Genomic DNA, 107,555 nt, shown 5'->3' with positions numbered 1-107,555 from the left:
CAAGGTCTATTTAATTATTTTTGGCTTTATATGTATATTCATTTTGTGCTATCTGTAATAAGTATGTTTTTTATGCTCTCCTAGATTTTAGAGAGTAGGTATGAAGAAATCTTTTGTAATAACTGCCCAAAATTTTAATCAAAATGCTTAAAAACATTAATTATTACAGTGCTGACATCAGTAAAGTTTACAGCACTAATTTAAATCTCATCAAACTCTCGCATTGGGCGGTGCGGAGGGAACGGAGTGTTTTACCTACCAATACTGTAAAAATGCCCATTTTAATAGCTTCTATAAATAATAAATTACCTTGCGATAAAATAAACTCTACTCTACATGCCAATTTCTTTGATAAATTTGTTTACACAATATACTTAATATTACCATAATTGGTAATTTTATAATTATTGTAGTTTACGAGCATTTATATAAAATACTTTTATGACACTTTTAACGTACATTGTTGTTATGGTTATTTAATTCAAAATTTATTAATATTAGAAAATAAAAGGAGGGTAAAAATACAAAGATTTTCATACAAAAATGGACGCAGGTTGAATCGGGGGGTGTTACAGAGTAAATGATTAAATATTAATTCAAATATGCTAATATAATGGAATTTGTTTGGACTATAGTGTGAAAGCACTCATTGTTTCCCATATAAAAATATTTTTAACAGACTGAGATCAGACCGAGAATGAACTGTGACCGGCACTAGGTATAGCATAAAGTCTCCCTTAAAGAGCCCCTAAAACTAAGCTAATGGCTACGCTCATCAAAATATTTTATACAAACTAACTTGTTAGTACATGGCAAGAGACAGCGTCGAGCAACAGGGGTGGATGTACGAAAAACAACAAGATTATTAAATTAATATACCTATCTATGTAGATAAAAATAGCAAATAGGTCACCTAGGCCACATGCCGCATCTAGTCACAAGTCGACAGCATGATTAATGTTTTTTATATTTATTAATAAAGTAAAACAACCGTGAAAACAACAAAAGTTCGATGCTCTAATGAAGGTGAAAGAAAATGTGTCAGAAGTCTCAGAATAATATATAATATTGTTGTAATTCATTTGTTTACTTTGGTTTGTTTTTGCTATTGTATACTAGATTTTTAGTAAATGTAGGTATCTAATAGGTACCTAATCTGTATATTTTTTTAATTGTTGTTTTTTTATCTTCAAAGATCCTTCAATATTAGATGGCCGGTGTGGCTACCCCGCTAGTTTATTCGGATGCCTCGACAGCCTTAACCCAATAGAGACCCTTTACTTTTTAACCGACTTCTGTAAGAAAAGGAGGTTATCAATTCGACTGTATTTTTTTTTTTTTATTTTTTTTTTTTATGTTTGTTACCTCATAACTTTTAACTGGGTGAACCGATTATGATAATTTTTTTTTATTTGAAAGGTATAGCTTCCCGAATGGTCCCATTTTTTTTTGGTCCATGTCTGACAATGGTATCCATGAGAAAATCACATAAGTCTTAAATTTGCATTAGGCATGTGCGCGACTAATAGCCGAATAAACTCAATGTCGCGCCAACCGATTTTGATGATTCTTTTTTTATTTGAAAGGATATACATCAAGGATAATTTGGTGAAAGTTTGGTTAGGTTTCGATTATGGAATCCGGAGAAAATTGAGAAAGTTTGTTTTTTTTTTGGTAAAAAATTGATTATACTGTAATAGTTACAAACAAAAACTTTTTAAATTGATGTCAGAAGTAAGATTCCTGATGGTTGCATTTCTTTTCAACCAACCTCAAAAAAGAGGACGTTCTCATTTTCAACCAACTTCAAAGAAGGGAGATTCTTAATTCGCCCGAATACTTTTTACGTATGTTCTTGTTAATATACGAAAATGTAACTTTGCACAAAAATAATACCTAATTAAATGAAGTTTTACATAGGACAATCACAATCACTCGTTGAGAACCACTACCACCACCATCACCACTCATTTAAGAAGCTTCATTTTAAGATCTACCCATCACTTAAAATCATAAAATAAATTAATTTTTAACAAAAAGAAAAACCGACTTCTAACAACGAACTAAAAAGTGAAAAATAATTTTACAAAGATTTTATAATTTTGAAGTCGGTGTCAAACTACTGCTACGACAACCTTACTATAATATCTAATTGCTAAGCCTGTTTGTTTTACTTGGCACCGACTTCAAAATTATAAAATCTTTGTAAAATTATTTTTCACTTTTTGGTTCGTTGTTAGAAGTCGGTTTTTCTTTTTGTTAAAAATTATACTTAATATTTTAAATTATTTTAAGTCAAAGTAAAATATTGCTGAAGACAATATAGCTACAAAATAAATGTTTACTTTAATTGGCTGACATTTAAACTTTCAATGTATGAATATGTTATTATTGTGAAGTACAAGCGGGCGAAGCCGCTAGCCGATCCCTAGGAAGTAATATACATAGAATATAAATTGTATTTATCCAAATAAAAGTCAAATCAATATCTTATAAATTTATAAAAGTAAAGTCAATTGGTCAATTAAAATAAGAAAATAAAAAAAAATGATAGAAAATTGTAAAAATCAAATCACTTACTCTACACGTGACAGTTTGTCAGGCCAACCGTATTGTAATATGACTTATAAAACACAGCTCTTGCATTCCTTATTTTTCGTGAACAACATTAATTAATTATTGAAATTATTGCATCATATTACGACAACAATATGTTGATAAAGGAGGCTGTAGACCGAACGGCACTCATCTTTAGTGATGTCATTTAGACACGATATAATATGAACCCTTTTTAATTTAAAAATAGCAGCCAGTTGTGCACAGGCGTGCGACTATAAAGGCAACAGGTCGTGGGTTCAATTCCCACTCGAGGAAATTAAATATTTAATATTTTTATTTTCTTGCTCTGGTAACGAGGCAAAGTGCAGCGTTGGGTTGCGCTACTCAACACGCAATGCTTTTAGAACTGAGTGGAAAAGTTGCACGCTTGTGAAACGACTGGCTTCAAAATATACTTATATCATTTTTGCAAAGAAATTATGAAATAAATATTATTTCATATAATTTCTATATACAAAATATAATACAATGGCAAAATTAGATAAAATATCGTCGATTTTCCTTAGAGAATATAGTAGCTATATACTTAGGTATATGACAACATTCTTCTCTACAAAATCAATGTGAACATCATATCCCTACTACATCGTCGACATTTGAACCCACTATCACTGCCTAGTAGGCGGCGTCTATTTAATCACATAAATTGAATTTTAATTGTTGTAAATTAAATAGAATTGCCAATAAAAATAGATAATTACAGTTTGGTATTATATATCTATCTAACATATGTAAGTTGAAGAAATTGAAGAATCTGTCTGTGATTCTAGAATAGCCGTATTTTTGCTAAGTAGGCATATTATTTGCTAAAGATTATGTCTCTCTTTATGTTTGTTCAGGCTAATCTCCGGAACTGTTGTAGTTATAGATATGGGATAGCGCTGAACGATAGATCCCCTCGTTTGTGAAGCAACATATTAGCTTCTTTTTAACCTGAAATATCTTCGAAATCTTGATTTACGCAGAAAATACCTTCTTTGTCGTGCGCGCTTACCCAACGGCTGCCTAGATAGATATGAAAGAACTTAACATCAAAATAATAATCAATATTTCTTAATAAAATATTTCGTATAGTTAAGCGGGCAAAGTCTCGCGTGGCTTCTTGTTTATTATTAAATATATGAAACAAATCTTGATAACGCAATTATTTTTTACAATTTATGTATAATTTATGATAAAGTCACACGAGTCGACCCCTCATGCCTTGAACGCGATGATTGATTTTTGAATAATAATATAGCAATAATACGGAAATAACATATTAAATTTTTCCACGTGGTTTTCTTCAGTTTTTTGGTGCTTATTTTTTTGAATGGAGTATAATGGTTAATATAGTGATTAAAAGTAGTTTTCTTACAAATGTTACATATTTAAATGGAATATATTTATATTTTTTAGAATTTTATTTAAATTTGAACACGTTTTGGCCAAATTAACATATTTCAGTTCAGTTCTTCATTTATGGCGTTCCGAGTGTGCCAGTTGAGCATCAAGTAGTTAGATCTAAGCCCATTCTATATAATTTATAGCGGGCTCAAAGCGGGCATCTTAAGTAGTCCCGCATGAAACGGTAGGCAGATGGAGCCTAGTGATAATACACTCCGCCCCTCACATTAAGCCGAATTCTAGAGGCATTACGGATTGAGTGGCTGAACTCAACGCCGCTGTTTGCCTCGACACCAGAGCAAAGACATGAAAATATTAAATATTTCATTACCTCAAGTGGGTATCGAATTTACAACCTCGTTTACAACAAACACGGTAATGTAAAATAATAAAAGCATATTTCTAAGGCCTTGAAAGCTCGCGATATAAATTAAATAGAAACAGTAAGTGTATTCGTTCGTTATTCTGATGTAATCCTGCACAGCCGTTTCATATTCGTTGCGTCTTATCTTGGTTGTAAGTTACATATGACCAAAATATGTGTGATAGAAGAAATAATAAGTTTTCGTCATATAGAAGCATAGATTTAGGAGAACCTGTACCTATAGAAAGAGACATTAAACGGTAAGACTGTAAAAAAATAGCGTTCGTAGATTTAAAGTAAGCACTTTAAAACAAATCTCATAGGAAAATCGAGTTGACTAATCACAGTCATCAGTTTTTGCCGGACATACCTATATGTAAATCTGGTGCACGCGGTGTTGAGTTACGTCCGTTGAGATTAGATCCCTCTGTCTATCATTTTGTATGTGAAAAAGGGGGAAGCTGCTTTTATTTATAATAATTGTAGTTTTCCATTACTTCCCACAGTTTTATTAGAACAAGAATATCTGTCAATTCTCGAAAAGAATTAAATTACACAGAATCTCTAAATAGTACACTCAATATAATAAAAAATCTAAGTAGATACGAATCTGACGCGCCCACGTAGGGTTCCGTACATTTCAGGATTGCAGGTCGACAGTAAGTAGGTACAACTTATAAAAGTTAACACACTGAAGCTTGCGGACGTATGCACTCATTTTGACGTATTCACTCCAAAGTTGGTTCGGATACTTATATCCCAACATTAGGTGTCCTTTGCCTACACTTGTAAAGCTGTCTTTTTTAACTTGACTATTTCCATATCCTTTGAGAAGTCATTCTTATTTCCTTACCTGTTTCAAATAATATGCGAAGCGACAATATGAGTAATACAAAATGACTATGAAAGCAAACAAATAGGTATTATAGATAGTTCACTAGCGGAGTGTTGATCCCAGATGTAATAATTATCGGTAAAAGTATGCGCTTATCATCAGTTCAACGAACCAGCGAATTTCTTAAGACATATAGAAAGAAGATACCAGTAGTGGCGCAGTGGCACAAGCGTGTGTAAGACTTAAAAAAAGATTGTGGGTTCGATTCACACTCGATGAAATGAAATATTTAACATTTTCCTTTCTTCGCTCTGGTATCGAGGCAAAGTGTGGCGACGAATTCCGCCACTAATAAATTTAGAATTCGACGGAAAGTTCGCTATAAATACAGAAGTAGCTAATAAGAAAGGTTGTTTTACACCCTTTCCTACATAGGGTTGCAGGAAAGGGCGTGAAACAGCTTTTTAAGTACCTTGAATATAATTTTAAGACAATTCAAATATAAAAAGCTTGAAAAAATACCTGAAACGGCCATGCGGCGGCTTTAATTATTTATTTTTATTTTCTATACATATAATAATATTTTATAGAATGTTTTTTTTAAGTTAAGTTCCCTTTTTATTTATAAAATGGATCAAGGTCAGGGATATATTCACAGAACAATTCACCCAGACCTCCGATATTAATATATATGTACGGGTATGTAGACATTTACGTATGTATGTAGTTAATAGAAGCCGGCCAAGTGCGAGTCGGATTCGCGTATGAAGGGTTCTGCCGTAGCAACGTGACGTAAGATTTTACTAGCAAAGCTTTCGTACAAAAATCTCTACAAATTGTTAGTAAAAGTTGCGAAAAACTGCCATCGTGGCGCAGTAGCAAAGCTTTTCACAGTAAACGTGACGGTTATTGATTCGATCCCGTTAAGAATCGGTAATTAATTATATATTTTCATTTACTCAATCTGGCAATGTCTCATAAAAATCTCGGAACCGTGCAAACGTAACTGTAGAAGGCTGCGCAGATTTCATTTTAGGCTTATTTTTACTTTTGATTATTTTCTTAACGAGTGCACAATGCGTAAAAATTCCGAAAACCTAATTTCAGAGCGGCCACGACTTGTTGACCGTACTATACCTCATCCTTTTATTGACTATCTATTACATGTAAAAAATATATAAAGGTCACACAAATGCTGTCGACCTCGATGATTCAATACAACAATCAATTAAGAATTTAATTATTTTTGGACAATTCTTGCAATCGAAGGTATGTTATCAGAGCACGTGGTTATCTTTATTATGAGAAGAGAACATTTACACAGAATTGCGTCATTGCGAAAATTTTTGGACTGTTCCAACGTAGCGAAATTTCTAAATCGTCTTAAGTATTGGCGGAAAATAGAGCGGTTAATAAAACTAGGTACATCAAAAGTTAAGAAATAAAAACTAAAAGATGCTTAACAAACTGCTTGTCAAACTGTATGTACAATGTACTTATATGTACAATTTTTGCGGTATCCACACTAGGTCAGCCGAGCTGCTTCGCCCGCTTGAACTTTATTTATTAAATATATTTATAAAATTATTTTCAATTTGGGGGGTGATTTTTTAAAAACCGTGAAACACGTGTGTAATTAAATATTTTTCAAGTCTGAATTTCAAATATTATAAAAATCGGTGCTGATTTAAAAAGAAATCCATACAAACTTTCAAGCCCTATTTCATTCTTTTAAGATAAAATTTTTTCAAAACCCCTTCTTAGTATGTAGATGACATTACCAAAATTAACATCTGTCCAAATTCCACGTTTCTATCATCAGCGGTTACGGCCGTGCGTGCGTCTTACCTCAGTCAGTGAGAAGTAAAAGGAAGAAAAATAATAAAAAAGGAAGAATGATCTAAAAGGAATTAAAGAAAAAAGATAAGAACCAGGATTTATCTACCTAATAAATGAATATAAAAACCGGATGAATATGAAATCTACCTAATAAATAAGCTTTTTATTTAATGGTAGTAAAATTGAGTATAATTTTGAAAAGAGATTTATTTAAAAATAATATTTTTTATATATTTTTAATCGAAATCCTTGATTGAGAGCTGAAGCTGAGAACTGCCTCAAGAAACTTAAGAGTTTATCTATTGTATTTTGACAAGCTTCAGTTAACATTTAGTGTTTATGTTATTTCAATAAAAAAGTTATAGATATCAATTTCAATTAATTTCTTCAAAAAAAAAGTATTAATAAAACCAATCAAAACATTCAAAAGAAAAAAAAAGCTAATTAAATCAACATTAAACAATTACTAAGCTCCCTTATCACACGTTATCAGTAACCCTAGCTTATCAGCACGGAACACCCCTCTTTATAATAGCGTGTAGCACGATGAGCCGGCGCAGTCGTACACCGACCGTTGATACGCATGTGTCTCGATCTTTTATACTATTTCAATTTATTAAGACGAAGGAATTTACCTATAGCAAGATGAATTGTGTGTTAGTTCGTGTGGTTGTTCTAGTCATTATATATATATCTAGTTTAGGGGAGCGGGCTTGTGCTATATGTGCAAATTCGGAACTTAGTGTAGACGTGCTTACTGAAGCTAGGATTGAGTTTGTTAAACAGCAAATTTTGAAGAAACTAAGGCTGAATAAGAAACCGGATGTGGCAGTGCCAGTCAATAGCCTGCCGATGCCAGTCGCCCAAGGAGTCACTTACGATCAGGCAACTGATAAACCACCAGAGTTCGATGATTATTACGGAAGGACTGAACAGAAGATTATATTTCCAGTGGAAGGTAATATTATATATATGTTTTTTATTGATTATTAGGGAGCTGCGCCTTGTTCGATAACCAAATTATACAAAATCTCTACATAAATTGTAGCTTATGGCTTACTCTAATGTATATACTATATACAAAGTTTCATCTAGATCTGTTCAGTAGTTTTGGCATAAAAATAGAACAAACATCCATCTTCATAAACTTTCACATTTATAATAGGATAATTAGGATAGCCATAAATTCAGGTCATAATGAGGATGAACCTGCAATATTTTTCAGTACTATACGAGTGCAACGAAAGAGGGCACAAGGTCTAATATTTGAAACTTTTATTACTAATTTCAATATGTGAACTTAATTGCATTTTCTGCTTAAAACAGTAATTATGATAGATATACTATAATTAATTTAATTGGTTATTGTTTCATACGTCGTTTATATGGCTTGTACTATTAAACAGATAAGGTTACTAAGACATATTATATATACATATATATTTAAAGTTTTATAGTAATAAATAAGTATCGTCGGAAACTTAAGTAATCTTTTACATTTCAATATAATATTAAATAAAACGTTTAAATGATACGTTCAAACGTATCCACCATAAAAGCCAGTCGTGGCGCAGGTTCACAAGTGCCTGTAAACGCACCAGCTTCTGCGGTGCGGTATATACAGTGCGAAGCGGTATATACAGTATAATTTAGTACATCACGTTAAATTTATAATAACCTAAAACGGGGAAAACCGTTAAATAAAAGATAAAGCTCGATAAAGCTTCTCCTAATAAACTTGGAGGTTCTTAAATCAAAATATCAAAAAGATTTTTAGTACAATTATTAAATAGAATATATACATAAATGTTATAGTATTATTTTATTATAGAATATTTTCGTCTATATTGAATGCAATATACCTAACCTATTTACCTAATTTACTTTGAACTTCACACTCACGCGACAACCTGTCTATAGTAAAACTGCATCGCAGTCATTTCAAATATTATGCTTGTTTTAATATATATATGGACTTTGGAACTGATGTAAATAATACTATTGCATAATATATGTAATTAATATTGAAGGTTCTTTCATTTTCAATAACATTTTTTACCGATTTTGGACTTTGATTTTAAAACACTTTAAATAATGAAAACTAAATCGAAATTATGAAATGTGAAATCATGGAATACAGTGTAAAGCTTAAAAGACATAATATTTTAGAAAAAATAATACAAATATCTCTTTAAATATTTTAACAAATATCTTAAAGATGGTAATTAAAACTAACTAAAGTAACTAAAACTTCGACAAACAACGAAAACAGAGAGAAATTACTAAGCACTGCATTAAGAATTGTTTTCTGGAATCTACGTTCCATCTTTAAGATCTAAAGACGTTAAGAGATTTTCCCACAAGTACTAAATAAATTCAATTAACAATTTATAAATATAAGATAAAATTTAACCGTTAATTTAAAAATATATTGAGTGATAATTTAAGAAACTAGTGTTCGTATACGCGAGCGCGTGCCACTGCATGCCGGCTAGCTTATGCAATATTTAAGTTATTTGTATCAACCGATTTTATTTAACTTTCTTGTTTACGGATTGTAAATGAAATATTTTATTTAATATTTTCATATCCACGCTGTGGAATAAGTCTCGGCGTAGAGTTCCGCCAATCAATATACAACGTCTCGAAAATTAGGCAGTGCGTAGGGAACGGAATTCCTTAACTCTAGGTGCCCTCTGCCTACCCTATCCTGAAGGTACAAAAAAAAGAAAAAATACTGATATTATCGCTCAACATAATTTTTTAAGTTGTACAAATTGGCATTTATTGGTTACATTTCTAAATCTAAGTTGTTCAATTTAGTTTTTTTTATACTCTTTCTTTATCTTCATATTCGGTGTTTTTACAAAATCTCCTAATTTTAATTTAAATAGCAAAAAAACCAATGATTCGTTATTATTATGCTTAGATATAAACATTTTAACCATACATTTCGTTTCTCTTTTATTCTATTCTATTATTTTATTTTATTCGATTCAAGTTATTTTTGGGGCATATGAGATACTATTATATGGGTATTGGGTATCGCGTCGACCTCTTTCATTAATAAATAATTAGTGGGGTCGATCTCTATCTTCAGTCTCGCAGCATACGCTCGCGTGATAAGCCCAATTGTTAATATTTCACAGATATGACACTGTCACCTTTATTTTGGTAATTATTATGACTTCAATTAAGTTTCTTTAGTATGTTAAGATTAGTTCAAGTAAATCCTCTTTAGAACAACGTGTTCCCTCTGATAGAATAACGAAACAAGATAATTAAAAGCTCATTATGTACTTACAATATAAACTTAAATATTACATTAAGGAGACAAGTTAAATATTTATATTTAAAATAATTTTACTTTTTCAAACTGATTATGAAATTACTTGGTTTATATTAAAGCACGAGGTCTCTATATAATCAAAAGTGAAGAACGAAGAGATGTCACCATTTTGTCATTTCTCTTCTTTCTTTCTCTCTTTCGTCTCTTCATTTCTTTAAAAAGCAAATATTCGTAAGAAACAAATCACAACACTTAACTGTCCGATAAGACAGCTAAAATACTATTCAGGTTCAATAGGGCAGTATATTTTTTAATTACGACTGCGGCGTGCCCCATATTGATAACCATGGAGCCGTTCCCAAAATAACCGCTTCGAATCCTGGTTCATAGTGTTAATTGCTGCTATAATGTTGCCCAACGGAATGATAGATCTATACATATAAAAGTAACTGATCTCCGTCTGTACATGGAGAATACGTAAAAAAAATTATTGCCTATTAGGTGTTTATGAAAGTAATAGAATCCAAACGCTAGCCTCACATACGGCTGAACCAATTTAAATAGTTTTAGATAAGTTTCCTTTAACATTTATTTTAGTGCTTCTTATATTTTAACTAATTCATAAACAACAAAGTTATATGAAGAAGTCGCGGGCCCAGCTAGTATATAATAATAGTTTAGCTTCGTTTGTATGTCACAGTACAAAGTCCAAGTAGAAAGTATTAGGGATAAGTTATTTTTCATTTATTTATAAAGTATAGGGTGACTTGGAATGGGGTCGGGTACCTACCTATAACTAGAACATAATAGTGTTTTGCTCACTTATATAGGTAATCTTCCCTAACGTTCTTCTGCAATATAACGTATATTATATTTGTGTGGAAATACATTATACTGATTATATTACAAGAATCATTTTTAAAATAATCGAGATTAGTAGAATAATGTCGATTTTGACTAAATAAAGTGAAAGAGAGAAAGAATCTCTAGTCGTTACGTTTAAGGCTTTATGGGACTTTAAATTGACATTTCACGGGATCCCTACTTAGAAGCCTACACTTGGTTGTAATTTCATCGAATTTATCTTCTTTACTTATTAAGTTGACATGCTTATCAAATCTTGGACTTCGTGGATCGTCAGTATTTCTTTTTCTTATTTTAATATTCGCAAAATAATATTATTTTGTGAACGACAACAGAAATATGGTAAAATTAAAATTTGATTCAATCGTCGTCCACCACTAGCATTCCTGGGTTATCATTATTTCAAGTTGTTTATACTTTATGCTATTGAATGTTATTTTTTTCTCTCGTTCATTCGTTCATTTACCTCAGTTGTGTGTTTTTAATAAATATTATTTAGGAATTCCCTGTTGCATTCGTATCGTATCCTGTTCATTTATTTTTTTTTTCAATTGCTTCTGATTTACATTTTAAAAAGTAATTATAAAAAAAATCTAAGGGGAAATCCCGATTGTTAATGTATATGTGTGCAACTGAATAACACACCTTTGGGTTCTTAAGTTAAGTTCTGAGCGAATTTTCAATCACTTCTGTATTTATCCTTCTACTCTATTTCTGTTTATCTTATAAATACCTATAGTTTTTTTTACCTTAGTTAAAAATAACAGATAACAGATAGAGTAAAAGATTCAAATTTTTAATAAAAATCATATCTGTCTTTTAACGGAATAATTATATTATATTTTTTACAAATATATTTTTCACATTTTATAACAACAGCACCTCTCGCTCTGACACCAGCCCCAGGGTTGGTTTCCGCCACTCAACTCGCAATGCCTAGAAAAATTCGGCTGAAAGTGGGAAGCGGAATGTCTTAACATTAGGATCCCTCTGCGTAGCCTGCTGTATGCGGAATATGGAGCTGATAAAAGAGCATAAAACATCTTAATTACATTAAAATACTTCTTTTAAAAGGACTCAAGAACAACCAACGTAAGCGCACTCTTATCACAAGTAGCTTAGTTCGTTTGACTGAGTGGAGATTTAATTTAACCTGCCGTTATCACGCCGTAGCCGCGTGCTCGCTGATACGCAAACTACATATAAACATTTACAAATAATATGTATTTTTTAACGCGCGAAATATGTAAATAAGGAAGCTATGTTTATAAATAAGTGTGTAATATTTATTTAACATCTAGCACGATGGTTCTGAGTTCAAATATACGCGGGGACCGTTTTTTTCCGTTTGCTTAGGATTTTAGCAGGGTTGGGTTCCAAAACATATTTCAATTAAATATAGTTTAATTCCTTTGGAGTTCTTTAGGAACTTATATATAGATATTCTTTAGGAACTTATATATAGATATGTTTTTTTTAGGTAGGGGGAGCCTGGGAACTTAGTGGTAATACACTCTGTTCTCATTAAGACACTTCCGGAGGCATTGCATGTTGACTGGCGGAACTCTACGCCGTGCTTTTCCTCATTGCCGGAGCAAGAAAATGAAAATATTAAATATTTCATTTCTTTGAATAGTAATCGAACCCACAACCTATCGCGTTTACACGCTTGTGCCTCCGCGCCACGATTGGTCCCAATACTAATTTACTTAATATACGTATTCGAAAACAGTTCTCTCGGAGATAAACTTTATTTACATCTGTGGAATATGGGTATTTATTTATCTCGTAGTGGCCTCAGAGGTCATTCCTTGTTCCAGTTGTCAAGAGGTCAAATTAGTGAAATAGTTAATTAACGCGCGCCTCGGGGCTATTGTATCGTAAAATTAATAATACTTTATACTTTTAATGGATTGGCAAAGAAAAAGAGCATTTAGCTTTTTCATTTGTTAGCTTAGGCTGTGTATGTGATATTTCAAATTGACTTCATAAACTCCAAATTAGCTAATTGAGACTAAACTCAAAAGAATTATATATAGATAAATATGGTTGTAATATAATTAAATTAAATAATGTATTTTGCTTGTTCCAGGTGAATGTCTGACGTCCGGACGGTATCCTTTCACGTGTCTACAGTTTGAGTTGCCCCCTGACGTGCAGCCTGAGGAGGTCACGGTGGTGGAACTGTGGTTTTATAAGGTGCGTTTAATTTAATATAAAAGAAAAGAATAAAATAAAAGAATTTCTGAATATTCCTTTGAGTTTCTTACAAAAGAAAAAAATAATTTAGAGTTTCTAAAAAAATGTGTTGTCATAAAACACCCATACTAAACCAGACTTGTTTTATAACTGATAAATAATTAATCAATAGCATCATTTTTACAAATATGAAGTGCTTGAATTGCTTCTTTCATATACAATTCAATTCCCACTACCAATTTCTAACAAATCACTTGTTTTTCCACAGGAAAGCGATCCTCTCGACGAATACAATCAAACTTTCGTAATCTCTGAAGCAGCACACTGGGACAGCCAGCAACAGTTCAAGAAGACCAAGCCTATAGCAATCAAGGAGACTGACGTGGGTGAGGGCTGGGTCCGGGTCGAGCTCGCGTGGGCGGTCCGAGTGTGGTTGGAAGGCAGGGAGAAGCTGCATACTTTACACGTGGCTTGTAGGACTTGCCAGGTACGACAATATACATTGAAGTTGACATATAACTATGTATTATTAGAAGCCAGTGAATGGCGTAGAGGCACAACTGTGCGACTGTAAGCACAATAAGTTTTAGGTTCGATTCTCACTTGAGGGAATGAAATATTTTCATAACCCAGCTCTGTTACCTTTTATTATCAGACTTTTATTATTATATAAATAAAATATTTTTTTCCGCTACATTATTAAAACCTATATATTTTTTTAACCAAATATTTAGATATTTTATCAATTAACTGATAAAACAAACAATTTACTCATTTTTCGCAGATAAAGATGTTTTATATTTATGAATTATCACCAAACTGACATAATTTTTATTTCCTTGTAAGATATAAGAGAATCGCAAATAAAAACAAAGTACTCAATGAACGCACTTTTCTTACTGTATTGTTAAATAGAATATGTAATGAGCAAAAAATAAATACCACTCTCCTTTCTTGTCTAATTCGAGACATTAAGCAGTTGGCGGAGCTTAACGCTGCTCTTAATCCTAACTATATAACAAAATTACAAGATATTTTAATATGCACTATATGACGATACACGCACCTTTTTTTAAATATTAGCAATATAAACACAATTTTTTTATATCAACAGCTACGCCGATCACCTCTATCATTCCACGAGAAACACCGACCGTTCCTAGTAGTTTATACCAAGTATGCTGGTAAACGACGTCGCGGTAGGACCCTGGAATGTGGAGCCACCACCAGTGAATGCTGTAGGGAACCCCTATACGTGAGCTTCAAGGAACTTGGCTGGGACGATTGGATTATACGACCAGATGGTTATCATGCGTATTTCTGTAAAGGCACCTGTGCTCCCATCTCTGCTGTAACGCAGGCTGATAGTCACTATTTTAATATTATAAAGGTGAGTGTTCACTTTTTTTTATAAGTATCTATCTATATCTTGTTTATTTTTTTTTAATGGCATTTTCTTTCGTACACTTTTTATTAAGATGTAATAGAAAAATGTAGTAATTAACTGTCACAATACAAGAATGTAGTCAAATAACACATTAGTAGGATGTCTTAATTAATAATTACAACAAACAATCGACGAAACAGATGAAGATAAAACAAATTTACGTAAATATTTTTTATTTTCTTAAAATAACGTTAATAATGCTTCTGAATACGAGTTCTAGATACTAACTTATTTTGTAAATTGTTCTAGAAATACTTCTACTCGGTTTCAAATGAAATGAAGGCTGAGTTCAAGCCATGCTGTGCTCCGACCACGTTTAGTTCCTTACAACTATTATATATGGACTCTAATAACAGCGTCACGCAGAAGACTTTACCCAATATGGTGGTGGAATCATGTGGATGTATGTAGCCTTGAATCTCTTAGTTCTATTTATAGCTTAAATGCCTATTATTTTATATTTGTTTAAATAATGTCTGAATATAAGAATTAGATGGAATTGCTGCTGGCTCAATTCTCAATCCTCAATCTTCAAGGGATCTTTTTGAGTTGCACACAATGTTTCTTAATAGATCAAAAGTAGAAAGCATTGATTTATTACTTAAGTGTAAATTAATTTTTACTACTCATTAAGATAAGAAGAGATAAACATTTTAATAAAATGAAAGTCACTTTTTAGAACACCTAGCAATTTAAAAAATCTAAATATTATTTGAATGTCATATCAATCGCTTAATATAAGTAAATCAGTTTCACGCTGTATCCCGCACACAGCAGGGTAGGCAGAGTGTTAAGAAACTCTTAAGAAATCATAATATTATTTTAAAACTTAGAACTGTCATTTTATATATTTTATAAAAAAATGTGAATATGACAAAATACACAACATAAATAATGCTGGAATGTGGAAAAATAGGATTTTTTATAAATAAATATTAATGTATTTTACATACTAATTTAATTATATTTAACTAATACCTAATTGTTATAACTCTATTTCCGTCTTTTTAAATATTTATGAACTTTAAAATCTTCACATTCCACTGTTATTTCTTCTTCACAGCTTCTTATACAGATAATAAATGTCTTTGTAATATTATATTATGTTTTGAATTCTGGGTGATATAATTCTACTTATAAATTAAAATTATGTGATATAACATATTATAATTTTCTAAATTAATTTATAATTTAAGCTTGTTGTGATCTATTTATAAGATATATCAAACTATGCATTTATTTAAATTTTATTTTAAGTGATCATTGAAATAATTACTTACCTAAATAGTGTCCTACAGAGTATAGATCTTCATTAAAATCTAAGATAAAAATTCAGTTTTCATTCATAAAATTAGTTTTTAATATTATTTATTTTTAGCTAATATAAAATAAATATTTGATGAATGATATAAATATAAAATAATTGTTAGTTGAATTTGCGTAGAGTTTAATTTTTTTAACCAAAAACTTAAAGAAATACGCCAGATCAATTTAATTATATAGGATAATATAATACATTTTGGTATACATTCACAAAGAAGAACGTCTTGTTGATTTAAAAACTGACCTGTTATTGCGAAATATATATATTTTTCATTATGTTAATTTTACATGATTTGCACTTTCTCCCATACAAACATTGTTTTTTTTTATTTAACATATACATTCTTGTATTTAACGACTTAGGTATGTTTAAATAAGACGCATGTTATGTACAAAAGATACGCATATCTGTGCTATAAATCATACGTAAAATAAACGAACTTAAAATGATAAGTAAGTTTCTCAGTCAATGGATATGAGAGGACTTTGGTCCAAGTTAATTTATCATGTTAATGTATCGAAGTAATATAATATATACGCATAATTAAATATAAAATGGACAACAAAACAAAAGCCGCTCATTTAAATATATAATATTGGTAAATAACACTTTATGAGAGCTTTAGAAAGCATACATAATACAATAGGGTTAGTTAAGAGTTAGGTACTCTAACATAAATTATTTTTTATCATTAGGTAAAGAAATATTTTCATGTCATTCTTCTTTAAAATGTGTACCGAAATATTTAAGTATGATAAATTATCACATAATTGTTAGTGATGTTATTAAATTTACGATTATTTAAGTGACGTTAGATAATGTAACCCAGAATACCTCGCTTGTATATATAAATCGTCATTTAATCTTAATGTTTCTTAATTGTTAGAATTATAAAGATGTTAAAACTTTCAGGCGTTAGTTTAAATAGCTAAGTATATGTTATTAGAATAATATTAATTTGTATTATTCAAACCATTGTGATTCTCAAAAAAAATCTCTGTAAAAGCCGTTTTTTCTGACAACTAGTAACTTTTTTTGTAAGTTATAAGTAAGTAACTTTAATTTTATGTTATATGAAACTGCTTGAGTTTAAAAAAAAATATTTTCTTTTTTTAAATAGTTCAACAGAAAAATCACATGTCAAATATATTTTTGCTCTGTATTTAATTATTTTGATGTTTTGATTTGAAGATGTTTTTTTAACTTCACTGAGTATTTTTTAAATTTCCTTTGAACTAAGGTAACTGTTTGCGTGAATATTATCTGTACTTAATGTAATAATTCCACTCGCACTTCAGTGCCTAAGTATTATAGATTTATAATATGTTAAATAAAATTTCAATAAAAATATTTAAGTAAATGTAAGCTTTTTATTTTATTACTATCCTTTTTATATAACCATTCATAGATTCCACTATTTATTTTTGTAACGATTACAATTTTATAAAATTTTGAAATTGAAATTTGTTTTGTTCATAATATGACTAAATTAATAACTTGCTTATTTAAATAAAACTATTATAATATATTCTTTATTTTTACTTTCATCCATCGGACTTTAAATTTGCTTTATATTACTAAAACACGTTTTAATTAATATTAACATAAAATGAAACAAGAAAGTAAGTTATAAAAACCCCGTTTATTCTAGCATCACTGTCGAAACACTACAAATATATACACTATACACATATTCACACAAATAAATATAATAATAATGAAATAGTATAAAAGTTAATAAAAAAAAATCAACAGCCATCTTTGATAATCTCACATAATACAAGACACTTCCGTTTCTTTTACACCAAAAATAAAAAAAAACACTAACAATTATTATTACATTTTAATTTTCTTAGTTAATAAGAAAAAATATAAGGATAATATTAATTAATTTATAAATGAACAAAATGTGTACCTTTTTCGGTTTTATTATTTTTTTAAAGAAAACTAAACAATTATGCAAATTCTAATTTTACACACAAATGTATTAAAAATAGCCCATTAATATTTTAATGACGTAAACGTCAAATATATTTATTTGTTAAAATCACCTTTTTATAATTACAAATAAAACTGATTCATATATAGTTTTTATGAACAAGTTTTATTTTAATATTAAATACAGTTTATTTACACATAGATGACGACTTTCATATGATAGACAAATCATTATGATCATAATCATCATCATTATAATCATAAATTATTACGAATGATGATTATATACAGTACAGTCAAAATTTCATTCATAAAAAAACCTTCTAATGAGTTTTTAAACTAACAAAAACTATTATCAATTTTCAAAAACAAAGTAAAAATTTTACGCAATTATTTAAACTAAAAATACTCTAAGAGGAACGTAGTAAAATTTAAACGTCTTTTAGTATATCGACTCGTAATAAAAACGTATACTTCAATACATAAAGTAATTGGCTTGAGTTTGGAAATTGATGAAAAACATTACACTGTTAATTTATTTATAGTTTTTTTCAGCCTGCATAGTAGTAGCCTAGTGTTTAGACACATTGTTTTACAATTCACTGCTTAATTTATAAAATATTGTAAGCAGAGTGGCGGAAGTCAACGCCGCGACTAATGTAGCGTGACATGAATAATTCATAATAGTTCATATCCCCAATGGGGACTAAACGCATGACTTACGGCTGCAATGGATAACACAATATAATAATACTCCTTAAAAACGCTCTGATTTGAAGTTATCATTATTGCTACATTTATTATTATTGCTATCATCATTTTTATATCATTTTAATGATTCCTTATAATTACTTTTGGATCGGATCATTATTAATTTCACTAGTATTTTTTACGTTTGTCTTAATATAAAACAAACTAGTCTAGAACCCAATATTAAAAATACTAAAGTATTTTTATATATATTTATTTAATTTCTTAATAAAAAATATGCAAACTATAATAGTTTCATTTATTGAAATTAACTTTATTTCTCGTTCCATTTCCATTCCATTTCATTCCATTTCCATTATCATAAGCTTTTTATTTAATCGTTTTATTTTTAACCTAGATATTTATTATTTTCCAATCTAAAACCTAGTAATTTATTTCAAAGTTAGAATTTAGTAAAAACAGTTTAACACAATATCTTTAATCCATTTTTTTACATTTTAAAGATTATTTTTTCCATGTGTGATTAACAATTTATAATAGTAAAGAATTACTAAGATCAAATTATGTAGCAATACTTAAAAGAAATATAAATAAAAAACATTTAATGATACTTACTGTAACATTGTATTAATATTTATATTTATTTATATTAATCAAGTAAAATTTTTGATGTGACAACGTTTTATAAACGTTTTAGAATACGATAGAGAGGCTAAATGGATTTAAACGTCCTATCCTTAATAAACTAACACAGATATGACAATTTTAAATGTCACACATGTATAAGAATTGTAAATAAATTGCTAATAGCACATTGTTACTAGCTATTAATCTGTATAATTTAAGTATAATTATCGTCCGTTAACCGAGTTTATAGACAACGAGTAATTTTTTTTGTGTAAATTATGTTGAGGATTTTTTTTTATTATGACAAAAATACATGTCTAATTAAAAAAACTATTATTTAAAATGCGTGATTAAATGAAATTATTTTTATGATGGTCCCAATCATTATAATCATTTTTAGAAGAATTGGTGATAAAAATCTAACTAACTAAAACTATTATAATTAAGTCCGGGTGTCATTTTTATACGAAACAGATAGTATTTCATCACTATCATCAGTTTCATATTTTTTCAATGAAATCATTAACGATGTAACCGCCATTTAATGTAATATGTGCATTTACAATTAAATACAAGTCAATATCACAAATGTCGCAAAATCATCACGAAACCCATCACATCATTATATTTTAATGTCCTGCTACTAAATAGTCATTACCATTACAGAAATTCCCAACACATACTAATGATGCTATCACGTCCATGGTTGGTACTTTATCACTATCATGGTTTGGCGCGACGATCACTCGATGGTCGGTTCTTTGTCACTATCTTGGCTTGGCGTGTTAGTGTCTGTAATGCGTGGTACAGTGGGTGTGATGGCTGGAGCGTCCTTCTCTAAGGTTCTAAACGACCAACCTCCGGCGCCATCGAATTCTAATACATGTGTGTGGTATTTCCTGAAAGTCGATAAAAAAAGTTATATTAATAAATTAAACTTATTTTTTGAGGCCGTCGTGGCGCCGCGATACAACGTCTGAGTGACTGTAAACGGGACGGTTCTGTGTTCGATTCGGGGAAATGACTTTAAATAATGTTTTCATTTCTCCAATAACCTTGTTATTGAAGCAGCGTTGAATTCCACCACTCGGGAATTCCGAAATGGAAACGGAGTGTCTTAACATTAGGTACATTCTGGCTATTCTGCTGTGAAAAATACTTTTATTATACTTTTGTATAATTTGACATACACTATGCTATGTTTTACGCTGTATTTTATTTTATATACGTAGTCAAACATGTTTTATATTTATAAATTAATTTAAAGTAGACTTTACTGCACATATGGAAGTTAAAATATACCGAATTTTGTACTACTTGGTTCATACAACGGTCGCGTTTACAGTAAAAATACACAATATGTTGAATAAGAATATCTGATAATGGTCATTATAATGAACTTACCAAACACTCGGTCGATGCGTGATGGAGAGTAGAGTGATTCCTTCCCTTATAGCTTCTTCGTACATTACTACTTCAGTTTCCATCGACACTGCGCTCGTGCACTCATCGAGGAGGGCGTATACTGGTCTGTAAATTATTGTATTTTTATGTATTTAGTAAAACAATATAAAACGTAATTGCTTAAATTACTAATTATATTTGATTCACTTGTTATGTCGTTTATAAGAACTCACCTGTGGTAGAACATCCTGGCACAGGCGAGGCGCTGCTTCTCCCCGCCGGAGAGCGTGGCGCGCCAGTCGCGCACGGCGCGCAGTCCGCCGTGGCGGGCCGCGCACGCGTCCAGGCGCACCACGCGCAGCACGTGCGCCGCGCGCGCTTCCGCCGCACTCCGCTCTGCGCCGCTCGCCCGCGCCGGATACATCACCTGGTCTAGCAGCGAACCCTCCGACATGTACGGCCTGAACACAAGGCATAATTAGTGATATTAGTGACTGACATTTATAGACGTCGTAAAGCTGTAATAGTATGTACCTTGGGCATGATGTATTAAATATATATATATATATATATATATTCATGTCAATTTATACATGTAAATAACATATTTATGAATATTATTATTGTATTAGGCTTTTATAAAGTTAAGTAATCAATGTTGTCGGACAAACAGAATATTATAAAATACAAATTGTGAAGCAACTGTACTCTCGAGCTCATCACACGCGTAACTAACCTCTGCGGTATGTAGAACATGACGGGGCGCGCGACGCAGTGCGGCGGCGCGCCCGCCTCGCCCGCACAGTGAGCGCACTCGCACGGCTTGGGGATGCAGAGCTCGCCACCGAACACCGGCCACAGACCCGATATTATGCGGAATAGACTGGAAATAAACACTACTTATTATTTATAGTTTTACGCTGGATGCAACGCTCACATATTAGGACCAAATACTTGTTATTTTCATATTAGTTAATTACAATTAATAATAATTTCTCCTTTTTTAACATCAAAAACAACTAGCACACTTGGAGCTCAAAAAGAAAAAGGGATAAAAAAGAATATCATCATATTGCGTAATATAGCGCTGCTGGACAAATGAATTATCTAAGACAAAGAAAAACTTCTCAAGTCGAATCACTAGTTACTAAAATTAGTGCGTTCAACTAAGCAAACACTACTACAAACTAAAATATAAATATAAATGCCACACTAACCTACTCTTCCCACAGCCATTAGGCCCCACAATCAACAAATGAGTCCCAGGCTTGAGCTCCAGACTAACGCCGGTGGCGACCACGTCGCACGCCGGCGTCACTATCGGCACGTTGCGGAGACTTATGGAGAGATCCGTTGTGTATGAGATTTTACCTGGAATATATTATTAGTTTGTTAAAACGACTAGATCTTTTTATGAATATTTTTCACATTACGTAGTAAGAGGATCGAGCAAGATATAATGATGCATATGATCACAGATCTATAAATTATATCACATATTTAAACATAAGATCATACATCAACATATGTGATCAAAGATACACACATGAAATCACAGATCCACACATAATATCACACGGCAACCCATGAGATATGAGATGACAGATGCAGATACAAATCCACTATAAAAGTTAAAAAATAAAACACAAAAAAACAGAATTTGAATCCACTCACCCTGAGGTACGGGCTGTCGATCTCTAAACGTGACTTGGAAACCAGTAGACATGGGAGCCGCGTGGACAGCGCGGACACAGCGACCGCGCGCCACCTCACCAAACACCACCAGCATGTCTGAAACGCGTGTGGCGTAACCGGCTAGGGTTACCACTTCCTGAGGGTAGGAGGTTCAACGTCAATAATGAAAGTTGAAAAGAGACCGTAGTGCCACAATGGCACAAGCGTGTGAATGTAAACGCGACCGTTGTAGGCTCAGTTTTCACTTGGAGGAATGAATGAATTATTAAATATTTTCATTTTAGCGAGGTTTCGCCATTCAACACGCAATGCCTTCAGAATTCTCGTCTTCAGAACGTCTTAACACTAGGCTCTCTCTGCCTACACTGTTACACGCAGGATATAGTAAATTGAAGAAAATAAATGTATTTTACCTTATAACTAGACATGAGCCTCTCTATAGCATCTGCGGCGGAGTTGAGCAAGTTTCTTGAAGTCGTCATGTATTCTGTTCTCTCACTTATACCCTGTCCTATAGAACCTGTAAAAATTCATTTTTTATATAAAAATGTATAAACAACAACAACAACAATATATTTCAAAAAATGACACCATCACTCACCATCAACCCTGCTCGCAGTGAGTATGGGCAACGCCAGCATCACCATGCCGGTGCCGGACCACACGTACTTCATGCAGAACTGCTCCAGCATCACGTACCAGAGCTTCTTGTTGAACACTGACGTCATTTGTGTTACCAGCTGTTTGTAGGCGGACTGGAGTTGGCCTAGCTCCACCTGGGAAGGAAAAAAATGTTTTAAGATAGTCTGGTTAGAGTAGTATCGGTCTGTCTTCTATACAGTATTTATTTCTAGATCAATTTTTTTAATCTTTTTTGCGATGAATCTGAATTACCTTTTTACCTTTTTTTACTATGAATCTGGATTTGGAGGCGCTTTGCCTCATTACAAGAGTAACGAAATGTAAATAATAAATATTTCATTCCCCCAAGTGGGAATCGAACCCACAACCGTTGCGTCTACCATTACAAGCTGGAGCCCCTGCGCCAGAACATTCTTAACTTATTCCAATAAAATAAACAAAGTAACAATTTAAATTAAACTTCCAATAAAAACTAAATTATCCAAAAATAAACTTCAAAATATTACTTACGTTATGTCCACCATAGAAGGCTACTTCCTCCGCATGGGCAATAAGTCTAGAATGCACATGTCTGAGATTCGCCTTCATTTTAGCCTCCTCTCCCGCTAAAGCACCGAACCTTGGACTAAGCAGTCTTAATAACTGTCCGGTTAAGCATATAACTACTGTGGCCATGCCTGGACCTGAAAAAATTATCAAAATTTTGTTAACATATCATCTTAGTAAAGATATTTAAGATTTAAGATATAAAGATATATTAGTTCTAAATGCGTTCCCAATCTTACTTTTTTTTACATATATAAAAAGAATTAGCCAAACATATTTCAAAAATTTCTTATACTTAAAATAATATAGTCAAAAGTCGAAGTTGCGATTTTCCATTTCTTTTCAAAAATGTTAAATTATTTTGACCTCAAAAATTTTACAAATTTTATCAGTCACTAATTTTCATTGCCTTACCGAGGAATATATTTCCCTTCATCTTGCTGGAGTAGCTGGCCAGCGTTAGGACGATGAGGAGCAGGTCGAAGCAGGGCTTCGTTAGCGAACTGTATAGATGCGCCACCGACTGGGTGAATGTTGACACGTCTTCTGTTAATCTGTGGATGGAATATTGGTTAAACAGTTTGTTTTTACTTGAGGTCGATGGATAAACTTAGTTACTTATCAAGTTTATAAGGTTTCTATCAAAATTGGAATATAATAATATTACGTGAATAACAAATACAATTATATACCACGTCTAACCAATATTATTTATCATACATTATTAGGTACTAATGATATTCACAAAGATTTTAACAGATTTTCCATATCTTCTTTAAAAATTCAAAACATATTTAAGTCTTTCATACATAGTATACATATAAGATAACAATCTGAGCAACTCACCTATGATCAGCATTTTCAATCCTCGCATCAAGATTGGCCACACGGTAGTAGGTTTGATTCTTGAAATACAAATTGTAGGCATGGTTAACTAGCCTTGTTCTGAACGCCAAGGCTAGTTTGCTCTCTAGATATCGTATCATTGAGTTAATGAAGGTCGCTGGTATGGCGATACCGAACCACTGCATTAGAAGAGCTGCGAATGCTCGAAGATCCTTCTGTACTATATGTTTTACTGAAAGAAATAACAAAGTTTTTTAAATATTTACTAAGCTGTTATAAATAAGCTATTATAATAATTATATGTCTAAGTTTCGGTCGTTACTAGCTAATATGATCATAAACGTATTATTACATAAACAATTTAGTTGACAAAAAAACATCAAATTAAACTTAAATTAGGCTCCAAAATTTAGTCGTAATTTATTACGATCCACTTATTTCTTATTTAAATAGAAATGGCCTGCAATGTGTCGGTGCCGTCGGGTTTCCAAAAATGTATAAAACTAATATGAGCGATTAATTTAAATTTAAAAATTACCTATAGATCCTTCCAATGAAGCAACATATATAGAGAGGAAGGTCCTAGAAAAGAGGCACAGGGTGTGGGCAGCTAGCAACGCCACTTCGTGACTCCTGAATCCTGGCACCATGATCTTGGCAAGACTGATCAGTTGACGCAGGAACTCCAGGTTTAGGCCTGGCACGTGTTCCTCCACTGATTGTGTTTCGTCTGCATCTTCCTGTAATGGACAGTAAATAATTTTAAAATTTATATAATTTATCGTATTCATCATTCTTTCTATATAAAAAATATCATCGCAACGCAGTTGAAGGTTGAGACTAGTCTAAAACTCAGCTGTTCCCTCCATAAACGTACAGTTCGCAAGGCGGAAGCTGGGCTTTCTTTCCGACCAACGTTATATTTTAATTTAAATAAATAGTGCAAGCAACGGCAAAAAAACAGTATAATCTGTTAATAAAATATTCTAATAATATATTTATTCAAGAATCTGACTTTTAAGCATTATTTAAAACCCACTTCCCAATGAATAACAGGACAACAAAAATAAATCCGTACCTAGAAGTAACAAATATATGATATAACTTACAATATTCTGTTTATTATCTGTATCCGCATCGCCCCTGCAGAGTGCGCACTGCTCCGCCCCGCACCGCCCTCCGCAGGTTTGCGCTTGACCGTTGTCCACTGGCTGCAGCTGACCATTTTTTGCTATCTGAAATGAGTTAAAAATAATTTTAAAGTTTAATGTAAAAACTCGTAAGCAGAAAAAATAAAGGTACGTGGGACATGAGTAGTTACAAATGAGAATTATAAACCTTATAATATAATTATAATGTTTATGTATTTTTAGGTGTTCAGTTTTAAAGTAGACGATCTACATACAACATTTTTATTTCACGTATATATATATAATGTAGAGATGAATAATATAAAAAAAATATTATTTGTAGCAAAATGTAAACAAACACCAAATATTTAAAAAGCCAAAACAACGGGAAATACATAAACAAGTAGGTAATTGTTTTAAAAATGGCTCAATAAAAAGGAAAACACCTAAAATACCGAGAAAATCCTTGACTAATTGAGAGTTGACATCGTAAATGTAAAAAACAATTCGTTTGTAAATTAAATAAGTTTTTATATTGTGAATATAAAAAAATGTAGATATTATATACATTTCATTTGGTAAAAGCACTAGTAGCAGATACAATATCTACTTCCCCTTACAAGGGAAATTATATGCAAATAATACATTCCCTCTAGCGGGAATCGAGCTCACAATCATCGTGTTTAATGTAATTTTTTTATCCGCATTACGTTACGGGTCAGTCAGTCATTGTTTTTTTGCAATAATATTATGTATGTAAATTATAATTTTGTATGTATGTACGAGTATTATGTTCTTTTTTGTTTGCGGAGATTACGTTAAAGCTTTGTAATGTTTTTTTTATATTTTTACATGATTTTAGTAACGAAGTAATATAAGTATGAGCATTTATTTATTTAAAACAGCTTCACGCTTTTCCTCACGTGCTCGTGCAGCCTTCTGGTATAAATTATTTTTTAATAAAAAACATACCTACTTCAAACAATAAAACAAAAAATATAAAATAAATTTACTTAACATAAAGCAACAGTACCTACTTTGATTTTGTTAAACAAAAATATTAAAGAAAGATTTTATAATTTTGAAGTTGGTTTCAAGCTAACGCTACAATAACCTTACTACAATATCTAATTACTAAACCTGTTTATTTTACTTGACAATCAGCTGTTTACTACAAATAGGAGATTCTTAATATATAAATTATAATACAAAATCCTTTGGTTTTCATTTAGTGTCATAGGAAAGCACAGGTAACGTAGTTATAGGACACACCGGCTTCCCACACCTTCCGCTCAATTTTGAAAAAAGTGCATGTGGAGGGGCGGAACTTAATGCTATGCTGCTTTACTTTGTTTATAAGAGCGGGGATATAAAAGTAATGAAAACATAATCATTCCACTGACTGAGGTACGAACCTACAATCATCGCCAGCCAGTCTCTTTTCTACTATACCACATCGGCTCCAAGACCACTCCAGTCAAAATAGAGTCAGACACAAATGATAGGCTAAAATTTGTATAGAAAAAGAATGTAGAGACCGAAGAAATTTTTTTCTACATTAATTGTCTCTCTTCTCTAGATACCAAATATATACAAGAAAACAAACAGACAAACAAACAATTTCATTTGAGACTCGTTTAGTCGGTAAATTAGGACATTGATTACATGCATATGTATGTATGTATACAGAAATATGTAATAAGCCCTTCTCAAGGTTGTACGCTAACCTTCTGACATTTTTACCGAGACCTCCATAATATAACCTTAATTATTGTAAGCATAAGAATGAAACAAATGATTTAGGCTGTCGTAGCGCAGCGGTACAACCTCTGAGAATAATAGTTCGATTTCCACTCTGGAGTTAAATTTTTTTCATTTGCTTCATGTCAGACATTTCTCTAATATAAAACTTTGACGTTATATAATGTGTGTAGGCATCAATTTTAAAATGAAAAAAATATTAAGAATAAATATAAAAAATCAAATAAAAAATTTATTATTACTGCATGTGCATTACACCAAACTGTCACTGATTGAGTTACATATTATACGAAGGTCCTTGCTTCAATTTCCGTACGTTCCGTATGCTTTTGCGGAAACTGCATAACACACATTTTTCAAGAATTAAACAGAAAAAATAAAGTTGCGAATAAATAATATTAAAATTATTATAAAACTAGTAATTCCATAGTGAAACGTGTAGATTACGTGCTCAGATTAAGTACAACTTATAACAAACTGTCCAATTTCGGCATTTATCCATATCTAAAAAAACTGTAAAACCGACTGGTAGTGGGTTCGATCCCCACTCGAAGAGATGAAATATTTATTTAAATTTGTATTTCCATCTTCGCTCTGGTATCGACCAAACCGCGGCGTGTGAAAGTAAAAAATACCTACATTTGGCTATTATTTTAACTATTTTTAGTCAAAGTTGTCTTTACTTTAAATATACCTACAAAAGATCCGCAACGAGGTTAATCTCGTGCACAATTATGGTTGCGCAATGCGAAACCAGTTGCCTGTCGTGCTTCTTTTTGTGAATGTTACATAAATACTATTAAATGAATAATAATTTAGTTGACACAATTATAAATAATATCAAGTAAATTATAGGGCATGCCTACTGAGATAAATAAAAATATGTACGTATAGACACCGTGGCTGTCGTCGCGAAGCGGCAAAACATCTATCTGATTGTAAATCCGATAGGTGTGAGTTCGATTTCCACTACCTAGAATCAATTGCCCTTAAAATTGTATGGGAGAATAAACTATTTAATGATAAGATGACCTTGTACCATACCTACTTGTAGTTTAATTATTAAACATCGTATGTTATCATCATTAAGTGAAGTATGTCCCCAGGTTCCCTTTGCCTACCATACTATGTAGGGGATACAGCGTGAACATAAAAAACACATAAATATATTTAATAAAAGTTAGGTCTCGTGACAGCAACGAATGACAAGTTTAGGGAATATCATTGACCGGTTAGGAATTAAAAACAAAACAAATTACATCTTGCACTTTAAAGCACTTTTTGCGTTATCAGAATCCTGACGCATATATAATTAATGTTAAAAAATACATAATTTTAATTCTAAATATAGCCATGATGACCTTCAGAGAGCTTATAGTGTTGGCCGACGTCTACATGTGTGTAAACTTATAGATTTCGTTTCGATTTCTTCTTAACAGAAGTTCGTTTCTGCTTGCATCTAAGTTCTTGATGTTTTTTAAAACATTGTGGCTTTTTTGCAAATAAAAACAATTAAAAAAATATCTGCTAATTTTCGTAGCAACTAATTTTTAAAGCAAATAAAAAGTGCTAAAAGCCCTCTTTTTATTGTTTTTCATATGTTGGACAACAACCTGCTAAGTTCACTGACATGACGTTGACATGTGAAGAGGTAAAAAATCCTTATAAAAATAAGGATTTTTCCATGTATAAACATGTACGTATTCTATAATTGTGTTTAGTTATTGTTTTTGACATTGGCAAAATGAATTGTGCTCAACTGGCACCCTCATAACGCCATAAATCAAGAAATCAATCAATCAAAAATTCTGTACAAAAAATTATCATTTGAACACCGCGTTAACAACCTTAATAAGACTGTTCGAAACTTTGAAGCATTGGTTATTCCTTTGTAAATGAACAAACAAAATTATTGCCTTGCGGTTACCTACTGCTAAAGAAAGCTCGTAAACTTGACTCACAGACGGAACTACGCAGCGCACAAAGATTTATGTTGGCGTGTAGGGCCTAGCAGAATGCAGGGGATCACTCAGAGAGGATTTCTCGAAATCCTTATGGGTACGGGATAAAATCCGGAAGTTTGTAGTTCACGCAAACTAAGTGGGATTGGGGGGGGTGTTGTACAATAAATAATTAGTAAAATTAAACGTATAGCTTTGTTGTAAAAAAAATAGATCTTATATAATATTACATATTATATGTACTTATGTCCCATGAATTTCAACATACATGACAAAACACAGAGGCGCCATCATTAACATTGTGATATAATTTGCAATATTTCATAACGGCGCGTAACCTTTGCAATAATACACAACTTATATTTGACCGACTTATGAGACAAGTGAATTGCCTAATGTATTAAATAATAAGTATAAGTGTGGCATAATGAATTTTTAAAATTACCCATGAAAACATTCAATAATATTATGTATTATTTATTTATATTATGCACTGGTTCTCCTTCTTCTTCCTGGCATCAATCCCGGCTATTGCCAGGGTCTGCCTTCCTACTCAACCTACTCCACTTTGCACGGTCTTATGTACTGGTTATAGTTTTATAATTAGAAAAAAAGCTTACCTTATAATTATTATTATTATTATGACAAGGCGGGCTCTGTTTCTTCTCTCTGGTGCCGTACACGGCGCAGGCAGCCAGAGCGACACCCACGCCAACCCCAACTGCTATCGTCGGTTGTACTTTGAACGCATGTTCCTTTATCTTCGTCAATATCGCAGGCATTTTGACACAATTTTTTATACACTTTACTTAAAATTATCCAAAATAATGTTTATCACTTTTGTTCACTTATGTTTATTTTATATTTAAAGAGACCGTAATTCATTTAGTTTTTCGATTATAAAATGAAAACTAGACGGCACATTTGACTCTTTTATTTTTAAGTTGTAGTTGACTGACTGTGTTTTATGTCCTCCATTTTTCTGTAAAAAAAAAGAAAAATACATGAAAACAAGAAAAATAATATTAATTTGCCTAATATAATATATAGCAAATAAACAAATAATAAATAAATTGTTAAATGAAGGCAACTAAATATACATAGGTACTATTATATAGATATGACCGTGATGTCAAAATAAAACTCATACAGATAAAACAACAATTAATTACAAACGTCGTGAAAATCATCATAATGCAATAAAAAATAAACATAAAGTATGAAACAAAATAAAAATACTGCATAAAAAATTAAAATAAAATATTATATATAAGGATATAATAAACAAGACTATAAAAATGTGATAAATTTACTTTTGGAGTTTTGCAAAGGAATGCGAAAAGCTTCACATATACCGGTATATCACCTGGTTTCGTTTTATCATTGACTCCTGGGACACCCTGTATATATAGTAGGCTGTACAGAGAAAACCTAGTCTTAAAATATTCTGTTTCCCACTTACCACCCTCATAAGTGATAATATTTATAATATATTTTGATGTATATATATAGCTCTGATGTCGAAGCAAAGCGAAGCGTTGAGTTCCGCCACATGCCTACAGAGTTCTACTTAAAATAGGGAACGGAGTGTTTTAACTCTAGGTTGCCTCAGTGTGAAGCTAAAAAATATACAAGATTTTTAAGACATATATGGCGGTGGGGCACAAGCGTGTGATAGTAAACGCGATGTGGGGTATTATAGATAGATGATATAAAAATGCGGTGTTATTTCAAGGACTAGGTCACTAGAATATACATGTGAGTTAGCTAATCTGTAAAAAAGAAAATCTGAAAGTGTTTTCAGGTCAAGAAAAATTACAAAAGAAATTTAATTCTACCAATGGTAATAATATACTCGCTGTAGTCACTCATTTTCTACCATTTATATAATAAATAAAAAATCTGTACAATAACTACAATCGAGGTTTATTTTAAAACGCTTTCTGATTTGTTTCAAATGTAACTAACAGTGCCGTTTTTGTATATGTAGACGCAAATATGTAGAGCGCAGTGGAAAAGTAATAAGTATTTATATATTACACCCAATTGTATATGACTCTCAGGGCTCCAAATATAGTAAGGTAAATATGGATAATATCTGTAATCTATTCTAGACTTAATTATTAATAACACTATATATACATTAAAGTAATTACAGCGATAATAACAAAAAACTGTTGCAGAAACATAAAAAAATGTTACTAAATTAAAAAAAAAACATATATAAATAATAAATTTATTCTTGATGATTTTATTAAAATAAAAAGGTAAAGTCAAGGACTATTTGTATACAAACAGTAAAATCTTATAAATTATATAGAAAAAATAAACATAAATCAGTCACGATCTCGTACATGAGGAATCTCCGCTACTTTGATTATTACATTAGTCATTAATAAATTAATATATTCATAAATATAAATAAATTATTCATAAATTTAAATTATATTTTAATAGTAGGTATGTCGATGTTTTTGTAGATTCTTGTAGGTATTCGATTAAAGTTAAGAGTGATTTATTTTTCAGGTTCGCCCTGTATCCCTTTAGCTGGATAGACTGGCATCCAATGTTAAAATTTCCTCTAATGTGAGGAGTGATTTTGTGTTTTTTTGAAGTAGGGAACGGAGTAAGACAACACTATAAGACTCCATCAAATAAAAACATATACCTACACGTGAAAAATATATACTACACTAAACTAACTTTAATGATTTTTCCAATCTGTGCAAAAAGCACGAACTAAAAAAATTATAAATATTTTATTAAAGTCTTAGTAAGGTGTCCTATCACTCCATAATTGTGTGTTCAAACCAGCATAATTAAAAAAAATGGCAAAATGAATTTAAACTCATATGATATTCCATTTACACAATAATAATATTTGGTAATATTTTTAACATTACTCATGCATGTGTATGAACTCTGAACAGCAGTTTACTTTGTGAGTCACTTTATGGACAGGATGATTAAGTGTCGTCACTTTTATCTCATTGTGTAGATAATGGAGATTGATAAATAAATATGTGTATAATAATAATATTTTAGAACTGATATTGTAAAGCTATTGTACTCGTATAGCAATAGGAATGTGTTCAGTTCCGCTGACAAAATTAAGAACACGTTCCTTCTTTTTAACCTACAAAATATCTAGATCTTACAGTTTTTTTTAGCTTAACGCTATACCCCGCACTTAGGAGGGTAGTTAGAGGAACATGGGAAGCTAGTGTTAAGACACTCCGTTCCGTTAAGGTATTTTCGTTCCATACTTCCCGCTGAATTCTGGAGGCATTGCGTGTTGAGTGGCGAATTTCAATACCGCGTTTTGTCTTGTAACCAAAGCGAAAAAATTAAAGAATTAAATATTTAATTCCCCCGAGTGGGAATCGAACTCACAACTCTTTATATAGGAATACTCTATATACCCTTGAATTATTAACTTAGGTCATTTTATAATGACTAGTTCATTCATTTTACCAAATAATATAGTTTTCACTCAATCAAAAGGAAATAATCAAGTGTTGACAGCTCCCATCGGTAACATAAAAACGATTATTTGATGGTATACTTCTTCAATCAATAGACTATTCAATTATAAAGCATTTTTTCAATTTCGACTAGCTGTTTGTAAAAACTTAATACGTTAAGTATTTGCGCAAATGATTATTTATATTCATACATATCTTAGATCTAGAGTATCCGTTTAGTAGTTTAAGAGTTTAAGAGTTTCTTTAGAAAATGTTTAAATATCACACACAATTGGCCACAAGGTCACCTTTAGAAGGCATTGGTGATTCTCGATCGATTGCAATACACCAGTCTTGCATGTTAATTTTAACGGAACCATTATCTAATTTATAGTGGATTAACAACTTATCAATATTCAGATATAACTCATTGAAACGTGCACTGTATAATACATTTTAAAGCTTAAATAAATCTATAAATGAATAGATAAATAAAATATTAATTTTCATATGTATAGATAATCATATAATAAAGAATATTTTACTTATTACTTCATGAAATTATGCTTTCAAGATGGGCGGAAAGATGATAAAGCAATCATGGAGTGATCATCATAACCTTTAATGATAATTCTCCGCCGAAAAAGTATGTCATTCATGCGATAACTATTTACGTACAGGTTTATTATATTTGGAAATTAATATACTTCCCAGCTTATGCTGGACTAATAGGTTGATTTTTAGCATTTTTTAACCCCCATGATATGTGACGAGGTATAAGGCTTCCTCGATAAATAAGGTATTCAATACAAAACATTTTTTTTTCACTACGAACCAGTCAAACAAATTCATCAGTTATAAAAAAGAGAAGACAAAAAAAATATACTCTGATACATATAATTATCATAATTGCAACACTTAACTTTTCACAATTTATTTAAATTTTCAACTGAGCCGTATGAACATAAGAATAATTGTTATAAATAATAATAAATTACAATAATTACAAAATAATTTCTTATGAATCACTTTAACCTTTTTGAACTCCACATCAACTTCATACTAAAAGCGGAAAAACTAACTTCTCAAGTACTTACTTAGGACCAGTTTTTATTAGTATTAAGAACTGAATCATAGCGTATATGGTTACAGTGAATATACATTATATATTTAAGCTTCACACTTCTGCCACATGTATGTAGGCAGAACGAAACCTAGTGTCAACGCTTTCCGCCTAATTTTCTAGCAATGATTGTTAAATAGCGGAACTTAACGCCGTGCTTGTTAGAAGACCGAGCTGAAATGAAATACCAAACAATTCATTCTCTCGAGTGGAATGAAATCTACCACAGTCGTGATTACAGTGATGCTGCGCAGCTATGCCACGGCCTACAAAATTGTTTGCTATTCAAATATTATTTTTTGAATATTTCTAATATTTCTATTTTCTAACATCAGGGCAATATAAACCTTTTCGAAATATATTTATCACAGATACGTTTATAATATATTTTATATTAAACAGAAATAATAACCATCGAGATTATAATAATAAACGTTTAGATAATTATCTTATAAAACAAGTATTACTCAACATCCTAGAAGAAATCCTGAATCAGAATACAATAAGCCAATTATATAAATGAAAAAAAATGTCACAATATACATATGCGTATAAGTACCTAGTGTTGTAAAAAATTGTCCATAAAATAATAGAAATCTCTATATAAATGATGGTTGTTTGCATATTTTATCTAGGATTTGCGTGTATATGAAGCTAATTAGTGATAGTAGAGTCGTCGCACGCAACTTTCTTCGCGTGGGCCCTAAGACCAGAGCTTAATTTACACCGAAAAGGAATCGAACCCACAATCGTAAAGTTTACAGTGTTGTACCCCTGCGCTATTACGCCTCAATACGTACCTATAGAAGCAAGTTTTAAAAATTACTTATTTATAAAGCTTACAATGTCATGGAATGTAAATATAGGAAGACTCCGTAATCATAGGATGTAAATCATAAATGTTAATTTTTTTGTATATGACCTGTCATCAAGCTATAAGTATAATATAATTTTGGAGTTTTATGACTTCACAAAGCAGCCATAACATTAATTTATTTTTTCATTTTATATCAACAACATATATATGTAATTATTTAGAAATATATATTTTATACTTATTTAAATTTAAATCCGCATCACAAATCGGAACGCAGTTAGATAACGGAGAATATTAAACAAGAATAAAGAAAACTGACTGCATAAAATCTTAAAAGGAAACAACACAGCCCCAACAATTTATTTATTTGGATTCATATCCATTTAAATTTTTCAGGACTCTACAACGCCATTTATATACAGACAAACATACAAACAAAGATAAACACATTACTCTCCATTGCGTCGCGCATTCGAGTAAAAATATATACAATTCTTCCGTATTTTTTACTTAGCATAAGTTTCAAAAGCAGTTGCAAAGCGTGAGTAATTGCCATCCATGATATCACAGGTCTAGATCGTTATCATTTCCTAGCGTGCTCACGTGTATAGTTGCACGCGACGGATCTCCTTGACCCTAAGACAAACTGTTTAAGATTATTCTAGATATTTAGAATTAATCGATATGAATGAAAAAATATTCAATACTAATTGAATTAAAGCTAGCTAATTTAGCCTTTTACGTCGTCGATCGGCAAACGTCATCGATTGCCAAGAAGACGAATGATTTTTTTTTCTCGCCCTGGTAATAAGATAAACCACGGCGCTGAGTTCAGCCACTCAATATGCTATGTCTCGAAAACTGGACTGAAGGTGGAGAACGGACTGTCTTAACGCTAGATCCCTAGATATATTAAAAAAATTATAAATTAAATAAAATAGACAATAACGGCGACGGATGATAAATGAAAAAAAAATGTAAACCATACACATATATAATAATAATTATTATTATTTATAAGATTTATTTCTAAAATAACAATTAATTTACTTCTACCATAATAAAATGTAAATTATAAACCAAGTACGTAAGTTATAATTAGAAATATACACACAAGTCATTTTTCAATCTACATACATTTATGGGGACAGCGTCTATCTGTAATTCATTCATTTATATTTGACCGCTCCGGTAACAAGATAAAACATAGTTTTGGTCCACTGGACACACAGTACTTCGAGAATTGATTGATGGTTGAGGAACGAAATATCTTGACACCAGTTTCCCTCTGCCTATCCTCTCCTAACAAAACTGTGAGTACATGAATGGAAGCAAAGCAAAAATATGATAGCACAGTAGCCTAATGTGACACAGCGGAGAGCATCCATTGAATTATAGATGCACGACGACGTGACATCCATAACGACAACGTTTGAAGACGTTGGGAATATATTAAACGAGCGTGTTGTAAATTTAATAGGCGCCAATGTCCTGTCAATTCGCCAAATCGTGATTGTTTTATTGTATTTTTTAAGTGTTTTAAACTTTTTTGTGTACTTAAGTATCTATATTCATAGTCTTTACTTTAAAAGAAATATAAAAATAATTAAAACGGCTTTCCGCTTCTTACCGCATAGCAGAGCAGAGGTAGCGTAATGTTAAGACATTGTTCTACTCTTCGAGACATTACGTACAAAATAGCAAACTTTTTTTATTAATATAAATAACAAGGATTTTTCGTTATTTGACTTATACAAGAAAAATGAAAAAAAAAAAAAAGTGTGTGCATATAAAAAAAAACTGAAAGGACCAAAGTGTCAAATGCTGGTACCACCAAGGTCTTTATTCTCAACACGGCTGTATGACGGCAGTGATACTACTGATTGACGTCAGCGTCAACTTAGCATCTTATTACTGTTACGCTAGCGAAATATAATTCAGCTTGTCAGTACGATATGAATGTGAATTGCTTTAATTATTACACGAGATAACGAAACTATTGTAAATATACATATAAACAATATTGCTAAACTAAGCTACTGCTTTCAATACAACTTTATCTCTGAATATTTATTTTTTATTTTTTTAGCTCAATGGCAGGCTCAGGCGAACTGATGCCGCATATAGCAGCATTTGCCAGATGGAACCTAGTTATTAGACAGACACTCCGTTCCCCACTTTCTACTTCGAATTTTGAATCACTGCTTGTTACGTAACTTCGAGAGTAAATATTTACGTTATACAATAGAATGATAGTTTTAATCTTTTGTAGGATAAGAAAGCCTCCTATTAACCTCAATCAAGGAATAACAAATACGAGCGGAGACCCAATAGTCAGGCTATATTTTCCTATTTTCGTCAATGATCTGTTTATTTTTACCAAAAGCTCCAGGTATCTCTTGATCCACTCAAAATGAACATAGGTACCTTGAAATAAAATGGACAGGTGCTTAGGTCCTCTACCCCCTGTATATACAACTTTTAAGTAACGTAACTTAACTAAGACAAACTATTAGTTCTTAAACAGGAACATTTCTTATATAGAATAATTACTCTAGAAGACCTTGCACTCTTAACAATTTAATTATTATATCAAAAGCACAAGTATAGTAATTTCATATTTAAATTACTTTTAGATTTAAATAAACATAAAATAACTTTATTTACATATTTTACTGCATATTTAATGCAGTAAAATATTTGAATTAAGTGACGTTTAATAAATTGAGTACTTATAAATAAATTTATTATTTTTATTAGCAGGTGCTATTGCCTACCAACTCAACACGCAATGCCTCCAGAACATAGAGTGAAGTGGGGAACGGAAGTGTCTTTATCGATATAGAGAATCTTAACTCTAGGTTCCTAGGTTCCCTCTGTTCCTACCATGCTAGATTTAGCATACGGCGAGAAGCTAAACAAAGTTAGTGCTACATCAATCTATCCTCCAATTTAGAAACAAAGAAAATATAATTTTCCAATAAAAGATTTGTACTTCTAAAGACTGTGCCAATTTTAAAGAACGCAATAAGATAGGTGTCTAATATAAAAACCGCCTATAAGCCTACGTACACATAACGAATCATACTAAATTATATAGCTTATAATTTTGTATTTGACATTGTGTTTTGATTGGCGGATCTAAACCCCGCGGCTTTATCTCAAATCACTATCATTAAAATTTTTAGATAAGCATTTTTAATAGTTTTTTTTTCCTGTGTGAAAATCTGTCACTGTTTGTATTCATTGAGGAATTTTGACATTGAACTTCTTCTAAATGTTGGCAGCAACGTAGTAATTGTTCGAACAAACAGTATAAGCATTAGATACTAATGAGACATACGGATCTCTTCGTGAAACGATGGAATAATAACGACCCTAACCGCGGCTTCGTCCGTTTAAACTTATTTTTATATTATAGCCAAATAGATATGTATTTTATTTTATATATTTATATATTCCTTATTACAATATTAACCTAATTTGATTACGTCATCTCTGAAAAAAGCTAAAACAAAAAGTTAATTAATTTAACACTATTCATTCAACCTATCAAAGATAAAACACGCAATGTCTCGAAAATTGGGGGCGTGGGAAACGTAGTGTCTTAACACTAGGTTCCATCTGTCTATATCTATATATATAAAATCGAAAGGTCACTCACTCATCACGAAATCTCAGAAACTACAAGTGCTAGGAATCTGAAATTTTGCATAGGAGTTACTTATAGGACGTAGGTGCTCGCTAAGACGGGAATTTGTATTATTCGACTTCTAAGGGGTTGTTTTTGGGGTTGAAAGTTTGTATGAAACTTCTTTACTAATGACATTTGTCTTTGTCATTCGTTACTAAATGCTAGGAGTCTCAAATTTTGCATAGACGTCACTAGAACGTAGCCATGGAGACAGAAATTAATAATAACATAGATCACGCGGGTGATACCGCGAGCGGGCCGCTAGTTATATTATATTAATAACGCATACTATGTTCAACGCATAACATTATCATATTTGACCTACATTATATGTAAGCAGAGGTCTATGGGGTCACAATCAAACGATAAATTATATGAATACTTCACGTTGTACTATAATCTTATAAGGGTAATTATGTTTTTGAATTAGCTTGTTTATTTGCATACGAATGTAACTATTAATCTCTTTAGACTGAAGGCTTGATAATAATTGAGACTGGCGAGTCGCAGTTACATGGGATCTGACTGTAAAAGCGACGGTTATGAGTTCGATCCCCAGTCGGGGAAAAGAATTAATATCATTTTCGCGTTCTGGTGTAAAAATTAAAGAGTTTAAGTGCCACCACTCAACACGAAAAGTCATGAATTTGTCCTGATATTGGCAAGCGGAGTATATTTACACTAGATTATTAAACGATTATTTAATTATTTATTCGAGCTGAAGTTGAAATTTGGGTGTGTTGTGGAGGACTCAGAAAAGGTTTCCGAAATTCCTACGAAAACGGTAAAAAGATGTATCTTAAATGCATCTTAAATACCTGGTAAATAAAAATAATTCTATAATTGCGTAGTATAAAACTAGCGGTAGATATAACGTAATATCTATAAAAGTCACAATTACGCTAAACATATTGCATATTTATATTCCAAAGAGCTAATTAGCATGAAGTGTGACTTTTCATACAATTGTTATATTTATAACATTGTAAAGCTTACTTTAGTTCATTAAAATGTAAGTTTCTTTTTTTTATTTTCAAGCAACACAACCTAATGATGAATCATTTTACATATCGTATACTCGGAATCGAACCCACAACCATAGTTTCAAGTGCCATATAGTGCATATAGTGTCATATAAAGTATTCAGTACTGTTCTCATTTAAAAAGGTTTTAACAAAGACGTACCTAAGTCAAATACAATATTACTGTACCCATATATAGTGCAGATGTTTATAAAATTAATGATCTACAGATCTAAGATCTATTAGTCGTCACTTAATTATATAATAGACTGATGTAGTTGATGCACTTATCGCTTTAAATGAGTGGAAAATAACATCTAACTATCGATCATTTAGATTTTTTTTTTGAACACGAGGTTAATGCTATTAGCTTAGCTATAGGCTTTTACAGTGACACCGCATTCTGTTACTGTCTTTAGCATGTGTACCTATCGTGTATCTATATAGGTATTTTTTTCTTAGAGAAGATCATCAAATGTGGGTTTAAGGTGTCTCTTCTGGCCTAGTGTTACGACACTCCCCACTTTCTGAAAAATTCTGGAGACATTGCGTGATGAGCAGCGTTACTCAACGCTACGCTTTGCCTCGACACCAGGGCGAAAAGATGAAAATATTAAAAATTTCATTTCCTTGAGTGGAAATCGACTCCACAACCTATGCCATTTACAGTCACACTTTGCGCCACGACTGGCCTCTAAGACACTCCGCCAGGGGAGGAATTCTCAAAATTTCTACGGGAACGGAATTTTCTATTTAACGTCTTAAAGTCTACGTTAACAAAGTTACGGACGATTTATAAATATAAAAACTACCAAACTTATAACTGAAACTCGTTTTTAAACGCCTTGACAAACTCAAGGTATTTCCAGAATATACGCTTTTAAGTTTGATCATAATTGATTAAAACCAAAGTGCAGATGTCACGTTCGAGTCTCAAATACTTTATAGGTACGACAAAGTACTTTTTTACAGCCTCAAGCTCTCTCCCGTACAACATGGTAGGCAAAAGGAACCTAGTGTTAAGATATTCTGTTTTCTCCTTTCCGGCCAAAAGTTCGAGACGTTGTGTGATAAGTGGCAGAGCTCTACGCTGCGCTTTGTCGTTTGTTGTTAACAAAGTGATTCTCGCATATGGGAATCGTATTCACGACCGTCGCATTTACAGTCAGACACTGTACCACTGCGTGACAGACTCAAATATATTTTAAAAATATTTTTTTCCTCTTATATAAAAAAAATACAAAAAACTAAAAAATCTTTATTTGTATTTCAATGCCTTTATTTATTCCAATAGCAATTTTTACAAAGGAAATGAAAATAAAATATTTCAACAGAAGCAGGATGGTAATTCGACGCGTTCTTATGTATGCATATTTGTTTTATTTTTAAACTTAACTATTTTACTGAGTAGTACAATTTTACCGATTATGATAATTCTTGTTTCAATGGACATTGATAAATATTATAGTACCTAAAAAACTACTTTTTGAAAAAACCAACAAAAATAAAAAATATAGGATGTATATTTGCACCACTGAGCTCGATCTTCAGCTCTTCGCATCCAGCCGCTGCCCGCTACTTTGCGAATATCGTCACCCCATCTAGCTGGAGGACGTCCTACATTACGCTTGCCGAGGCGTGGTCTCCACTCTAGAACGCGCTTACCCCAACTGAAGATCGAGCTCAGTGGCGTGCCATTGGAGAGGCCTATGTCCAGCAGTGGACGAGGACAGGATGATGATGATGATGATGATTTGCACCAGTTTCCTTATAGCCACTTTCAGTTAATATTGCATCTTTTTTATTTTCAAATAATCTACGTAACATAAATTGTAACCAAATAGCCTTGAGACTATAACACAAGCATCTCCTCCACTTATCCTCACGCAACTAATTTCTTGCACAACTGATTGTACTAATCTGTCTTAAGCCGTCATATTATGCTATAATGCAGTATTATTGAACTGCAGTAACTCCAGCGGGAATCCGTGAAAGTGATTTTTTTTTTGTTACATGAAGTTTAGGCCATCGTGGGCACAAGCATGTGACGTAAACGCAACGATTATAGGTTCAATTCCCATTTGGGGGAATGAAATATTTAATATTTTCTTTTTTTCACCAGAGGGTGTCGAGGCAAAAGTTCCGCCACTCAACACGCAATCCTTCCGGAAAATGGAGAACGAAGTTTCTTAACACTAGGTTCCCCTTCCTACAGTGCTATGTGCAGCGTGAAGTTTAAAATGAAAAATCTCGTTTTTCTCATTCTCGTAATCCGTATGAATTTGGATACGTATATCTTAATTTTACCCTACACTCCACTAAATATTTTTATATATAAAGAAATAACGTCGCCATAGTGTAGTTGTATCACATTAAATATGATGACTTTGGGTTCAAATCTATTCAGCATACAAAATTTCCATTTATTATTAAGGAGGAAACGTTAAAGGTTACTATACCCATTGTGGTCAGTCCGCTAACAGTTTCTAAATACACACAAAATAGATAAAAGAGTGAAAGTGGGTTCCTAAGTTCTACTTAACATTAAAAAATTAATAATAGTAAGTAATAAGTAAGTAATTTTTCAATGTTGGTTTGGTTTCTAAAAACACGCGTAAAAAACATGATTGACAAAATGACAATACAATAAGACAATATACGAAACAAAAAAACTTAATAATATAATAGTTTAAAGCATCAAAAGATAATATTTAAGTAACCTTGAGGCCCAGTTCAAGGCGCTGAAGTACTGTGACGCATTTTAACGTTGCCACAGCAACCAAAAATATAAACAACTAGCGGCCCGCTCGCGGTTTCACCCGCGTGAACTATGTTATTATTAATTTCTGTCTCCATGGCTACGATGTCGCCAAAATTTGAGACTCCTAGCATTTGTAGTAACGAAGTATCATACAAACTTTCGACCCCAAAAACAACCCCTTAGAAGTCGAATATTGCAAATTCCCGTCTTAGCGAGCACCTACGTCCTATAAATAACTCCTATCCAAAATTTGATTTCTAGCACATGTAGTTTCTGAGATTTCGTGATGAGTGAGTGACCTTTCGATTTTATATATATAGATTATTGATTTTTCTTGGAACAAAAATGCATACAAAAAATTAAGAATAATATAAAGCGAGCAGAAATAAAAGTAACCCTAGGGTTTGCCCTGACATACTCGTATTGATATAAGGCTAGTGTTTAGCCACTCCGTTTTCCGACTTCTCGTTTCTGAGACTGAAAATTGACTCGAAATTGCAAATGGTGCAATTTTAATAAATTGAAAGATTGTTATTATTAATTTAATCATACACAATAGGTAATTACGAAACCTTATATTTATAAATTGCGAATAAGTAAAAACATTTTCTTTAGGTATTGTGTTAATTACGTGTAAAAAGTAGTTCAATTGATTAACTATGTAACATCCATACCTATATTATAAATTCGAAAGTAACTCTGTCTGTCTGTCTGTCTTTTACGCAATCAGGCCCAAACCGCTAATTTAATTGTGATAAAATACTCATATAGAGATACTTGAGGGTACCGGGATGAACATAGGCTACTTTTTTTTCTTATATTTGTAATATTGTCGATATATATTAATATATTAAAATAATTAATTTGACATGCAATTTATTCCGCCATGTTAAAAATAATCGCGTTGCTAAGCAACGTCTTGCAAAGTTTGTTGTTTTAAGAAAACGTCACCCAAAGTGAGTTTGCTTAATGCATACATGGCGCGCGCTCATATAGATTTGTATACATTAACAAAAATTAGATGATTTCTATAATTTGATATTCATCCTTATGAAAATAAATATAAGAGTCACTTTTAGCATTTCATGTGGAAAATATAGTTTACTGTATAACATTCTAATAAATAATGAAGATGTCACTGATTCCAAATGACCTAGCCTACGAGTTGTATAGTATGACCGACGCGAACGGGCAGATGACTTTGATGATTTTGTAAATTTTTATATATTTTCGAATTACTATTATTTTTTATGTAATTATTTGCTACTTATAATTAATTTATCTCAGTTCGGTTATCTATACCGATGTTATACACTTAAAATATCGTAATTTTAAACAATTGGGATTTTATTTAATATTGTTCGCAAAAATTAATCATTATTTAATATAGAAAAATGTTTAGTACGCGCGGCAAACTTTAGGTACTTTTTCTAATATTAAGAATTTCCTTTAGTTACTTTTACTTCTTTTGTTTGTTCATTTCGGTTACTGAGATATTTTTTCTAATAATAAATCTCCACTTATTATTATTTTTGAACTTATTTTAATTATTTAGGTTTATATTTTCGCGGGCGTAGCCGCGTCCGGGCCCACTAGTATCTATATAAATTACACTGTTGAAATATAAATAACTTCAATATTACAATTGGAACGTGACGCTGCTCGTTTTCTTTTTCCCATATTCAAACCACTACGAGAACAGTGGTCAAGAAAGTTAGACAAACATCCATCCTTACAAATTTTTCAATATTAGTTGAAAGATAGACTATTTCTATCACTTCTACAAAATGTTTTATATATCGGCACCTATGGACATTTTGTCGCAAGCGGAAATCGAACTAGCACTTACCTAAGGCAATTATCCAACGGTACACGTGTCACGTTTCCGTATACTGTCATATTGACAAACGACATAATCACCATACGTGGTTTAATATAAATTGTTTTGTCAGTGTTTTATAACGTTCACTTATCCTCCTATTTTATTATGGCTCGTGTCTTTACAATCCTTATAATTACTACTTATGACATATTTCAAGTAAAATGAATAATTAAATGTGATTCAAAGATGTATTTTTCATATTTTATAATACTTTTAGCTTCATTATGTGTAGAAATGAAAATAAGGCTTATTGGCTTACGCTTGTGCTTCTACGCCATAACGGCCTCATAATAGTATTATAAATAAATCGTCATCACCAATTAATTATTTATTAATACTATTATAACGATTGACTAATTATTTATTTATAATATTATAAATAAATAATCAATTTTAGAGTCAAAAATAAATAAAATGTCTAACTCTAAGCCTCCCTTGTCAGGTCAGGGTTCCTTTTAGCTTTCCTTTTGTTTATTATAAACACATTATTTTAATTACTTCAATAACGTATGTATTACTATTTATTGATAGAATTGTAACGCTATTGCAAATGTCCGTTAAATTTAATTTAGTATTTTTTGCATAACTTTACTCTAGGCTATATTTGTCAAGACCACAAACAAACTAACAAACAAAGAGTTTGTTTTTGATTTAATATTCATATAATATATACCTAGATTCAATCATTCTACACGCTGATATTAATAATTGAACTTGCAACAACCACCTTAAGAACTACTCTAACATCCTAATCCACGTACCTCAATCTATAGGTACACTTGTGTTAGAGAGCAGTGCATCATAAAAAACCAGTGACCGTGTTTCCACAGTGACCGACCACAAAAAGTGAGCGTAGTAAGTAGGTTCGAGAAACTTTTTGTACCGCGACGCAAGTGAAAAATGCATTACGAACATTTATTGGACGGTATTTATGTCAATTATTGTATATTTTTTGCCTTTCACTTTGCATGTTACTTCTGAGCCGTATAAAACATTCCTTATGACGTTCGAAACGATAAAGTTATTGCTTATTTTCGTATAGTAATATTGTTTTTTTATTGTACAGAAACAAAAATAAATTTGTATCCTTGTCGTACAAAAGAGAAATTTTCCACTAGATTTTTTTTCCTTGTTCCTCTCAAATTATTAAGCAGGAGGTCATAACTTTAAATCCCACAGAGGACATCAATTTGAGTAATGATCATACGAATGCGTATTTAAGCATAAATTTATATAAATATATATTTTGCTATATATAGGTATTTTTTAGCTACACACTATGTGCGGAACATAGTAAAGTAGGCGGAGGAAACATAGTGTTAAGACACTTCGATCCCATCGCACCAAACAACTTTTGAGTGACGGAACTTAACGCTAAACTTGAATCACGGAGAAATGAAAACAATTAATTTTCCCAGTGGAAATCGAACCCACGACCGAAGCGTTTACAGCAAGCGCAGAAGCTAAGCACGAAGGCCTCAATTGTATATGCTTTAACGGTGTTTAAGATAGCGGTGTGAGAGTGTCCAAAAAAATTATATACTTTTAACTGCTGCGATAATCTTTACTTTCAATGACAAAATGAATCATTTGACAAACCGTTTCGCACTTTCCAAGATATTTACAAAGGCTTTTGCCATATATTTACTAGGCTTGTTACTGACACTATCCCACTCATTCTGGATGTACCTATATAAATTAACTTAGCGTACACAACTTTTATGTAACAAACGAGAATTCAACATGACATTGACTGAGAAATTAAAATGTTTTGAATGAAATATCAGACCTTGGCAGCTGTGATAGCACCGGTGTCGAGCTATAATAAAATATATACTTACATATATGGTACCAGAAGGTCTTTGTACTTGAACATCGTAAGAATATCAACATTATAAATATTATTAAAGTATAATTGAGATTGTCGTGGCCCAGGGGCAAGAGTGTGACTGTAAAGGCGACGTTTGTGGATTCGATTCCCACTCAGGGTATGATCTCAAAAATGAGCGGAAAGTGAGGAACGGAGTATCTTAAATCTTAATCTCCCTCTATCGATCGGACTATGTTCCCGATACAACGTTAATCTAAGAAAAAGCCCAATGTGTACATATCAACTATATAAGGAATCTCGAATCCTGGCGTAAAGTAAACAATGGAGTGTCTTGACACAACATGAAGCTAAAAAATAATACTAACAATATTTCAAAATAAGTTAACCTTTAACTATGGACGTGATTTTTTTATAACACAAATATGGACGTCGGGTCTGTCAGACCAGTGTATTTATTGGTCATATTCCGTCTGTTTTTTAAAGGAAGAAGACAATTTTATGTTTTAGTTTACATGAATAGCCTCAAATCAAGCAAAATCAATATAAATAAAATCGCTTTTTATTAAAGTTTACGCATCACAACGATTTAAGTAACTTAAAGTCACAATTTCAGTCTTTGGCCACATGGGATGACTCTTAAGAAAATAATACTATAAAAAAGACAGATAATAAAATAAATATTTTTTTATCAAAATATAAAGTCTAACAAATAAAAAAAATAAAAAAATTACATCTTATGTTATAAAATAAAAATTTTGACAACACCTCAAGATAAGGTATTATTGAACATCGATACACAATGGCTTTCAACATTGTTGGCTAACAGGACGATTGCAGTCAACATAAGTATGTGTTGTCTTTTTATATATCTTATGGGGGCAAAGTATACATGTTTTTCAAGAACCCAAAACTATTTTTTTAGCTTCATGTTCAATAAATGATAGATCAGATCGCGAAACGCGAGTCAAAGTCATTCTCAATTTTTAGAGTAGTTTAGTATACGAAACGCGTCTTTTTATTTGATAAAGTGTTATTTTCTTTATAAAATGTCGTCGTCCAATTCTTTTGATTGATGTTGATTATAAAGTACCGATATATTTGTCCCTGACGTGCTTGGTCGATCATTTTTTTCCATTTTATCATAAAAACTAAAAAAATTGAATCTTTTTTTAGGTAAATAATATTTATATTACTAAAATATATGACAAACAATGCAAAATAATATATGATATATAACAATAAAAACATTTGAATACAAATAATACAATTAAAATATTAAAGTATATTTTGTAATATTATAAAAATATATGGTGTTTTCAAATCATTATGTATGGGAAACATGGACGTCGGGTCTGACAGACCCAGGCCCCGTTTAGAAAGTTAAATACTCACGTGTTTTGGACCCAGAGACACAACCACTGCTATCTACATTCATTTTGGCATTAATACGAAAGGTACTGAGCGACTCAGTGGCGGAGGTCACCGAGAAGTGGCCGATTTGTAGAATTCGTAGACCTAGATGGGTCTGTGAGACCCGACGTCCATACTTAAAGGTTAAGATTAATTTCCTTTGTCTTTTCGCTGAGGCACTGTCGTCATTTTAAATATGATTAATCTGTAAAAAAGAAACTGCAGAAGTTTCGGAACATAATGCGTAAGTACGAGTTAAGTGGAAATTCAGCATGAGACTAAAAAAATATAAAAAGATATTACCTTATTACATCTCCTTTTATTTCTTTAGCTTCATGCTTCATGATTAATTAATATATCCATATTTTTAAGGTTATACATGTCTATTATGAACTGCAGCACAACACAGCGTCAACTTAACGTTGTTTTAGGGTTGTCGTCACATACTACTATAATATAAGATAAATATAAACCTACGTCAAAATATTTGGGGTGTAGTCGAAAAACAAAACTCATCTATATAAAGAGGCCATCCGACCGATTCCCACTCGGTGAAAATTGTTTCGGTGAAAAAAGTGTAACTTGAAGTTTCGCTAGTCAACAAGCATTATTTCGAATTCGGGGGGAGGAAAAAACAAAGATGTTTTTTGCTTTCCTCCCGAAAAATATTTTTCATTATGCCATGATTTTTTAATGGGAAAAAACAAATATCATATTATATGAGCCCTATACGTATATTAAAATTATTTTCGTGAGAAGCATTAGCAACGGTATATCGTGTCGCAATATTCCAAACCGGTCGGTTATCTAAGGCTGAGGACTTTACTTAACACAACAAACTTCAAATTGTATACAAATTTCATATTTCCCCGCTCACTTTGTTGTTTTAGCTACACTGTTTATCTTTAGCGGGGTAGCAGAGAGAACGGAGAGACAAACGCTACTGTCTCTGCATACCTCTTTCGCCTCGTTCACTATGATAGACCACGTCATCCATGGCCTCTGGGGTGGTGGGTCCTCTTGTTTTTGCTTGTCAAAATATGTAAATCGAATTGTTTAAAATAAATAAAATAACCGGCTTCACTTTCTCTATCATTATGAATATTTAAACTAAAAAAAACTTAGTGGATTTCATAATGAGTATAGCCCGACAAGAACTTTATGGGTTATCATATCAGAGGCACATGTGGATACTTGCGCAGAACACAACAAGAAGCACGGTAGGAAAATCAAAGAGAACCTAAAACACTTTTAATAAGACACTTCAATCTCTCCAATTCTTTCAAATTTGAGACATTGTATGGCGTGTGTGTCATGATTTGCCATAACTTAACCTCGCGATTTGTAGACAATAGACAACAGAGTCCACTGTCTGACGAAGTGCCGCTGCGTGCTTATCAGTACTATGAAAGTGAAAGCTTCTGTTTGGTGGTTGATTATCACGCATATTTTATGATCTTAGAAAGTTAAAACTTGGTTTGTGGATAAGTTAGAGAGTGTACGGGAGCATTAAGATGGAATTTTCCTAAGTTCCATGTCAAAAGGGAAGAAATGAGATATTTCATTTTAAAACACTACGCAAACAAAGTTCATCAATCAAGTTAATTACTAGACGAAGGCGTCGTTCCTACTATAGGTACGATGAGAATACCAAAGCGTCACTCCAGTAAAACAAATATTGTTGTTTATTTGAAATTTCCCTTATATGAAAATCTATAAGAATAATACATAATATTACATGTATGATTAATCTATTATTTTCCTATTTCAAGCAGATCTGAACTTTAGAGCTTAGTTTTAGTTTTAATATAACATAAGCCATCGTGACTCAGTATGTCAACCAGTCGAGGCTGTCCTCAAGTACTAGAAGTTTGTGCGCGAAGTTGATATTAGGATTTTCCTTAATTTTAATTATTTTCCTTTCATAAAACCTGAATTAGATTGTTTTACTAACGTAAGGACAACAAACATAATTTTTCAACAACAAAATTCCCGCATATACCAAACAGGAATCAAATCCACAACCGTCGCGTTTACAATCGGACATCATAATAATTGGCAAGCTAGATTTAGAAAGGCTACGGTACAAACAGTATCGTAGGTCTAAACTAGTATAATAATAATATTAGTTGGCGTGTCCGCCCAAATCGGTCATAATCAACTTTCACTGTATCTCGCTAACTTAGAAAGTCTTTACCTACTTCATCATTTTCTAAGCCCCGGCAAATATATATTTAGCAAATGTATACTTGTTTTAAATTTGTATAAACTTATATACTTACATATGAATAGAATTCTAGAATACCTCTGAAAACTTGCATTTATTCAATTTATCTTGTATCCCCATTCGAGGAATGGAACATACAACCTATCGCGAGCGCGGCGTTGAGTTACGTAATACTTCCAGAGTTCAAGCTCCATTCCAATTTTAACAGAGTAAACAGTGGGTAACTAGTGTTAAGAACCCACAAGCATCGCCTTCACAGTCGGACGCTATACCACTGCGCCACAATAGCCTCAATAATATTATAACATGAATAATGTCTAATTATCATGCTATTTATTTAAAATTCAATTTTTATTTATAATTCGTTTCGGATCAGTAATCATCAATTATTATTTACTAGTGGACCCGGACGCGGCTACGCCTGCTTGAACTATAAGAATATTTATTACATATTATATAAGATATTTATTTTTATAAGGATAAATATCAAAATATAAGTTCATTTTGGGTGACGTTTTCTTAAAACAACAAAGAAACTTTGCAAACCGGTGCTTAGCAACGACGGTTGTTATTAACATGGCAGAATAAATTGCATGTCAAATTAGAAAGTATTTTAATTTATTAGTATATATGTGTAATGTAATGTTATATAGCCTATAGCACTTCTGAAGAATGCAGCTTTCATATAAAACAAAAACAAAGTAAATCGGACCAGTAGATCCATAGATCTTAGCGTTCAAACAAACAAACAAACAAACTCTTCCGCTTTATTATATTAGTATAGAAGTATAGATAGATAGTATAGATTGATAAAAAATCATGTTTTATAAGTACACTGGCTGTGCTAACAGCCTACATTTTTTCAAATAATTTATAATTATGTTTAAATAATTCTACGTGTTGAATCGTGATGGTGCAGTGGTTAAAACTAAATTCGAGTAATAGTCAATTCGAATAATAGTATTGATACAATGAATATTTAGATTCTATAATATTATAATTATAAACAATTTTAATTTACATTCTATAACATTGGAATTGAAAAACAAAAGATTATATTTCTTATAATAACAGATCTAATTATTTACATTGTCTGTTTATATTTACATTGTACGTTAAGTGGGAGAACCCAACATTACGATATGTGTAAATAAGCGAAGAAGGAACTACTAAATATTATTCTTTGAGTGTGACTACAACCTAAAACTGGTAGACTTAGATTATCAAATTTATTAAATACATTCATTTTCAGCTTAGCAGATTTATATAGTTTACATAGACGTAATCTAAGGTAGAAGTGACGGAACTTAACGCCGCATTTAGTTCTTTAAATAAAGTAAATTGAAATATAAATGCTTCTTAACACTGCGTATAAGTAACAAAAAATGTAAATTCGATTTTAGGTTATATACTGCATAGTACGCATACAGACTGTTAAATTAATGTTCTAAAAATATCTAAGAAACCAGTTTTTAAATGTTATTTGCTATTTTTATAACAAAAATAGAAAAAAATGTCATATAACTGACTGAACAAGATGATGATTATACCTGAATGTATTCCGTCTATAAAAAATATTATTATATAGGAAGGCGAATATTGGATATGAACTCTGAAAGGACACTTGTCAGCTCTCGAGAGGAAAGCTAAAACAGCCTCCAGAGAGGCTTACTCAACTCTCTCAAAATACGAAGATTTAAAAATGTGAAAAAATTAGAAAACAAGAAGCAATAGAGGCACAAAAAAGATACTAGAGCATTGTTATAGATAGAGTGTAGAGCAAACAAAAAAACATTATATTAACAGTTCTGATCTAGATACGGATTTGATTATGGAAAGAATATTATTTCGTTTCTGATTATAGATATATTTTTGTATAAATTTATTTTATTTGTAAGAAAACACTTTCAATTTTTAATAAATTAAAATATATTTCTACTACAAATGAATAGAGCAAAACAAAAAAATATATATTGTTATGAAAAGAAAAAGGAAAAAATCGCACAATATTTATTATTAATTAACAACCTTGATCGTTCGTTCGTGTTCGTGAATATAAATAGATTATTTTAGAAAAATAAGTTTATTAATTTACAAAACTGAATAGTTCTTAATAATCTAGGTACAGGTTTTTTGTCTGTAGGTATAGCTAATACCTATAAGGAATTCTGGGAATATGTTTATTTTTATACATACTTTCGATAATATAATCAAAATAAACGTAGCGTTCGTGGTGCAAATTTAAAGACATTTAGGTACATATTATTACTAAAATCAAACAAAAATTTATCTTAGAAGGTAATCGCAATTATACGGCATATATCATGATATTGAAACATTTTTGATAACATTTGTAATTACATAATTAAGAATTAAGCGAAATTAAAAGATAATTTTATAATACTAGTCGTCGCCTGAAATTCTTTTGCGTTAACTGTAAGACGTTAGGAATTTCAAGAAATACTATTTCTTGAAATTCCGTATAAGGGTGCACTAAAGTGCAGTATAGGGGTGCACTTTAGTGCACTCCCCCAAATATACATGTCAAATATTCATGTCATGTTCATCACTTAGGGCCATAATTATAAACCGTTCTCAAGTCTGCGGTCGATCTTGAGATGCCGTTTTCATTCAAAAAATATATGTCTATGAATGAAAATAACGGAAAAGTTTTACATATCAATGAAAACATTATATAACGTTCTTAGATAGTATATTTAAATTTTAACTGTACATGTAAGACTATCATCAAAATTTTATTAATGAATGGTCTGCAAAAAATATCATAACGTTTTTAATGTCACTTGTAAAATATAAGTATTATCGGCTGAAAGGTTTTTATTTTTCCTTATTTTTGTAATAAAAAAGAGTAATAAAATTATTTTGCGCCTTCACTGTACTATATTTATATTTTATAGTTACTTGAAATATAAATGAGACATGAATTATACAATTTTAAATTATAAAAAAATATATATTTTTATAAAAAAATTAAAAAAATATTTTTCTTATAATTTTAAATTATTGACCATAAATTGATCAACATATAAAATATAAAAAAATAAGAAATATGAGAAAACTCTATTTATTTTATTAAATATAACCCAAAGAATAAAAGATAAAAAATAATTATACAACACAAAACGAAAAATTATAGCAAATTTAATAATAACAATACAAGACTAATCGAATTATCAGACAAAGAGCTGTAGCTTCGCATCATTCAATAGAACGGCCTTCTACCGCAAGATAGAGTCGTGATAGTGACTACAATAATCATAGTGACACTCACCGGAGATCATGTAACAATCACAGTTATCACACCACTATCACAAAACACGATAATCTTTTATCTAAATCGATTTAGAATCGTAATTGTTAGGAACAGAGGCGTACGTCCTCACCGACGTGCAGAATTGTACTGACGTTTCTGAATCCAATGCGATATGACTTTGCTAACTCTATCTTAAATGGTTTAAGCAATATTAATAGTTTCGTTATATATAAATAAGAGTCAAAATTGTATATAATAATATGAATACTTACCCGTTGCATATTATTCGTGCGAACACTGAGTTATTGTATACTTTGATTTACTGTTTTTGCGTTTACGTTTAATGAAGCTGTGATATTATTTGAATATATGTACTCGTATATATTATGCTTTATATCTTGCTCTACATATAAAAGCTAACATAGTATAGTTGCAATATGCCTGACTGTACGCGGTGGATATGAGTTCAAATAGTACGGTCAACAAGTTGTGGCGGTCTTGGAGTAAGGTTTTCTGAACTTATGCTAATTATTCACTCGGGACGAAAATATTCAAAAGCAATTAAAATCCGAAAGTCAAATCTGTGCAGCTAACTTCAGGACGGCCACGACTGACTGACCGTGCTGTAACTGACAGTGCAATATTTTTATTTAATTATTATTTACGTTGTATTGGGATTAGCCATAAAAAAATAAAAAAAATATAAAATATACATGGCATGCAGAGGGAAGATAGTATTAAGACAATTCGTTCCCCATGCAAAGGCTTATTTTAGAAACATCGAGTGTTGAGGCGACGGAAATCAACACCGAGTTTTAATACTACATAATATTTTAGATTTACTTACTTAGAAACATAATATTTACAACACTTGGCTCACTTTCAGGGCAAAATGCAGCTTCACGCCTTTTCCAGCATGGCAGGATAGACAGAGAGAATCTAATGCTAAGACACACCGTTCCCCACTCTAAATGCAAAAAAAAAACAATCTAACCTCGAGTAAAAATTAAATACAACGCTAACTTTCTCTATCATAACATAACACTAATAGAAATATTTTTTTTCTTTTAATAAATTAAAAAATATAATTTCAAATATTTCTTCAAACGATTTAAACCACCAGATCAAAATGATCTAAAACAAGAAATATTAATTAGATTCTCTACAGTATGCTATATACAATGAGTCAGCACTCCTGACACCAATCCTACTTTAAAATAAAGACAATGTTTTATCTCCAATTATTTCATACATTTAAATACAGTGACTCTTCATTTTTAAATACACACTGGTACATTTAGTTATTTTTTTGTATTATTACAACTTTGTTTTATTGAGGACGTGATTCGCGTACGAGTTCGCATGGGAATGGAAACCACGTTCCAAAAAAAATAATTTCATCACATCGCCCAAATTTCGAGACATTGCGTGTTGGAGCGGCGGAGCTCAACGCAGCGCTTTGTCTTGTTGCCAGAACAAGAAAAGGAAAATAGTTCATTCTTCCCAGTGAGATCGAATCTACTACCGTCGAGTTTACATCCCCATGTAAATGTCGAGTTTACATGTCTACTTTTTACACGTGTAAATTTCCCTCGTCTATTATTATAGGAGCTTATAATATAAATAAAGTGTTATTTTGAGTTACATATATAAAACTATCTGATAGATGCCAAAGTGGCACAGTTGAGAAGTGCCTGACTGTCTGAACCAAAACGTTGGTTGTAGGTTCGATAGTCGTGGGAAAATGTTTAACCTAAAATGTTTGATTAAATTCTAATCATATTATGTTAAAGCAGGCCCAAGTGCGAGTCGGACAGTATTTATTGTTATAGCAGCAACATACACCACCTGTGCAAAATTTCAACCTAATATCACGATTCATGACAGAGACATCCTGGTGTCAGACAGACAGACCGACGGACGGATAGTCAGTCTTAGTAATAGGAACCCATTTTACCCTTTGGGTACGGAAGCCTAAAACAAACATAAACTACATAGTTTTGCAATTGATCGCCAACGTTGTATATCATTACGCCTACACTCTATCTATTCTGGTATATAAATAGGCCTCTATCAATTGTATGGTGATTTTCAACAAGAGATGATCTTATTACACTGTACAACTGGTTGAAATTTGTTTTATGATCAGATACAATACCACCAGAGGAAGCCTAATGTTAAACACTCCGTTTACCATTTTGTGCCCAATTTTCGAGACATTGCCTGTTCTCAGAAATCAACACCGCCCTTTGTCCACAGCGGGGAAATAGAATGTGTAAGAACCGCGTTTATCGCCAAACGCTGCCCCACTGAGCCACAACGATGATAATTTAGTGATAGGTATATCATAATTTTCTATTTAATGGCAATTCTATGTAAGAGAATCGAACCCAACATAGCATTACCTTAATATTAAACCACCTAATAATCTAAATTAAAAATACTTTATAAACTACACTGTGAATACAAAGAACTATTACAAACGATTGTTTCAGCGGTTGTTCTAAAACAAATGTTCTAAAACCGTTTTAAGCTCTACATAATATCTTTCTGAACCGTTACCCTGTAACGGGCCTCCGTTTCCGCAATATTCACCGTTTTCACGTAAACGTCCGTAATGAGATTTACCAGAGATTACCTACATTTACGGAACATTATAATACTAAGGCTGCCGTTTGTTTCATTATATGCCTCTTAATAACTTAAACTAACTTACTTTTCCAATTTCCATGAAATGAATTATTAATATTTTCATTTTTTTACTTAATCTCGTTTAAAACAAAAAAAATAGTCTGGCCACTTTTCTATAAGAAATTTCATTTTTTCTAACAGAGGAAACCTAATGTTAGCGGTACTCTTTTCTTTATTTTCTGCTCAATTATCGAGCGAATTTTTAATATCCTTGTCGTAATTAAAATATTGCTAAATAAATCAGAATGGTGATAATAGTAGGACGTAATAAAAAAATGTTATCAAAGCACAACGTCCATTATTTATCACATTAGTTGTACCTAATTATAAGATAAATTTATAAATATAAATTTCCGCTAACGTGGTGAAAATATACAAGAGTAACAACTAAATTGAAATGACGAAAAAAAAAATAAAAACACATAAAAGCAAACATAATTAGCGAAAGAAAGCGACTATTAAAAAATAATAAAATTTAAATTTTCAAGAAAATTTATTCTCAACATAATAAAGAATGTAATAAGCTGTCGGCAGTAACTAATAATCGAACCCGTTACTATGATTGATTACAACACTTCCTTCGCTTCCCCCATCATCAATAAAACTGGAAAGTTTTAATATGCTCTGCCGGCATTCAATTTTGTAGGAATTGTCAGGAAACATAACGAATGACTGAATGAAAGTGTACCTTTATTCATTGTCAACATATACCTCAAGAGATAAAGGAAATATATAAAAATCACTTTATTCTTCAAATAGAACAAGACCACTGAGAGTCACGACACTGCAATCTATTTTTTTCCGCCAAACTCTACATATTTCTAAGTTTCACAGTTAGACGCCATTCCACTGCGCCATGACATCCTCAAGGCAAAAATAAATAAGAATTATGTTTTTTATTTTGTTGAACAGCCAACAGAAAGACAGTCAGATATGTACCTATAATTTTTTAAAATTCAAGTGTGCATATTTCATTATTACGTAATAGAAAATCATATAAGTATTTATAATTATCTAAACATTTAATGATAGACGTGGCTAGATAATTATAATTAATTAATATCAATTCGTATCTTAAAAAGGAAATATTTCAAATTATTATTTTGATAGTATACAAGATAAACTACAAACTAAGTATACATGTTTTTCATTTGAATCGATTAAATCATTAAATTTTAAAGTTGATTAAGCTCTAATAGCCATTTCTGAGTGTAACTTTCTATAAAATAAGTAAGATATTACAAGATTTCAATAGATGCCTTACATAATGTACATGACTGAACGATGGACGAGATCAGAAACCAGGTTGTCAGACACCAGTAAAAGTGATGTCAGTGAGCCAAAGGACTTGAATAGGCACACGGCATAACACGGCACGGCAAATCGAGGAAAGCAAAAGCTTTGCGAATGACGTTTCATAATCGCAACTAGTGATGTGACTGAGACATGCGACGATAAATTCTATTCTTTCTTCTTCTATTCTATACTTTCTTCTATTATTGTTTTGATTACGCATATAGCAGGTTAGGCAGAGGGAAACATAGTATTAAGACACTACGTTCCCTACGCACAGCTAAATTTTCGAGATATTTGGTGTAAGACGACTTAACGTCGTGTTTTGTCTTTTTACCAGAGCAGAATAGTAATAATTAATTTCCCCAATCGAACCCATATGATCTTAAGTAGAATTACACGCCAAAAAAGTTAAATTAAAAATCACTGTAATCAGGGACACGTCATATAAGAATTAATCTAATCTATACATACAATAATTCTGAATTATTTTTTTATCTATACTTATAATAAAATCGTAACGAATCGGTGTCTACACATGGAAAATATATAAGAAAAATTTTTGTTGGTGGCATTTAATAAGATAATAAAACCTAAAACAATGATTTTTAAAATTGTTGTCTGTTTGTCTTTGCGTTTGTTCACCCTAATGTCAGAAACAGCTAAACCGATTTATTTGCAGTTTCCACTATCGTATTTTGGTGTGATTTGGTAAGCTTTCCTTAACATTTAAATTTATAAATAAAAACCAGTCCGTTTTACAGTCACACTTTGTGCCCCTGCGCCACTACTGGCTTCAGAATTCAAAAATACGTTTTTTCATATCAAAATTACGAAAAAAACAATTTATAACGATAATAAAAGCAATAGTTTTAACTTGTCATGCTTTAAACTTTGTCGATATTGAGTAGCATCTCTTTGAGCGTGGACGAGTGCGTAATGGCGGGTAATATCTCGTATATGGAATGGTTAGACGTAACGACTTCAATCCAGTGACACACTGTAGCGTTGAGTAATATATTTGTGCATCGTTTTATTATCGTATAGCAATTATGCGTTTTTGTGTTATTATCGTCCGACCAGATGTATCGAGACATTGTATACTGAAGTGAGGAACTTAGCGTTACAATTTGTCTCGTTACCTGAGCGGAGAAATGAAAATTAATCATTCCCCGTGAGGGCATCGAACCCCCAACCATTCGCGTTCACAGTCAAACGATGTGGACAATACAACGACGATCTCGTTGCGGTGAAATCGCAACGTTTCTCCATTTTTCATCAAAAACGGTAGATACCTTGAAAATACAACTATATCTCTCTGTATATATATTAAAACTAGCGGACCCGGACGCGGCTACGCCTGCTCGAAATATAAGAATATAATTTCTATAGAAATATAATTTTAATCTAGATGAAATGCTAAAAGTGACTATTATATTTATTTTCATAAGGATGAATATCAAAATGACGCGGTAAGGTACGCGGTCGCGTAGCGACGACGGTTGTTATTAACATGGCAGAATAAATTGCATGTCAAATTAGAAAGTATTTTAATTTATTAGTATATATGTGTAATGTAATGTTATATAGCCTATAGCACTTCTGAAGAATGCAGCTTTCATACAAAACAAAAACATAGTAAATCGGACCAGTAGATCCAGAGATCTTAGCATTCAAACAAACAAACAAACTCTTCCGCTTTATTATATTAGTATAGACGATAAAATTTTTCTTCGTATATTTTATTTATATAAATTTGAATTGTAATCAGAAAAATCACTACATGTGCAATACGTTTATATATTTTATATATATTTTAGAAACAAATAATATTATATCTCAGATAGGAATCGAACCTTGATCTTCAATTTAGCAGTGACCTATGACTAAACTAAACTTGAGGTAAATTGATTTCTCCTTAAGGACAACCAAGACTGACAAGACATAATAAGCATAACAATTATTGTATAAGCGTAAAGCCTCAACGTGACACGGGCGTCACGGGGGCGTTTAAAGGAAAACGAATGGTAAAACCTGCACGACTCGGTGATCAAAAGGAAAAAGGGGGATGACATCATTATGTATTAGGTAGATACAAAATGTGAACATAAGAAACCGCTTGTGGTTGCTCTAGTTATATTCTTAAGAGCTTTTTATTAGCTACGGTGATAGGATGAGGCGCGGCGTTGAGTTCCGCTACTTATCATGCTATCTCTATAATAAAGCGAATTGTGATAAACGGAGTGTCGTAACACTATGTTTCCTTCGTCTACCCTATGCGACAAGAAGCGCAAAGCTATTGTTTTTGCTTTTTTTAATAAAATACGAAGTTGTATTTGTATACAATTCACACCTAAAGATTTCTAATATAAACATAATAATAAGATTTATATCGCCATAACGTTAATTAGCAGCAATTTCCGAGTATTTTAAACTTAATATGTCTGACATTGGAATAGGTGTTAATTTCATAATACATAGATATATCGTAAGCAAACAAATAATGTCCCTTTACAAAATATACTACCGATAAACTTCCATAAATCCATAGATAATAATTTTTTTAAAATTAATATAGTTAGGTACCTACTCTATCAACCTTATATCTTATATCTTTTTTGACATGTTTACCTTATATCTCATGCCTTTGTGAATAGAGTAGGCATAGCGATTATACCGTATAATAAATAGCAGTTAGTTAACTGAGATTTTCTAAAAGTTTTCTACTTTACTGCGACGCAACTAAATATGAAAGTAATACCAGAGAAATGACAACTAACTTGTCACTTACATGCATGCATAATATAATATATGGTTATGATTATTTTAGGACATCCGATAAACGTAATACAACGTCATCGCGGAGTTAAGTTCCGCAACTCAATGTCGAGAAACAAAATATTTTTCAAAATATTTAAAAGATTTTCCTGCCAAAAATCGAGAAAGAGGACTCTCTTTTACAGTATACGAGTACCTATATAACTTTATTGTTTGATTTATGCAACGAAAGGAACTTAGCTGTTAACGCGTCAAGCCGACCGTTGCATTTATTTCATGTTACATAGATTATTAAATTCAAATGCAATAATGAATCTTAAATCATTAAAATAAAGGTATATTTTGGTTTGAAATGCGCAATGCAGTATTACTCTGTTACATCGGATATGCGAATGCAATATCCACTGCGTAAAGTTAACAAATATTTATTTATGACGATGGCAGATAATAAACACGCTCTCGCGAAAATTCAGTGAAAAGTGGGAAACGGAGTGTCTTAGCACTAAGTTCCCTCTGCATACAGTGAGTACTACTTCTAGAATACAGCGTGAAGATAAAAATATATATCACAAATTTTTTTTTATAATTTTTTAAATGTATAAAAATCATCAAACAGACAGGGCAAAGAACCCGCAATTTTTTTTTATGTTATAAATGGCAAAGGGGAAAGTGGGGAACGCAGTATGTTGACAATAGGATTTCTCTACCAAATAATCTGTTGTTTAGACCTATTATCATTTTGTTAAAATCGACAATCAATTTAAAATATATAATCTGAAAATTAAATTCTTATACATAACTAGTAGACCCGGACGCGGCTACGCCTGCTTGGACTATAAGAATATTTTCGCGTCGGTCATACTCATACTATGCCGCCCGAAGGCTAGGTCATTTCGAATCAGTGACATCTCCTTAATTATTTATTAGAATGTTAAACAGTAAACTATAATTTCCCTCTCGATAAAATGCTAAAAGTGACTATTATATTTATTTCATAAGGATGAATATCCAAATGTCGCGGTAACGGTTGCGTAGCGACGACGGTTGTTATTAACATGGCAGAATAAATTGCATGTCAAATTAGAAAAAGTATTTTAATATATTAGTATATATGTGTAATATAATGTTATATAGCCCATAGCACTTCTGAAGAATGCAGCTTTCATACGAAACAAAAACAAAGTAAATCGGACCAGTAGATCCAGAGATCTTAGCGTTCAAACAAACAAACAAACAAACTCTTCCGCTTTATTATATTAGTATAGATATATGTATTTATGCATAGGTACATATAAAGTATGTCAGCAATTAAGTAATTTCTAAAATTATACAATGAATCATTTTTAACAAAAACGTTCGTTGGTTCGTATTTTATTAATTGCATAAATTAAATATTAATTGTTACCGGAAAATATAAACACATCAAAAACATACCATTAACAAAAATAGTCATCATTGTCAACATAATATTTTAAATAATTAAATATAAGCTTTGAGCATTGTATGTGTATGTGTCTTATGCATTATGTTCTTAAACTTACACGTTCTTTATGTTTAGCTCTTTAAAAAAAAATAGATTCACGCATATAGTAGGTAGGTATAATTGAAATAACAGGAGGCCGGTCGTGACAGAGGGCCATAAGCGTGCGAATTTACATTATTTTCATTACCTCACTGCGGTAACGAGGAAAAGCGCAGCGTTGAGCTCCACCACTCAACACAGAATGCTTCTAAAATTCGGCGGAAGGTTTTAGGCGAAATTAGGTTTTCCGGTTCTTTTTGCTTATCCCGTTATGTGCGGGACACCGCGTGAAGCTATAAAAAAAGGGATTGCACTAACAACCATCCAGTGCAATTTTAATAGAATTATCTAAGCGACAATATCTACAAAGTTTAGTTTTCAAGTAAATTACCATACAATTTATGCAAATCCGTGACAAATGCAACTATTCATGCACTTTGCAATGTGTATACATAAAGTATGAACAAATACTTTCTGCTATATGGTCATCATCACGTTAGCAACAGTCGTTGTCTTCGTTAATCTCAGTTTTTTTTAGATTCGCCACCCAAGACGCAATACCTATATGCGGAATAGACTGCAATGATTCAAAAATATCGCACTAATATTCATCATTGTTTAATATATCTTAGGGGTCCAAATCTCGAGAAACTTCTTTTAGGGTTCTGCTCGAAAGGAAAGATACAGCCGTTTATGATAGCAATAATTTTTGAAATTCGCAAGTGAATCAAAATCTACAGGGTACTTCCCATGAACTCAGAATCTTGAAGTTGTGCGTGAAGCAACGTCTTATAGCACAGATGAAGGGAAAATTGCAAAATGTAAAGGATTATAGGTATTTCATAGAAAAAATTATAACAAACTTATATTTATAGTTAACTGCATGCAAAATGAGCACATTTGCCCGTAACACAAACCTATGTAAAGTTTGTCAATTTAAGAAAGTGGTACTTCCTTTTCCTAATTGACCTACAATCCAGAAATTGGTATGGAAGCATCAACCTACAATCTGTGACCTTTACAGTCACATTTTGTGCCCCCTGACGGGCCGCTTCACCATATTTGGGTACTTATCTTACATAAAACATACTTACATGCTCTTTTCATTGACTCATCTGTAATAAAAAAAATTAAATAAGTTAAATTGCTTAATTATTATAATAACTATTGTAAGACATTTAAATCATGTATTTTTATTTCAAAATTTTCAGTTCCACGCTCTAGTACGGGGACAAGGCGGCGTTTATTACAGCCACACAATAAATAATATCCTATAAAGATTAGGCGGAAGGTGGAAACGAAGTACATATCCTACCTGCCTACCCTGCTTTGGGGGAAGAGCAAAAAATTTGTTTTTATGACCTTTATTAATGAAGGCAAATTTAAACAAAATACATAGAAATATCATGTGAAATATATAACATACCTATACACACTATATTCATGACATGAACAATTTGAAGAGTAACATACGTTTTAGATGTAAATATTAGCTAATACGAAATCCATAAAGAGAAAGGTAACTAGGCCGAATTACAAGCAATTTCAAAAGATTCTCCGCGAATTTGAGTAATGTCTTTATATCAATGAGGAAATCGATATGTGCATACTTGTTTGATATATTAACATTATATGTCTGGGTATACAACGAACACACGGACAACAGGGAAGGACATTTAAATAACTGCAAATTTAATTTGGAAAAATGGAGTAAGATTAAAAGAAGATCTGAGTAAATTATTTCTAGCTATTTACTCTCGTAATGAGGTAAACAGTATATAATTAAGCAAACTAGCCAAGCCACTAGCCAAGTGCGAGTGGGACACGCGGACAAAGGGTTCCGAATCATTTTCTATAAAAACGGCAAAAAAGTTATGTCTGTTATAGGGAAGCCTCCTTAAATATTTATATTAATCTATTTTCTAGTATTGTTGTTTTAGCAGCAACAGAACTCTAGCTACCACAGTTTATGAGACGGACAGACAGACAGACCATGGTGTCTTAGTAATAGAATTCCCTTTCATCCTTTGGGTACGGAGCCCTCAACTTTTATTTTTAAACTACCTACTTTTATTTTCATAAAACATCAGAAAAAAACATTAAGATTACATTCAAATCGGTAAACCCGCGTAGGAACGCATATTTCTTAGCACGTATATTTCTTCTTTAAAATTAATAATTATGATAAATTACCATAGATACCTATAGTAATACATACGATATAAAATATTGCGGTTTTGTCTTCCTCGTACGTACGTGGCATTGACTAAGTATAGATATGCTAAAATGACGCTAACAAAAGATATAAAAAATATATATTAAATATACTTAGATACTGAAAGGTATAATATTTGCAAAAGGTATATTATTGTCAGCGATGAATAAATCGTAATTAACAAGATATAAAATAATACAGGGCAAGGCCGTCGGAGGTCAAGAGGTGGGAGAAAGCAGTATGTGCATCTCCTACTCGAGGAGCTACTGCAAAGGCATCGAGACTGCAGGTGTACGAGCTGGCATTAGCGCAAATCCGAAGATCCCGGTACCCGGGATCCCGATACCCGGGATATCCCGATGGCGTCGGACATGCGCGAGCGATCCGGTGTCTCTAGTAGGTGGAGAGGTTACTGCTGGTTTTTAAGTCGTATTTCGTTTTCTTTGCACTTTTGTCTGCGTAAAATGATATTACCAGCATCAAAAAAGACATTATAATAATGAACTTGAATTATGGAATTTTCACAAATCGAATTTGTACCCACATCATTCGTAAAACTATCGTTTGATCAATACACCTCAACTGAGCCATAAAGCATATAGAAAAAAAAACGAAAGATATTTTTCACACACATAACTAAATGATATATTGTTATATTAGCATTAGATACACATATACAGGCAATACCTAACTTTCAAAGGCAGGTGGCTAGGAGACGTTTTGCGCTTCAAACAAAGCCATTCCAAAGTAGGTACCAACCCTGTCGCAATACCTCTAGAAATAACGAGTGCGTCAGAAATAGCCGCAATTACTGAGGCAACTCGTCCTTTTTGATATTTAAACAAGAGGCGAACGTAATTTACTGAATGGACTCTAATAAGAAAATTGTTATAATGATTTAAGTACTTTAATGTTCATATATTTTTTTTATTACGTAAATAAAGATATATTATTGGACGTGTCAACAACGTGACGTGACAATTGTAAGCAATTGGTGTTTCTAAGTGCAATTATTTGTTGATTTTTAGTATTTTTTTTTTGCATTTTTAACACGAAAGAGAGAGGCACGTGTCTAAACCTGAATGGCCTTAAGCACTCCCGCAACGGAAGTCTAACCCAGATTAGACGCAAGCCCTAAGGTTTACTTACAGTTTTGCAATTCGTGATGAAATAACTTATGTACACTTTAAATACGATTTAAAATGTTATTTTCGACATTAAAAGTCATATGTTTCCTTAGATCTTTATATGTCTCTAGATATATTTTTAAACTATTTGGATTTTGACTAGTAAAAAATATAATGTAGTGTCAAATCACTACGTTTGTTATCTCTATATTTATGTCATAATTATGTCACTACTACAATACTACTACTATATCTCTTCTATGATAGTTGTAGAAAAAAAACACTATTAAATAACATACTATAAGTAAAACCTATATTCACATATTATAAGTAAAACCTAACTGTATATTTCAACAATAAAATAATTTCGTGTGAATTTGATAATATCGTAAATGTATAACAATGCGTACAAGTAAATGTGATTATCATTTATATAAGTAGATACTTTAATTATATTTAGTTAACAGACAATAACCGACGAGGCCAGGCGTGTCGCAGTGGCACAAGCGTGAGACTGTGAGCGCAACAGGTTATGGATTCGATTCCCACTCGAATAAATGAAATATTTAATATATTCATTTCCTCGTAATTCCTCCTGGAAAAGTGAGCGGTAAGAGATGTAGAGGGAGACTCCGTTTGACTTTCGAAAACAGTGTCAAAGATATTGAATTTTAAAATTGATCACGTAAAAAGCAAGAAGACCCCCCGGAGGGCTGGTATGAATAAGTTGAGGACAGTGGACGAGGCGAAACAGGTATGCAGAGACCGCAGCGTTTTTCGCTCTGTTCTCTCTGACTACTCCGCTAGGGCTAGCGTGAAGCTAAGTTAAGTTTATTTCCTCGCTCTGGTAACAAGTGCAGTTTTAAGTTCCGCAACTCGCAAAAGTGAATGTATTCGAATTCCAGGTTCCATCAATATTTTTATGAATTCTTTAAAAAAAGATATCACACCATAACCGATTATTTTCTGAATAAGAAAACTGGTAGAGAAGCAGTGTATATTTACAAAACACAACTTGTTGCATAGAGTCTTTGCTCTTACGAGAGCGCTTAAAGCTCAATAGAAATATTGGAGAACAGCCAAGTTTTTATAGCGCAGTCAACCCTGCCGGCAGATTAGGTGGCATTTATATTATATCAATCTTTTTTTTCTTTTCATCAGGAACCTAGTGTTAAGGCTTTCCGTTCCGCCCTTCCACCTAATTTTTAGAATTATTGAGTGGCGGAACTTTTTTCAACTATATGTAAATAATATATTCATGAGAAAAAGAACCAAATGATGTATAATTATATTCTCTGTGTGATATGTGGCTAATTAAAAAACAACGTAAACATACTTATAATTATAAACTAAACTTCACGACAAACATTAAGTTGTCATATTAGCGCTAAGATTTCAAAACACATGTCGCATGTGTTGAACCGTGTCAGTGTGTCAAACGCGTTTGCTTTCCTATGAGAGCTGTCAACGTTTGATTTCTGACAATTTTCCATTACATACATATTTTTGTTTGTCCATAAATATTATACTATATCATTGACATTTTGATTTGTAAACATTTATATTTATACTGATTATTTTTTTTCCCATATATGTAGGTGCTAATAATTTTATTTAATATCAACGTCAAGTGGGGAACGGAGCGTCTCTTTACACTGGGCTACAGACACAATTGTATAGAAGATGTCGTTACGCAATTTTTGTAGGTTCGATTCCTATTCGCGTAAATAAATTATTTAAAATTTTCATTTCTTTGCTCTGGTAACATAGCGAAGCTTGACGGAAATTGGGAAACTGAAGTGTCTTAATGTAAACGGAGTATCCTAACACTAGATTCCCAGGTTCCCTCCGCCTAACCTGCTATGTGCGAGATACAACAAGAAGCGTGTAAACAAAAAAAATTACAAGAATTTTAATATGACGAACATCCTTTAATATAATTGGCTTTAAATCGTAAAAGTAGCACAATCTGTTTAAACAATATATGTACCTAATATAAAATATTGTCATTTGCATTCATAATTGCGACGACGTTTATTTTTTTTTAAAGATTAAGTTTAAAAAATTCCATCCAATGCAAATAATACTTGATTTAGCGAGTAATTACCAAATCAGAGGTGTGAAGTGTAAAATACTAGTCGTTGAAATACCTCACGTATTGTAGTCGTGATACGACTGACTAACATAAAAAATACAAGCTCCAGGCTCCAGCTCCTTTCCCTTCAACGCGGAGGCATGGACCTGGCACCCACCAAGTCCCTTCAATGCTATGAAGTTCCTCTACCATATATAATTTGATTACAAAAATTGTACGTGTAAATTTTTCATGAAATTATCGTGGGTGGTCGCACAAGTGCAGAGTGCATACATATAGCGAGTCGAAAATATTTGCATTCTTCGCGTTAAACGTTTAAATATAAATATCTACTATTACTTTACAAACACTTCAGGGGGTATCCAACTTTCGGAAAAACCACTTTTAAAACAAAAACAAATAAAGTTCAGGCAATTCCTTGACAGTGTACACTAAATGCTGGATTTATAGTAAGTGCCTAGTCTTTTTTTTTAGCTCCACGCTGTTATTCTGCACATATCAGTATAGGCGGAGAAAACTGGAAACCCATTTCGTTCCCAATAAGACACTTCCATTCCTCACTTTCCGCTGAATTCTGAAGGTATTACGTGTTGAGTGGCGGAACTCAACGCCGCGCTTTTCCTCGTTACCAGAGCGAGGAATTAAAAATATTAAATATTCCAATTCCTCGAGTAGAAATCGATTCCCACTCTGATGATTATAACCCTATGGCGTTTACAGTTGCTTGTTAGTTCCTTTGCGCCACGATAGACCACATCCAACTACCTAGTTGGTTGTAGAAAAATAGGACATACAAACAAAAGCTTCACAATGCTTTATACCATTTTAACAGTAACAGGGGACCTAAAACATCGCGCATGAATACGGAATTATCCAGTTGGAAAACGGTTCCGCGTTTTGCTCAATAAGCCAAGAGACACGGGTTTAAATCCCGCTACGTTCAATTTTAATTTTAAACAAATATTTTTATTTTCTTGTATAGGAAAGAAAAATATTTTTTGGATGTCAAGAGACGAAACTAATTAACACACTTTAAAGAAAAGTGTTATTCTAAATTAAATCTAAAACTGTATATTAGAAATGTGCCAACCGGGACCAATCACCATGACGTTGCAACTAGAAAGTAACCCGTAGTTATGGGTTCATTGCCTCGACCTTGCTGCATAATCATTACTTGTACATACTTTGCGACTAACCATCAACTTGGGTAGGTAGGTACTATAGAAACTCTTAATATGCACTTTTTTAAATATTTTTATCTATACTAATATAATAAAGCGGAAGAGTTTGTTTGTTTGTTTGAACGCTAAGATCTCTGGATCTACTGGTCCGATTTACATTGTTTTTGTTTTGTATGAAAGCTGCATTCTTCAGAAGTACTATAGGCTATATAATATTACATTACACATATATACTTATATGTGTAATGTGTAATACTTATATTTTAGAGTACTTTCTAATTTGACATGCAATTTATTCTGCCATGTTAATAACAACCGTCGCGTCGCTACGCAACCGTTACCGCGACATTTTGATATTCATCCTTATGAAAATAAATATAATAGTAAATAATTTCATAAATATATTTAGTAAATATTCTTATATTTCAAGCAGGCGTAGCCGCGTCCGGGTCCACTAGTCCCGTATATGCAGTTGGCAGAATGAACCTAGCGTTAAAGCACTTCGTTCCCCATTTTTCAAGACATTGCGTGTTAAGCGGCGGAACTGAACGCCGCGTTTTCTCATTTAACAGAAAAAGGGTAATAAGTCTTTCTCCCACGTGGCGCAGAGGCCGTGGTTGCGCAACGGCATAGCGTCTGAGTATAAAAAAACATGACTTTTGTGGGTTCGACAAACCTGGCCCTTGAACTAGAGAACTGAAGGTTAGAGGAAAATAACAAATTCGACAATAAGTATTTACTTTCAACAAGAAATCCGGAACTAAAGATCATACTTATAAGGTAGGTATATTGCCGTTGCCGTTTCGACTTTCAGATATTGATCCGATAAGAACAAATAATAAAACAATTTTATCTTAACCATTGTAAAAAGCACTATAACGATGAATTACGGAGCCTTTTAGTAGTGCCTTTAACTCTATGTGATGTACAGAGACACTATTAATTTCATAATTTTTGTCAATATTTGGTATTTAAGTATAAACATATCCATCCACTCTCTCTCCATTCTCCGTAAAAAGCGGAAACATTTTCCATAATAATATAACTAATTATTTTCTGTTTAGGGTCATTCAGACCTCGTGCCCAAGTTCTGTCGGTCAAGATGCATAAATGGTTCCATTACCATCAAATCAAGGTTAATGTAAAATAAATTAGTTCAAATCACTAGCGGCACAGTTTCGTAATTCGACCCTTTTGGTCGCATACATTAACGTTTGGAAAGTAAAATGGTTATTCATTCAGCACCACTGTAATTACTGTCGATTTAACTTGATTGTTTTATTTTTACACTTCTCTCGCTGAGTGTAAAGTAGACAGAAAACCTAGTTATAACTTAAATTGCTTTCCATTTCCCGCTTATTTTACTATCAACTTCAGGCCAATCGATGTCTTGATAGACGAACAGAAAGACAGACGGATAAACGAATAATAGGCTTTATTTTCTATGTAACATACATATGGCGTTTGAAAATGCATCGACAAGAAATCATTATTAAAAAGCCCCGCCTGTCTCATTAAATCCGGCCCTGAACTCATGCATACCACACATAATGGGGATCCTCATCCGTTTTACGTGACCTTCCTCCAGTATCACAGATACTGTGTTCTCGAACTAAGATCTTCCCCTACTCCATCTGACCAAATAAAACTTCGTAAAAAAAATAAATATAGAATCGATCTAAACAGTCACTAGCTTCAACACCAACAGACCACCATGCATATCATTAAGGCAAATAATAGTCTACAACGCTCGCGTGTTTATATAATAGCAGGTTAATATCCAAGAAAATGAATGCTCACTTCCGCCTTCTGCAGTAGTTTATATTATACTTTGCAGGTACCTAACTGAAGTAAACCATTTAATCTAAACGTCTGTCTTGGCTTGGCTGAACTTGTCAGTTAAATTACTGACATCGCTTGACACGAGGCCACTAGTTCAAAACGAAATGAAGCTTTGACGTATATAGTTTGTTTTACTTTTTAGCCCATAAGTTTAGTTTCGGCAGAGGGAACTTAGTGTTTAGACACTCTATTCCTTATTTAAACGCGTAATATTTTAATTAAATTTTATTGTTGTTGTGTTCCGTTATCTGTATGGGGCTATGGGGGGATTTTTATAATAGTCCTGGTATTTTTACGCGTTTGGGAGCAGACAGTAAAATAAAAAAATATCCTAAAAGTTATGGAAAAAAATTGTTTTATTCTAAAGTGTAATTACCTCGTAATAATAATAATAAAGTAAATTCTATATTTAATATACAAATATGCATATAGGCCGTGACATTTAACTGAGGCAAAGCAATTATAAGAGCTTTGCATAAACTTTAACTTGCCTACTTGTTAAAGTGTAGAGCTCTACAAAAAAATAAGTAAAGAATAAGAAAAAAATAATAGATAGGTGCATATTAAACACGCATCAGCGGCTGACTGTTGGTTCGATTCTTACTCAGTAGAATAAATAATATTGGGCTTTTCGCCCAAATAAAATTTAAACAAAGTTTCTACATTTTCCAAATTAAAACTGTAGTTCCTGATCTTAGTGCGTTCAACCAAACAAACTCTCGAATTTTATAATATTAGGCACTGTACAAGAGTAGATAGTACCTATAAATGCCAAAATAAACAAAGTAGTTAAACGAATAATCTGAACTATCGCATTATCTCGTGGACATAGAAGTTATCATTTCATACAAGCAATAACAGAATCACAATCAGAAAGCGATCACGCGATGTTTTCAAGAAAGTACATGTGTATAGAGATTATGATATAACCGTCGTACTCAGTTACGTCAATTAGGACTTAACACACATTAGATCAATTTAATGTCAATTAAACGGTAATTAATGTCTTTGTAAATGTCTTTAGGGTGGCGTAGATTATTATTATAAGGGAAATTTAGATCAACTCTGCAGTAGGTACAGATGATTATAAACCGACAATTATTTAATCTAAACGAAAAATAATGTTTCTCATATTAAGACTATTGTCTAACAATAAATGACAGTTATAAGTTCGTAAATTTCTCGTAGCAGTACAAAAAAGAGAGATTTCATTATTTTTACTACAAATATTTAAAATAATTTATAGAAACTAATGACCTACGATGTCCTAGATAGTACCGCAGTAACTACGATTTCGAGAAAATTACATATAGGTATATACCTAAATGAGTGCCTATAAAATAATAGCCAAGTACGTAGCTGCGGACGATAGTTCCGCAATACTCAACCTTCGCCGAATCCCTTCACTGCAAGCAAACTATGATTAACATTCTAACCCTAAATAACTAAATATTTCAACGCTTAAGAAACGAAAAATTTCAACAACTAGATAGGCGGTGCATTTGTTTTGTACTCCAAAAGCTTTGCGTCAATTTAATGATAGCTCACGACTAAATATTTGTAGGGCTTAGGCATACGACTCGCGTTGAAAAAAAATGTTTTCACAAGTAAAGTCTAAACCTAAAAACCCTAAAACCTAGTGTTAAGATACTAAGTTTCCTAATTTAGGAGGCATAGCGTGCTGACTTGTGGAACGCCGCTTTTTGTCATTTTACCAGAGCGAGGAATAAAAATGTGTAATTTGTTCCCCCCGACTGGAGATCAAACCTACAACTCTCGCGTTCGCCAAGTTACCAAGTTTCTAGATTGGATGTTCTACAATTAGGAAAAGGCTGTTGTCTTGAATACCTTACTCTTTACGTTTTTTGGATTAACTTGCGCCTGGCCTAAGTAGCGATAGACAGAAAAGGGAGGTAACTACATCATAAAGATAATGTGGATTATACATACATATGGACCGTTTATTTTGAGAGTGGTGTAAGTCCATTTTCTTTTGTTTCGAGAAAATTAAAGGTTAGTATGTCGATGATTATGCAATTTCATTTACCGACCGATTTTAAGTTGTTCAAAACATGGGTTTTTTTTGAGAAATTAAACACGGACTAGTTATATATAAAAAAATTACATTAAATTAAGCATGAATTACGTGATAGCTCATTTTTCTCAAAAATGGACTTACACCACTTTCAAAATAAACGGTCCATATCTATGTAGAATGAATCACTTATCATAAAACGTCTATAATATCACGCTCCTACGTGAACGTCATGTTTAGCGATATATGTGAAAATATTCCAAGACGATCATTCAACGATCAGGTAATAAATGCCGCGTAAATAAACTTTGGTATTTAAACTAAATATAACAACCTATTTTGATATGTATGAAACTTTACGAACAAGACGTTATTAGTATTATTGGATACTTTTAAACCATTCCGTATGTATATACTATTTTCATTTTTTCGCCCTGGTACCATGGCAAGTTGAGTTCCGCCACTCAACACGCAATGCCTCCAGAATATGGCGGAAAGTGGGGAAGAAAAGTATCTTAATGAAAACGGAATGTTTTCACAAGAAAGCTTTCCAAATAGTATCTTCACAATCAGATGCACATAGCAGATAGTTATAGCATGTCAATTATCATGAAAATAAATCTAAGCATTTAATTGAGACAATATACTTAATAAATTATTAAAATCAATCGTAAATTAGCTGCTAAAACAGTAATTTTTTACAAAATTTACTGTATTAATGAGATGGAAAAACGTCAGCACATCTACACGTTTCGCCGCACACAATGCTATGGAGACGCGATCTATCCGTAGGATATACGTAGTCCACTTAGCTGATCGAATCCGCAATGAAGAAACACACAGGCAGTGTAGTTGAACGGTGAGAATGAAGAAGAAAGTGTTCAGCTGATTTGGACACGTCGAAAGAATGAGTGATGAAAGAATGGCAAACAAGATTTATGATGGTAAGAGAGGTAAGGGGACCTCGGTTGACCTTTGAAAACACAGTATCAAAGATACTGGAGGAAGGTCACGTAAAAAGCACTAGGATCCCCCAGAGGGCATGTATGAAGAGGTTGATGACAGTGGACCAGGCGAAAGAGGTATGCACAGACCGTAGCGTTTGATGCTCTGTTTTCTCTGACTACCCCGCTAGGGATACAGTGTGAAGCCCCTTAACACACAATATTTAAAAAAAAATTACAGTGCCTAGGGAATGGACTGTCTTACCACTGTCCCACTGTCTTACCTGATATGCAAAAATCATGAAGCTGTTAATAATAATACACAGTACAAACATCAAACCATAGTTTACTTATTATATTTTCTTTGTCCCTAAACACAAAGAAACTTTTCAATGTAAAAGTGACTCATTATTTGCCATTGTCAATACTAATTTCACTTAATATTTAAGTATCTAATAATAAATAAAATTTTAGTGTGAAGCATATGGAAAAAGGAAAAGATAAAAAAAATTAAAAAATTCTATGTTAGAAATTTGTACTAAAAACTATTTTAAATATGGTAATTGAACAGTGGGACAGCATCTACCTTTATATTGAGAATCAAAATGTCATATTCGAATTGTGGTAAATAAAGTGCAACATTCGGTTCTACCACTCAACACACAATTTTTAGAAAACTTTGTGAAAATTGGGAAATGGAATATCTTAACACTAGGTACCATCTGTCTATTCTACTGTGCTTTTTATATTTTAAATAAATGTTAATAAATTGTATGTTTACTTAAATTACTAATTTTATAATTTATAGTAATATAAAAAAGTTATATGCATAGAATAAATAATAATTTTAGATAAGCTGATTAAATTTAAAATACATTAAATAGGTATATTTGAAAATATCCATAACAATTAAAATATATGAAATGCATAATTATATCCATTAATACAATCAAAACTCAATTATTATGTAATTAGTAAGACTTACTGATCGCATTGACAGAAGAGAATTAATTTCCCATAATTATAATAATTACTGCTTGCATATATGTGTTTTGTATTTAATAATGCTATAATAAAAATTGTGTATAATTTATAACAGAATGTTTTACTTAATCAATATACTTCAATTACAATATATAAAAAATGCAACACTAAAACAATGAGTTATTTGATTTGCCTAAGTAATAATTTTAAAAATTCAAAATATAAATCTAAAATAATTATATAAATGTAATATTTTTTAACTATTTTCTTGTAGCTTCAACTTTATAATTACTTGCTAGTTTTATAAGATTCTTATTGGAGCAACAATAACGCAATTAGAGATAATAGAATATAGTAATAAATATGAAATAAGCGTGAAATAAATGTTTTTATTTTAATACTTACCTAATAGTAATACCATAAATATTGCAAATCTTCAATAATCAAATGAAAACACAGAACAAATTTTAATGTTTATTCGCAATTAAACTGCTTCAAAATCCTAATCATCTAGGATTACGAGAGTAACACAAATGTGATAGTTTTATTTACTATTTATCTATAAAATTTACTTAAAATAGAAGTCTTTTTTTATAATATTTCGTAAAATTATAAACGAAAAACAATGTAAACAAAGCTGATTTTTGAATACAACTCAAATGACTAGACGGTAGTTGCCATTCGTAATTCACTTTATGTTATAAATATAAATTATAAAGTCTTAGTCGATTTCAAAACGTTTAAAAAAAACAATTCTGACAGCGGAAATTAATTTAACCACTATTGACGTAGAACTGCAGTAATCGACCAATGGTAAGCGCGAGACAAAATCGATTTTATTTGATTACCCAATCATAGTACACAAGAAGTTGCCATTAGTAATAAATAGTATTTTTTTCTTAATTTATTGTATATTACTTAATAAAATGTATATGTATAGTATACATTATGTTATTATTTTCATATTTCAATGCTTATGTTTAAATTCTTAAATAATATATGCTTATATTAATCTTTTTTATTCTTATTTTATGAAGTTCAAATATTTAAGAGTAGAATATTACAATTAATTTTGGTCAGATTTTTATTACAAACAATTATAATTTAAAGTGACATAATAAAGAGTAAAAAATAAAATAACTTATCGAATTTTATTAATTTAATAATCGTTATTTATAGTGTTTTTAACGTTTTCAAATACGCCGGTTCGAATGAATTTTAACAAGACTTGAAATTTAGTCTTCTATTAATTTATTAGTCAGTAATTTATTATCTTAAAAAATATTTCTATCTAATTTATGAAGTTTATAAGGTTTCCATTTATAAATTGATTTTCGGGAATCGATAACGAATTTATTATTCCCAATGCAACCAATATTTTGAATTCTACGCAAAACACATTAAATTTATTGTTAACACGCTATGCTTATAAAAAAAATATTTAGCGCATTAGTAAATTAATAATTCATAACGCTTACTTATTTTTGTAACACAATGGTGTTAAAAAATCAAATAGTGCGCCATTTGCATCTCACGCCCAGTTTGACGTCACTGTACGGGGTTCTCGAAGCAGCCTTACCGCACCCTGTTACATTTCTTCTAAAACGTCATAAGCAGATATAGAACGGTTTTTACTACAACGTATTACAAGGTACTAAGGTTGGTTTTCTCATGTTTGTAAGTTTTAGTTCAGTATGGCGGGTCCAGAGGGCGCAATCGAATCCATCCACAGTAGCGCAGAACTCGCCAATAGGATTGAAGGAGCTTTGACGCAATTTGCAAATGGACGTGAAAACTGAAAAGGATTGAGCTCGAGGGTGTATGTACTACTAAATGGTGAAAGAGTCCGTGTTAATAACTTTTGAATATCCAGTTTAGTGCAGTGTTTGTTGGATATATACAAAATGTGCCAAAAGAAAAGGATCCAATCTTAATGGTGGTTTAGGAAGCGCCCGAAAACCACTGGAGGATCTATTGCAAGAGATTCGCTGATTGTGGGGTAAAGTCGTACATATATTACTATTTGTAAGCTTAATTTCTTGTCGATATTTCATAATGGTTATATATTTTTCACGTTTTACACATTTGGGTGTGACTCGAACGAATTCGATGAACCCTTGAAATGGTCGCCGGCCGAATGCGTGGTAGATACACCCATGTCTGGAATTATTGTTACTAGGATGAATTAATCAATTCAGTAGTTACTATAGGTTAATAGTATCGTTTAGGGGCCTACTTTACGGAAGGATATCCTGAATTTGTCGTAAACTAGAGGTAACTAGCGGTATATAATATATGTATATTTAAGGCACGGCCCTGTTATATAGAGGGACATCGATTCGTGCGTTCGCCTTATCAATATGTAATTTTCCCCCATGTTTTGGGCGTTATTTGTTACTATTCGTTTCTATTTCGCAGATTACATCTTGTAATGCTCCATATGATTGCAAATTTAGTTTTTATGGAGATTTCTTCACACACGTAAGGAAGATTTTTGGAATATATCCTTCTTACTTACATAATGTATGTTATGTATGCTAAATGTGGCATATATATTTATAATATATTAATATAAGGAAATGTGTATAAAGTATGAAATAATATTATTTTAAATATTTCATTAGACATTTTAAAGATTTTTCTAAGACAAACATGATCCAACATTACAATGAAGTACATATTTTCTACTAATAATTAGTCATGACAACGAAAATTGATGAGTGTTACTATTATTTAGTGCAAAATATATTATTTAATATATTTAACCTTACTCAAATTGGTAAATCTGTTTTTGAGCACATATTGTTAAATATTTATATTAAATTAATAGTTTCTTTTAGCATATTTATATTTGTTTGTCATAACTGAGTCATAAAATATTTCAGTCAAATAAACATATTTTACTTACACTACATACATACATAAATTATCTATGCCAATTAAAAACATATTATCCTAGAAAATAGTACATTAATATTAACAAGGTATTCTGTACTCATATGTGATTTTTATACTTTGTTCCAAAATTGCATTCTTTTATATGTAATAATTATTCATAGAGAATTATATATGTATTTAGCAATTTTTCATAATAATAATTTTATTGAGAGGTGCTTGTGGTTTAACAGCACAGTGTCATATTTTTAAAGATTGATGAATTATGGCTTAGATTCCTGATTTGGAGACTGAATTATTTAATATTATCGTTTTCCATGCTCTGGGATCAAGACAAAGCGCACTATTGGATTGTAGCATACCACCTGCTGCATACAATAAAGCTATTATAACAATACTTTAAAAAGCATATTTAACATATTACTAGCATGAATATGGCTTAATGATTTGCACCTAGTGGTGAGTAATTGTTATTGTAACAAATTAAACGCTAAATTGAATTTCAAAGAAATATGTTCTCGATAAGCTTGAGGAAGCAATGTCTGAATTGAAAAATGTTCAAGGAAGATTCTTTGCTTTTCATAAAATAATAAATAATGTAAATGCCGGTGTCTATATTAGGTGTTTTTTTTAACTTCATGGTGTATCCCCCATATAGCAGAGTAGACGGAAGGAACTTAGTGCTAAGTTACGACATTTCATTCTCCACCACCCAATTATCAAGACATTGCTTGTTGCGTGACACAACTGTGTACCGTGCTTGTAATGAAAATAATATATTACCAACTAAATAACACATTTTATTAGATTTTTATTTGGCATTCAAATTACAACACAAATTTGGCAATAAACTGCACACATAATGTGTTGAAAGTCAGAACTAAATCAAGAGCAAAGTGTCATGACTCTTAATAACCTCCACATTACATGTTGCTAACTGATAATAATTATGATTTATACTAATTCAAGTCTAATCTTAGTATAATTATTGTAATATTTTTTATTATATTTGCAAAAATAGTTAAACTTTTTTTCATAATAATTAAATTTTGTATAAAATTAATGCAATTGCAAATTGAATGTTGAGGATGTAAGCTTGTGTCATTTTCTCCATATAATATTACATATGTACAAAACTATGAAATATTTGCAGACTACAGTAAACATTCATTTGAAAATGCAAAAATTTAACTAAAAGGTATTTGTAATGTAAACTCAGACTAGCATTCAGAAGAAACTTCATAGCTAGCAGCATTCCATTTAACTGGTCTATTGCAATGTAGACAGAACCTTTCAATAGTACCTGGGACTTGCAGCCTGAATGTATACTAAACCTACCCATCCTTATTATTAGTCCTTGCCTCTCTGTTTTCTGGTATGAGGTCCTCTTTCTACCAACATTAAATTTAAAATAATAACTAGTGGACCCTTGTAGTATGTGCTAGAATGTTCTGATAAGAACTCTTATCATCTAATAAATATTAAGCATTAAAACACCAAAAAATATTTTAGATGCCGATTTGTAAGCTTATACTTACACATAACATCAAGGATACTTTCCACCACCTCTACATTGTATAAAAAATAATTATTAGTAATATATTTTCTGTTTCAAGTACAGAAATAACTCAACAGGTTTATACTCATTTTACCCTGTACAATGCTATAAGAGGTTAGCCCTCCATCTGCTACATCCATACATGGAATAGAATAGGCCATTACTGATGTTTAGTTTTATATTTAGCCATTTGCCTGAAAAAGCTTCCAATTAAGGCATTCTTGATGTAATGGTAACAATATTTTTAGTAGCAATTTTTTATGTGTTTTATATACTAATAAGGTGTTATACTTGCTATTTAATGCCCAGTATCTAGAAAGTGATCTATACCAAAAAATATAAATACACAAGACAATGTGTCTATTATATTAAGTTTATTGAACCTAGAACTTTAACTTCAATGTTTGCAGTTGTCATGTTTCGTGTTGCCAAGGTGTGGGGAATACCCAAGTTAACCCCACTGTTATCTAAATTGAATTACCTTTTTATATGTTCATATTGGGATTAACTATAATCTGTTGAACAGTGAGTCGGCAGATATTGTGCCTTATTTAAATTGATATTATATACAAAACATAAGAATTAATGTTTTTAAATATTTCAAAATTGAATTTGAATAGAGGCCGTCGTGTCGCAAGGTCGTCGCCTTTATAGACGCACAAGCCTGCGTATTTAAAGGCGATGGTTGCCGTTGTGGGTTCGATTCCTACCCGGAGGAATTAAATGTGTAATATATTCATTTCCTAGCTTTGTAAGCCAAACAAGGCACGGCCATGAGTTCCGCCACTCAACACGCATGCCTCTAGAATTTGGCGGAACACTTTCCCACTGGAAAGAACGGAAGTTAATGGAAAACGGAGTGTCTTAATACTAGGATCCCTCTGCTCTGGGTAGGCACATAGCTGGGTAGCTATGGAGGAGGGACAGCTACCGGGGAGGAACAGCTATAGAAAATGATTTCGCATAAAAAAGGTGGATGTTAAATCAGTAGTGGCTTTGCCTGTATAATAGTTTATTATTATTCTATAGCAAAAAACCTTTTCACATAAATGTGTTAATGGGCAATTTATTTTTGTTGAGCTAAACGGCAAAGCTAAAATGCAAACATTAACAATATGATTAGTAGATTGACTGGCATGATCGGAGCGCCATAATCAAAGAAGAGACCAGATTTTTTTTAAACTTTTCAATTTGAAGGAGAATGTAATCAGAATGAGAAAACCAAATTATTTCAATAAAAATATTCACTGAGGCCGTCGTGGAGCAGGGGCGGATCATAAGAGTGCGACCGCAAACGCACCGGCTGTGGATTCGATTCCCACTGGGAGAGTGAAATATTTATTTTCTTTGTTTTGTTATCCACACGCACTAAAGATTTCACGTGTCAATGTTAAAATAGTTGGTAATTTGATACAGTAAGGTTTTGATCTTCATTTGTCTTGACATTATATTCTTGTAGTTGTAGAGTAAATTGGCAAATAATATGTTTGATTTTTTTGTTTATTCTGTCAAGAAAAGGAAAAAATGGTTAATATTAATTCTTTTCATAGAAAAACAAAACTTTTTTGTCAATCCTCTTTTTTTATCTCCCTTATTTTGTGATAAAGGTCACTATCTAGAAACACCCAGTGTCCTTCTTCAGATTTTAGTTTCGATGTAATGTAAAAATCTACCTGTTGCCCATAATGATGCAGCATTTTATCACTATATGACGAAATTTTGTTATTTCTTAGGAAGCTTCTTTTATTAATTGGAGGTTTGCCAATCACTTCACATGTATAGAATTATTGTTGATTTAATATAGAAGAATAGAGAATGAATGTAAAGGAAGTACGTGTTTATAATTGCAATTAAATTATAATCAGTATTTTCATTTCAGTGTGTAAAATAATGTAAGTAATTCATTGTTTAACTAATATTAACAATAAAATATATCATTGGAACATAGATAATATTTGAGTATGATATGTTTAAGCTTCCAAGCATATGTGCTAATTTTCGTAAATGTATGTCTACAAAATTCTTGTAAAACCAAAAGTCATATTGAGATTATTCTTTTTTTATTTAAATGTTATGGTTTTTATTATGTTTTCCAAAGAACTATTTATAAGAACCTCCCGTTTATAATTCACAAAGGACGATACGTATTATATTCATTATAATATGAAAGGTGACAGTGTCTTATATCACACAGACATCTTTAATTCGTCAGATACACCATTGTTTGTTTTCAATGCCTTCCTATCGATACATGATATCGATTTAAACGTGTTGCGAATATACAATCGTTACAGCGCTGCTATTAAATCATTTCGATTTAAATCGATTTAGAAAGTATTGGCTTGGAAAAAGAAAGTTTTGTGTGTGAAGGTGTTCATTAAGTCTTTTGATTGATTAAATACATTACCTGTGTAAATATAATTTCCTATTGCGTCGTAGGATATTTGGATTGTAGATGCAATAGTTGTGAGTTTGATTCTTGTTCAGTGTTTATGTCAAAAATATTTGTAGTGTCTCATTGTGTTGCGCAATTTTGGCATTCATATACTTCCACCGACAGGTCTTGGTCTTCATGTCTTTAAACTGGCGGAAAATTAGGTAACAGATTGATATGGGTACCTCATATTGCTGCAATGTGGCAAAAGCGTAATCCTAAAAGTGCAATCTCGTGATCCATAAACACTTAATCTAAGTATGACTTCGATGAATCGATAATTCAATTTTCCATGGATTTTGGATGAATAGTAAACTAAATCTGGAATCCCGTGTTATACCAGTTCGTAACGTAACAATATAAATTAGAAACTATATATAGCTGTATTAAAAACTATCTGAGAGCCGACCGTTGCTACTTGAAAGAATTGATCTACGGAAAAACAAACACCACTACATTTTATAATGAAAACATTCGAACAGCTACAATTTTTCTTTAAGACTGTCAAAGAATGAGAAATCAATGTTTATATATAAAATATAATTAGGATATTACTTCACTCAGAAATCGATTCTAAACTATCTAGGCGAGCTCGATTCCTAATTGGTCAGGCTGCCAAAATGGCGGATATCCTCGACTATTGATTTTAAAAAGTGGCTATGCAAATTTAAAATAAATCATAACATTGTAACAGCTTTGCAACTGAAATGCAACGTTAACTAAAATATTCAACTCCTGTAACTGACAAATTGCAAAAATATGGTATCTATCTCTATCTTCGTTAGACGTTATATTTATAAAGTTATACATTTGTATGTCAGTTGTAACGTGTTCGATGTCTGTCGGTGATATTAGTTGGCTGACTCAGCTCGGGTGGTCGGTGCGTTGCGCGCTCTGCGCATGTGCAGCGTATGGACCCCTGGGACTGGCAAATCTAGGTAGGGTAGGGCTGTTGAATATGCGGTGTTGTTTTGTGTTGTAATGTTGTAATATAGTGATTACTACTACTAGTTCAGTTCGTGTCGTTGTTTACAGCATTTTAGTTTTTAACCGACTTCTTTTTTCATATATAATGTTATTTAGTCATAGTTATAGTATTTTTGCTTGGAAGTGCAATTTTTTTAAGGACTAATGGTGGAACATAGTTTGGTTGTAGTAAAATTTAACCCTATGTTAGTGTTTTGCTTTCAACGTTAGGTACGTAATGTCTATAATATGCATTTGTATACTAATTATCGGCTCAATAAAAGTTACAATTTAATTTATTTTTAATTCGATTTTCATTCTAATGAATATTCTATAGGAAGTAAATAATTTATACTCCTGCTCTACTATGTAGTGAACGCTATTTATGGTGAATCATATGGGGTTTTCCCATGCCTTATTCTATGAATATTTCATTCGTAGCTGCTCCAACTTACGTTGAAATTTTTCTTCGTTGATAATTAGAAGGCTGGTAGTACTCTTATTGTTATTTTGTAAGTGAATAATAATAAATAATTTTATAATAATAATAATTTTATTTGTAACACACAAAAAGTAAATGAATTTCAATTAATTTAAAATATTAAATATCACGCGAATTGCTTCATAAAAAAATATATTTGATTTCTTAAATGTACGAATACCTAGGTACTACCGGAGCCTTTGTCCCCGTAGTCAAATGGGAACAATTTATATATGACACATGACACATTCTGAAGGCCCGAGCTACCTTTGGCCGCTAGTAAATTAGCATATCGACTTCCACGATTAACGGGCTATCCAACATAATAATAACTTTTCGTTTCAAACCAGTAGTTTCTGAGATTAGAGCGTTCAACTAAACAAACTTTTCAGCTTTACAATATTAAGTATAGATTTATTTACGTATCTGTAATATTATCTAGATTTGAACTGTACCAAAACGCTTATTTTTAAACATGTGGTACAAAGTTTCCTTGATATTGATTATCAAATAAATTGATTATTTATTATGTTTTTATAAATAAGGTCATTGGTTTCAAGACAACCTTGGAACGATGATAGCATACGTTACTATGGTATATGAGTACATACATATGTTTATTATTATACTATTATAATTTGGTTGGCTTATTGAATAAATATATCATAATAAATATATAATTGGCTTATTGTATAATTAATACAGATGTTAATGTAAAAATAGAAGATTTTTTATATTTCCATATCATATCAGACTGTTCGCGTTATGAGGTATTACAATTCCCTAGTGTCTTGTGGCGAAACTAAACGATGAACTTCTAAAAACCACGTTTTCCTTATGTTATTTATTATTTTATTAAGACAGGCCAATTTACGCCAAGTTTTATACAACTTTGCGTCAGTCACGGCTAACTTTGCTAACTATTGTTCCAAGCAAGTCTTAGGGGAGTGTCCAAAACGGTCATTTCAGGTCGGCTCCATAGCTACAACCAAATACAGCTATTTTTGTCTTATTTCGTAATATGTTTTCTGCTCGCAAGTAGTGTATGTATATATCGAGCAGCCTCTCGTTTACGTAAGAGGTGTGAAATGTGTTAAGAATAGCTGACAACTACACGCTTGCCACTCGACGTCTAAGTGTTCCTTGTTTTTCGAACTAATGCCGTAGTAAAAGGACAAAGTAACGTGAAAATTAACTCTCGAGTTACTTTTGTGTTACCCAATGTCAACTGAGACGGACTTTGTTTTAGGCTTACATTTTGTATTATTGTTAGTTGGTTTGGTAGTGTAGTGTATTATATTTCTGTGAAGGATTGCATGTTGGCCCAGTTTTCAGTAATATCTATCTATTTGACAACGCACAGACGACACTATTGGACTTAAAAAGTTAAAAGTTGCCATTGTTTATATATCAGGTTACAGATTGGGAAATGTATGGGTTCATAGTTTTAAACGAAATAGCCAGGTATAAGTTACTAATGTGCCTTTCTAAACCTATAGAAGTTCTGTTTTTTTATAGCTTCACACATAATCCCGCTCATAGCGGATAGGAAATATGAGAACCTAGTGTTAAAATACTTCCGTTCCTCAAATTCTTGAGGCGTGTTGAGTGGTGGTACTTAAGGCCGTGCTTTTAATGGTAGTCTAGATTAGGGAAATTAAATAATTATAAATAAACACTATTCCGGGCAAAAAAACGCCACATAAATTAAATTAAATTATGATAGTAGTAGATAACTTTATTATTATAGCCATATTTTTTTCACTTACCCTGAGCACTCTCAGGGTAAGTAAAAAAGCTAGTGCAAATAAATTTATTCTTCCGAATGGGTATCGAACCCACAATCGTCGCGCTAAGAAATCCTCTGTTAACATATTGGAACAAAAACACTACATAAAGGCATAGCACTTTTTTAATGTTTTTCTTAAACATCATGGTTACTGTTCTCACATTATCATTATATTTCACTTAAATCACCTTCCCGATGGCATAAATATGAGGAATTATGACTTGTCTGTCTGTAATTATCTTTCTTTACGACGCGACGTAGGAATCTGCTTCCTTGTACAGTCCTTTTTAAAAATTAAAAGCTTTTTTTCTTATTTTTTATACTGTTTGCTTTTTGAGCGGGGTCAGTTACATTGTTATATAGGTTCTGGGTAAATTTTCTTCTAGTTGATTTCATTAAACCAGAATACCGAATATTTTATTAACATATTTTGTTTTATGATAACAGATAAATTAAAATAAATACTTGAATCATGTTATAATCAGACTTTTCATTTCTTTAAAATCATAATAAAAGTCTTTGGTACACATTTGTTCTTCTGCTAAAATAGAGAGATACATGGAATTGAAAAAAAATAATAGAAACTATTAAATTTCATACTCCACATGGGCTGGTTTTTTTGCATTTTTTTGAATGAGTTGTGCTCTAATTATAATATTGGTCACCTTTACAATTACTCTACTAATTATAATGTCATTGTTTATGATTATAAAGTCAAAATCATCTTTTTGTATATTTATTATTTTTGTATGTTTTTTTATATCTTCACGCCGTATTCCGTACATAGGAGGTTAGGCAAAGGTAACCTAGTGTTCAGACACTGTTCTTTTCTCCATTCCTGTTAAGTGGCGAAACTCAATGTTCAAGTGGGTTCATTGACATTAAATTTTTAAATATTACAGAATAAGTTCTGTAAAAACAACAATTTTCTTTTTAATTAGATTTTAGAGTTGCATTTACTGGTGTGTATAAAATGTTTGCAATATCTGCACACCGCAGTGGAATATTTACTAATTGAGTTAATAATTACATCCCTTAATCAAAAGTTACTGCTTCCTGTGCCGCGTTTCCTGCTAATTGCTGAAGATACCTATATACATATGTATATGCTTGTAATAAATTACTTTGATTTTTTTTATTCCTCATATATATTAAGACTATGCGTCTTGATTAGCGGATTCAATTTTTTTTCCATTGTAGCATAGTGGTAGTAGTGCATTTGTGATGTTTGTCTTTTTGATTCCCTTATTTATCTTAGGTATTTCATTCCTACGATATAATTGTATGTAAGGTTATTTTTCAAGTTTAAAGCTATTTTTTTTTATAATCTTTAAACTGTATCTCGCCTATAATATGTGTATAGCCGGGTAGGCAGAGGGAACCTAATGTCACTCCGTTCTCGGCTTTCGTTAGATACTGATAACCACCAAGAAAATATTATAAACTTACAATTATTACTATTTCGCTCTAATTACATAAATTTTATTATTATATTATCATTGAAGTCGTTGTAATGAGTTAAATGGTGTTTTGTGTTGCTTTGAGATAAACTCCACTAGATATCGCTATCGCGCAGTTGTTTTATATATTTTCCTGATAATTAATTTAATCACTTTGATATCAATCGTCAATCATTTTTATTATGCTTCAATAATAATAAAATAATTGGAGCGTCTTAGTATGGTCAGAGTTACTTTTTTTTATGGCTTCATGATTGTACACCGCATATTACTTATAAACCTAGTGTTAGGACATCTCGTTCGAATAGTGGAACTCGAAGCTGTGCATCTTGTTGCCAGAATATTCTATATCTTGAATGGTGAAAATAGATGCTGCTTGTTATTTCACTATGTCGAGAATATACTTGTTACATATAATATAATATAATATATACTTTATTGCACTTAAAAATTACATACAAGTAAAACAAAATTGAAAAATTCGTTAACAATGGTGGGCTTATTTCTAAAAGAAATCTCTTCCAGCCAACCAAAGGAAGTGGATATGACTGTCCAACAGCGGGAAGAGATTACAGTGCAGTTTTAAAACAGAGAGAAAAATAAATAAGAAATTAAAAATTATAATAATAATAAAGAAGACACATAATGATTCCAATACATAAATAGCGTATACATATACGTCTAAAGATTGTAATTAAATATTAAATAAATTAATAATAGCAAATACATACATTCTAAATTTATGATAATAAAGAATATATAAATAACATAAATAACATACATATTTATACTTACATACATACACACATACTTACATACATATATATATATTCATATACATACATAAATACATATATACAAACAAGTGGAGTGCGGTTGTTTTACACACGAAAAAAAAAATAAAAAAAAAACTGTCTGAATCCAGTGAATTAATTGTTCACAGTAGTGAGTAAATGTTTTTTCAATTGGGATTTAAAAGACATTAGTGAAGGACTTCTTTGGATAGGGATGGGGAGATCGTTCCAAAGTGATGCGGCGTACACTGTGAATGATTTCTGGAGGAATTTCGCATTGCTCCTAGGTATGTCGAGCGCCGGAACAACGCACGACCGCCTAGAACGTGAGGGACGAGGAAGAATGTTGAAGCGGGAACGTAGGTAAACAGGAAAATTGTGGTAATTAAGGATCTTGAAAAGTAAAGTAAGGATGTGCATATCACGGCGAAGGCGAATTGGGAGCCAATTAAGTTGAGCACGAAGTTGAGAAACGTGGTCATACTTACGTAGATCGTAAATGAAGCGTATGGCGAGATTTTGAAGTCGCTCTAATTTATTAAGTAGCTCCTCGGTCGCATCCAAATAGCAAACATCAGCATAGTCGAGAATTGGAAGAAGAAGACATTGCGCTAGCATAATTTTGGTTTTTGAGGCAGGAAATATTGGAGACGTCTAAGAGAATGGAAGGAGAAATGCATGCGCCTGCTGATTGCATTAATATGCTGTGCCCAAGACATATTACAATCCATTATAAGACCCAAGTTCCTAACCTCACTACAATACGGTATTGGCACTCCAGAGTAGCGTATCGCTGGTACAGAATCCCAGTTGATTTTATGTCTAAGTCTATTACTGCCTATAATAATAGATTGTGATTTTTTAGGGTTAATTAATAGACCAAAAGATTGAGCCCACGACTGTATAGCACCAAGATCGCTATTTAAGCTTTCGATGGTTTCAGCCAATTCATTTAAATAACTGTGACGGTAAAGCTGCAAATCATCCGCATACAGATGAAAGGGAGAAGTAATGATTCTAGAAATATTATTAATAAAGACAGAAAAGAGAAGTGGAGAAAGAACGCCGCCTTGAGGAACGCCAGCAGTGAGTTCAAGCCAAGTCGATGTGATATCGTTTGCTTTCACACACTGTCGGCGGCCGAAGAGATAAGAACGGAACCAGTTTATCGCTGTAGTAGAAATATTGACTGTTCGAAGAGTGCCAAGAAGTATATCGAAGTCCACAGAGTTAAAAGCACTGCTGAAATCCAGCAAAACCATAACAGTAAGCTTGGTGTTGTCCATAGCGCACCGTATGTCCTCCGTAATATTCAGCAGCGCTCCAACTGTGCTGTGGAAGGGACGGAAACCGGACTGGAAGGGACACAGTAGATTGTTGGATGAGAGAAAGGAGTAAAGCTGGGTATTGACTAAAGATTCGAGGACTTTGGATAGAACAGGGAGGATAGATATAGGACGGTAATCAGTGACATCGGAGGGATTAGATGTTTTGGGTAATGGAATGACATGAGCATTCTTCCATTGTGAAGGAAAGACATTACTTGACAGTGAATAGTTTATAATGTGGGTGAGCACTGGTGCAATGCCCTCCAACACAGGAAGAATCATCTCAAGGCTGAGATTATCAACTCCAAAGGCTTTAGTGGAAATGGAGCTAACACACTTCTTGACATCATCCTCAGATACAGCTGTAAAAGAAAAGGGAATGGAGTCTGGTAGGTCAATATGGGACAATAAACTAAGTGTTTCAGATTTTACTATGGGATTTATATTCAATGGTGGGGTAGTGAAAAAAACATTGAGAGTATTAAGATCCAATGAAACTTGACGAGTTTCAGTGGTTTTGCCTACACCAAATGACTCCAAGAATCTCCATACTTGTGCCTGACTGAGATTCTGAAGAGTTTTATGGAAGTAGCGACGCTTAGCATCCCTACACATTCTGTTGCAGATGTTTCGCAGCTTTTTATACACAGTGAAATTTTCTGGAGTAGGAGATTTTTTGTGTTTAAGTTTGGCTCTGTCGCGTTTTGCCATAATATTCCTAATAGCATCAGTTAACCAAGGGGCAGGCGCATGCTTCATACGAACTGGTCTTACAGGGGCATGAATATTGTAAATGTTAATCAGTTCAGTTGTTAAAGATTCAACCATATTGTCAATATTAGTAGATGACATTATGAAAGACCAATCGATGTTCCTCACCTCCTCTCTTAAGCGTTCAACATCCATTTGCTTAAAATTGCGCTGAAAAAAAATTTTGCCTCTGAACTTAGGCGGACGTAATTTATAGGAAAGAAAGATAAGATCATGAAAAGAAAACGGAGCGGTAGTTTGGCCGTGAGAAGAAACAAGATTAGGGTTAGAGACACAAATAAGATCAAGAAGAGATGGCCTAGAATTAGGAAAGTAATGAGTGGGGGAAGACATAGGTAAAAGATATAAGTTAAACGACTCATATAATTCCTTTAACAAATGTGTTCTATGGTCATTTTTTAAAAGGCAAGTGTTTAAATCGCCCATGCATATCATATGTTCATATTGGGGTCGGAGGATCTCAAGAATACCATCCAGAGTACTAAAATAATTAACTTGGTCATTCGGTGAGTACAAGACTCCGACAAGTACATTTGTATGACGCAACGACAACTCTAGGAAAAGGTATTCAAGAGACCCATTAGGTTGAGGAGGAGAGCAAGAAACGACACGGGCCGGTATGTTGTCGCGAAGATAAATACCAACGCCACCACCACCACGACCAGTGCGATCATTGCGATATAGCTTATAACCTGGAAGAAGGTAAGAGGCAGAGGAAAGCGATGGTTTTAACCAGGTCTCAGAAATAAGTATACAGTCAACTACACCGGAGCTAAAGGATGCGAGAAGATCAGTAAAGTGAGCTGGAATGCTCTGCGCGTTAATATGCACTAAGGAGAGAGCTGTAGAACAATTATTGTCAAAAATTTTCGACAGTTTATCAAAAAGTGGTTCAGAATCAGAGTTTTCATCACTGTCAGCACTATTATAAATACTAGAAGAACTTGAAAAATATTCAAAATCATCCAACATAAGGTTAATATTTAAAAAAATATATAGAATATATAAATAAAAATTATAAAAAATATATATAATATATAAAAATATATAAAAGTATACTAATAAAAAAAAATACAATATAATAATACCTGCACAAGTTGAATAAAATACATTTTTACACTAAATATTAAATAAAAAAAAAACAAGTTAAAAGTTACCAGTTATAAAATCTAAGAAAAAAAACCGGAACGTAAAACAAATCAAAATATGACAGTTGACACAATAGATAAATGACATATGTCAAAATGTTAAAAATAAACAAAGTTACATATGGCAGTTCAGTAAATTTGAGGGTTAAAAAAAAATTAACTTTTAGATTTGGCTAAATGAGAAATATACAGTGTACCCTACAATGGAGAAGATAATCTATCTATATATTTTTACATTGTACTATTAACCGGCCAAACTAAAATGATATAAACAGACTATTTGCTAGAGGTGGGCTTCTTTACCGGACCTTTTTCTATTACTTGTTTGAGTTCCGTCAGAGAGGAAATCTTGATCGTCGAATTACTTGGCAATAAAATAACAACCATACCATCTGACGTCCAACATTTCTTAATGCCAAAGTGTTTACGTGCTGCAGTGAACACCTCCTGGCGAGGTTTAGTTAGAAACTCTGTCACAGTTATCTTCGTGCCTTTCAACTTAGTTTTCGCCTTCCATACGCTGGAACGAAGCTGGCAGCTATTGAACCTAAGAAGTATGGGCCGGGCAGAGTCTCTTTTGACACCCAACCTGTGGCACGACTCAATTGCAGTGGACTTGATGTCTGACATCTTGAAATGGTTGGATAATACTTGAAGCATCTTCTCCGTAACATCCTCATTAGTATTCTCTTCAAGACCATGGAACAGTAGAACTTTTCTCCTAGATTACCCCATTTTAAATATTTGATTTTGATCCTATAACGCTTGTGTTCAATACTAGGGTAGTAGGGTAGGGTAGGGTATTTACTACGCCACAGTGACGTCTTATCGATAATCGTTTTATAGTTAGTCTGAATATTGTCTATATCGAAAGGTAAAAAAAAACAGGCCCCCTTGTCGTAACGGTATAGTGTCTGACTGAAAACGCGATGGCCATCGGTGTCGCTTCGATTCCTACTCGAGGGAATAAATTATTTTTATATACACGCTGTAGTAACATGTATGTGGCGTTTAATTCTTTTTCTTCTTTTAACTGCAATTAAAAGTTCAAGATATCAAATATATTTTTTGTTCAGATATCTTTAGTTATCAATTTATCTTTAGTTATATGTATGTGTAAGACTTCTTCAATACACCATTGTGCCATACATGGTGCTAGTTGATTGAAGGCGCATACCTATGTGCACAGTGAAACCGTATTAAATATTAATGTAATATGCTTTTAATGTTGTCCATATATGAACTAATGTTTTGTCTTGTTTAAAAATTACTTTACTAAAAGAAGAAAGAAAACATCAAATGGATAGAGTTAAGATGAAATAGTCATATGTAATAAAATGTTTGTCTTAATAACGAATATTTTCACTTTCTTAAGTTATTGTTTTAATTTAGTTTAGACTTACCTATTGATTTTATACTTCACGTATACGTCTATTGTTTGATTATATTTGTAATTTTTTACATACAGAAATGATAAAACAAAACTCAATGCTAATAAATAACGGCTATGGAATGCGCACTTTATTTACACATCTTTATAGATACATTTTATACTATAAGACTTGCTCTCACCTGTGGCTTGGTCCTCGTGATCATAAAAATAACTTGTTTCGGTCGTTTAATTTTCATGTAGGATAGCTACCGTTGTATTATTGTATTAAACAATGAAATTGTAACCTCAATATTGAAAAGAGCAACTGTTGACTTTTTGGCTGGCCCTTCTCAGCAAAACTTTTGCTTCCGAGCCGGTGACAACTTTATAATCATTTGACGTTTAAAAGTACTTGCAAGAGTCTATTTAAATAAAAAAATATAAATATGTTTTTAGGTCACATTGCAAGTACCCGATGTAATTCTTACTGCAGGGACAGTGGGTTGTTATATTGACACGATTAACGTGATGTAAATATTTTACTTTCCTCGATTATCGAACACAATTCTCAAACTCAAAACTAAACTTCAAACTTGATATTCGAACCAATACTTCTTGAGATTAGCGCGTTCCACCTAATAAACTCATCAGCTTTATAATATTAGTATAGATATTTTCATGAAAATTAAATGATTTTTTCCATTATAACAATAAATAATAATTTATTATTTTGTCCCTAGGTTGGTGCAGTGTGCGTAGCAAGAGGCGCGCGCAGTCTAGCATAAGCAAAGAAGGATATTGAGCTAGCGCACCATGAACGAACTTGACAGCTTACGCCAGGAGGCGGAAACACTCAAGAATGCTATCCGGGTACGTATGTACACATATATTGTGTTGTATTTCAAAAGGAAAGCGATTATTGTTTTGTATTCACTCGCCTTCCTTATATGGTCCTTGCTGGTTGCCAGGTGACAGCTTATAGAAACATATTTCAAAATTTTGGGATATGTTCAGCCCCCATGGAAAATATCTCTAATCACACGCTACTCATACCTCCTTACTTCACTAAATACTAACATTTTTCATACCATATTAAATTTTTAATATGGTATGAAAAAAATCTTCTCCACTACGGTACAGTACGGTCGTCGATTCATGGACGACTTGAAGTTAGGCTTTCTCAACTTTTGCGCATTGTTCACACGGAAAGAATTAATGAAAAGTAAGAAAAAATCTATAATCAAATCTGCGTAGCTATCTACAGCTCACTTCAGGGCGGCCGTAATCCTGGTCGGCAGTAGGTGCTGCACGGTACTTTAGGTAGAATTAGAATGGTTTACGTTAAAGTATGATAAACCCAAGCCAAATTTAAATATGCTCGTGAGCTGCGTGACCGACGGATTTAATCGGCCTCGCGATTGTTCCTACTACCGTTGCTTAACGTTTACGCGCTGATGACGGACAGTGGGTACGTTGCTTGTGAGTATATAAATAATATTAAATATATTTAAACCAATTGCTGTTATTGTTAGAGGCTGTCAGACTGTAAATGCGATGCTTGTAGTTTCAATTCCCATTTTATTTTTTCTCGCTAGATGGAGCGGTTAAAAAGTAGTAACAGATATTAACATTTCTGGGCTCTCTCTTCCCTATCTTGATGAAAGATGATATTAATAATATGGTTAGAAACATATTTTTGGCGGAGATTATAAATAAATGTACCAAACGATCGACGAGCGATAAATGTATCAAATAATATTTATACACAAAAATATTTTTTCATATAATATTTCATCAACGTAGGCACGTTTAAACAATAATAAACAAGCAGCTCGTTATAAGAAGGAAGGAAATAGAGGGATTTAATTGCATATAATTGTTAATATTAAAGAAGATTCCTTCTGTTTTTGGTGATACCAAGGTCTTTCGTTTCTTGCGTTTATAATTAAGTAAAGTTTCCTTGCGGCCGGGGCACAAGCGTTTTTGGCTTTGTTGGTTCAATTTCCACCCAGTGGAAGGCATTATGATTTATTAATATTTTTATTTCCTCGCTTTGGTAAGAAGTCAAAACGCGGCCTTGAGTTCTGGTACTCAATACGTAATGCTATGTAAATTTGGCGGAATATTTTTTAGCTACAGGCAGGTAGCGGACGGAACGTAGAGTCTTAACACTAAGTTCCCTCTACCTACCTACACGAAGCTAAAAAAATATTATATTCGTATTAGTTTTTAATATAAATACCTATAGGAATACGTGTTTTCCTGGTAAGAAATCGAAAAATCAAATAGATACGTGAGTACTGATTCTGACACACAGAAAATTGGAAAATGGAGTTATTTTATCACAATTAAAAAAATCTATTACTTATAATTAATTAATTTAATATTTTTTAATAGAATTAATTATCATTTATAATATTATTACTTCAATTATGCTTTTAAAAATACTTTTATTGCAAAATATTTACTGTCTACTCCAAAAATTAAAAAAAGATGCACAAAGACAAAAAATATAATCAAACTTAAAGAATGATGTTGTTAAAATAGAGCGTACGTTTGCGAAACATAGCTTATTATTTTGCTTAAATATTTTGTAAACAATATGTGTGGAATTGGGACATGATATTCTCACGTATGATGAATACCATATCGTATAACAAAATTAATGTAATCGTATGTTATTTAAATTGTCTTTTTATTTATTTTGACTGCTTTCTTAACCTAAATGCCATTCTACGTGCGTAATATACCTACCTACTAAGTCATTTATAATAACAATTTCTATTTAATAATAATTTTATTGTTTATTTTGTAAAAATGCAAAGTAAAAAAAGTCATTTAATGTTGTTTCAATTTATGTTGTTATAATTAAGAAAACAAAGAAATCAGTTGGTTTTATTTTTACTTGGTTTTATATTAAACTCATCAACGTGCTTTGTCTTCTTACCAGAACTAAAAATTTAATATAATTAATTCCTCAGAGTGGGAATCAAACTCCACAACGCGTTTGCGGGACGATGTAATTTGTTTCTTTTTTCTTTTGTTTTTGAAAATTTAGTTTTATCAGAATTCATATGACTATCGATTTAGTTCACAAAGTGAAATCTAAAATAACCTGTTGTTTATATTGGATTGGGCGCTTACGATGCTTATAGGCTATTTAACGTTAGGTATATCCTGGTGCTTTCGCCGTAATCTGAATGAAATTTTCGGCGAATAATAATCATACGCGGCGCTTTATTGTTGAGCGAATATCGAAATTCACACGAACTATTATAATTTCCATTAAAACTTTGCTTGTGAGTAAAGATAAACTTTTCAGAATTAGTTGTAAAGGAAGTAGATAAGTTTTAAATACCGATTCTTTAAGATTTTCCAATTTTGGAAATGCATTTTTTTTGTATTGGATATTCATTTGTAAATTTGGACATTAATATATATTTTTTTACTTTTATTTCACTATCCCCTACTATCACACTTTATTGATTTGTTCTATGGCTAAGGCTAACGTTTCTCTGATTTTTATAATTTTTTGGATAGCTATAAAAAATAATCTTTATTGGCTATTCATGGTCAGTATATGTGGCTTAAATCACAAAAATAAGGTTTTTATTTCCAAGAGAAACTGCCATCGACTTGATAGAATATTGTAATAATTGGAACAAAACAACTTTTTCACATGGCACTTGTATTATCTTTATTATTTTATCCATGCAAGATGTATAAATATCCAATTATTCGTCGGCCGTATTGTAGGCATATTATTAAAAAATAATAATCTACAATCGTTGTTTTTCAAACAGGATGCCCGCAAAGCGGCGTGCGACACGTCGCTCGCGCAGGCCACCGGCAGCCTGGAGCCGATTGGGCGCATACAGATGCGCACGCGCCGCACTCTGCGCGGCCACCTCGCCAAGATCTACGCTATGCATTGGGGGAGTGACTCGAGGTTAATATTACTAGTGATATACGAATATTAGGTTGAAATTTTCAACTATATAATCTTAAAATCATAAATAAAACTGTGATTATTGATTTTGGAAGACGTCTTTGCAATTTGTAACTTCATTAGTTATACTTATAAAAATTTTAACAACTAAAAGGGTATTGAAAAAGACAGTCTCCCAATTATACCTATTTTCTGTTATATTTTTTCCAGTGTATAGAGTGAAATATGTAGAATCTAGGGAGCAATGACACCCGTTAAACTAGACTAGCTCAAGGATTACAAGTAGACATTTTTAGCACACTATTTGTATCAGATAAGATTTCTCAAAAAATTATGGATAAAAAGAAGTTTCTTCTAAGATGATTCTCGCGTGACGCTGCATTCTATTGTAATTTATTGATTCAAAATATATCTAAAATGTTGCGATGAACCATAAAACTGTTTACAAACATTCTCGTATTCACAATTTCCAAGAGACGCATATAAAACTTCATCGTGTTGAGTTTTCCTCAATCGAAAGAATAAATTGCGGGATAGAAACGATAACATTGGTTTCCGGTGAAATCGCCACCTGTTTATAGGTCACCGTTGTCTCTAATATTTCTTACTTATTACTTGGATGAACTAGCTTTTGCACTTAGTCTTATTTAGGTTGTCGTGTTGCACTCGACGGTTTTGGGTTCAATTCCCACTCGGGAGAATGAAACATTTAATATTTCCAAGTTCCCTGCCAATCCTGCTACTTGCGGGGTAGTATAAGGCTAAAAAAAATATTTAAATGATATATGTAATTATTGTTAACACATTATTTCATTTAAGCACGACGAAATCACATAAAAAAATATAACAGTTTCACCAAAAGCTTTAGTTATTATGCACTCTTCTTTCATGTATTTGTTTAGAAAAATATTAGTCAAGGTTACATTTGCTTAATGTATACGTTTTATAGCGATAATAATAATCTCTAGAAATTCTTCTAACTCCAATTATCTTCTTATTGTTCTACAATATCTAATATATTAAATGTGTTATAATTATATCTAATCGTCTTACAGTTAACACGGAACGTGACGTTCTTCTTTCATAATAAAATAATACAAACTCTTTTCTGTGTATCATACAAATATCTCATCTCGATAAATAGAACAGGTGGCCTTCGATAAACTTTACATATCGTATGTGAATATGAAACACCTACTCTATAGAATCATGCGGGTAACATATTTTCTAAAGTAACGTTTTAAAAAAGTTATACATATTCATTCATTTAATTTAATGGCCGTATTACGTGACAAAAGCGTATTTAAAACTAAATGCGTCACAATATCACTGTTAACTTCATGTCTGGTAGAAACTTGGAAAGTAAGCACTGTCTTGCCATATTTGGAAATTTTCATATGAACAAATGGTAAAAGGAGAATTATATATGTTAGATTCTGCCTGTGACTTCGCTCGTTTTGTCAAATCGAAATCATTGAGTGTTGTGTATGACACATTCTAAGTGTCCGCAGGTGCAGTAGAAAACATCTCGATAAATGGACTTTATTTGAAGGGTCGTTTTCAATTCAAACCCGTAGTTCCTGTTGTTAGCCCGTTCAATGCAAACTCTTTAGCATATATGAAAATTTTATAATCTGCGTCATAGTTGTATTTTGTACCTAGAAGGCATCTCTGAGCTATATTTCGCTTATGCGTAGGCACTAAAAAATTAGTGTCAAGACACTCAATTGTTCATTATCCGCCCGATTTCGAAATATTTCGTGTTGAAAGACGGAAAAAAAAAATAAAGTGCTAACATTATAACATTACATATAAATAAATAGGCAACGCTTTAGTCGGAAAGACCTTCGATGATATAATAAAGTAGTTTCGTTTCGGCCTTTCGTTCGGTTATTTTTGTCTAAAATCGCTTAATCAAATAAGCTCGTATAGTGAATTATCGTATCACCAGTAGAGGTATAAGAGCGAGACGGGAACACAACACATATTGAGACGGTTTCTAAAATAATCCACTTCTTCACTCTGAGAATGACGTCCCGGCGTTGGATATTTACTGTTGGTTGTATTGTTTTCGTTCATAATTTTGAATATCATGCTCGCTCAATTTATATGACATTTTAAATGCCAGTTTCTAGAATTGAAGAAGTATATTGGAGCATATTTAATTATATGTACAATTTATATTTTTTAATATGGTTTAAACATTAGCTTCGTTATTTTATTTTTAGTAAGATTTTTCCTTACTTAGATTATGAGAGATTATGTATTTTTAGTGTCAAGATGGACACCAGAGTTGAGAGCGATTTTTATATACGAGCTAGGGTCCATAACACTAGGGTGTTAAGTCACTCCATTCCCCAACTTCAAGAAAAAAACGTTTAACTGAAGTTTTTTTTGACGATATAGATCTAAAAATATATAATTTTCGTTCTCACAGAAACTTAGTGTCGGCAAGTCAAGACGGCAAGCTAATAGTATGGGACAGCCATACGACGAACAAGGTGCACGCCATCCCGCTGCGCTCCTCGTGGGTGATGACGTGCGCGTACGCGCCCTCCGGCTCCTACGTCGCTTGCGGTGGATTGGATAATATATGCTCGATTTATAGGTGAGTCGCTGTTCACAATTAATTGTAGGAAATGGATTAGTGTTCTTATGTGGTCACATTTTAGACTACATTTTTATTGTGCGATGTATGAAATATTTTTTTTATTTCATAAAAATTTTATTAAGAATGAGCGTCCTGATTTCTATTTTATATATACCACAGGTCTGTTTTGATTTATTTTTATTATAATGATAAAATTAAGATTTTTTTTTATTGTAGCTAAAACATTACAAATAAAATAAATTAAATTATTTAATATATTTTAAATGTATTTTCTTTATACGAGATCACTATAAGATTTTAATTTTTATTCAACAAGAGTATAAAATTGAAGACTTAATGACTCAAGCTGGTACATTCATATAGTAGTAACGTTTAATGTACGTGAAATTACGGCTTAGTAGCTTTTTAACTGCTACGAAAACCTGAGTTTGTAACAATTGTAGCATATATATAGTTAAACATGCTTTAACTGGGCTAAGATGTAGAGTCGAAAACTTGTATAATTGTTAGGTTATAAAATTGCTCATTAATTAGTTATTAGGCAAAGGCTAAGTGGCGTTATGACAGGAGTTTCTGACAGGAGTGTTGAGGGTTGATCGCCATTTGGGGACTGATTATATTTAAACTATTTCACTTTTACCAAAAAAAGATTATTTTTTTGCAGAAGCGTTTATTTGCGAATTATTATTTGTAATAATTTAATAATAATGTATTTATTACATCAGCTTGAAAACCCGCGAAGGCAACGTGCGCGTATCCCGCGAGCTACCCGGCCACTCTGGGTACCTGTCCTGCTGCCGTTTCCTCGACGATAACCAGATCCTCACCAGCTCCGGGGACATGACCTGCGCCCTCTGGGATATCGAGACCGGGCAACAGTGCGGGCAGTTCACCGGACACACCGGGGACGTCATGTCATTGTCCCTCGCACCGGATCAGAGGAGCTTCGTGTCCGGGGCATGTGACGCGTCCGCCAAGCTGTGGGACATCCGGGACTGCCAGTGCAAGCAGACGTTCCCGGGACACGAGAGTGATATCAACGCTGTCACTTTCTTTCCATCCGGCTTCGCTTTCGCGACGGGCAGCGATGATGCCACTTGTCGTATGTTCGATATACGCGCTGATCAAGAGTTGGCCATGTATTCTCATGATAACATTATATGTGGTATCACGTCGGTCGCGTTCTCGAAGTCTGGACGGCTTTTGTTGGCCGGTTATGATGATTTTAATTGCAATGTATGGGATTCGATGAAGAGTGAGCGCGCCGGTCAGTATATACTATTTAGTATTTGTTTTTTTTTACAATAAGTGGAAAGGTATTAAAGTAGATGTTACTTTTTTCTTGTAAATTTTTTGTGGTAAAATTTAAAATGGGAATTTCACAAGAAATTTTAACCATTTTTATATTTATTAAAATCTAAATTTTATAACCCTTTTTTTATGTCAAAATCATTGTAATGTTGTGTTGTGTGAAAAAATCAAAATTATATTAATTTACTAATAAACTAATAATGTTATTTAAAAAAAACAATACTTCGTATAATATCATGTTTTATTTAAAAATTATGTTTTATATATCAATATTTAATTATGAATTTCAACCTGTTTCCAGGCATCCTGGCCGGCCACGACAACCGCGTGTCGTGTCTCGGCGTCACCGAGAACGGGATGGCCGTCGCCACGGGCTCCTGGGACTCGTTCCTGCGCATCTGGAACTAAGCGACACCCCCCGGACACCCCCCGGCACCCCCTGACTTCCCGACTCCCCCCGACACCCGCCCGCCCTTTGCGTGATTGTGCATCGCTTCTTTTGTTTGCTATTTGAAAATTTTCTATATGATGTTTGTATTAACATTATATATGAATTTGGAACATTCTGTATATTGCAAGTTGTTACTTCGAATGTACTGTATTCAAGTTGTACGTAATTTGTGTATTCGATTACAGTTAAATGTTTAGTAAAATCGATATTTAATTGTCTCTTGTACTTGTGAGTCTTAATCGATGTCTCGTTTTTTTATTATCATTTATATAGCAAATAAGATTACGGTGCATTATCACGTGGCTTACAGTATGTATCGAGTTTGTATGGGATTATTAAATATATATATTTGATTTCTTTTTATATTGGATCCACTGGTCCATTGTCGTATTTATGTCGATTTCTCATATATATGAAAATCTATTTTGTCTTGTTTTTATTAATATATATACTTGGGTAATCATACTATACTATATCAACTTCTTCTCTATATAGTAGGAGTACTACTACTTTATTTCACTTCAGACAATTGAATCTTTTAAAAACAAATACAGCAATATCCATTTTTTCTAAATAAACTCCAATATTCAATGAATGTTTTTTCCCATATTTAAGTGGTTATTTCACTTTCTAATACTATACATATCTTATAACATCTCAGTTACAGTACAATAATATTTGTGTTCATGAGTTACATGTATTGTTAGGAAAACATGTTTTACTTACTATTGTCAAATATAGATTTATATGGAGATTGCTTTATTTGCTTCTATATAATGCAATTATTTTTTATGAAAATAACCGGACTAATGCATTTATTGTGTTCATTTTTAAATAATTGTATGAATATTTAAAAAAAATAATAAATTTCCAACTCGATACACACTGTACAAAATGGCCGCTCATTATCAAAATGGCTGCCTATATTATCCCCCACTGGTGTGAATGATGCTTTTTCTATGAGAATAATTTAAATATTTTTTTTTATTGAAAGTAACAAAAACATACGCTTTGGAGATTATATTCGCGACACGGACGATAGCTCAAAGCTAACCTGATCTGATTGACATTTTACACCCTTTTGCCGCCATATATGGAAAAAATAAACTCTTATAAAATAAATGAATCATATGCAATCAAATCAATGCAAATAAAGTAATTTCCATTCAGATAAATATTAAAATTTTTAAATAAAACATAATTATGTAATAATACCTATAACTGTTGAACAAATATTATAGCAATATTAACGATATATAGACATGAGACAAAACAACAAAAAAGTTATTGAATGTTGTTGTTTCCTATGAAAAAAAATGGAAATTGCTATATTTGCTGTACGATCCAATTATGCATTTCTATTGAATTGTGCTGCCATATTTAAAAAAACATCTCGATTATTAAAATTTTGAACGATTCACAAAATATAGCGACTGGCAACATATTAAATATTTGTATTTGTCAATATTGCCGTTCAACGTCGTTTTTTTACGGGGCACGGTTTATTTCGCTTATTATTTATTGTATAGTTAATCATTAATCGTCAAAACAAAAGCATTTAATGGAGCGTTGCGTTCTGTATGTGAGATGTGTGTATGTCTATGTATCTATTTATATATATAACAAATTAATGTATAGATAATATAGCCTTCGGAGCCTGTCTGCGAACGCTGTCATTTTGATTCTTTTGATTGGTGAGTTTTATATTATTAACTAACTTTGTTTTATTTATTTATTAACTTTTATTTACTAACAGGTAGGTAGTTATGTAAGTTACGGACTGTAGGGATTTCCTACGGGGACGGGAAAAACGAATTATACCACCTTCACATCATCCTGCATCTTGAAGTCCATGCATACAAAGTTGCTGGACTAATACTGCCCAATTTTCAATTTATAAGAAAAATAAATCGTATATACAAAGTTTGTTTATTTTGTATTAATATATTTTAATAAAGAAGACACTATAATTTAATTTAAATGAAATTATAAAGGTCATTAGTATACAAATTAATTGATTAATAATATATTTTCTCCTGTCTTTACAGATATGAGCACATCGCACAAATATATGGTGAAATGTTCATTGAATCCTTAACTAAAGAACCAAATATTAATATAATCGTGATTTTGAATGGGAATTTGTTTGTCGCTACATATATGTATATGTATAAATATGATTCATATAGAAGCAAATAAAGTAATGTACATTCAAATCGATATCTGGGAAAGTTAATAAAAGTCATGATTTTTTTATTATCATATTTTTACATATTATGTAATAAAAAATAATATATGCATTTAGTTATGTAAAAATGTGGAAAAATTATTGAATGCTTCTATATTTTCTTTTATATGACTCATATATATAATTGTTTGGGCTAATTTATGTTCTTTATATATTAGATTATTATAGATAAGTCACAACATGATATAAATAATAACAGATCGAATTCATGTAAAGATCTCTTTGGGAAAACACTTGTAATAAACGCCCATTGTATGAATATTTAGACAAAAAATATATAAATAACATCGCAAATGTTGCCATTTGATAATATCCACACACAAAAAAACTGTATTTGAATGGAATTTTTAATAGATTTAAGATGTAGGGCGATTTATATCTTATACAATATATACTATATATTTGTTTACTACTGATTCTTGTATAAGTGTTGGCCGGTGCTGCCATTAAAAAAAATTAAAGTCTCATCCGGTTATTTAATGTGTATTTATTATCTGTACGCTATTAAAACAAATAATCGATACTGTTTTTTTTTATTTCCACTTAATAATTTGTACCAGTGAATTTACTGTGCGGTAAGGAATTCATTTTGTATACATTACCACCATCTTGCACGGTAACATACGATTATTAGTACTTAGTAACCGAGTATAGTGTGGGTTCGATGCACGTGCAAGTGTTGGTACGAGACGGCCATCTTGTCTCGAGTTCGTAGAATAAGCTAGTATAGGCTATTAATTAACTAAGCATTTGTAATTTCTACACTTTGTTGCTACCAGCAGTTTTTTATATCAGTGTTTTTTTTTGTTTTGAAAATATGCAGTATTCATTTTGTTAGCACAATTGGCTTTTTAGTCAATGGATGGTTGTCGCTGGTTTTTTTTATTAAGCCTCTATCTAGATAGGTTACAATGTAAAATGTAGATGTTTATAATTAAGGGGAAGCGCGTATGGTTGCGTCAATACGCGCAAGGGTTACCGGATTGGCTGATTTGAACCACATATAATCGCACACGCCTCTCAATTGTTCAAATATATCATGCTCAATCGTAATTTCACAGCACAAATTTTTTAATACGGGCGTATTTCTTTTCTTATTTATTTATTTATATCCTTAAGACAACGGTTTGAGAGTGGCATATCAAAGTACGCACCGCCATTTTTTTATTATAAAAGTTTCAAGCGACAAGTTCGTAATTTTGTTAGTTGATTTTGTATACTATGCATTCAATAATAGAGTTAAAATAATGCATGATCATATTTGTCTGTGTAAGGATGTTTCGCGGCTGTTTTTATCTGTGCGACTCGGGAGCTGTCAAAATTGGCGCCAAAATTCTTGGCACAAGTTACGTCCAATTAGTTTCACAGGTAAAAACTAAATAAAAAGATATCTCGGGATTGCTAGAATTACACATACATAGGTTATAAGACTTTTTTAATAATAAAAAAATTGTTTTCTACTGTAACGGCTTCTTTCAGATCGGTGTACGACAATCTATGATAGCGTAAATAATTATATATGATATGATATTTAATGGATAGTTTAATGGTTTCCCATTCGGTTTTTTTATATTTTCTATTCAGACCAATTTTTCTCAATTTTACATCGTGGTAATTGGATGGACTGCCATATTATTAACCTGTAACTGTAACTATTATATAAATCTTACGACTGGGGATGTAATTTCGTACAAAAATATCCGTAAAAAAGGAGATTTCGGAGAGTGATTTTAAAGAAACACGGAAAGTCCCCGTCAACAGATTCCTTGACACTTTATTATAAAACAAGATTTGTATAAGTTAACTTTTATTTGCTAGTCCACTTGATATGTTTAAAAGTAATTATTCTTAGTGGTGTAATACTAATTATAATGTATTGTGTAAAATATTTTTTTTAGTTATTATTATTATCAATAAATTAAAATTTGTTTATTTTATCGTGTTGTTTCTTTCTCTGCGTTGTGTTTACAATTTTTTGCGTGGCTCGCGGTTTGTTTGTGAAATGGCAAACGTATGAAAATGCTTCTGTTTCTAATATATTATATTTTTTATTGATTCATCACCCTAGTCAGAATCGAACAAATGAAAACATTAATATTTCATTATTCTCGGAATCGAACTCACAACCTGTCGCGTTTCGCACGCTCGTGCCCCCGCGCCACGACTCCTAAAAATTAGATTAATTATATAAAAACTTGAGCGGTTATCATGCTTAGTGGCGTGATATAGTAGCTATCACATTTAGATTTACACCCATTTAATAAACGTATTCGGTGGTCTCTAGCACTAATCTAAAATACCCAGGGGTATTTGGGCAGGGGCAGAGGGAGGATGAAAACTGTTTGTGACGCCTCATACACTATTACAAGTACAATCGCCAAATAAGCTGAATAAAATCTGGCAATCTTGTTTTAATTTAAACGAGCTGAATTTCATCCATTTGTAAGACTTTTATTATTATGAAACTTCGGAATTATACGTACATCAGGCGACAATACATAAATATGGTTTCATCAAGTTGATCTGGCGGCCGGGTACCTAAAACATGAATCTTGGGAGGGTATTAGTAAAATCATAGCTTTAAGAGCTGGAGTCGAGATACTGGTGATGGAATTGGAAGGTGGCTGGTGGAGCTTAAACGTGTTATAAGTTTTGAAAATTAATAATTTGTTTTAGTTACATATAGATGTAGGTAAATCATCGCTATACTTAACGTCGATAACATGGTTAATGTGTAAAACAATTTTTGGCATCGTTTCATGAATTTACATGCTTACGTCCAATAAAATGCAAAAGCGGTTTATTCTTTATGTTCCTTATAAATAAAGTACATATTTCTTCAACATAAATTCTATGAGAAGTGTTGAGCCAAGTGCAATAAGTGTGTTAATTTGTACGGTGAAAACAATTCTGTAACCGTCTACAGATGATATATAGGACTACAGAAACACGGTTAGTGCTCAAATTGTATCAAGGCTGGATAGAGTTTAGAAATAGTTAATAGAATACTTTCATGAATAGTGTCGTTAATTATTAAAATCTTTAGGTATTAAATAATAGCACTTTTATAAAGTGTTTGTCGATAGGTAATTTTTGAATATTACGATCCTTAATTATTGTTACATAAATATAATATTTTATCAATATACATGTTTCATCATCATCATTAGCCTCATTTGGTTTTCAAACGTCGAGAGTATGATGAAAGAATAGCAAAAGACAAAGAGATCTATAAAGCGAGAGTGAGTGGTAAGACAGGAGGAAATCTCGGTTGATCTACGAGAACTCTATATCGGCGGTACTGCAGGAAGTTCAGTTCATATTCATATAGGATGCTAGAATATCGCTAATATGTTAACATAATTGTTTAGTTAAACTTTCAAAGTATACAATAATATTTCCACGAATTACTTACTAGGCTTTGTATGTTCATCTGTGTGTTCCAAAACAATGGGTATGTAGGTATAGAGTGTGAATCATTTACTATTCAGGTGTCAACTGAGATGAGTCGCATCGTGACGTAAAGCACGTTGCTTCTAAAGACATTGTTTGTACAGTTTGAATACGATAAGATTTTTTTTATTACTAATTAATGATTAATAATTTTGGATGAATAATAAGAAATGGGGTTGGAACTTTGGAAGTGACGATTCTTAAAGAAGAGCTCAGGCGTCGGAGAATTTAGAGTTATCGAAGTTCTGTCTTAATGGTTAGGTGCTGTCAGAAAAAAGTTTTAAAAATGTAACTTTTTAATATTATTCTTTCAACAATTTCGTATTTGCAGTCGTTCAAAATTTCTATTTAAAATAACTGAATTAATTGTCTTCTATAATCAGTAATATCAATAGGTAAGTATTTATATGTTATATTTATTCCCTCTTTATAGAGTTTAATCCACAACCAAGATATTAAAGCAAATTCGCCTCAACTGCGCCATAATGGCGTCATTGCTTTCAACAATTGTAAAAGACGTATAATGAACTACTAATCCATTTACACAAGAAGACACTAAAAGTTAAAAGTATTGTTTTAAAAACAATGAGAAAGTGTTTCATGTCCTTGCACGTACAAAAACAGCGGGGAAAGTCGTGAATCATTTACCATATATGGTAATTATGTAGGGGAATTGTGCTCAAGATGGCATACTATGATAAGATGACACACTACCAATATTGATGAAACTATTAGCGCTAAGTGCGATCTTGTGACGTTTTAGAGAGTGTCTGTAGATGCAGCTAGTGCTTAAATTCAGTATGGCTGAAAGTGAATGCAGATGGGCAAGTAATTCATGTTTTCGTTATTTTCAATTGCACCAAATTTTTCTTTCGCTTCTGCTTGATGGTGAAAAGACATGTAAAATAAAGATTTCCAATTTGAACTAATTATAAATGTAAAATAGGATTATTATATGACACAACTAACGTTAAAAGCGCATCCTAACCTATAACCTTTTGTCACAACGGTTAAAATTAAATTCATATATCTATTGGGTAAGATGACATACAAAACGTGAGTATAAGATGGCATACTATGTTACCCTTATAAATAGAATCGATGTATTTTTTGCTTTACCTATAAAATGCCTGGCAATTACAAACGAATATATATTGGTCACAAGAAGACACGGATAAGGCTGCTAGAGCAAGGGCATTCAATAGCCGCAAGTGACGAAGCTTATTTCCCTTTTGGAAAAGGAAGTGACTGATAACGGAATCCAACCTCATAAAATTTGCAATATGTATGAATCTGGCCTTAATACTGTTTAAAAGCCCCCCAGCAAAGAAGAAACTATTTATTTGTGAACTATGCTCGACAAATAATGATGGTTTTTATGCCACATACTAAGTATGTCATTTTACCCTGTAGATATGTCCTCTTACACTGGTCGACCTGAGTGCGATTTTTGTTTGTTTTTATGATGTTTGAAAGATGATTGTTCTGAAACTAAAATAATTTCGTTGATTATGAAATATATAATAGTATACGCAATATGCTGTTCTCAGATGACTTTATTTATTTGAAATATTTGTCTTCAAACAAAAAGTATGTCATCTTAAGCACAATTCCCCTACCTACTTTGATCGGAAATGCCTTTTTTGTAAATATTAGTTTTTTTTTTGCGTATGTACGTAAATATACGTTTTTTTATTACATAATATTCGAATACGTTCTTCCCGATGTTTAAAAAAGAGTAGTTCAATTAATCAATCAGCTTCATGCTGTACCCGCACAATGCAGAATTCGGCAGAAAATGGGGAACGGAGTGTCTTAACACTAGGTTCCTTCTGCCTACCCTGCTGTGTGCGGTATATAGCGTGAAGATGATTTTTTTTAAAACATTTGTACAATGGGCACTTTACCCACTTTTAAAAGATTCGCAAACAGAAACCAAAATACTTTTAGATAAACTAATAGACCAGATTCAATAACTGTCAATTCCTTTAAAGTAGACTTAAATATAAAAATGCTTAACCAAATGCGATCTGTTTGTATGTCAGTCGTAGATTCGATAAGCGACCTAAAATTCTTTCTAGATTATCTGATGTCTAGACTCAGGCTGTTCTCAAAGTTATTTCAAGCATACCTACTTACTACTTTGTTGTTTTTTTCTTTAACCTTAGCGTATGTATTATTATTTCTAATATTATAACACCCCCATGGCGCAGATGGCGCAGATGACGGTACACGAAAGTTGTGAGTACGAATCGTTGAAAAGTAAATCATTCAAAAAATTCAGTTTTTTAGCTCCCGCGAGACAACATGTGACGTTGAGTACCCACACTGTATTCTATACATGTTAGTTTAATCGTTTATTAGATTATTTCTTTAATGAGATGTGAAAAGATTTAGAAGTCATGTTTTTTCTTATACATACCTTATATACTTTTTATTGCGCAATATGCTTATCCTATCCTATCCTATCCTATATCTTATAAAACAAAGTCGCTTTTCGTGTCTGTCTGTTGTTTCTAACTCTTCTTCTTCTAAACCACCCAACGGATTTAGATGCGGTTTTCACCATTAGGTCGAGTATTTTCCGTAGAAGGTTTAAATATAGTTTATTATTTGTACATTCTTATGTAAATTAACATAAATGCGCTGCTTTAATGGTAAGTACTACATGAAAATAATGTACAGGAGTATTGTTCCTCTTAATAAGATCTACAAAAAAGTCCGCGATAGCATATTCGTATCTTTTAAGGATAACGTGTAGTGATCATATTTCTGTCTAAAAATAGTAATTTCAATATATTTTTTATTGTGAGGGATATTTTTCCATAATGGTATTAATCCTTATCCTTTAAAATACTTTATTAAATTTCTATGTTAAACGAAGATAAAATTTGCTT

The 107,555-nt window shown here is 32.1% G+C and overlaps 3 protein-coding genes across 4 annotated transcripts; 2 read left to right on the top strand and 1 right to left on the bottom strand.

The window, feature by feature from the left end:
- The first annotated feature begins 7,615 nt into the window (after positions 1-7,615).
- On the top strand, positions 7,616-15,837 carry LOC146529565 (protein dawdle-like). Its single transcript, XM_085202044.1, has 5 exons — positions 7,616-8,001; positions 13,289-13,395; positions 13,664-13,882; positions 14,510-14,785; positions 15,092-15,837. The coding sequence occupies exons 1-5, from the start codon at positions 7,689-7,691 to the stop codon at positions 15,251-15,253; spliced, it is 1,077 nt and encodes a 358-aa protein (XP_085058170.1). The 5' UTR covers positions 7,616-7,688; the 3' UTR covers positions 15,254-15,837.
- A 1,952-nt stretch (positions 15,838-17,789) lies between these two features.
- Abcd1 (ATP binding cassette subfamily D) lies at positions 17,790-74,284 on the bottom strand. Of its 2 annotated transcripts, XM_085202043.1 has the most exons (16): positions 74,045-74,284; positions 62,311-62,331; positions 30,048-30,409; positions 25,685-25,810; positions 25,114-25,315; positions 24,576-24,807; positions 24,144-24,283; positions 23,694-23,866; positions 23,143-23,317; positions 22,955-23,061; positions 22,521-22,677; positions 22,064-22,217; positions 21,583-21,729; positions 21,080-21,307; positions 20,847-20,972; positions 17,790-20,341 (listed from the first exon to the last, which is right to left on the bottom strand). In XM_085202043.1, the coding sequence occupies exons 3-16, from the start codon at positions 30,207-30,209 to the stop codon at positions 20,185-20,187; spliced, it is 2,286 nt and encodes a 761-aa protein (XP_085058169.1). In that variant the 5' UTR covers positions 30,210-30,409; positions 62,311-62,331; positions 74,045-74,284; the 3' UTR covers positions 17,790-20,184. The 2 variants fall into 2 exon arrangements, with proteins under 2 accessions (XP_085058169.1, XP_085058168.1); XM_085202042.1 differs by lacking the exons at positions 62,311-62,331; positions 74,045-74,284 and adding an exon at positions 52,951-53,098.
- Positions 74,285-75,407: 1,123 nt separating this feature from the next.
- Gbeta13F (guanine nucleotide-binding protein subunit beta-1) lies at positions 75,408-103,142 on the top strand. The gene is made up of 7 exons (XM_085202041.1): positions 75,408-75,638; positions 91,376-91,505; positions 94,439-94,584; positions 97,022-97,192; positions 97,921-98,462; positions 98,808-100,651; positions 101,006-103,142. Exons 2-6 carry the CDS (start codon positions 91,449-91,451, stop codon positions 98,912-98,914), a joined length of 1,023 nt encoding a protein of 340 aa, XP_085058167.1. The 5' UTR covers positions 75,408-75,638; positions 91,376-91,448; the 3' UTR covers positions 98,915-100,651; positions 101,006-103,142.
- Positions 103,143-107,555: the final 4,413 nt, after the last annotated feature.

This window comes from Heliconius melpomene, chromosome 18 (genome assembly GCF_056956725.1).
Source record: "Heliconius melpomene rosina isolate 202511_hmr_F chromosome 18, ASM5695672v1, whole genome shotgun sequence".
Classification (NCBI taxonomy): domain Eukaryota; kingdom Metazoa; phylum Arthropoda; class Insecta; order Lepidoptera; family Nymphalidae; genus Heliconius; species Heliconius melpomene.
This window is presented reverse-complemented; position numbering and strand designations above follow the sequence as displayed.

Coding starts and splice junctions, on each gene's coding strand:
- LOC146529565 (XM_085202044.1), top strand. CDS start 7,689: ATGAATTGTGTGTTAGTTCGTGTGGTTGTTCTAGTCATTATATATATA. Junction 8,002..13,288: donor GATTATATTTCCAGTGGAAG/GTAATATTATAT, acceptor TGCTTGTTCCAG/GTGAATGTCTGACGTCCGGA. Junction 13,883..14,509: donor TGGCTTGTAGGACTTGCCAG/GTACGACAATAT, acceptor TTATATCAACAG/CTACGCCGATCACCTCTATC.
- Abcd1 (XM_085202043.1), bottom strand. CDS start 30,209: ATGCCTGCGATATTGACGAAGATAAAGGAACATGCGTTCAAAGTACAA. Junction 22,218..22,520: donor TCGACAGCCCGTACCTCAGG/GTGAGTGGATTC, acceptor AATATATTCCAG/GTAAAATCTCATACACAACG. Junction 20,973..21,079: donor GCCAGGATGTTCTACCACAG/GTGAGTTCTTAT, acceptor AATAATTTACAG/ACCAGTATACGCCCTCCTCG.
- Gbeta13F (XM_085202041.1), top strand. CDS start 91,449: ATGAACGAACTTGACAGCTTACGCCAGGAGGCGGAAACACTCAAGAAT. Junction 91,506..94,438: donor CACTCAAGAATGCTATCCGG/GTACGTATGTAC, acceptor TTTTTCAAACAG/GATGCCCGCAAAGCGGCGTG. Junction 98,463..98,807: donor GATGAAGAGTGAGCGCGCCG/GTCAGTATATAC, acceptor ACCTGTTTCCAG/GCATCCTGGCCGGCCACGAC.